Source organism: Hemiscyllium ocellatum, chromosome 11 (assembly GCF_020745735.1).
Source record: "Hemiscyllium ocellatum isolate sHemOce1 chromosome 11, sHemOce1.pat.X.cur, whole genome shotgun sequence".
In the NCBI taxonomy this organism is placed as follows: domain Eukaryota; kingdom Metazoa; phylum Chordata; class Chondrichthyes; order Orectolobiformes; family Hemiscylliidae; genus Hemiscyllium; species Hemiscyllium ocellatum.
In genome coordinates this window covers 86,592,026-86,736,204 of record NC_083411.1, presented here as the reverse complement: position 1 = coordinate 86,736,204, position 144,179 = coordinate 86,592,026, and the positions used below count along the sequence as shown (strand labels likewise).

The following is a 144,179-nucleotide window of genomic DNA, read 5'->3' as shown; positions in this document are numbered from 1 at the left end:
TATCCCCTTCTCCTCTGATCTTCCCCATTACCCCTTACAAATTACCTTACATCATCACTCTCCATGTCTTTTCAAAGAAGCTGTGGGGCACTTAAACTCTTGACTTGAAGGAATATGCCAATCACGACTGTAAAATGGGAATGTGGCTTCTGTGTTATTTAATGCGCGAGTCCCTCCGAGATTTATTAAACAGAGTTAGTTTTGGAACATCATTCATTGGAAGATTACTCTGAAAATTATTTTGATAGCATTCAATGGCAAGCCAAGGTCTGTTTTTGCAGAATTGAGGAGATTGAGAGTCGCCTGCAAATCTGGTGCAGAGTGGGCAATGCCAATACAACCATTTATGTACTGTTGGTCATTGGCAGTGTTTTCATTATAATACTCCTCTGTATCATAGCCTCTGAGGTCCTGTAGCTTTAATATAGAGACTCCACATTTTTGCAAGGAATTAATCACTTCAATGTTCTGGTTCCTAGTTAGGTGAACATTCCTTTGTTAAAATGTTTAAGACTGTTGCCTCTGTGTTTTTATAACTTCTCTCCCCTTTCAGATCCTTTCACCATTTGCAGACCCTCATCCCTTTTCACCCACTCTCATTAATCTTCAGCTGCTATATTTTCCTCTCTCTGCACTATGGCTAGGGCCTGGCTAGTTATCAGTAGTAGGGGATAGACTACCTGTGAGTTTAAACAGAAGAGATACAGTCTTAGGTATTAGTAGGAGATTACTAGGTAGCTTATTTTGTGATAGCAATAGACTATTAACTATTTACTCTAAGGAAAACTGTGTTTTGGAGCAGTGAAAAATGTGCAATTTCTTAATTTCTCCACAGACTGATGTGGCCCAGGAGCAAATGCTTTGACTACCTGTATAGTGAAGGGCAGGAGCTTTTGTCAGCATTCCCTGTGCAAGCTACAATCAGCTTTTACATAGAATCCGACACTGACGAGGAGGATGAAGAATTCAATGAGGAAGATGAATTAGAAGAAGAATCAGCTATAGCGGAGACTGTATTAGGGAAAATAACAGAACAGAAAAGTCACCAGTTATAATAAATGACAGACTAACACAAACCAACAACATATCCTGTTAGATCTCAATGGCTCAATTTAGCAATTTAAATATTGCTGAAAAGGACACATTTTGTTAAAGCTATCTTTCTTGGACTTGTCAGGACATTCACAAGAATACCAATGTAATGGAGAGCAACATTTCATATAGTATAAGAGAATGCTGATTGGTTGGCAAATGGATTCTGATTGGTCGAGATGTGTGGAGACTACACCAGATACAGGATGATTGACAATGAATTGCCTGAACTTTGTTGAAATTTATTTTATGATGTGGCAATGCTGGTGTTGGACTGCAGTGGACAAGGTCAAAAGGCACACAGGTTATAGTCCAACAGGTTTATTTGAAATCACAAGCTCCTTTGTCAGATGAAGTGAGTCATTTCTCCTGATGAAAGAGCAGTGTTCTGAAAGCTTGTGGTTTCAAATAAACCTGGTGGACTATACCTGATGCCGTGTGATTTCTAACCTTGAATTTCTATTAAACATTTTGACTTTGATTGGTTAAGGCATTGCCCTGAAGAATGAATCAGGGAATGTTGTGACCTGTTGTGTTAAGTTGAGTAAGGTGCAGTGTGTGTACATGTGCTTTCTTTCTGTTAAGAATTGGACTCTGTATGGTAATATATATATAGATTATAATGCATGCAAGTGCACCACATTGAGAGCCAGACTAACAATCTTAAATTGGTTGTTCATGTAATTTCTAGCACACTCGGGATAATTTGACAAATCTTGTCTAACTACTAAATTACACCTGATATTGGATACCTCTGTTTTGAGTTTGCAGCATGGCTAGACGGATAAAGTCAGTACCTTGACTGCTGTGATTAGTCAAACACAATCAGCCAGACTTTGGGTCATATGGGCTGCATACCTAGCGTCACAAGGATACTTAAAGTCAAAAGCCAATCACACATGTGAGTAATATAGTATGATTTTCTGAGATGATCAGTATGTTGCCTGTATATCCCAAAGACTAGCAGGGCATGCACTGTTCATACAACAAGGTACTGACCATACCCAACAATCTGTGCTCACAGGACTCTAAACACAGCACCTAACATTATAAGTGATTCTGTGATTTAAGTAACATTTATCCTGAATAATCCTGTCTGTTAAGAATTATGCTGATAATCAATTTAAAATTGTCAGTTGGGCTCATTGTATAGTGTACTTCTGAATACTAGTGGCCACCAATATTGATACAAAGGGTCTGTTTCTTACTGGTAAGAAGAACAAGCACATACATTGCACCTGCTTGTAAACTAGAAGCCAGCTATTCTCTGGTTCTTTCCTGAGGACAACCTGGTTTAAATTTAAACAAAGTTTGACAGTAACTGTCAGTCATCATCACAGTTAGTGTATTCTCTATGGCAATGCCTCTATCAATCAGTGTCCACTTGACAACCAATCAACAGTCTCTTATCATACGGTATAAAATGTGCCCTTTTACATTATAAATTGTTCCATTGAGTGCAAGATGTAAAGCTTTCTAAGACAAATGTGCCTTTTAAAGCAATACTTAAGTTCTGTGCTCCGAAATGACCATTTGTACAGTTTAATTTATAAGTAATGCAAGATGCCAAGATGGATACATCTGTACATACTATTGGAGATATGTTTATTATTTAACATAAAAAACACTTTTTTGTCTAAAAGCCTATCGAAGATACAAAAATAGAAAAGTGATCAGTAATTGTAAAACAGATACTAAACTTGGGTCAGTGAGAAGGCAAGAAAACTGGGTCAGTGTCGCAGTTAGAAAAGAACAGGCCTTGATCATAGAAGCAAAGTGACCTGGTGCTAGTTAGAGCTAAATAATCGGGGGCATGTATGACAGATAGGCAAAACTCAGCCTCAGGCACTGAAAGTATATCTGACATACTCAATGGGCAGGGTTTTGCCTCTCCTATGGGTTTGGAAATAAAGGTTGGCAGGAGCTATGAATCATCACGATGGCTAGTGTGCTGGTTTGCTGGTTTTATTCTGTGCTTGGTTTATCTTTGCAAAGATGAGGTTTGGAGGTTGCAAAGGGTTACCTACCTACATATGAACGATATTCTGTACAGATCATGAAGGACGATAAAAGGCCAGTTAAAAGAGGATGCTGTCTGGCATTTTCCAGTTGACCTCATGATTCTGCAGGCAGTGGAGACACGTTTAGTTGCTTATTAGTGGTCTCCCTGGGATAGGATTGCGTTTTCTGAACAGGTCTTGAGGACCTTCCTACCAGTTTGAGGGTTTCAGCAAATGCTGTCGTGTACAGGGCCAACCCTCCCACTCCACCCAACCTCCCACTATTCTGGGATCAATGGGCACCACAGGGACTAGAGTGTGCTATCAATCCAGAAAAAAAGCCTAGCATTTCCAAGCTAGCCCATGTTTTTATGATTATTTGTAATTTATGGCCTGTGATCTTCAAAACAGGAGGCACTTTTGTTAATTTGACTTTAATTACGATGCCTCCTTGGCAATTAAAATGGTAGAAAGCTTTCAGCAACAGGTTTAGGAATAAAACAGAGTTTTACACAGATCTAAAGACTCTTCCAGTTTATATCCAACCACTTATATGAAGTGCCAGCTCTTCTCTTGTGCTGATCCTTCAATTCATTTCATTAGAAGTTATACAGATAAAACAATTGACAAATGTGTAAAAGCAATGAAATCGCTCAAGCCTTTCTAAGAGGCATCTTGAGTGATGATATCTTCATGCTGAGCTTCCCTTGGTAATTGGTATTGTTCTTCTGAAAAGTATCTTCTATCCTGTAAGGACTAACGAACATTAAACAGACAAAACATGCAGCCTTCCCCTTTTGGATTTGAGGATGACCAAATGCAATGGGCCTGAGATGGATAATGGACATTTTCAGTCAATCAGATAGCATCAGCCTGAGATGTAACATATTAAATAGCCAGGGCTTATTTTCATATCGATGGAGAGTGGTTTAATTAGAAAGTGCATTTTGGTGCTGGTGCAGATTAAAGCCAAGAGGGGTACTGTTATGAAGATGTGGGTGTACTTTAAGAAAATTAAAAGCTAGCAGAACTATCTGACAGCATCAAGTGTTCTGAACAAGATACAATGTAACGTTTTCGTCCATCAGCTAATGTAGCTGGTTGCCTGGAGACAAAAAAAATTCAAATTAGGCCAATCAGTTTAAATTATACCCCAAAAAATACCAAACCCCAATCAAGTTGGAATTGAGTATATTGACAATACCCAATACGCCAATGCTTTGGAGGTGTAAGACTGGGAAAAATTGAACAGTTGGGGGAGAACTGCCAAGCCACCAACACATGCAGACTACCTGCAGAATAGCTCTCTTAAAAGGTACCTTTATCAATCAGTAAGCTGTAAAGCAGAAATCCCTAAGAAGAAGAAAAGAAGACAGAGGAAGATATAAAGAGAAGATTCGACAGCTGGCTGGCTTCAAAATTTGAATTTCGGTAAATCTTAATGAGGGATTTTATCGGACTAGTATAATACAAGGGGAAGTAAAAGGTAGGTTAGAGGAAGGAGTTGTACATAATTGTTATTTAATTATTCTCTGTTATGCTTTAAAAAATAAAGTTGTTACTGTTACTTTACTTAGTTCTTGGCCACTCGAGTTTTCACAGTTTACCGCATGGGATAAATCTTTCCTGTGTTGCAGGTTTAATTTAAGCAGGATAGTTTACTCCGTGACATAACAGGATTGCATTGGCAAAGTTAGGAGTTGAATAAATCTAACATGCTTAAACTGCAGGTCTTCTTGCTCATTGTTCTTGCCCTGACCTTTTGCTACCCAAATCCAAAAGAAACTCTGCTCTTTCCACACACTCTTATATTTTCCTCTTCTTCAAATATTTAACTAATTTTCCCTAGAAAAGATAGCTTGGTGTCTGCAATGAAAAGTTGCTAATTTGACAACCCGGTGAATACAGAAATTCCTCCCAACCTCTGGATAGAGGATTGATAGGGTGGCAGAAGGCTTAAAGGGGTCTTTTTCAGGATGGCATCCAGTAACTAGTGAATTCCAGAGGGGTCTGTGTTGGCACCACAACTATTCACATTATACATTAATGATCTGAACTAAGGAACTGAGGGCATTGTTGCTAAGTTTGCAGATGACATATAGATGGGTGGAGAAGACATATAGTGTTGAGGAAGCAGGGAAACTGCAGAAGGACTTTGACAGGTGAGGAAATTGGCAAAGAAGTTGCCAATGGAATACAGTGTGGGAAAGTGTGAGGTTACACACTTTTGTAGGAAGAATAGAGGCATAGGTTATTATCTAAACAGAAAAAGGTTTCAGAAATCTGAAGCACGCGGGGACTTGAGAATCCTTGTTTAGGATTCTTATATGATATACAAGCAGGTTCTGTTGTAAATATGGAGTCAAGTGCAACTGCAGCAATCATTTCAGGAGGGCTCAAATACAACACAGGGGCTGCTGAGGCTGTATAAGACTCTGGTCTGACTGCATTTGGAATATTATGAGCAGTTTTGGGTCCTATATCTAAGGAAGAATGTTGGAGACCATCCAGAGGAGGTTTAATAGAACATAGAACATTACAGCACAGTTCAGGCCCTTCAGCCCTCGATGTTGCACTGACCTGTCATTCCAATCTGAAGCCCATCTAACCTACACTATTCCATGTATGTCCATATGCTTCGTCCAATGATGACTTAAATGTACTTAAAGTCGGCAAATCTACTACCATTGCAGGCAAAGCATTCCATACTCTTACTACTCTCTGAGTAAAGAAACTACCTCTGACACCTGCCCTATATCTATCACCCCTCAATTTAAAGCTATGCCCCCTCATGCTCGCCGTCACCATACTTGGAAAAAGGCTTTCCCTGTCCACCCTATCTAACCCTCTTATATGTCTCTATTAAATCACCTCTCAACCTTCTTCTCATTAACAAAAACAGCCTCAAGTCCCTTAGCCTTTCCTCGTAAGACCTTCCCTTCATACCAGGCAACATCCAAGTAAATCTCCTCTGCACCCTTTTCAAAGCTTCCACATCCTCCTCATAATGCGGTGACCAGAACTGTGCACAATACTCCAAGTGCGGCCACACCAGAGTTTTGTACAGCTGCAACATAACCTCATGGTTCCGGAACTCGATCCCTCTATTAATAAAGGCCAAAACCCTGTATGCCCTCTTAACAACCCTATCAACCTGGGTGGCAACTTTCAAGGATCTGTGTACCTGGACACCGAGATCTCTCTGCTCATCTACACTTCCAAGAATCTTGCTATTAGCCCAGTACTTTGCATTCTGGTTACTCCGACCAATGTGAATCACCTCACACTTACCTGCATTAACCTCCATTTGCCACCTCTCAGCCCAGCTCTGCAGCTTATCTATGTCTCTCTGTAACCTACAACATCCTTTGTCACTATCCACAACTCCACCGACCTTTGTGTCGTCTGCAAATTTACTAACCTACCCTTCTACGCCCTCATCCAGGTCGTTTATAAAAATGATGAACAGCAGTGGACCCAACACCGACCCTTGCGGTACACCACTGGTAACTGGACTCCAGGATGAACATTTCCCATCAACCACCACCCTCTGTCTTCTTTCAGCAAGCCAATTACTGATCCAAACTGATATATCTCTTACAATTCCATTCCTCTGCATTTTGTACAATAACCCACTGTGGGGAACCTTATCGAACGCCTTGTTGAAATCCATATAAGCTACATCAACCGGTTTACTCTCATCTACCTGTTTAGTCACCTTCTCAAAGAACTCAATAAGGTCTGTGAGGCATGACCAACCCTTCACAAAACTGTGTTGACTATCCCTAATCAAATTATTCTTTTCTAGATGATAATAAATCCTATCTCTTATAACCTTTTCCAACACTTTACCAACAACTGAAATAAGGATCACTGGTCTGTAATTACCAGGGATGTCTCTACTCTCCTTCTTGAACAGGGAACCACATTTGCTATCCTCCAGTCATCTGGCAGTATTCCTGTAGACAATGACGGCTTAGAAATCAATGCCAAAGGCTCAGCAATCTCCTCCCTGGCTTCCCAGAGGACCCTAGGATAAATCCCATCCTGTTCAGGAGACTTATCTATTTTCACACTCTGCAGGATTTCTAATACCTCTTCCTTGTGAACCTTAATCCCACCTAGTCTAGTAGTCTGTATCTCAGTATTCTCGACAACATTGTCATTTTCTAGAGTGAATACTGTCGAAAAATATTCATTTAGTGCTTCCCCTATCTCATCTGACTCCACACTCAACTTCCCACTACTATCCTTGATTGGCCCTAATCTTACTCTCGTCATTCTTTTATTCCTTAAATACCTATAGAAAGCCTTAGGGTTTACCCTGATCCTATTTAGGGGCAGCACGGTGGCACAGTGGTTAGCACTGCTGCCTCACAGCGCCAGGGACCTGGGTTCAATTCCCGCCTCAGGCGACTGACTGTGTGGAGTTTGCACATTCTCCCCGTGTCTGCGTGGGTTTCCTCCGGGTGCTCCGGTTTCCTCCCACAGTCCAAAGATGTGCGGGTCAGGTGAATTGGCCATGCTAAATTGCCTGTAGTGTTAGGTAAGGGGTATGGGTGGGTTGCTCTTCGGCGGGTCGGTGTGGACTTGTTGGGCCGAAGGGCCTGTTTCCACACTGTAAGTCTAATCAATCTAATCTAATCTAATCTATCCGCCAACAACTTCTCATATCTCCTCCTGGCTCTTCTGAGCTCTCTCTTTAGGTCTTTTCTGGCTACCTTGTAACCCTCAAGTGCCCTAACTGAGCCTTCACATCTCATCCTAACATAAGCCTTCTTCTTCCTCTTGACCAGAGATTCCACTTCCTTAGTAAACCACAGCTACCGCGCTCTACAGCTTCCTCCCTGCCTGACAGGTAGACATTTATCTAGGACACACAGGAGTTTTTCCTTGAATAAGTTCCACATTTCTAATGCGCCCATCCTCTGCAGTTTTCTTCCCCATCCTATGCTTCCTAAATCTTGCCTAATTGCATCATAATTTCCTTTCCCTCAGCTGTAACTCTTGCCCAGTGGTATACACCTATCCCTTTCTATCACTAAAGTAAACATAACAGAATCACCAAAGTGCTCACCTACTTCCACGTCTAACATCTGGCTGGGCTTATTACCCAGTACCAAATCTAATGTGGCTTCGCCCCTTGTTGGCCTGTCTACATACTGTGTCAGGAAGCCCTCCTGCACACACTGGACAAAAACTGACCCATCTATAGTACTCATACTATAGTGTTCCCAGTGAATATTTGGAAAGTTGAAGATCCCATGAACATTACCCTGCCTCTCTCACTCCTATTGAGAATCATCTTTGCTATCCTTTCCTCTACATCTCTGGAACTATTCAGAGGCCGATAGAAAACTCCCAACAGGGTGACCTCTCCTTTCCTGTTTCTAACCTCAGCCCATACTACCTCAGTTGACGATGCCCAAACATCCTCTCTGCAACTGTAATATTGTCCTTGACCAACAATACCACACCTCCCCCTCTTTTAGCATCTTCGCTGTTCTTACTGAAACACCTAAATCCTGGAACCTGCAACAACCATTCCAATCCTTCCTCTATCCATGTCTCTGAAATGGCCACAACATCAAAGTCCCAGGTACCAACCCATGCTGCAGGTTCTCCCACCTTATTCTGGATGGTCCTGGCGTTGAAGCAAACACACTTCAAACCAACTTCTTGCTTGTTGGTGCCATCTTGCATCCCTGAAACTTGATTTCGGACCTCCCTACTCTCAACCTTTTCTATACTCAAACTACAGTTTTGGTTCCCATCCCCCTGCTGGATTAGTATAAGCCCACCCCAATAGCCTTAGCGAATTTCCCCCCCAAGATATTGGTACCCCTCTGGTTCAGATGAAGACCATCCTGCTTGTAGAGGTCCCACCTACCTCAGAAAGAGCCCCAATTATCCAAGAATCTAAAACCCTCCCTCCTGTACCATCCCTGTATTCAACTCCACGTGTTCAACTCCTCTCTCTCCCTATTCCTCGCCTCACTAGCATGTGGCACAGGCAACAAGCCAGAGACAACAACTCTGTTCGTCCTAGTTCTGAGCTTCCATCCTAGCTCCCTGAATTTCTGCTTTAAATCCCCATCTCTCTTCCTACCTATGTCATTGGGTGCCTATGAGGACCATGACTTGGGGCTGCTCTCCCTCCTCCTTAAGGATCCCAAAAACACGAACAGAGACATCATGAACCCTGGCACCTGGGAGGCAACACACCAACTGTGAGTCTCTCTTGTCCCCACAGTATCTCATATCTGTCCCCCTAACTATGGAGTCCCCAATGGTTACTGCTCTGCTCCTCTTCCCCCTTCCCTTCTGAGCAGCAGGGCCAGACTCTATGCCAGAGCCCTGTGCCCCACTGCTTTCCCCAGGTAAGTCGTTCCCCTCAACAGTATCCAAAACGGTATACTTATTGTTGAGGGGAATGGCCAAAGGGGATCCCTGCACTGCCTGCCAGTTCCCTTTCCGTTCCCTGACTGAAACCCATTTGCCTTTTTCTTGTAGCTGAGGAGTGACTACCTCCCTGTAACTCCTCTCAATAACCCCCTCTGCCTCCCGAATGATCCGAAGTTCATCCAGCTGTAGCTCCAGTTCCCTAATGCAGTTTTTGAGGAGCTGGAGTTGGATGCACTTCCCACAGATGTAGTCAGCAGGGACTCTAGTGGTGACCCTTATCTCCCACATTTTGCAGGAGGAACATTCAGCTGCCCTAACCTCCATTCCCACTATTCTAAATTCCCAAAGAGACTGTTGAAAAATAAGGAATAAAAGATAAACTTGTTACCTTACCAATCTGGCGCACAGAACCTTTTTTTTTAATTAGAGGAGGAGGATGGATAGGAGACACTACCCAAGTAGTGTTTCGGGTAACGCAACCACACAAATATATTACTTCCCAGAAGTCCTTTGCCCTCCCTGGCACCTCTCGGCAAATGGATACAAGAATGATACCAGCGTTAAAGGGCTTGTCATGTGAGGAGCAGTTGAGGGCTCTGGTTCTGTACCTTGATGGAGTTTAGAGGGATGAAGAGGATCTTCTTGAAACTGACAGAATGTTGAATGGCCTGGATAGGATGAATGTGGAGAAGATGCTTCCATCAGTAAAACAGAGTAAGACCCAGAGCCTCAGAGTGAAGGGATGGCTCATTAGAACTGAGATGAGGAGGAATTTCTTCAGCCAGAGAGTGGTGAATCTGTGGAATTCATTGTCATGGAAGTATGCGTAAACCAAATCATTGAGTACATTTAAGACAGAGATCAATAGGTTCTTGATTAGTAGTGGGAATCAAGCTTTGGGGGAAAGGCAAGAGGATGGGATTGAGAAACATATCAGCCATGATCAAGTGGTGGAGTTGACTTGAAAGGCTGAATGGCCTAATTCTGCTCCTGTTGAAAATGTGTTGCTGGTTAAAGCACAGCAGGTCAGGCAGCATCCAAGGAATAGGAAATTCGACGTTTCGGGCATAAGCCCTTCATCAGGAATGATTCTGCTCCTGTACCTATGGTCTTCTGATTTCTCTCCTCATTTCCTTGCCAATAGTTTAAAATTGATGACCAGCTGTTTCTGACTTTTAAACCTGAAAAAATAACCACTTTTTTATTGTATCAAAACCCTTCAAGATTTAAAAAATCCCTTCTCCACTCTAATGTAAATGTTCCTAGACTCTTTCCTGTCAGTTCTTTAGCCCACTTGCCCAGAACTAAATTAAACAGTGATGTTAATGTGCACATGGGAATGTGATTAAGCAACATTAAAAAACAATTTCCAGGTGAATAAGTATTATAAATTTATTTGACACCCTGAAATATTTACATGTTATTGCTCCCCAGTGTGTAGAATATTATTCCTTAAACATCTTTCCAATGATGCTTTGCATATTATATTATTTGGAACAGTCTTTAAATTCTGTAAGGACATCCAAAGTGGCTTTTGATATGTTTTAAAATTTCCTGTTAACACAATACTGCGACGGCTAACATAGAACATAGAACATAGAAAAATACAACGCAGTACAGGCCCTTCGGCCCTCGATGTTGCGCCGACCAAAGCTTACCTAACCTCCACTAGCCCAATAACCTCCATATGCTTATCCAATGCCCGCTTAAATGACCATAAAGAGGGAGAGTCCACCACTGCTACTGGCAGGGCATTCCATGAACTCACAACCCGCTGAGTAAAGAATCTACCCCTAACATCTGTCCTATACCTACCACCCCTTAATTTAAAGCTGTGTCCCCTAGTAACAGCTGACTCCATTAGCGGAAAAAGGTTCTCACTGTCAATCCTATCTAAACCCCTAGTCATCTTGTACACCTCTATCAAATCTCCCCTAAACCTTCTTTTCTCCAATATGAACAGCCCCAAGTGCCTCAGCCTTTCCTCATACGATCTTCCTACCATGCCAGGCAACATCCTGGTAAATCTCCTCTGCACTCGTTCCAATGCCTCCACATCCTTTCTATAGTATGGCTAAGTCATGTGGCAGAAGGAATTTTGCTATCCAATTGCCATTAGTCCCAATCCATGCTGTAATTGTGTGAGAAGCAGGATGCTGTGCAGATGCTGATGAATCACACAAAGGTAAACACTTGCACTGTAACCATGGTGAAATGCTGCCTGCTGTCCAGGAATGATCTGTACACATGGGGCTAAGGAGACTGTATAAAAAGTAAACATTCAAGCTCATCATGCTTTGGAAAAGATTTTATTTATAGAGTTTTTTTTAAAAGCTGTACATTGATTCGATTAGTTTTCTTTAAAAAATGTAAGAATAAAAAAAAGTTTCCTTCTCAGAGTGATCTGTTGACCCCCACATTCTTCCCACATACACAGAAACAGCCCCAAATAGCCACAGAGTCAGACAAAGGCTATTAAATTAAATGGAAATAAGACATGTTAATTATTGTTAATTTTTGACCAGCTCAAACACCAGCAAATGATAAATTATATTTCTATCAGGCCACAGTTCAGTTTAGGGACAGAAGAGAGGTGAGTCTGAGATAGAAACATGTCTTGAGTTCTGACAGTTTCCTTTTGATAATAGAATTAATTGAACACCTATTAACCTTCATAAACAAGGAGCATATCACACAAAAGAAGGACCTAAAACCAACACAGAGAATGCTGGAGAAACTCAGCAGGTCTGTGGAGAGAGAAATAGAGATAATGTTCAAGTCTGAGATGACTCTTCTTGAGAAGGAAGACAAAACATTCTGAAGAAGAGGTGTACCGGACTTGAAATATTAGCTCTGTATTTCTCTTTCCACAGATGCTGCTCGACCTGCTGAGTTTCTCCAATGTCCTTTATGTTTGTTTCAGATTTACAGCATCTGCAATGTTTTGACTTTATTAAACAAGGCAATGAGTTTCTTGAAAAAGAAGATTTGGTTTTAATAACTGTCCAGTTTGTGTTTTATACAATTTCCAAAGAGGCTATTTAAAAAAATGTTTGTTGATGTAAAATTTTATGATTATTAATCCTGGTTGTCGAGTTGACTTGAGATTGAAAAGCAAAGGCTAAGTATAGCCTAGCAAGAAAGTTAATAGATGGTATAGCCATTTTGTGCCTGTAGCAGTTACTGCAGATATGAATCTTTGCACTAGTTGGCAATAAGTGAAAACAATAATTGTCAGGAATTTCTAACCATCCTCAATGTGAACAATTAAGAGTGTCCTCTACCTGCCTCCCACCACTACCTGCCCACACCCCTTAAAAATGAAATTCCAAGTGATACTGCTCTAATAATGATTGAATTCTGGCAATAAATTATCACCAAATGTCATAGTGGTGGGTATGTTCGCCAACCTGGGAGGTTGATTTGCAGACGTTTGGTCCCTGTCTAGGTGACATCTTCAGTGCTTTGGAGCCTCCTGTGAAGCGCTGCTGTACTGTGTCTTCTGGGATTTATTTGGTCCCATTCCTGCTGCTTCCAGTTCTGTTCATTGTATATTGGGTCTATGAGTTTGGCAACGGAGTCATTGGATGAGTGTCAGGCTTCTAGAAATTTTCTGGCTGTCCTCTGCTAAGCTTGTCCTATAATCATTGTATTGTCCCAGTCGAATTTGTGGTCTTTGTCATCTGTGTGTATGGATACTAGGGACAGCTGGTCATGGCGTTTATTGGCTAGTTGGTGTTCATGGATGCAGATTGCTAGTTGTCTGCCTATTTGCCTATATGGTGTTTCCTACAGTCTTTGCATGGAATCTTGTAAATTACATTAGTTTTGCACATGATATGTATGGTGTATTTGGTTCTGGTGAGTTGTTGTCTGAGCAAGCCTGTCGGTGTATGGGTGTCATGAATCCCAGTGGGCGGAGAAGTCTGGCTTTTATTTCCAAGATGATTTTTTTTTAATTATAAGGTAGCGTGGTTTGTGTGTTGAGTTGTGGCATGGACCTGTCGCGTTGTTTGCCTGTTTGACATCTGCAGATGAAATTGCGGGGATACCTGTTCTTGGTGAAAACTCTGTAGAAGTGCTCTTCTTCCCTTCGTAGACTGGAGTGCTGTAGTGTGCTATAGCCCTTTGGAACAGGGTTTGAATGCAACTTCTCTTGTGTGTGTTCGGGTGGTTGCTGTCATAATTCAGGATCTGGTCCGTGTGTCGGGCTTTGCTGTACACTCTTGTAGTGTGGGATATCTCCGTAACTTCATCTGCAGATGCTTAACAAACAAACAATGCAACAAGGACATGTCATGACCTAATTCACTAGCCACGCTACCTTATATAAAAAACATCTCGGAACTGACAGCCAGACTTCTCCATCCACTGGGATTCATTACAGCCCATAAACCGACAGGCACATTCAGACAACAACACACCAGAACACAGCACCCTATACCCATCATGTGCAAGACTAATGTAATTTACAAGATTCCATGCAAAGACTGCAGGAAACACTATATAGGGCAAACAGGCAGACAACTAACAATCTGCATCCATGGACACCAACTAGCCACCATGACCAGCTGTCCTAGTATCCATACACACAGATGACAAAGACTACAAATTTGACTGGGACAATACAATGATTATAGGACAAGCTAAACAGAGAACAGCCAGAGAATTTCTAGAAGCATGACACTCATCCACGGACTCCAACGACAAACACATAGACCGAGACCCAATATACCGATTACCGCAACAAACTACTGGAACCGTCAACCGGAAGCAGCAGAAACAGAACCAAATAAATCCCAGAAGACAAAAGTACACCAGCGCTTCACAGGAGACTCAAAAGCATTGAAGGTGTCACCTAGACAGGGATGGAATGTCTGCAAATCAACCTCCCAGCTTGGCAAACATACCCACCACTACGGCAACTGGCACCCAAGCTACAAATCTTTACACAAACCTTATCACCAAATGTAATTCAGGTCGAGAAATAGAAAATAAAGGATAATGGGGAATGAATTGGTTCAAACAAAGCAGTGCAGATTCAGAGACTACTTGCCCCGCAATTCTGCATCAATTCCAATAACTGCATACGCACGTGTTCCAAACATACACTACCAGCCCCTGATTATTTAAGATGCGAATGCAGAGAATGTATCTTGAAGTTGTAATCTATTAGTAAGGATGTAAATGCAAGTGAGGTATGTGTTTGATCATTAGTGTTGACATAAATAGAGAGTAGAAGTGAATATGCCTGGAATGAATGATTTCAAGTTTAAAATGCTACTTGCACTTGTATTTCCTCCGAGTTGCTTTACTAATTTATGGTTGCATTTATTTTTTTCAATTCTGAAACGAGCTGCAGATGAGGCATTGTGAAGCTTTCTAGGTTGGTTTAATATGGCTCACTCGATTTGTGGGTAAATTAGTCATTTGAACCAAAAATCATCATCAAAAGAGTTTAGCAGTCAGAATGCATTTTCTTCAGCATTCATCAAGCTCTTGGATGGCACGCTGCCATGTCCTGCACAGTGGAGAAACTTGGCAAGAGTCTGCAGGAATATTGAAAATTTGAAGTCACATTCCTCAGTCTCAAACACCTAGGCAACCTTTTCTTAACTGAGTGTTGAGTTGTTTCCTGACTCAAATGATGGAATTTTAACTGTAAATATTTATGATTATTCATATCTCATAGTAATTTGACTTCCTCAAGGTGAAGGGAATAAATGTTCCAGATTGAAATGACCTTTGTAATTGTAGCAATCAGTAAATATCAAGCACGACTATAGATGATACAGAGTAGATGAACATTAAAATTGTCTCTCACTGATAGTTTCAAGCACTCTTGGGTCAAATGTAAGGATTAGATGCAATGTGCTATTCTCTCTTTGAAGTGCTACAAAGTCAAGTGTAAATGACATAAAGTTTCTTCCATGTTGACACATAAATGTACTCTCAGAACAGTTATAGCGTGAATTATAAAGAAAAGCAGAAAGTGCTGGGGAAGCTTAGTAAGTCTGACAGTATCTGCGCAGAAAGTAACAGAGTTATGTCTCATATTTGCCGTAAAATATCAATGTTATTTCTTTCTCTACAAATGCTGCCAGACCCACTGAGTTTTTCAGCAGCTTCTGTTTTATTTCAGATCTCCAGCATACACAGAAGTTTAACACGAGTTAGAGGCTGAATAAAACTCAGTTCTCTTAGTGACAACAATTAGTTTTACTGTATTCCTAATATTATGGCTCTTCACCATTATATCAATTCAATTTTTGATATCAGCTAAATTCAGAGATCCCTTGCTTGAGAATTGCATGTTATGGCAATTCCATATTTAATTCCGGGTAGTTTTGCAATGCAGAGTAGCATCCAATTCAAAATAGAATGACATTTTCCCAAACTAATTTTCTCAAGGTTCCTTATAGTTTTGGTTTCATTGGTTGAGCTGAATTGAATGTTAATTCAATATATGAAAATACAGTATCACCATGCTACCCCATAACAGGAAATATTAGATACTCAGTACAATCAGATCAACTTTCCCCTTCACTTAAAAAAAAGGTATCCTTCCAAACAGTGAAGAAATTCTCTAAATATTTTCTCTGAAATGTTGAAGAACCATTTGCTTTCAAATCTGTGAGTTAAACATTTGAACTTTGTTATTCCAGTGAGCATGAGATTGCACTTAATGCTCCTCAATAAGAATAATTACGATGAAAAAGAAAAGATATGGTATCAAAAGATAATTACATGAATTGATTCCTCTTAGTTTTGATATTCCAAGGATGTAAACACATTCCTGTACTACAGTCATAATGTTCTCTGTTGCAACTTCATGAATATTCTGTTTGCTCTGGAACCTCAGCCATTCATCTCTGAAAAGAATCCCCAACAGTAAGTATTTTTGGTCCTCTTATATCTTCATAGATTCCTGCATTTTACTGGAAGATGATGTCCAAAATCAGACACAAGGAGATAATTTGCAAAATGACCAAATAAACTGAGCATTAAGCTGTTGCTACTTTCAATGTCACTTCATTTTGTGCTATTCTGATTATATCAGGGAGTAATGCAAATGATAGATTGAGTTCCATTACTGTTCTAAAAATATTAACCTGATTATTTCTAGACCTTTCTTAATAAATTTTGACTTGGGGTCTGTACAGATGAATGATCACAGAATTTTAAGGAATAAACAGCAAACAGATATATTTCGGGAAAACATGAATACCCAGCTGTGCTGGCTTTACTAATATGATGCACAACTCACATATGGTTGACAGTTGTACAACACCCCAAAACAATTTCCAAGTCTCAAACCTCAAAGATATCCAATAACTTGTAATCTTGCAATGATAATTTTGACAAAAATACCGTTGCAACAATTCTTCCTGTTAGTTATCTTGATAATCTTCCTTTTAACAACATCAAATGGCTCCTTGTAAGATCCAGTGTCAACATCATCACAATCATGCCTTGTGAGAAAGTTTAACCAATTATTTTGCAACACCCCCAAGACACTTCCTCATCTTCAATCTCCTAACCTGCCAAAGCCAATTTCTAACCTGCATCATCCCAAAGTAGCTTCAAAATTTCATACTTGTAATATCCCCAAAAAAAACCTTTTAATCTTACAACTTACAATAACCAAAGCACCCTCACATCTTCAGTCCTATAACATTCTTTTTAATTGCAACATTGGGTGGCTCAATGGTTAGCACTACTGCCTCACAGCACCATGGACCTGGGTTTAATTCTATCCTTGGGTAACTGTATGTGTGGAGTTTGCACATTCTCCCTGTGACTGCGTGGTTTTCCTCTGGGTGCTCCAGTTTCTGCCCACAGTTCAAAGGTGGATTGGCCATACTAAATTGCCCATAGCTTCCAGGGATGTGTAGACTAGGATGGGTTAGCCATGCAAAATGCAGGGTTACAGGGATAGGGTAGAGGGATGGGGATGGGGGTATGGGTGGATGGTCTTTGGAGGGTTGGTATGGTCTGCTTCCATATCGTAGGGATCCTATGACCTGAAAAGTACCTTCTAACAGCCTTATAAATAAATCTGCTCATTCTTTCATAGAATCCCGAGTGTTGAAGCAGGCCATTTGGCTCATCGAGTCCTCACCACCCCTCTAAAGAACATTCCACCCAGACCCACACCATCCTATCCTTGTAATCCCACATTTCCCATGGCTAACTCACCTAGCCTTCACACCAATATGGGCCATTTAACATGGTCACTTCACTGAATCTGCGCATCTTTGGACTGTGGGAGGAAACTCATGCAGACACGGGAGAAAGTGTAAACTCCACACAGACAATTACCCAAACTTGGAATTGAATCTGGGTCCCTGGCACTATGAGGCAGCAGTGCTAACCACTGAACCACCATACCACCTTCGATCTAGTGAAATCCCCAAAGCATGTCTCAATCCTCAGTTTTACAACTAGCAAAGACACTTATTAATTTTCAGTCTCATAATCTTCTAACTACACTTGCTAATTTTTCATCTTTCAACATTCTCGAAGCACCATTTCATCTCCAATCTGGTGTCCTTAAAACTGTAAGTGTAGAAAAGTGTAGCGTTGGAAAAGCATAGCAGGTCAGGCAGCATCCGAGGAGCAGGACAACCAATGTTTCGGGCATAAGTTCTTCATCAGGAATAATGAAGGCGTGAGACGTCAACTCTCCTGCTCCTCAGATGCTGCCAAACCTGTGCTTTTCCAGTGCCACACTTTTTGACTTTGACTCTCCAGCATCTGCAGTCCTCACTTTCTCCATAAAACTAGAAGATATAGGAGCAGAAATAGGCCAATCAACCCACTACATCTGCCCTGCAATTCAATGAGATCCTGGCTGATAGGATCATTCTCAACTCTACTTTCCTGCCTTTTCCCTATAACCCTTGATTGCTTTACTGATTAGAAGTCTATCTCAGCTCTGAATATACTTAATGTCCCAGCCACTACAACCCTTCCAAGAGAACGAATTTCTCCTCTCCTTGCATTAAAAGAGTGACGATTTCTTCTGAGTTATACCTTCTTGTCCTAGGCTCTGCCTCTAGGAAAACTAACCTTGTGTACCCTGGCAATTCCCCCAAGAATCTTGCATGGTTCAATCATGCTTAATCACCTTCCAACCATTCATACCCTGCAACATCCCACATCGATTCCCTCCAATCTTTAACTGTGTAACATTGCAGAAAATAAACCTTCAATTTTTAGTCTCCATTGTGACCTTCTATTTCATGAAATTACAAAGAAATCTTCTAGTATTCAACTTCACAACTATCACAACAATATATTTTAGTATTGTGCTGCAATGAACTAAAGACATCTTCTGATATCCATTTTCACAATTCACATCTTCAGTAACGCATTTCAAAATCACTTTCAAGCTTTCAGTTCTGTAACAATGTCTTCTGATTGCCTCACATCCTAAAAGTATTACCTAGTTTTTGTCCATCAACTTTGCAGTCTGCAAAATCTCAAAGACAATTTCTAAATGTTGATTTTACAATACCACAGACAACTCTTTATCTCTGCCACCCATTTCAAAGACATTAACTTATTCGCTGACCTGCACTAACCCTACCTGTTAAGTCTTCAATTCACAGCATGTCACTACCACTTCCTATCTTTGCTTCCAACATTCTTTCTAACCTTCAGTTTCACAATACATTACACATTTTTATGTTCAGTTTACAACAAGTAGAAAGAAACATCTAATTTCAATTCTTAATTGCCTAAAGTACACCTTTCTATGTTGCAAAATCCCAAGAGCACTCTCTAATTTAGTGAGTATCCTACCCATTGTACAGGTAACTTGTAATTTTCTGATACATAACATTTAGAAAAACACCTCCTAATCTTCAATCTTGCAACATCCTGAAGACCCATACTCATTTTCAAAATTTAAAGAAATACTTAATTCCTATATATTAAGAAAATCTATTCTTTCTGACTAGGTACAAAAGTTCTAGAAATGTCTTTTTAGTCATGCCCTTTCTAATGCACTTTAGCCTACATGTGCTTCTAGACCCACAGCAATGTGATTGATCTTAACTGCCCTCTAGGCAATTAGGGATGGCCAATAAATGCTGGCCTAGACAGTGGAACCCTCATCCCATGAATGAATTTTAAAAAAATTATCAATGGACACTAGAATTCTGCACTATATTGTGAAAGCCATTTTCATGTATGGGTATTACATATTTTTGGTTTGTCTCTGATTGTATACCTTGAAAATCAGTTCTCATAAATGTTTGTGTCCATTCCACCAAATTCGCAACATTATGTGAATCCTTTATAGTTTGATGTATGCTGATTTATCCAATATGAAATTTCTCCTCAGCAAACCTGTTTTTGATTTAGAATCTACATCAATCATTCATATGTTCACAAAATTAGAAAGGGTTCCACGTAGCAAATATCATGCAGCAGATATTGGACTCCTACTGCTATGCACATCTTTAAGCCCTGTACCACCTCTAAAAAACTATGACATTTTTCGATCAAATCCCAAACTGTACATAGCAAATTAGAAAGTTTCTCTAATTCCATAAACACTAGGAAACACCAATCTCAAACTCCAATATGGAAACTATGATAATTTGTTGTTCACACAGCAAATTGTAAATTACAATCTCTGGACAGTGGCATCTAATTTGCCCATATCAACAGCCATACTTATCACTCACATCAGACTCAGCAATATACTAATGCAAGAAGTAAACAAATTCTATTACCTTTGAACTACTGTGAGAGACAGCCTGTCTTTGAATGAGGAGTTTAACACACACATTGACAAGGCAACCACCAACTTTGCCAAGAAACAAAACAGGCATGAGAAAACAACAAATTGACTCCAGAACCAAGATAAATATGTACAAGGTCTGTATCCTCTGCTCATTGTTATATGTTAGCAAAACCTGGATAACTTTGACTCACCAAGTAACAAAGGCTCAATAACTTCCAACTTTGGTGTGTATAACACTTTCTTGACATCACAGAGTCACCAATGAAGCAACCCATTCTGGGGCAAACACGTCATGCATGCTAGAACTAATCAAGTAAAGAAAGCTTCACTGGTTTGGTCACATCCCCTGGGATATACTGTACAGGGAGGTAGCTAATGCCAAGAGACCAGTGGGCTCCAAATCAACAATGCTGTTAAAAGAGACGTGGAAATCTTCAACCCTTATTATGTCAAGTTGGAAATTATAACTATTGATACAAATGGTGACACAGGCAGAAGTTCGTAAGCATGACAGCATATGCCAATCCTGCAAACAGGGCATTTAAGAAAGATCATCCCCCACCACCAGCAAGGTGCAACTTTATGCATGACACTTGTGGCAGTCTTTGCCTTTCCAGAGGGAGCATGTTCAGTCTTCAAAAGAAACACAACCTTATCTGTCCTTACCCAAAGTTCTGGGGCTGTATTCCCATCATTTCTTGCAGATGTAAGGATCTCAATTACCCATGTTCACAACTCCTATCCTCTTGCCCCATAAATTTCTCCAGTGTATTTTAAGCTCAACAATTTCTAACTTTTATTTAGTGAAACAATATCTGAACAGCAATATTTACCAAGAAAGCACATTTATATTCAAACTGTAAGTAGCTTTTTGGAGACTCAGCTAATTAAAAGAAACACGTTTCTCTGCTTTGGTTGCTTCAGATTTGGATGGTCTTGCTGCAATGGTTAACTAAGTGTCGAACAGCGGACTTCCAAAGATATGGGTTCACTGAATAACTGAGGTCCCATTGAATCCAAGTTCTCTGTATCTCCTTTATGCACCCACAGAATCTAATGCTGTAAGGGGGTTATGCTTCCAAGCCTGAGCATCAATGGAGGTGAGCTGGTTCCAGCAAGGGGACTAATTCAGATATCTTCCATCACTCATGTGCCTTTCCATAGTTATCCGAAGGTTCACCTGAAAAAACCCAGAAAAACACAAAAATAATAACAAACCTAACCTGAACAGTTGTGGTACTCTCGCTTTCTCTTCGTTAAGACTCATTTATCTGGAAGTCTGCAGTCACTAACTGAAGAAACAGTAGGACATTGGAGAAACCTCATGAAAATTCAGGGCATGCAGGCTATTACAAACTCAGAAAGACTTGGAGCAAAAGTTACTGGTGCCCAGTACACATATTAATGATCAAATAGCAATGAGCAAGCACTCACACAGGCCAGAGGTAAATTTAATAGGCAGATGGAACAGATAAACTGCACTGACAAACCAGGGCTTAATATTAGAGACAAGAGACACGTTGGGAAATCTCTCATAGAGCATGGTGTGACAACAAGCATTGAAAATTAACTCAATGGGAAAAATTGAACAAACAAATCCAAGACTTCTAAAATCAGTAAGGGTCCGGGCATTGAAGCCTCTTTTGAAGCTCATGGAGCAGTGAAAATGAGTGCTGTTTCCTCTGTCCAAAGGTGAATTGCAGCTGATTGTGGCAATTCTTATAGGGGGAAGAGGTTGAAATGAGATATTAGAGAGAACTGAGAGGATGGGAAGAGTGAAGGAAGCCATGAGAATTGAGCATTGAGGAGTAGAGGTGTAAGTGCAAACTGGGGGTAGGAGTGATGTGGTAAGTACAGGCAGAAACTGAAATGGGTGAGAAGTGTCAGCATGAACAAAATGGGAGAAGAATGTGAGCATCAAAGGGATGGTGAGAGGAAATAGCAGTGTATCCATTTAAGAATCACTTGGATTTTGTTCGGCTTTGAAGAGGTTCGTCTGAGAGATAATAGAGACATGGAAGGTAATAAACTGAGTGAAAAGCGAAATCAAAAAATTATTTCCATTTAAACAGTGAGAGAGTATATTAATTGAAATAAATTAAGTAGGAGAGAAGGATACCAGCCCAAAGCATTGTGCTCCCTCTTTAAAAGTGGATGTAAGATGGACAACCACCCTTCTTCTGTTAGTCAGCAGCTTCTGGGTTTACCATTGTTAGAGTCTTAACCATTTACAATCCGTACATGGTTGAAGGGTTGGATGTCTAGGAGATAAATTTGCCAATGAAACCATGATGGGTAGGAAAGTAAGTTGTCGAAATGAAACTAAAGGTTTTCAAAGGGATATGAAAACATTGAGTGAGTGGGATTTGGCTGAGTTCAATGTGGGAAAATGTGAACCTGTGTAATTTGGCTGGAGGAATAGAAAAGTAGCATATTATTGAAATAGAGAGCGATTGAAGAACCCGTAGGTACAGAGGGATCTGGATGTCCTAGTACATCATTCACAAAAGAAATCCATGAAGGTACAGCAAGGAAGGACAGATAATGGTGCTACTTGTAAGAGGAGAGGAATATAAAAGCAAGGAAGTTATACTGTAGCTAAATAGGACTTTGATGAGACTGCATCCATGTATAGTTTTGATCTCTTTTGAAAAAGGATTTCAGTGTATTAGATGTAGTTACAGAGATGTTTCACTCAAATCATTTCTGGAATGAAGGATTGAGGAAAGGTTGGATAGCCTGGACCTTTTCCCATTGGTGCTTAGAAAAAAAACAAAAAGATGATCTAACTAAAACACTTGCAATCCTGAAAAAAGACTTGATAAAATGGATGCTTGTGTGAGGGACGAGAAATGTGGGACACTAATTTCCCCTCATCTTTATCTTAAACAAAAGACACCTCATTCTTAAATTTTATTTCAGGGGATTGTTTGTCTGCGACATTCTCCTCTCCAGACAAAAGTCGAGACTGGGTCATTTAATACATGCTTATCAGATATTTGATAAATGAAAGAGTCAAGGACTACAGGTGGAGGACAGGAAGATGGAGTTTATGTCACAATTAGATCAGCCATAAGGTTAGAGAATGGCGAAACAGGCCCGAAGGGCCAAATGGCCTCATATTGTTCCAAAATCTCCTGTTTCTATTTTTTCCTCTGAATGGTTGGGAAGGCAGCTGCAAGCTAATACAGCCAAGGTAAGCTTCATTCCTGAAGCAGCGTGGGAGTCTTCTCATTACCACCAGGAGTTAAAATTCAGGAGCATATTTATCAGTGTACCCAGAGTCCACTTACACATGGAGGATCTATTACTTTCAAGAGGTTGGACGGCTTTTGATGTTTAGCCATCACAAAAAAGCTTGACTTCATCCACACCTGATAGCTACAGATGTTTTCTACCAGAGACGTTTATATAACAGCAAGTATGGCAAGGCACCACAGATTTCTGCCCACACTAATCCAGTAACTTTGAAACCCACTGTGGTTCCTGAATATTGCCTTGCTAACATATACTGATGATTAAATTTAACGTCTCTCAGGTTTGAATAACTTAATCACTCATGAGACAGCAATCTGGCAAGCTCCTCAGTCACAAATTTAATGCATGTTCTGCATTCACTTTACATTCTCAAGCAGAGTTGAATGACTTACCTCTGGGGGAAGAAGGAAATGAGTTTCTAAGTTGTTCCATTACATCCTCTATGTGCAACACCATATCTTGGGATATACCAGCACGCTCTGACACATCTATGAAGAAATTAGTTAGACACTGATTAAGACTGATCACTTTCTCCATTGAAGTCATATAGACTTGGAGGATGAAACAAAATGTAATGTCAGATCTGTCCCAATCTACAATTCGGATAATTCTGGGCAATAAGAATTGGATTGACTGAGAAAGCTAGGTTTAGAAAATGGCTGGAGACTGCTTGCAAGATGGCATGGAAAATGATAATATTGCATTTTTGTAGAGTCAAGAACAAATTTCCAGCTTGTCGGAAGCCGCCTCAAACATTTCCTTGTACCTTCTCAGACTCTGTTGCCTGCCTGAGTGTGGGTGCTAAGCAATGTCCCAGCCCCCCCTCCCCTCAAACTAGAGAACTGTGATATGAAAATGACATCCAATTCTTAAAATGGCAGCGGCCTTGTGTCAGCAAGAATGGGCACACCTTCTTCTCATATTTGTTAAAATCAACCCTAATATACATCTTTATATGACCAACACAAGTACAGGACTGAAATAATAAACCTTAGATAAATGCTCAAATCTAGTTGTATTATGCCTGCCTTCAATTCTACTTGAATTTTTCTGAGGGGTCATTGATGATGAATAAAGGAGCATTTAAGAATGGTATCCACATTGACTGTCAAAAGGTATTTAAGAAAATTGGAAACAAAATGCAAGTGCTTAGAATTTGAGGTGATCTTGAGACATGGGTCAGTAAAAAGTTGGGAGGTAGGAGACAAGGAGTGAGGATATAAGGAACAATTCAGCTTGGAGGTAGATACCAAGAGATGTTGGTTCTGGTACCTAATAATTTTTCCTGGTCCTTTTCATTCCCTGTGTCTTTCTTATAGTAAACCATGTCACCACATCTGACATCTTTAGAGGATGGTCCAATGTGATGCTTCCACACTCACTTAAGCCTTTTTGATGCCTCAGCCTGAATGGTCACTTTTTTGCCAGTGTGTAATGTGTTTAGATGGCGCTAAAATATAGAGCTGATTGTCCTTCCTTCCAGTGGTAGAGAGTTACTATGATTATCATCTTTCTGACTGTTTATTAACTGGCAACTCACCCCAACCAATTGTAAAAAACATTTTGCATGAACTGCCTATGCCAAAGCTATTTGTAATTTACATTTTCTGCTGATCAGCTAATATTTAGTGCAAATCAATTATGGTACAATTTCTGTTGCACATGCCATTGCTGAACTGACTTCCTGTAGTTGTATGCCTTAATATAACATTTACATTCTCAAAGATGTCCAAACACGCATCATTCAAACATTCACCTCCTTTATCTGATATGACGTTTGCTAGTGACCTAAGGCCTAGACTGATCCACTTTTCCATTACTTCTCATGATAGTTTGTTTGATTGTTTATCACTGTGAATATGTTAATCCTGGTCACTGCATTTATAAATTGTAACAGATAGACATTCTGACCTTTGTCTTCAGATTCCTAGCTAATACATCATATTAGAATCTGCAATCCCTCTGCAGTATCCAAGTCAGTTCCACCCAGACCCAGAAGTATTTTGCTCCTAGTTTTGCTCCTTGCTAGTGAGGAAACGCCAAAACCATACCTTACTTTTTCTTGGTGAAAGAAGTGACCTGAGTCCACATCTCCACCCCATTCTTCCACTGCTTGTATGACCCCAGTTCCAAAGACACTGGCGGATAGTCATAGTCCATGATCCTGCAGCACAACCTAAACACTTCACTTGAAAATCCACTGGGAGTTTGCTTCTGCAGAAACAAGGTCTATCCTCCACTTGGAAGAGAAAGTGAGGACTGCAGATGCTGGAGATCAGAGCTGAAAATGTGTTGCTGGAAAAGCGCAGCAGGTCAGGCAGCATCCAAGGAGCAGGAGAATCGACGTTTTGGGCATAAGCATTCCTGAAGAAGGGTTTATGCCCGAAACATCGATTGTCCTGCTCCTTGGATTTTGCCTGACCTGCTGCGCTTTTCCAGCAACACATTTTCAATTCTATCCTCCACTTTTCTTGTCTTTCCACTTGAAGAAATTGAGGCTCATTCTCTGCTGCTATGTTAAATGGACTGGTATCCATATGCTGAATTAGGCAGCAAAAATCTTTAAGACATTTATAAAGGATTTATTATGAATCTATAATGTACACAAGCACGAGCCTCCAATTTTTCCTTTGGATCCTCTCCTTCTCTAGACATTAATCTCACCACTGACAAAAAACCAAGCTCATTTATATTTTCTAATCAACTTGTTCAGGGATGTTATTACCTCTGGAATAGCCAGGACTTTGAACCCAGGATTTCTGGTTCAGAGACAGGACTTTACAATCGTATAACGAAATCCCTCAAAAGCCTAGGTCTGAAAAGTCCATTGAACATCATCTACTCATAATTAACTCTGGAGCTTAAAAGGAACTGCACTTCTAGCATTATCAATGTAGGGAGGAACAGGAACTTAAAAAGGACCACAATCAGATTTAGTGAGCTGGCAGAAGTGTAACATGTGGAATTCAGTATGGGGAACTGTGAGATTATCCATCTTGGATCTGAGAAGGGAAAAATAGAATATCTTCTCAATGGTGAGGCACTACAAGGGATGCAAGGGATGGAGAAGCATAGGACTTTTGGGTATCCAGGTGCACAGGTACACAAAAAACAGCCAAAATGGCATTAAAAAATGTTGGCTCTTATCTTGAAGGAATTGCAGAACAAAGATTGATGTTTAAGTTGTACAGAATTTTGGTTAGGTTCCATTTGAAACACTCAGTTACGTTCTGGACATTAAACCTCAGGGAAGATATATTGGCCTTGGTGGGACAGCCCAGATACACCAGAATGATATCACAACTTAAAGGAATCAAATAGTAAGGGTAGGTTACACAAACCTACCCAGGTGGGTGGCACGTTGGCATGGTGGGCGGCACGGTGGCACAGTGGTTAGCACTGCTGCCTCACAGCGCCAGAGACCCGGGTTCAATTCCCGACTCAGGCAACTGACTGTGTGGAGTTTGCACATTCTCCCCGTGTCTGCGTGGGTTTCCTCTGGGTGCTCCGGTTTCCTCCCACAGTCCAAAGATGTGCAGGTTAGGTGAATTGGCCATGCTAAATTGCCCGTAGTGTTAGATAAAGCGGTAAGTGTAGGGGAATGGGTGGGTTGCTCCTCGGCGGGTTGGTGTGGACTTGTTGGGCCGAAGGGCCTGTTTCCACACTGTAAGTAATCTAAAAAAAAACCTAGTCAGTATACCCTTGAATTTATAAGGCTGAGGAGTGATCTTGTTGAAGTCTTTAAAATGCTAAAGAGGTTTGATCAGGTAGGCCAAGATAGACTATTTTCTCTGATGGGAAAATCCCAGAATAGGAAGACATAGTCTTCCATATTTTGAGTTCAGAAATGCAATTAGTCAGCACAAAAGAAAGGGGATATCAGGAATTCTTGCTCCTAAACATTGCTTCTAGAACAAACAAAAGTGTTCAGACTTGAAATTAATAGATTTTTTTTTCTTGGCAAGGATACCAAAGGATACAGAGAGAAAGAGGGTAAAACAGAGTTGAAATATGGATCAGTCATGATCTTAGTGAGCTCAAGGGTTGAATGTTACTCCTGTTCTTATGATATTCAAACAAAACATTTTCACTTAATTCGAATTTTAAAAATCTATTTCCACACAATGTGGATGTTGCTGGCAAACTAAGATTTATTGCTTCTCCTTAATTGTCCTTGAACTGAATTGTCCTTGCTCGTTTATTTCAGAAGACAGTTATGAATCAATAACAATGTTGTTGGTCTGGAGTCACACAGAAGCCAGACTAGATAAGGATGGTCCTTTCCTTAAAGACATAAGATTGTATCCTAAAGGACGTAAGTAAACAATTGTTAATAACTGCCATGATCATGATGACTGAGATCTTTTTATTTCAAATCTGTAAATTGAATTTAAATGCCACCAGCTACTGTATTGGAGTTTGAACTCCTGTCTCCAGGGTATTAACTTGGGGTCACCTGGATTACTCATACAGCAACATTGCTCCAATACCATCATCTCCACTAAATGATGCTTTACTTGTTATTTTTCCATTTATGTCTTTTATAAAATCATAGACTCATAGAGATGTACAGCATGGAAACAGACCCTTCGGTCCAACCTGTCCATGCCGACCAGATATCTCAACCCAATCTAGTCCCACCTGCCAGCACCCGGCCCATATCCCTCCAAACCCTTCCTATTCTATACCCATCCAAATGCCTCTTAAATGTTGCAATGGTACCAGCCTCCACCACACCCCCTGACAGCTCATTTCATACACACACTACCCTCTGTGTGAAAAGATTGCCCCTTAGGTCTCTTTTATATCTTTCTCTTCTCACCCTAAACCTATGCCTTCGAGTTCTGGACTCCCCGACCCCAGAGAAAAGACTGTCTATTTATCCTATCCATGCCCCTCATAATTTTGTAAACCTCTTTAAGGTCACCCCTCAGCCTCCGACACTCCAGGAAAAACAGCCCCAGCCTGTTCAGCCTCTCCTTATAGCTCAAATTGTCCAACCCTGGCAACATCCTTGTAAATCTTTTCTGAACCCTTTCAAGTTTCACTGCATTTTTCCGATAGGAAGGAGACCAGAACTGCACGCAATATTCCAACAGTGGCCTAACCAATGTCCTGTACAGCCGCAACATGACATTCCAACTCCTGTACTCAATACTCTGACCAATAAAGGAAAGTATACCAAACGCCTTCACTATCCTACCTACCTGCGACTCCACTTTCAAGGAGCTACGAACCTGCACTCTAAGGTCTTTTTGTTCAGCAACACTCCCTAGGACCTTACCATTAACTGTATAACTCCTGCTAAGATTTGCTTTCCCAAAATGCAGCACCTCACATTTATCTGCATTAAACTCCATCTGCCACTTCTCAGCCCATTGGGCCATCTGGTCCAGATTCTGTTGTAATCTGAGGTAATCCTCTTCACTGTCCACTACTCCTCCAATTTTGGTGTCATCTGCAAACTTACTAACTGTATCGCTTATGCTTGCATTCAAATCATTTGTGTAAATGACAAAAAAGTTGAGGACCCAACACCGATCCTTATGGCACTCCACTGGCCACAGGCCTCCAATTTTTTAATATAACAGGATTGTAAGATTAGAAATTATTGTTGTTTAAAATATCAGAAAATGAATGTTTAATGTGCTTGAATCACATTCCTCACAATGGTTTAATATGGAACTCATCTATTCTGAACTTTCAATAAGGATAGGGCTTGGAACAGGAAGCTGAGAAATGAAATAACAAAGCAAAAGTAATTCCTTCATTCTTAATAACATCGCTATCATGTGGTAGCATGGTGTTCTCATCTAATCACTCTCTCCCACACAATAGTGTCTCTCTTCACAAACCTGCTTTCTCAGATTCCGGGCTGCTTCTGTCATGTTTTTCTTGCTGGTTGCTGTCAGAGTGATGGGAAGATGAGGAAGCAGAAGAGGCTGTTGATCCATTTTTCTCAGAGTCTTGCTGTGGCTGTGAGTTGATAAGAGGAACACAGTTAGAAAAGTTCTGATGGCTTAGTGCTTGGACTATGTTGAGGGGAGAGTTGTATTTTTACCAAAAAGGGTAGTGGGAGCATCTGAAAAAGTAATTCATGAATATCTGCAGACTCCCTTCATTGAATGACATTCGAACAAATGAATGAATGATTTATTGTCGTACATTTTACAGTGAAATAAAATAAAATACGATTTGATTTGTTGCCATAATCTGGGGCCATTTGATGATATAAGAGTAATAGAAAATGAAAAGATATAGTTTAAAGAGAAGTCCGTCTACAAATGGGTTCTGAGTTGGCTCAGAACTACCAGCACTGAAAATGTGTTGCTGGTTAAAGCGCAGCAGGTCAGGCAGCATCCAAGGAACAGGAGATTGGACGTTTCGGGCATAAGCCCTTCATCGAATCTCAAAACGTCGAATCTCCTGTTCCTTGGATGCTGCCTGACCTGCTGTGCTTTAACCAGCAACACATTTTCAGCTCTGATTTCCAGCATCTGCAGACCTCACTTTTTCCTCAGAACTACCAGCACCCTGCCAGACCTAACTAACATCAAAGTTGCCGAACTAATACTCGAACATTATTATGAATTGAAAAATTAGACTCGGTATATAAGCAGTTAAGTGTTGTGACATTGCGGATAGTGTCCCTGCCTCTGTGCGAGAAGCTCCAGTTTCAAGTCCCAACCCAGAACACTCTGATCAGGGTGTGTTTGTAACCTGGCTCAACAAGTTGAGTATCAAGCTGCCAATCTTTCCAACACATGCTAAAGGCAGGTGGTGAGAGTGGGAGAAATTCCTGGCCAGCCGTGTGATAGAAAGAAAGTTACAGATTCTACCATCATTACCATAGCTGCAGATTACAATGTGCAAACACCAAAGTTCATGTTGCCACTCCAAGCCAGAGTCGCTGAGCACCAATATGTCACCATATAAACAATTATTATACATAAGCCCTGAAAAAATTGAGTGACTATTAATGTACAAGTGCCTAATATGTTGCTATGAAATTACATTAATTATTTTACTCATGATATTAATCAGTTTTTACTAAGAAAATAATCTAACCATATTAACATGTAATTCAATGTGTTATAAGTTGTGGAAGCTAATGTTATGGGGTGATAGGTGAATGGGACTTGCTTCAGGATAAGATAAAGACAGCAGTGTTTTGGAACAGTTGAAGTCTATACAAAGTGGAAGATACAATGTTGTTAAAGGGGGCCTATTTTGGTGCCGTGGTAGTGTCCCTAACCCTGAACCAAGAGACCTGGGTACAAGTCCCACCTGCTCCAGAGGTTAGGTTGATTAGAAAAATATGTTAGACTTCAAAAGATGAGATTGTTAAATGGATGTTGTTTGTATTCAGGTGGTGGGCAATAATTGGGAAAGCCTTGTGATCAAGTATGTAGGAGCAGCTAAAACAAGGGATAGTTTTACTGTGTGTCTCTGAAGATAAAAGCTTTTAAGTGAATTTAGACTAGGCGTCAGTATGCTATCCTTCATCTCCAAGCAGTCTGAGCTTGTGCTGAAGTTGGGTAGGAGACCACTGCATTAACTGATTCTGGGAGTGAAGGTTTCAAAAACAAAAGGTTGTAAGGAAGCAGAAAACATTATGGTGTTAGAAGAGATCAGGCTATGGAATTGTAACTTAGGTTCAAACTAGGATGCCCAGGATATGATCAGACGTTGGGGAAGGCAAGGTAGTGGCACTGGTGATTATTAGTAGACGATTGAATCCAGAAACTCAGCTAATGTTCTGCAAACCTGGTTCAAATTCTGCCACAGCAGATGGTGAAATTTTAATTCAATGAAAGAAAATACTCTCAACTGCTTTCTGAAATGGGAGAAAGTGAGCACTGCAGATGCTGAAGATCAGAGTCAAAGACTGTGGTGTGGGAAAAGCACAGCCAGTCAGACAGCATCCGAAGAGCAGGCAAATCGGTTTTCAAGCCTAACTCATTCTTGATGAAGAGCTTATGCTCGAAACGTCAATTCTCCTGCTCCTCGGATACTATCTGATTGGCTGTGCTTTTCCAGCACCACACTTTTTGACTCTACCTTCTGAAATGGCCTAGCAGGTCACTCAGCTTAAAGGCAGATAGGGACAGGTAATAAATGGTTGCCAGCTAGCAATGCCCATGTCCCAGGAATGCATTATTAAAAAAAGGTTAAGCTTGATAAAGTGATCAGAGACTAAAATGGAACAGGGTGATTAGGGTCTGGAATTTATGGTGGGAGCCAAAGATAATGCCTTCAGTTTTCCCAGTGTTTAACTAGACAATAATGGTTGATTCAAAGCTAGTTATTGGGAAAAGTAATGGATTGATACAGCTGGATGTTATCAACATCAATGGATTGTGTTATTAGGATCAGCACATCAAGGAACTGGAGAGTACCAAGGGTAGAACCATGAATTTGAAGTTAAATGTCACACAACACCAGGTTGTTATCCAACAGGTTTATTTGCAAGTATAAGCTTTCGGAGCTTACTACCTGATGAAGGAGCAGTGCTCCAAAAGCTTGTACTTCCATATAAGCCTGTTAGACTATAAACTGGTGCTGTGTGACTTTTAACTTTGGCCACCCCACACAATGGCTATCATGAATTTGAAGGAAGTGGTACCAGAGGGAGGAAAACAATCTATTTTAGGAGGTTATTTATTTCTAGTGAGATAAGTAAGTGTGTAACCAAGCAAAAATAATCCTATGAACTGGATAACAGAGGCAAAATATTGAGGTGGAACAACATGGATGACTGTGTAAAAGGTGATAAAGATCGAGCTTGGATAGTGCATCACAGGGCACAGAGGATGTTATTTCTGACTTTAGTTAGGATTACTTGGATGCTGTGGTAAGGATGGAAACCAAATTGGAGAGATTCATATGGAACTGTGGGGTCAGACGTGGGTGGGAGAAAGTAGAGGGAATTATTTGCATTGTATTAAAATGCAGCAAATCAAAGTCCCACTAGAGGGCAGCAAACAATACAGCGACACATACAGAATTGTACAATTGGAATATTCTGTACAAGTCCTGGTGTCTTAATTTACCATTGGACACTAATTATCAAGGTCTTTTAAATGCTCATTGCGTTGATATGACTTTGTAACTTCATGATGGGAGAGACAGTAGAAGTGATAACGAGTTAAATCAACAACAAAGAGAAAACAAAGTCTAGCAATGATACCCAAACACTACTTTTCATCTTCTAAGCTTTTGTTTCAAATCCTGATGGCTTCCTGTGCAATGGGCTGAGGATTCAAAAAAGTAGTTGTAAAACCTGCAACAAGAGTAATGTTAGCAAACTGCCTCTTAATACTCCATTACCTGGTCTAAATGATACATCTCAGGCTTGTGCTAACATATTACTGCTGGACCCATCTACTTAGCAATTTAAAAAATACAGAAAATGTTTGAAATACTCAGCAGGTCTGGCAGCATCTGTAAAGACAGAAACAGTGTCACTATTCAAGCTCAGAAACCCACTTCAGAGGTTTCTGAATAGTTTGGAAGGTCTTTGAAGTTAACTTTCTTTCTCTCTGTTTCTCCACTGATCCTGCCAGATCTGCTCAGTATTCCGAGCACTTGCTTTATTAATTTCAAATTTCTAATGTCTACAATATTTTCCTTTTGCTGTTTGGTCATTCATGTTCAGATTGAACTGAAATAGCGATAAGTGTGGCCAGCATGGTTGCAGGCTCACATCTCTATGATAATAGAACTGAAGTTTTAAAACACTCAGTCTTGCTGCTTCGATGAATAATGAGTGAGGTTTCACTGCTGGAGTTGTGCTATTCAGCATTACCACTGGGAGATTCCTATCCTTGATGGGTGAGATTTAGAGAGCAGCTGACAGGTTGTTTTGACAATGAATAGGTAAGAAAGGTTGAACAAAATGAGTATTGGACATGACCTCTCTCCTAATCTATGTACGGAATAGTCCATTGAGGGCACTAAGGCATAATTTTGGAATTGCAATGAAGTTTGATGACAATGTTTTCAGGAGCAAGGCCCTTAGTAGAAGAAACAACTATAATGGAAAATATTAGGAAGATGAGGAAAATCAAGGGTTAATAATTGTGTTATGGCAAACCTGAGGAGAATGGCATAAATGAGGGGCATTGAGGTCTTGAGGAGGAACTAATTAGTGTAAGTAATGTGAATGTAGGATGAATAAGTGGGTTTAAGATTATACTTTAGACTTTAGGAGAAATCAGAGGATAAACTTCAAAAGATTGAATAATGTATGTGTTTGGATGGAAGCTAGAAGTTGGTAGCAGACTCCTCAACTGCACAACTGGACAAGTTATCCTGTGCCTAGTCACCAGGGTTATGGGAAATTAATTTTGTCTGAATGTCATGCTTGGTTCAATGATTGAAAAACCTGCCAAGAGAAAATAATGCAAGGGAATTGGTGCACAATGAAACATCATTGATAGCATCATATATTTGGCCTTCCTCTTATTGCCAGGCATAGGTTGTGTCCTCAGCATACCCCTGAGAAGATATTAATTACACAAAACATTCCAAAAATACACAGTTGCTGGTGGCCATCTGATATGAAAACAGAAAATGCATGAAAAATTCAACAGGTCTGATAGCATCCGTGGATAGTGTAAGTGAGTTACATTTTAAGCTGATGACCTCTCATTAGAAGTGGAACTAATTTCTGCTAGAACTAGTGCTCCTGGGACTGCTTAGTGAGTCATCTGATGTCTCAGTCACCATTACGTATCAGAGCTGAGTAAACACATTTATTTGCTTTATCTGCAATTCTTGAATGGTTCATAGTCTTGAAATTTGACTCCACCTTAATTGCAACACACACTCATGATTTTGATGCCGTTTCCTGCTTTTTCCCCTGCAATTTTTCACCTAATTGATGGAGCTGGTGTAATGCATTGAAGTTAAGGATTGTTATTAGTGTCCCCACTCACGCCACTCTCCAATGCTTTGCTCCTGAATTACACCTCTTGACTCATGCCGCAAGAGCTAAACTGGCCATGCAACTGCTTTCTTTAGATAGATAAGCACAAAGGTAACTTTAGGATGTCTCCAGTGCACCAACACACTGTGTCCTTTGCCTGGGAGAGTTTGATGTGAACATGTAGCATGGCTAAAGTAGAATAATATTGCATTCTCTCACACTCTTGCTGAGGAGAACACTAAACATTAAAGTTGATTCTCTGATATAAATTAGGAAGGAGATAACTGATCAAGGAGACAGAATCATTGTGTAATTGGTTCCAAATGGTGGAGTAAGTATTAGGAAAACCATAAATGTCTTGGTCCAATCACATGGACTTTTCAAGTTATACAATTTAGATATTGGGAATAGAAACAGTCTCCTTTTAAATGTTACACTAATGAAGCTACAATTTATGTTAAATAGTGAAATTGCCACAGTTTGCCTTCATCCTCTAACAGTAACTTGTTTTCATGTTTGAATGTAAGTAGCAAGCAGTGACCAAGGAAAACAATTTCCAAATGGCACTAATTACCATGAGATGCCTCTTTTAGTCACAGCGATAGTTTTCAGCTGCCAGAGACATAACAGGGCAGACCAAAAGGAGTTGATAATCTCAAATTCTTCACTGTGAAATGAGTTGCAATAATAACTATTTACACCATATTAATTATAATTTGTGAACTCAGTGCCTGTGAGTTGCCCTCTTTGAGGGTAATTGTAGGGATGGGTGTCTTAAGTGTCAACAGACGTGCCACCTCCACTGTTGAGAATGTTTTGTGCATGAATCAGATGATTGAGAGCTGACCAATCTGAAGCCAGAAGCTCTTGGGTCTCAAAGGCATAGTCTACCCTTCAGGGAATCCAGTAGTGAGAAGCTCTGTTTTCTCCTTCTGCTCCTGACTTGGTGGGGATTTAGGGAGACTAGTGTCCTCTAGGCTAAGGCAAGGCTTTCAGAGTACCTCCTCTTGACCATTCTGGACCTTTTATTATACACAGATTGAGCAAATGGAGGGTACCTGGCCCATCCCAGCTAGCAGGTTGCCCTGGTTACTCCCATTAGGAAAATAGGCACTTTCTTTGGATGTCAGGAAGGCAGGAAATCAGAGCAGTAAAAGCGTGAGACACTTAAGTAGCCATTAATTGACTATTTAATATTCCAAAATGCTGGCAACTTTACAAAGTTCCCAGTGGTCCTTCGCACCCAACATTTAATTGGTGACGTGGCAAAAGGAATCAACTATCTCTCCAAAGTCAGCTTGTCTAATTATTTACCGAACAGCAGTAACGAACAAACTCTGGATGATGGAGATCAGAAATATAAGGGTCATTGGACTTGAAACGTTAATTCTGTTTTCTCTTCACAGGTGCTAGCAGACCTGCTGAGTTTCTTCAATAATTTCTGTTTCTGCTGAATTATTTCCCCTTCTCCTCAACTCCAGGGAGAAAAAAATTGCACCCATTTTGTTTTCCTGCTTGTTTATCTTTCACCCCGAATGAGGCCAGGAAAATCCTGCCCCGGGAGTCTATGAACTAAATCAATCTGAATGAATGTGGAAAGGTTTATTCAGTGAATAACTGGATGATAAAAAAATGAGATTCACAATTTCTTGCTTTATTTTCTGCAAACTACAGGCAATTTTGAATTGTACAGTCAAACTCTCTTGAACATGTGCCAGAAACCCCTTCACAAATCCAGATGAAACCTAAATCAAAAAGTGTGGTGCTGGAAACGCGCAGCCAGTCAGGCAGCATCCGAAGAGCAGGAGTGTCTTTATTCCTGATGAAGGGTTTATGCTCAAAACATCAACTCTCCTCCTCCTTGGATGCTGCCTGATCAGCTGTGCTTTTCCAGCAACACACTTCTTGACCCTGATCTCCAGCATCTTGAGTCATCATTTCTCTAGAAGCCAAAATCTGCCAGACAAAGATTTCAATGCTCTCACTGAGGATTAAGGTCATATTGCTATATACTGAGAAATTCTAAAGGACAAATGTCAGAGAATTAGATAGTCACAGAGTTTCAGATGCCAAGAAATTGTCTGTTAATTAAACAATTGTTTGGTGCTGCGCATATCTGAATGTCTTTCAAAGCAGTCACAATGTTTACAAGACAATTAATTTGTTGAAAAATGTCCATTGGAATAATGGATCTGACCCTCTCGTTGTATTGGTGGACGATCACCATGAATTTCCCACCTATTTCAACTTGGTATTCTCTCACCTGTAGTAATAACTCCCGGAGTCTCTTGAGTTGTGATTCAAGCTGTTTGTTATGGTCTTCCAAGATCTGCATCCTAGTCTCCAGCCGGGTCTTGTGCTGTCGGAGCAATCGCGCCTCAGCAAGAAGCTCTGTGTCTCTGGGGCTGAGAGGCGAGCTTGGGGATTCCTCTTTTACAGATGAAGATATTGCTGCCTCTTCATGTTGCCATTTCAATCGCCTGTACTCTTCCTGCAAGATCCTTGGAGAAATTATTTTTAAAAAATGTAATGACAACAAACTTTGCTTTTGATGTTTCTTTGAATCCTCTAGTTCTATTGTTCCATGATGGATGGAACCAGAGCGTACATAGTCACAATTCACTAATCGTACAGGCTGCTAGCTGTGGGCTGATTGCAAGAAGCATCTTTTCTTAGATAGAGAATATCACTGACAAACATTTATGTTTCTCTAATTGTTAGAGGAGGAAATATTTTGGTCACCAAGGTTAGAGGGCTGCATACCAAGGAAGAAATTAATTTCACTGTGTTTTCTAAGAACCTTAAAATTGAGGGCACAAGTTCATGATAAAGCTACCTTAAGGATTCCTGTCATGTTCAGCTATGATGTAGATATTTCAGCTTCTGGCCTGTGAATAAGACTGAATTTAAGCAATGTGGATTAGATCATGGTTAATTTTGTGTTTCAAGCCTGCACCCACTCATAAGTGGGTTCAGTCTGTTCAAAGCTCATTTCCATTAGAATCTTTGTAGTGGAAAATAAAAATAAGATTTTTATTTAAATAGTTTGGGTCAGACTGAGGCCCAGGTTCCAAAAATGACCAGATAGTGTTTAATCCACTGCACCATTTGTTGTACAATGTAATGGTTCTGAAAGGGCTAATATTTGAGACTGCAGTGAGCTCAACCCAGTCTGATGATATCATAGGACATGGGTGGAGAAAGGCGAAACAACTTAGGATTTCGAAGAGGACAATCCTGTTATCCTGGGTCCACCAACGGTCTAAATAACAATATTTATCTTATCAATGTAACTTGTATCTGATGCTATCATAGAATAAATTGCATCTTGTTTAAGGCAAGAGGCTTTTCTTATTAAAACTCACTACTACTCTACTCCCCTACTACTGTAAACCACGTAGGACCTTTGACACAATTAAGGAAAAAGGATGCTGACCCCATCCACAAGGTGGCCATAGTTGGCAACACAGCATGTACAACATATTTGCTGTCCTGTAAATTCAACATATTGAACTTACTTTAATAGCACAACTGGAAATTTAGACTTGACAACATGATGACTGCACTGGGATATTATGTTCTTGTTATTGGAGTATCAATGGTCCCTTGGCTGTCTACCATTACCAAGAATATGATGGGTCTTTCATACCGATTCTCATGCTCAAGATGTCCAATAATGGCCTCCAGTTCGGTCTTCTCTTCGGTGTCCAGTGCGCTCAAGAGCTGGTTTGGATTGTGGGTTGGATTTTGAAGAGAGTCTTGATCTGTTCCTGGGCTGAAATATTGAACCACCAACTGCTCATCATCTCTGCATGTACATAAAGAGCCTGCTGTGAATTTTTCAATCACATGACATTATGGTCTTTAACTCAGTACAGACCTACCTCATGGGAACGAATCAATTGTGTTTATTTCATTTAAAATACTCTGAAACTAATACTCTGATAAATTTGTTTAGGGTTATTTTGGATGCATCTTAATGTATGAATGCATGGGTTAATGTCTGGTAGCTTGCAATGGTATGCAGCTAGAAATGGCTGACAAGGACTAAAGTTCAGGGAGGAGACGGCCAAGTCGTATTATTCCTGGACTGTTAATCCAGAGACAAGAGTGTGGTGCTGGAAAAGCACAGCAGGTCAGGCAGCATCCGAGAAGCAGGAGAATTGATGTTTTGGGCAAAAGCCCTTTATCTTGTTAATCCAGAGACCCAGGTAATGTTCTGGTTCAAATCCTACCACGGCAGACGGTGGAATTTGAATTCAATTTAAAAAAGCTGGAATTATGTGTCCAATGATGACCATGAATCAATTGTTGGAAAAATCCATCTGGTTTGTTAATGCTCGTTAGGGAAGGAAATCTGCTCTCCTTACCTGGTCTGGCCAACATGTGACTCCAGACCCATAGCAATGTTTAGATTAGATTCTCTACAGTGTGGAAACAGGCCCTTCAACCCAACAAGTCCACACCGCCCCTCTGAAGAGAAAATCCACCCAGACCCATTCCCCTATCCTATATTTACCCCTGACTAACATATCTAACACTGTGGACAATTTAGCATGGCCAATTCACCTGACCTGCACATCTTTGGATTGTGGGAGAAAACCTGAGCACCTGGAGGAAATCCCATAGAAATGGGGATATGCAAACTCCACACAGACAGGTGGGAATTGAACCCAGGTCCCTGATGCTGTGAGGCAGCAGTGCTAACCACTGAGCCACCGTGCCTCCCCAATGTTGTCCACTCTTAACTACCCTCTGGGAAATTAAGAATGGGCAGTAAATGCAGGCCTAACCCATGATACCCACCCACATTCTGTAAATGATTAAAGAAAAGGACTGATGTGTTCTCAACTTGACTCTATGCTTGAGGGCAGCACAAAAATACTTGGAGATATTGGACTAGAATATCAAAAATAAACTTTGTCTGGCAACAAAGCTAGATAAAAATGATGCTCTATGAAAGAGTTACAAATTAACGATGCAGCATGTATTTTCTGTCCATGTTCAGGACTGATACTGTTGTGGAATAGCTGCAATAACCGATGTGTTCTTGATGTAAAGGCAGAGAACAGACTTAAGCACTTCCAAGTTCTTGTTGCCCTACTCTGAACATGCGTTTGTGTGTGACTGAGAACACAAATATATTTTATTGATTTCAAAAGCTGTAGTCTGCGTACAACTAGTTCAAGCCTTCTTTTGGCAAATAAACTGTTAGCTGTAACTAGTCCAGAGGTTAATTACATCTGTGGCAGCCCAATGCCATTTACGCCAGTTGGTATTTTATTCATCCATATAGCAAAGTAATGTACATCAACAAATGCAATTTGAACTTATCCATAAGGTATATGTTAATATAGATCTTTGCTTAATTGGAGTACTTATTTTCTGGCAGCTTTTTCTTCAAAATTTTGCATCTTGCATATCTCTTTCCTTAAGATTAGGGTGCATGAGAAGATGCAATAACATTGGCGAGCAGATGTCTCCTTCAAGTGACATTTTATTAAAGGTGTGCGCAGGTGTCAGTGAGAAAGTATCCTGTATCTCTTGTCTGACATACATTCATGTACATTATGAGCAGGATTTACTGATCTTTATCCAGAAAAAGTGTGCTGATCAATTTGTTTTCAATGCATCATTTGGTATTGTTGAGGCCAAGAGTATTTACCTCATCACTGTCCCACTGAGATCAGTATACTAGGATGAAATTACTTTCCTTTCTGGTTTTCTATAACTTATTGTTCATTTATCAGCTGGAGCAGGGCACTCTGGAGTTTAACCTTGAGCCAACCCTGCAGCCTTCTCCAAATGAATTACAACCTACTACTTTAATCACAATCGTAATTTTCATACTCATCTATCTTTGCTGATTTTTCACCTGTGCAACTTGGTGTTGTATTTAGGTCAACACATGGTATCTGTACATCTGAAATTTCACTGGGAATAATTCTCTATATGTGTCCAGATCAATATCTATCCTTTGCTGCCTGTGAAGATGTTATTATCATATTGTTGTTGAAGGACTTCATTGCATACAAGTTATTGCTGTGTCTCGAAGGGCCGGATGGCTTACTCCTGCTCCTAGTTTTAGGTCTCAAGCATTAAACAATGACTATATTTCAAAAGTTACTTCAATAACTGTGAAATGCTTCAGGAGCTTCTGAAGATATAAAAGATGCTATCTAAATACAAGTCTTTCTTTTAAAGTGTTTGTTAATAATGTGATGATGCTGTCACTTTAAGAGGTTAGTTTGTCCTTTTTTTTGAAGAGAGATTGTAAAGCAGAGGTTCCAAGCAGTCTCTACGAATGTAAACAATTTGTGAGACCTTGCGTTTTTTTTTAAAAAGATGGGACAATGGAAGCAGCTTGAATGGGTGTGGCCAGCTCTCACAGACTAGACAATACTAGCATTGATTTTGCCTCATGTCGCTTCTTTTTTACATCTGTCACTGAAGGTGTGTGAGGGCAATATTTTAACCCTTGGTTGCTAGTCTGTTGATAAACAATTTATGTCAAAAACTAATGGATGTAATTCAATGAAATCTCATATGCAGATAGGGTATGGCTAAACAAAATTGCTGCATGCATTTACTTTGCAATAAAAAAGAAGTCATTTTCAAATACTTACACGCTTTCATCAGGTGAGAGGCTGCCACTGAAGAAAGAACAATTCTTACTTTCCATTTCTGCGAGCCTGAGAAAGAGACAACAATGTATCATTTTAGTCAATGAATGGTTTAATATTTTTTAAAAATTGCTAGTTAAGTATCGGGGAATAAAAATCTCCTCCATTTGGCTCAGAACTATGCAATCATATTTCTGAACTAATGTATTCTTGATTCAAAAAAGACTTGTTGAGTACCATTTAAACTCCTACTTAAAGTTTATGAGTAGGCACAGTTTAGAGTTTGGACAGGAATTATACGCTTATCTTGTACTTTAAAAGAAGAATCCTTCAGTCTGGTTGACTGAATTAAAGAGGAGTTGGTGATAGTGAGGGAGGGCATCCAGTAGGCTAGTTGGAGCAGTTGTAATGGGACCTCCAGCAAGACGTGGTAACGGGATGGGAGGACATTGAGCAGGGCAAATGGAAGGTGTGAGCTGATGATGTCTCTTTTGTCATCCGGTTCACAGGGGACAGACATTCCCTATCATGGCCACAGGGAGCTCTCCCTATCCATCCTGAATCATTCTTCTTGTATAGTGGGGTTTCCATTCCTTTGTGATTCAACCAAAGCTCCAATGGAAGTAAGGAACCTGAGAGTAAGTGTAGTGCTGGCGTCAAATGTGTTAAGACATATGCAGGCATCCTTGAAAAGTATGTTTGGTGACTGCTATAAGCATTACCTTACAATGTTGGCAGGTAGCGGATAGGAGTCTTTGACCTTGCTCTAAGTACTCAAGATGTACAGGATTGTAAACCTGTTCTTTTACCAGCCCACGCCATCACTGTTCTGGAACTCTCATGCGAGCAGTCTCCAACTGATCAACATCAGACATAGCTAGAACATAGAGCTCCCACTTGGTGTAACCCCATGAGCTGCACTTATCACTGTGGGAGAAAGGGGTAGGGTAACCAAGGGTAGGGTAACTCATAGGGACAAAGATGAGTATATCCAGCTAATAATGTCCAAGGATGTTCAGTCAGCTACTTTCAAATGTCGGCCAAGCTGAGGACAATGGAGATCCAATGGACCACAAACTGGAACTGATTCAGCACAGTCGGACAAAAATAATTGTGGTCAGGCGACCCATAACCTCTAGGATTGCAATAGAAATATTAATTTTTTTAAACAAGAATGGATAAAAACTTGAATGTGGAAACCAAGTTTAAACCAAACCGGAATCTGCAACTTGCAACCAGCAGAGGTGGAATAGACTGTTTTCATGCAGCTAGGCCTTGGACAACCATCTTCCCGTTGAGACCAAACAGACCTAGAACTGCCTGGCTAGGTACTAATGGACACATTGGTTCAGAATAAACTGTTGTTCCCAATTCCTGTGAAGCCGCTTTGTTTGAAGCATATCACACAGACTTGGAAGAACTCAAGTATAGTGGGAGACCAGAGATATAGAGTGACAAGGATAGCACTCGACAGTTAAAGGTTCTGTGAACTCCAAATATGGAAAGTAGTCATCTCATTGGATCTTCCTGCCACTGCTCCATGCTAGTATTAGATACAAATCACAAAATCTTCGAGAAGGGCACAAAGTGATGGATAAAAGGGCAACTTGAAATCCCAGTACTCTGTTTTTTGCACCTTTTTCAAAGACATCTCCAGATACACAGCCGTGGTGAGATGGTCTGATGACCAGAATGAGAATCTTCTACCTTGTGGTGAGCATCATCAGACCCAGAAGACCAGAACTAGCCCTAGAGGAGAGGGGAACCCCAATCGGTGACTGCAGATCGTGAAACATCAGCCAATCCACAAATTCTCAGGAACAGCCTGCCCCAGCCTTATTGAACAAATATTCCCTGTCTTTTCAGGCAAACAGTCAAATACATTGGCAGGAACCTGTGGATAGAGTGTAGTAAATTCTTGAAATGATGTGTCAGAAATAGAGAGCTAGTGTTGAATTGAGAATGTTCGTGTAGAGTTAAGACTGAAGAGCCCTGTGAAGAGATTGGTAGAGTTTGATAGAGTTTAATTAAAGTACAGCAGTAGAACCTGATAAACATTTTCCTTGATAAAGTGTTTAATAAAGATGTGTTAGACCTTCTCCTGACTCTTGTCCCCTTTGGGAGAAAGTGAGGACTGCAGATGCTGGAAATCAGAGTCGGAAAGTGTGGTGCTGGAAAAGCTCAGCAGATCAGACAGCATCCGAGGAGCAGGAGAGTCAACGTTTCGTGCATAAGCCCTTCAACATTCCTGCCAAGAGATGTACCAACCCTTATTATCCAAAGGCTGAACAGTGCAAATGATTGAACTGTACATTGCATGACTGTCTGCAAATCTTGTAGCCTGAGTATGAACAGAAGTGGCCTGAGTACGTGCAAGAGCTGGTTAATAATTATAACAATGTGCTATTTTCACCCTTCAGCTATTTTCCAAACTACCTCTTTTTTGGATGAGACTGAGTCCTTCCTATGGGCATTGCCTTGAGGTCACCACAACTGCTGATGGAGGTGGTTAGAGCAATGAATACATAGCCAAGCATCACAGTGCTATGCCAAGTCCATGAGATGATGTCAAAAGGACCAGAAGACAAATGCTGAGATCAAAAACATTGAACTATAACAAGCCTGACAAGACTCTCCTTGCAATTGGTGCAAGGATATTCCTCTGAAACTAGAATATCAGGAATGAATAAGATACAGGCTATCCAGGAACCTGAAGGCCATCCAATCACCAAGCTGCTGGACACAGCTCTCAAGAAAGAGAAGGGAAACTGGACACATTTCACTTTTGTAAATTGTAAGTCTAAAGTCTTGGTGAGCACACAAGATTAAGTTTTGCCCTAAAAATTGTGAATTGCTATAAAGGCATGTCAATGATACAAGTTAATATCAATGGAAGAGTAAGAGCTCATCACATTTATCAAATATTGGTTTCCCACATCTTTAATGAAGAATTCTGATAGTTTCCATCAACTTACCTGCTAGCATAGTGTTCAATTCTGGAATGTGTATCTGCATGTGGTAACATTGGGGATGAGGCAGGCCTGAAACATCAAATAGACATTGAGGAAACATTTTCAATCTGCTGTTGCTACGTTTTTAGGTTCAATAGTATCTGCTGCTTTAACACGATCCAGTGTCCCTGTGACAAAGCATATTTATGTTGCCCAATATCTGCTTATGTATGTGGTGATATAAAAATGGGGATGTACAAAGCAGCTTCCCTTGATGTACAAACTCAATATTGCGACTTCTATAGGGGCACTCCCAAGTGCCTCTCATAATGCTATTTGAGTCAACATTAATCAACAACTTGTGGTGCACAGACATTGCAATTCTGGGCAGCCATTGCTCCCCAAACCTTGAATTCCTCACTATCAAATGCCACCCCGTCTATCTACTAACTGCTGTGTACTTACTGCCACAAGCAAAGGTTGAGGAAGCTCTGGATGTGCTGTACTCCATCACTAACACCCTGGAGATGGAACACCCCAACGCCCTGTTTATTGTAACTGGTGACTTCAATCTAAGGAAGGTGTTGCCCAAGTACCACCAGAATATTACCTGCCCCATCAGGGGCCTTAACACTTTAGACCACTGCTACACTACTGTGAAGGATGCCTACCACTCCATCCCCCATCCTCCTTTTGGGAACTCTGACCACAATGCCATGTTTCTTCTCCCGGTTTACAGGCAAAAGCTCAAGCAGGAGACCCCCTCATGGATACAGGTCTAGTGCTGGTTGGAGGAGGCAGAGGATCGACTCCGGTGCTGTCTGGAATTGGCTGATGAGGCCATGCTCAAACAGTCCGCAGGTACCTTGGACGAGTACGCCACCACCGTCACAGACTTTATCAGCAAGTGTGTGGAGGACTGCATACTGAGGAAGTCAATCCAGGTGTTCCCCAACAGGAAACCCTGGATGAATCAGGACAAAAAGAACCTGCTAAAAATCAGGCATAAGGCCCTCAGATCAGGAGGCCCACTCAAACATAAGGAATCCAAGTATGACCTTCGCAGAGCCATTAAGACAGCCAAGGACCAATACCGATCCAAACTAGAGACCCAGACAAACATCCGGCGACTATGGCAAGGACTGAATAACATCACAGGTTCTAAAAAGAGACAGTGCAAGATAGCAGATGATGACACATCCCTCCCAGATCGTCTCAATGCCTTCTATGCCTGCTTTGAGCAGAATTTTGTCAGAGAGATAACACCTATTTCGACAAGTCCTGATGAACCGATCCCAATAGTCACTGCATCAGAGGTCAGATCAGTTTTCCTACCTGTGAATCCAAGGAAAGCAATGGGACCAGACGGGGTACAGGCCATGCACTCAGAGCACACGCAGATCAACTGGCAGAGGTCTTCTCAGACATCTTCAACTTCTCCCTGCAGCAGGCCACTGTCACTGCCTGTTTCAAGAGGGCCAACATCATCCTGTGGCTAAGAAGCTCATGCAGCATGTCGCAATGACTACTGCCCTAACTTCGTTGGTCATGAAGTGCCTTTAAAGGCTGGTCATGGCATTAATCAACTCCAGCCTCCCCACTACTCTTGACCCACTCCAATTTGCATATTGGACCAACAGATCCACGTGAGATGCTATATCACTTGCTCTTCACTCCTCCCTAGAACATCTTGACACTAAGCTACGTAAGAATCCTACTTATTGACTTTAACAGTATTATCCCCTTGAGCCTGATTACTAAACTTAATCGGACTAAACCCCACTCTTTTCAATTGGATCCTCAGCTTCCTGATCCACAGGCCACAATCAGTGAAAATTGGGGACAATATTTCATCATCACTAACACTCAACACTGGAGCCCCCTAGGGTGCGTACTCAGCCCCCTACTCTACTCACTGTATTCCTATGACTGCATCGTCAAATACCAGATTAATGCCATTTACAAGGTCACTGATGACACCACTGTAGTCGGTCGAATCTCTGATGGTGACGAAATAGACTATAGACAGGAGGTGGAAGACCTAGAAAAATGGTGCACTGAGAACAATCTAGCTCTCAATGCTGGTAAAACCAAGGAACTCATTACTGACTTTCAGTGGAATGTTATTCATGCCTCCCTACACACTAACAGCACAGAGGTGGAATGAGTGGAGAGTATCAAGCTCCTGGGAATGGTCATCCACAACAAGCTTTCTTGGACTCTTCATGTAGGTGCACTGGTTACAAAGGCATAACAATGTCTCTTCTTTATCAGGCAGATAAGGAAAGTTGGCATGATGGTGAATACCCTTGCCAACTTTTATAGGTGTGCCATCGAGAGCATTCTGTCTTGAAGTATCACTACCTGGTATGGCAACTGTACCATTCAAGATCAGAGAGGGTTACAGAGACTGATGAATCTGGCCCGGACAATCACAAAGGCCAATCTCCCATCTATAGAATCCACCTACCAGGCCCGCTGTCAAGGAAAGGCCACCAGCATTCTCAAAGATCCATCCCACCCTGGCAATGTTTTTCTCCAATCTCTACGATTGGGGAGAAGGAACAAAAGCCTGAACACACACATCTGCCAGTTTCGAAAGTTTCTACCCTACTGTTGTTAGAATACTGAATGGTCTCACAAACTCTTAACATTCGCCTGTACCTGTGTTTTTGTTTTTGCTGCTGTTTACCTAGTATTTACTTAGTTATGCTACTTACTTCTGTGATCTGCCAGTATTGCTCACAAGACAAAGCTTTTCACCGTGCCTCGGTACACGTGACAATAAATTCAATTCAATTCAAGTCAACATTCAATGAGGTGAAGCTTTATACAAACCATTAAGCTTTGTATTTCATATGGGAATGTTAACCTATGTTGTCATACCCAGAAAAATTCATACACGTACAAAATTACTGTAAGCCAAATGTCATTTACCCTTGTGTTGTAGTAATCCCTTTGAATCATATTATTTTCTTTCTTCTGTATTATCGATGTTAAATTTCCCATATGTGAACTTTGTCTCATGGGGTGGAATGGAGTATTAAAGGACAAATGATGCCCTGACTGAAGAACTGCATTATGGGTTTGAGAACAGGAAAGCAGGAAATTTGATCAAGACCCAGATCTGCTAAAATCAACAAGAACTGGCAAATTGAGTTTTAAACTGTTCTGGAGCTGTGAGAGGAAAAGGGCCACTTTGAAAATGCCTCCTTCATTTCAATACTGGAGATTGATAAAGGTGTTAGAGAAAATACCCTTGACAAAAGCTAATGTTTCTTTAAGCACAACCTTGAGATTAGGGCCCTCTCTCTCTCTCTGAATTTTCTCTCGATGTTCTTTCTTCCTGGACTGGAGAATTGCTAGTGAGACAATCTATTTTACTGAATTTGCCTTTGCCATGTGTGTGTTTATGAGATGTTACTACATTGGAACAGTTACTGCTTGATAGTTAAATAATATATTATTCTCTTCAGTTTTCCAATTGAGTTGTTGTTTCAATTCTTCTTTCTTTTGTTTGTAATTTAACAACAGGAAGGATAAAATGTGTGTTGCTTCAAGCCGAGTAGTTTAACCAATTGAATTGCATCTGGAACACAATGCCTTACACTTGTCTTCAAAATAATAAAAAGTTGAGGTCTATGCTATCTACTTATTACATTTTGAGGGAGTTTGGTCTGGTCCATAACAATAAATGAAAGAACTGTGGATGCTGGAAATCAGAAATGTAAACTGAAGTTGTTGGAAAAACTCTGCAGGTCTGGCAGCATCTGCAGAGAGAAAATAAGTTCTGAAGAGGGCTCACTGCACCCAAATTATTAAGTCTGCTTTCACTTCACAAATGTTGCCAGACCTGCTGAGTTTCTCCAGCAATTTCTGTTTTTGCTTCTGATATCTTTACCTATTGAATAAAATTAAAGAGTCAAACACTTTCCCGCATCAATGGGGCATCGTAAATGACAAACAGACAGTTTTCTATCATTTCTAAGGCGTAATGCAAAGTTTTCAACCAATGTCAATCCATTCTAATAGTAACAGTTGTTAGAATGAACAACAGAATCCAGCTGTAGTAATTCAACATATCTGATATGTATTGTAGGTAAAATAAAATTTCCTTTACGTACTTTCACTGATTCAGTGGAAACTCTTTAGCAACTTGTATAAATGAGGACAGAGACATGTTTGGGGCTGAATTAGCTGATTTTAGCCAAGTAGGCCAATTAGGATGTGGGTGCACCACTTCATGGGGGAGGGAAGGTAAACTATAGCTGAAAATGTATTGCTGGAAAAGTGCAGCAGGTCAGGCAGCATCCAAAGAGCAGGAGAATTAACATTTCGGGCATGAGCCCTTCTTCAGGTTCATGCCCGCAACATCGAGTCTCCTGCTCTTTGGATGCTGCCTGACCTGCTGCGCTTTTCCAGCAACACATTTTCAGCTCTGATCTCCAGCATCTGCAGTCCTCACTTTCTCCTCGAAGGTAAACTATAGGCCCATGTAGGAAGAATGGACAGGTGGAGGGCTATGGAATTCACATAACAATGCATTAACATGTTCAAGGAGGCAAGAAAGTAAAAGCTACATATAATGTTGCAAATAAAACTATTTGCCATAAGAAGTAAAACATTCAAAAGCTTCCATCCAAGATGGAGACAAAAAGAGGACAGTGAGAAAACATTGTTCTGATGGGATTGCCTTACGTGTCAATGCTGTCACCTTCCATCACTGACTGGACAGGTAGGTAGCCTCTTTGCGGATGCTTGCTAAAATATTGCTTGGTTCTGAATTTGTTTTTCAATGTCTTGGCAAAGTCCCGCACATTTTCTCCTGACGTAGTCTGGGGGAGAAGCAAACAAAGTTACTTTCCAGTTGATACACTTAAGTTAAACTCTTGTTAATTATGGGATTTTGGGTTTGAATCAAAATGAATGTCTTTTCACACTGTTAGCTGTAACATTCCAGACTAGAATTAGTTTGAATCAGTCTCAATACAGTTCTCCTGCTATATTATGTTGTTAAAAAAAACTGTTCTGAGCTGTTTTTACATTCATTCGGATAATGCAGGCACTGTAGGCCAGGTCAGTATTCATTGACCATCACTAATTACCCAGAAGGTAGTTAGAAGCAAATCACATTGCTATAGGTCTGGAATCATGTGTAGCCCAGACTCACGTTAAGTTTGGCAGATTTCCTTCACTAAAGGACACGAATGAGCCAGAAGTGTTTCCATGCCAATTTACAGTTTAGCTTTTTATTCCATATGTGTAGCTGCAATAGTGGGATTTGAATCCATGACCGCAGAATATTAGATTGATTGTCTGGATAAATAGTCCAGTGACATCACCACTATACCAGCACCTCCCTACGTAGCTGGTCTAGAAAGTAGAGAAATTATCCTTTGCATGACATACTTTGGGATAATTGTAGAACATAACTTTTCATGCATGAGCCTTCGGTTTCAACGATGGTTTCAGGAAATGGATCTGGAGAGAGTTCTGGCAATAGGATGCAAAGAAAGGGAGGAAAAAAGTAATGGAGCAAATCTTCCTAAACTTGCTGTCATACACCTTCTTTCAGTCAATACAATGGTTTTAGTAGACTAGGTTGCCTGGCTGCCTTTTTGGCTAAGATGCTTTGTAGTGAAGAGAGATCTAGAAACAAAAGGGTGAGACAATATACCTAAAATGATGACCTTAGCAGGCAGCCCAATTAAGTTACTGGGTATAGCATTAGATTGTGGTTGTAATTTTAGGCCCAGAGTTTTGGGGTGACATAATGGAATAGTGATTAGCACTGCTTCCTTACAATGTCAGGGATTCTAGCCTTGGGTGACTGTGGAATTTGTGCATTCTCCTTGTGTCTGAATGGGTTTCTGCTGGATGTTACGGTTTCCTCCCTTAGTCCAAAGATATGCAGGTTAGGTAGATTGGCCATGCTAAATTGCCCTGTAGTGTCCAAGGATGCATAGGCTAGGTGGTGTTAGCCATGGGAAATGCTGGGTATGGGGATAGGGTGGGATGCTCTTTGGAGGATCAGTGCCGACTTGATAGGCCGAATGGCCTCTATCTCTACTGTAGGGATTTTATGGGTATCAAATGGGTTGTTATTATTGCTTTCAGTCAAAAGTCACTTGATTGTGTCAGCTGAACAGAGAAGCGTCTTCTTTGGAAATTGAAACCAACATCGTATAACTAAAATCTCATCAAGCACAAAGTTATATTGGTCAGTGTTTTACCAGCTATCGCTATAACAATGTAACATGATGGAATAATGCTCTTTGTGAGAATATATGTAGTAATATATATCACTTACAGGGACACAGTATTCCATGATGGGGTAATGTAGTTTGTGACCCTTGTTTGCCCTTCCTGTCAAGAAACATGTTTGGCAGATGTCAACATTAAACTGCTTCAAACTGCGGTATCTGAAGCAGAAAAGACAGATTTTAGAGATAGTGAGGAATAGAAATTGAACTTGAAACAAGAATCAAATGAAAAACAATTCTGCAGCAGGAACAACTAAAAGAATTATATACAGGAATATTTTGTTACCAATAATGTCAACACGCACTAAGAGATATATTTGATTGCTAAATATTGTCAACAAGCACCAATAAATGTGCGAGGTAACCAGTCCTTAGCCAGTCTGAGCAGTGGCAAGGAATACAGTGCCAATGTATATGCTAAAGCACAAGAGCTCATTGCCAAAACAGGCAGCAAGCACAGGTAAAAATAGCAACTCAGTGCAAGTGCAGTGACTGTTTTGGCATGTTAGCTGTTTACTTTTCTCTCCTTGGATTTGACAAGGCATAGATGCATTCACTGGAAGGAATGAAGATTTAAAAGTGCAAGTGGATATAGAGGATGATTAGATATAATGGTGGTGTCTCTATTAAGAAATGTTGACTAGATTCATTTCCAACATTTATTAGGGTATGTGAACAATAAATTAAATCCACTACAATATTCACTCAGTTTGCAGAAAATGAATCAACAGGATAGTGATTATGTGTACTTTCTGTGAACTTCCCCTTCCATTTCTCTTCTTGAACTCTATTCCCACATTCTCTTCCTGAAATTATGCAATCTGCCTAGACCATCTAACTCCCCATGTTTACACCAAAGAAAAAACACTAGAATGAGTGAGATAAAAAGAGAGATATTACTGGAGGAGAGAGAGACAAAAATGAGAAACAAAGAGTATTCACTTGTGGGGAAGACCATAACTAGAAGCAATAAAATAAGATATTTCATAATAAATCCAGTCAGGCAGTCTGGCGAAACCTCAGGAAACTCAGTGATAGGTTAGAATTAGGAACTCAATACTTAATGAGTGTTTGATGTGAATAGCATCAATGTATTTAATGAGACAGCGGATAAACAAGAAGGAGAAAGGAATAGAAATTTCTGTTGAAAGAATGAGATGAAGAAAGACTCAAAACAGACTATCTGAAGCATAAACCAATAACAACTATTTCTGTGCTGCCAATTCTGTGTAATTCTCTGCATCTTAAAGTTGAAAAATAATGTTAAGCCAACAGGCCTCTACAGGTTTGGGAAGTCCTAAATCTGATATTTTTATCACTGATAATGAAGAATAACAATTGATTTGAATATTTAGGCTTGGTATTAGTAATTGTGCTACGCTAACTCCAGTTTAGCCCAGAATCAAATCCCGACATTAAATAATGCAAGAAAAAAATCCAGCATTAAATAATGCAAGAAAAGTCATTACACAGCTTACTCCTCTTCAATATATCCACTGGGTATAATAACATCAGAGAGAAATGGAGAAACAGGATCTTTATTTAACTGTATGGCTTAATTGAGAAATAAATAGGGTAAATATAAAGAAAATTGGCTGTATGCACCTACCTAAAGCCTTTAATTGGGCATTGCTTGCAGATGTGACATTTGGCTTGGTGTTTTGCAGCTTCTGAAGTTATTAAACGATGTAGGACCGGCAACCAGACCATCGACTGGGGCTCCAATTTCATCCACTCCAGGAAGTGGGTGGCTTGAATTACTGGTTTATCATTAACCTGGAGATAGTACGGTAAAGAACATACTACAGATATTCTGTTGACGTGATCTTCAAGTCTAGACTCTATACATAGCCTCTAGCTAGGTTGTCTGATCTGTGTTCTGCTGATGCGCAGCTTAAACTATTTATTTTAAAAGGGTTACCAGAGTCATTGAAAGAATGCTGATGGGAAATTCTAGTATTCAGTGTAACAGGAAGGGTTGTGCTTTATTAAATCGGCAAAGGGATAACTGTCAACAAAAATAAAAAAATTTGCAAGGTTTTGCTTCTGGAAAGTTTTACCTAACAGAAAAAAAATCATAATATGAAATTTTATGACATCGTGTATGGATTGTTGGAATGGGATGATTGCAGTGATAATGGATGATTGAATGGGGATTTAAATTCTAAGTGTCAGTATAAATATTTACTTTGAGAAGTAGAGAACACATAGAAGTCAGTGTTCATGCCAGAATCACTGAAGTAGGGAAGAAGTCAGAGTCTGTGAAACAAACTCAAGAAGTTGTGAATTAGATTAAGAAAGATTATTATTTCTGAGCTCACCAGCTCACCAGAATGATACCCTACCATCTCCAATCCTGAAGCCACTGTTGAAATAAACTGCCATGGCTTTCTGCCCTGCTTTGAGCCCAGTGCAATTAGCCTCATGTGTGATAGGTTCCTTCAACTGGCATGATCCAGACAGATTGTCAGTGGCTCATAAAAAGGATGTAATTTCACACCAAATTATTAAAGTGAATATATCCTTCTTTGTACTATAATTTGGTGACATGCGGAAAATACATTTGGAAAATGTCATGTCATGTGTTTTGAAAGTACAAGGCAGATGGACAGCTTTTAATATTGAAGTCTAATGAAAGAGAGTATTATCACCCAGAAAGTGGCTTTTTGCATTGCTCCAAGGATTACCACTATCTTGCCTGAGAGTATTGGATGTCTGGAGTGATTTGCCGGGTCAAGCTTCTCTTGTGTAATTTACATGTAATAGAGAGGAAAAGGATACTTGAAATTATAGATGAGGAAAATTCAGCCCACAGTGTAGAACAGTAGGTTTCTGACTCGCGAGGCATGAAGGTCAATTTTAGAGCTTTGTACGAGCTTTCTAGGTCAATTGTACCACAGGTTGGCCTTCACTGAGATATCCCAACGGGGAGGATAACTAGGGATGTTGGGACAATTTAAATCAAAAAGGCAAGTGAAACGAGATTAGAATAGACTTCTTGGAAGGGTAACTACATTTTAAGGTTTAGGGAATAAGAATTTTTTAAGAGGTTAAATCGTACGAGATGGCAAAAATGCAAAATAAATTGAGATTTAAAAAGAAGGAAATGTTAAAACAAAATGTATGGCTATAACTGCACAATTATGAGAAAAAAATGTTGAGTGCTAGAAACATTGATTAAAATGGAGAGCCTCATTAAAATATAAAATCTCATTAAAATACATCTCATTTAGATAGAAAGTCATAAGAAAGGGTCTTAAATTGTGCTGTTGATGTGTCTCAGCATGATCATGGATCTAGATGACCTGTCTGGGAGCTGAAAATAGTCCATCAGTATTTTCGACGCATAGAATTTTGTGCTCACTGCAGCGTCTATCTAGTGGGAGGAGACTTGTGGTAAATTCACATTGTTATGTTTTCTATGTTACTGTACATAGATAAGTGAAATCTTGGTGTACCAACTAATTTGCAAGTATGAACAGATAGATTTCAGCGAGATCTTTGAAGCTCCGATTCCTGAATTTGGCAATGATCCTGTTATGGACACACAATGCTCAGACAACATCCCTAAGGGCAGGTCTGTAAAGTGCTACTTTCAAGCTGTGGATTCTGAGAACAGGGAGCTGTGAAACATTTGGGTTGTGAGGCTACGATGTAATTTGTAGGTCATTTATTACAGAGAAATGCAGCTAGTATTTGAACTTCCTTAAAGAATTTCATCCCTGCGGATTTAAACTCCACTCAAAACTAAACCAAGGTTTTAAAGCAAAGGTCTGTGTCATTCCTTTTTTAAGGAGATAGTATCCAACAAGTACTTCAGTTGCAAAGCTCAAGATTTATCTTCTGCAAGTCCAAAGATTAATCCCTTTCGAAGGCTAATTATGACCTCAGATTAGCAGGTTTAATTGCTCCAATTTACATTTTTCCAAACCCAATTCTTTTTGGTTATTTATGCTTTGAAGCTGAATCTTGAGTTCGTCATGAAATTTCTGAGTTACTAATTTCACTGATGATGGGAGCAAGGATAAACACCAGAATGTGAACTGGAATGTGGGTTACACTTGAACATGAACAAATTGCAAACAAATGCATTCCTGTATCAGCATTTCCGCAATATTCTCCAGGCTGACATTTCTCAGGTTAGTGCCGCTCTTAAACCCACTCATTCTCCCGTGGGAAAAAAATACTCATGATGGACTTACAAACCGAAAGCAGCTCCTGACACTGGGTTCCACATTGCTTCCACCAAATGCTGCTACCTCGCCAAGCTGGCGTGGGATCTGAATGGCTTCATGTAGGAGAAGGCTGAGGTGGCGCTGATTACACAGACTTGCTGAGTCACTCACTTGCTTGTACAAGTCTATAGAGGGAATGAATATCAGGATGTTACATTTGGTAAAATAACCAGATACAAACAGGTGATTGTGCAGTGGCTTCTTTCAGGGCAGCATTGATGTGTCATTAAGCTACGGAGATGGTTCTGGGGGTTGATAGGCGGGCTAAATGGTGAAGAGACAGGAAGTGAGAAGTAAGAACTTGCATCTATAATGTACCTTTCATGACCAAAGGACGTCTTCACAATTTCTTAAATACTTTTGAAGTGCAGCCAATGTTGTAAAATACATTCAAACGTGGTAGTCTTAGTTGAGCAATTAAAGGGCATGATTCCATCTTGTATGATTGCACTTGAATTGTCTTTCTTTGAGCTCCTCCCCACTATCTCACCTTTGAGCACCTCCCCAGCCCCTTCAACACATACAGGTTTTTGCAGTGTGCAGATTATTATAATCTTATGTACATATTTTTACTTGTGTTGGTGTACTCGATAATAGAGCTAGTAATTGCATGACATTGGAAATACTTCAGGGTGAATATTTTAAGGACTGACAGTCTGTGAACCCAACAAAATAAGGAACATTTGTGCTGGGATATGAAATCGTTCTTGCTTTATCCGTCCACTATCAGCATTAAGTATAGCCAAAGACAGATCGAATGTAGATTGGATATAGATAATCTTCCCTCTGCACTTAGCCCATTAAATATTCTTGATCTGATGCAACAATGGACTATGATTAAAACCCTTGCTCTGCCTTCTCAACAGTCATAATTTAGTAACAGTAAAGCTTAAGGGTAAGTTAAGCTGTCCCTAAACTATCATATTAAGCACTCTAATCTGAGATGTCATTATAGGTGCATAATAAACCTCCCAATCATTCTCAATATGAGTCTTGGTCTGAGAAGAATATTCCCTACTGCATGTCTTTGATTTTGCAATTCTAATATCAGTGCATTTAAAGATGATTAGTAATAAAATAAACTTTTGGTAACTTGGTTCATATTGATAATCAAAAGCACCATTATGTTAGACCTTTAAACTTGACAAGTTCCAGGACAGCTACACCATTGGTATGTTCCTGGCAATGTGAACATTACCTAGATATGTCCTGTCCTCTGAAAGCAGGGCAAATCTGACCTAGCCAATGACCATCCTATCATTATAACCTTTGTCCAAATATGGACCAAAGAGCTGCAGTCCACAGGTGAAGTGAGTGTGACTGCTCTGGATGGCAGCATTTGATAGAGTGTGGCATTGAGTAGCTCCGGCAACAGTGGAGTCAATGGGAATTGGGAAGAAGCACTCGACTGGTTTGTATCATGCCTAGCACAAAAGAAAATGTTTGTAATTGAAGATCAGTTATCTCCACTGTGGGGCATCACTTGTGGAGTTCCTTAGGTTGTGTCTTACACCTGACCATCTTTAATTGCTTCATCAATGAATTTTCCTTCAACATAAGAGCAGAGGTGGGGATATTTGCAGATGATTTCATAATATTCAGCACTATTGGTGACTTCTCAGATACTGTAGCAGCTTGTATTTGTATTTGATAAGACTTGGACAACTTTAGGCTTGGGCTGATCAATGACAAGTAATATTCATGACACAGAAATGCCAGGCAATGACTATCCTGGGGATTATTATTGATCAGAAACGGAACTGGACCAGCTACATATATACTACACAAGCAACTTGGAATCTGGGAGTTCTGTGATGAGCAACTCACCTTCTGATTTCCTAGTGTGGTCAGGTGACCTCTAGGATTGTTACAGAAATATTGACATTTTTCATGAGAATGGATAAAGACTTGAAATGTGGAAGCCAAGTTTAAACCTAGCTGGTCTCTGCAATTTGCAAACTGCTGAGCTATAACAGACTGTATTCATGCAACCAAGCCTTGGACAATCAACTTCCCTTCGAAACTAGACAGGCTTGGAACTGCCTGGCAAAATGTGAATAGCCACATTGTTTCAGAAGGAATCATTGTCTCCACCTCCAGTGATTCTGCTTTGTTGAAGAACTAGGTGACACCTAGCTCAGTAGGATGCTAAGGCAAAGACAGACAAGGGTAGCACTTGAAGGTTCAAAACCATGTTCTGCAATTTCCAAATATGGAAAGTAGTCACTTTCATGGATCTTTCTGCCCCAACCTGATGCTAGCATTGAACTCAAATCATAATCTTTGAGAAACGTGCAAAGAAAGGGATTAACAGGGCAACGTGGAGTCCCAGCTCTCTTTACTTTTGCACCTTCTTCAATGGCCTCTCCAGGAGCACATTTGACTTGCAACCGAGATGCACAGCGTCTCTAGCTCCTTGTGCCTTGTGGTGAGCATCATCATACTGACCAGGGCCAGCGAGACCACTTCAGTGAGACAACGTGAAGACCAGAACTAGTACTAAACAAAAGGGGAAGCCCCAACCGATAACTGTAGATCCTGGAACATCAACCAACTCTTTAAGACCACTGTTCCAGCTTATTGGATGGGTAGTACCAGTCTTTTCAGACAAATACAGCAGTAAGGACCTATGGATAGGGTATAGTGAATCCTCAGAAGCATGTTAGAAATAGATAGCTAGTGTAGAATTGAGACTGTTTATTTTGAATTTTAAGACTATTTATTGAAGAGTCCTGTGAAGAGCTTGAGGGAGTCTAGTAGAGTTTAACTATAGTCAAATCTGATAAACATTGTTTTTCCTTGATAAAGTATTCAATAATGTTGTGTTGGACCTTTCTCTGAACCTTGGCCCTTTCTTAATCTCATCATGAAACATGCATGAATTCAGAAATTAAAAATCACACAACACCAGGTTATAGTCTAACAGGCATGCTTGGAAGTACTAGCTTTCAGAGACTGCTCCTTCAACAGGTAACTAATCATCAATGACCTGATGGAAGAGCAGCATTCTGAAAGTTAGTACTTCCAAATAAACCTGTTGGACTATAACCTGGCGTTGTATGTTTTTTTAACTTTGCCCACCCCAGTCCAACACTGGCACCTCCACATCATGAATTAAAAAGAATTACCACAAACTTGTCAAGATTAGTCAGCATATGTTTACCCACTCTTTCACTTTACAACTTACAATTCACATGACATGTATGTGATAGAATACTCTCCACTTGCCCGGATGAGTCCAGCACTAACAGCACATAAAGAACTTGACACCATCTAGGACAAAGCAGCCTGCTTGATTGGCACGCCATGCATCACTTTCAACATTCAATCCTTTCACCTCTGCCATGCAGTGTCTAAAAGATGTACAGTAATGGGCCAAGATTCCTGCAACAGCATCCTCCAGACCTCTGACCCCTACTTTCAAGAAGGACAAAGCACATATGTCGGAACATCACCTCCTCCAAGATCTCCTCTAAGCCACACACCACCTTGACTAGGAAATATATACTTTTGGAATATTTTTTGTATGTTACAGTGAAGATAAAAGCAAACTATTTGTTCACTTTATCTGCTATTTCCCCATAATCTCCTGTTACCTCAATGACAGATTAGAGCCCTTAAGTACTATAGTCAGTTTTCTAATTTTTACTTCCAAAATGTGTGTTTTTTTTGAGCAAGTCGAAAGGCAAACATAAATTACAGAGCTGTCTGGCAAAGTCTTATGTGGGACTCATGGCATGCTATACCCGATGAGTGTGTGGGATACCTCAAGCAGAGACAGACACATACTAGGGAAAGATAATGAGTCAGCTGACTGCCTAAACCCTTTTAGCAGAAAGGCATCAACTTCCAGGAATATATAAAATAAAGATTTCAAAATGGGTTCCAACTGTGATGTTTGTGTTCTCATGGAAGAAGGTGTGCTAGTAAACTGAGGTACTGATGTGTATCAGGCTGAGTTGTGAAGGTCACAGTTGAAGAACCACCCACCAGTTTATCCCTGTGCCACAAGTAAAATGATTCTTTTCCTCTGAGTGCTAGATACCACCCAGCTACCAAAGGAAGTGTCAAGAAAATAGGACATAAAATGACTCCCTCGATGTGAATGCTGACAGCTGTCAAAGGAAACCAGGACAAAAGAATTGCAAACAAACTGTAAAGTCAAAAATCTTAAAAACAACTGTTCACCAACTATCCATTCTTCACAAATGATCCCGAGAGACTGATCTGTATAACTTTTAACTTTAATCTTTTTTAGAGTCACTTCTTTTTCCTAATCCATGTGTATGGGTGTTGCATTATTCTTTCTTTTCATGTTCATTAATTAATAACTCACTGATTCGTTAATTGAAGAAAGCTTAGGTAACTTGGTTCCTGGGAAAAAACGAAATCTCCCTTTTTTCAAATTTTCAAATTCTTGCTGTGAGCAACTGAGAGACCAAGTGAATAAAGAGGGGAACTAGTTCATCACTCCTCTTGTAGGAGTTTAATAATATTGGATATCCGTCTGGGAGCTTAATAACTTGGGGAACCTCACCTGGGAGCTGATTATTACCTTTCCATTCCCACTATTGAGATGACCAACCCTCACTTTACTGACTTTTTCTCCTTTTTAAATACCTGTAGAAATTTGTGCTCTTTGTTTTTACTTTGCTAGAATGCCTTCTCTTTTAGGAGAAAGTGAGGACTGCAGATGCTGGAGATCAGAGCTGAAAATGTGTTGCTGGAAAAGCGCAGCAGGTCAGGCAGCATCTAAGGAGCAGGAGAGTCGACGTTTCGGGCATAAGCCCTTCTTCAGGAATGGCTTCAGCCCTTCTCTTCTACTCCAGTATGTTCCTCCTTTTTAACCTTTAGTCTTTATCTGCTGCCTTTTATATTCTCTCCAAACATCTGACATGCCACTTTGAAAAATTATAAGCTTTTTCCTTAAATTTGATAGTTTCATAATTTCTTTAGTTAATGGTGAGCCCTCCCATTAGAATTTTTCTTTATCATGCAAATCTACTTACTCCGATTATTTTGAGATATCCTTTTAAATGTCTGCCGCTGCAACCCTATTGATACATCCTCGAGCCTAGAATTCTGATTCACTTCAGCTAGCTCAGTTTTTCATAGTTCTTTTAAAATTTAAAATATTAGTCTTAAAACCACTGTTTTCCATTTCAAACTGGATTTAAAATTCAATCATATTGTATTCCCTGCTACCCAGGAGTGTCTGAGGTGATTAATTTATCCTGTCACATTACATAATACCAAACCACTAATACATTGAAAGTGAAGCACTTTGACATGCTCTGGGAAATGTAACAAAATGATGGAAAAAACACAAATCTTCCTTTCCACCTTTATGTTTGATATTTACACTGATATTTCTCCTCCACCTCTGCATTGCACAAAGTGATAATTCCAGTCTTGAAGGATAGAACTCGGATCTTTCCATTGCGACCACTAGGGAGAGATGAAAGAACAAAAAAAATATAAAAATGGTTCCAAAGCAAGAAACCAAAAACAACTGGCATCTAAAACCTGAAATCCTATTTACATCAGGTCAGGATTGACTGTGTCCGTTAAAGTCTCCTTTACAAAAACAGAAGTACCTTTGAATGTTCCAAGAGTTTGCCTCTCTGCCGAATGCGGTTTGATTCTGATTCTGTGTGAGCCAGTTGTTTCAATGTGAGCTTTGACAATGAGGAGTATGAGTTAATTTAACAGCACAGCTTAGCTCAGTCCTGTTTTCATTCAACATTCACACGTGTGCATTTGAGCGTAAACAGGCATGAGAACTCTGGTGCGTTTTTCTGCCCCTTAGCTCACAAGTCTCAGAACCAATTTCAGAACATTATCTGTTGCATTATCATGAGGCAGGACAGTTATCAAATCTGGGTATTTCTTAATCTTAATGGCTCTTTGCATATTCAATCATTGATTTACTGGGGATCAGATGGGAAATACAGGATTCATTTCTCTTGTTATAACAGAGACTGACTTTTTAAGAGCTGTTAAAATGTCTTATGCAAATTAATACTTCCTACTCAAAAATTTGAGAATAAAACCAACCTTCATTCCAGTTTGTATGTACATGATTACACTCCTCTACAATTTTGGCTGTTTTCACATGATGAAACTACTCACCGTTTACCTATTCTATTCAGGAGAAGTTGCTGTCTCCCAATTACACAGGATTGCATTGGATTAATGGCACAGAAACAGACCATTCAGCCTAACCAGTTTTTATGTTTCTGAGACCCTCCTGCCATCTTTTCCCTTTAAATCTACTGTTATAACTACCAATTCTCTTTCCCCCTTAAATGACATTTATTTGAGCTCCTGCCTTTGGTGATGTATTGTATATTTTCATCATTGAATAAAAATATTTCTACTCAATTCCCGATTGAATTTCTTGGTGCCTGTCTTATACTGGTGGCCTTTAATTGTGCTCTTCCCCACAAGAGGAAACATTCATTCTGCACAAGCTCCATCAAAACCTTTCATAATTTTAAAGACGTCAATTAGGTCACCACTTAACCTTTTTCTAAGTGAAAAGAAATCTAGTCTTTCCAAATGTACAGCCAAATTTCTGGTTTCATCAGTGTAAATCTACCCTGCATTCCCTTGAGTGCCTCTACATCTTTTTTTTATAATATATTTTTATTGAGAAAAAATACATTTTTTAATATCACAACAAGTACAAAACAATGCAATTCAAACAGTACAAACAAACCTAAAAAATAAAAAATATCCCCAACCCACCCTCATAGACAAATGTATAAACATATATAGAAAAATATAAAATTAAAAAAAAATTGAAACTAGCTATTTAACTAACTAAATAAATAATCAACAACAAACAAATAAATAGTAATAACTCAGCCCAGCCAAACAAAACGCTCATACATTTGCAGTTCCTCCACCCTGGATATTGGACTCGTGAAACACAATTATTACGGCTATATAAAAGCCCTTGTTAGTGTGGCAGATAAATCTGTGTCCAGGTATTCCAAAAAGGGCTGCCATGTCTTGTAAAAATTCTCAGTTTATGGTGCCCCATATATGTGAGAAAATCCAGGAAAATATGCTCCATAACAATCTTCCACCTACCTGACAGGCCGGAGGGGGGGCGGGGGGGACGGTTTCGAATGCTGAACCTAGCAACATATTCTTTCTTGCACAGAACGTGAGAATATTGAAAAGTTTTTCTTATGCACGTCTGCAGGAAATACAGTGGGTAGGCCCAAAAGGAGAGAGATAGGGTCCTTCTCCACCCTTACACCTTGAATGCTCTCCATTGCGTCCACCACAGCACTCCAATATGTTTGAAGCCTACCGCAAGACCAAAGACAATGGGTAAGAGCGCCCATACACACCTTGCACTTGAGACATGCTGAAGGTACCCCTGGTTTAAATTATGACAGTAGTCTGGAGCCAAGTGGACCCTGTGGGGAATCTTCAACTATAAAGCATGGGTCCTATTGCAAACTGATACCTTCCTTGCATTCTCCCAAATATCCGCCCATGCCTCTGAGGAAACTTCAACATCCAAATCTCTTTCCCACATCTTGCAGAGTCGATCAGACTCATCTGAGTTGGCACCCCCCCAATTGATGATATAAAGTACTGACAGAGAGTGTACTCTTAGCACTTAGCACCCCTTCTCTATGTCAGATGTGCAGGGATCAGTCAAAAGTGTGATTTTTTTTAAATAAAATCCCTAACTTGAAAAAAAACTTAAAATCCCTAACTCGTACTACCATACTAACTGATTGAAGGACATCATTACGCCTCCCTCAAATAAATTGCCCAATCAAGACACACCCCTAGCTGCCCAACATTTAAATCCTGAATCTATCACCCCAGTTGAAAACCTGGCATGCCCACTAAAGGTGTAAACAAAGATGTTTTGCCAATATTGCCTTCTCTCTGCCGAATTGCCCTCCATGCTTTAACAGCATTGATGACTATTGGGTTTGGCAATTTTCCCTACCTGTCCTCACCTTGTCCAAAAACAGCAAACTGGTAAGGGGGCACCTTGCCTGGGAGGCTTCGATATCTAGCCATATTCAAAGAGGATCCCCACAAGCCCAATCACTCACGTAGGTCAAAAGTGAGCTCAATTGGTAATTTTTAATGTCTAGAAGGTCCACTCCCCCCAATCTGTGAGGCAACTGCAGTTTGGCTAATTTAATGAGGGGCCGCTTACAATGTCAAATAAAGGAGCTGAACCAGCCGTACAGCCTCCTGAGTATTTGTTTATTGAAAATCAGGGGGAGCATCCGTATAGGGTACAGCAGATGAGGGAGGATATTCATCTTAATAAGCACTATCGGACTCAACCAGGAGACTGGAAGTGCCTCCCATCTTTGAAGATCTTGTTTAATTTTTCCAAATAATTGAGTAAAATTGGCTTTAAACAGCCAATCCAGAACTGGAGTAATGAATATGCCCAAATACACAAAACCCCACTGTGACCACCTAAATGGGAATCTATAGTCACTCTCAACAGCCAATACTTCCGTAAGACCACCCATAGGCATAGCCTCTGATTTAGCAAAATTAATCTTATAACCTGAAAACATGCCAAACGCGCAAATGCATTGTATCAGGTGAGACAGTGAAACTGCTGGATTTGCCAAAACAAATTCGGACATCGTTTGCATACAGCAAGATCTTATGTAATTTTGACCCTACTTCTGGAGCTGACTTTTTGGGATCCCCACAAATGGCCTCTGCCAATGGTTCAATCACCAACATAAAAAGCAATGGTGAAAGGGCACGGCCCTGCCGGCTGTCCCTAAAAAATATTAAAGTTGCTTGATCGTACCACATTGGTAATGACCACCGCAAGAGGTACACAGTAGAGAAGCTTTACCCATCTTATGACAACTTCACCCAAATCAAACCGCTCTAGAGTATAGAAAAGGTACGGCCACTCAACTCGGTCAAATGCCTTCTCTGCATCTAAAGAAATCACCAATCCCTATATTGACTGCTGTTGGCATGCTTGAATTACATTAAGCAGCCTCCAAACATTAGTGTAGGATCTGCAACCATTTATAAAGCCTGTCTGATCCTCTTTAATAATAGAAGGTAACACAGTCTCCAGCCTTAGAGGAGAGAGAGGATTTTAAAGTCCACATGTAAGAGCGAGATAGGTCTGTACGAAGCACAGTCTTCTGGGTCCTTCCCTTTTTTAAGGATAAGTGAAATATTGGCCTCTCTCAGAGATGGTGGGAGACAATCATGACTGTATGAATCATTAAACATATTCAGCACCGGACCTGACAATATACTTATAAATTCCTTATAGAATTCATGGGAAGTTCATCAGGATGGGCACCTTTCCACTGTGAAGCTGCCTCACAGCTTCCTGCACTTCTTGCTCTGATAATGGGGCATTGAGAAAGGACTGTTGTTCGGGAGTCACACCCGGGAGCTTCAGATCTCTAAAAAAGGATTCCATTTTGGCCTGCCCCTCCTCACAATCCTCAGATTGGTATAAGTTAGAATAAAATTTCTGGAACGCCACATTAATCTTTTTAGAATCCATGTTAAGTTCCCAGACCCTTCCCTAATCGCTGTAATGGTTTGTGGGCACTTCTCTTTCTGGCAAGGTATGCTAAGTATTTGCCTGGCTTGTCACCAGGCTCATATAACCTTTGCTTTGCAAAAGCCAGCTCCTTCTTTGCCGTCTGTGTGAGCATGGAATTTAGTGCAGACCGCGGCGCTGTAATCCTCTGTAGTTTGACAAACGAGGGTCTGCCAAAGTAGACCTTCTCGGCTGCCTTCAACTGTGCTTCAAGGAGACGTTGCTGCTCACCCTTCTGCCACTTCCTAGTGGTGGAATATGAAATTACCAATCCCCTAGCATTGGCTTTGGCAGTTCCCAGCGAACAGATGAGCTATCAACCAAACCTACAATGATGTCTATGAACACCCAAAATTCTCTAGAGAAATACTCCACAAACTTACTATCCATGAGGATAAAGGGATCCATTCACCAGTTCCTTTGAACCCACTGTAACGTCCTTAATTTTAACCATAAGGTACACTGGAGCATGATTAGAGATGGTAATATTAACAATTGTACAAGATGCCACCAGATCCAGGGTTACTGTAAGGGTCAGAAAAAAATCAATCGTCATGTGACATCTGTGTAAAATTCCTGTCTGTAGGGTGGAGACACCTCCTGACATCCACCAACTCTAATTCCCCACACAGATCCACTAACTGTTTAGTTTGTACAGAGGGTATCAAGGGACCTTTGGGCAACCTGTCTACTGTGGGATCCATGAGACAGTTAAAATCTCCCCCTATAATGATGTGCCAGGACTTGAGACTTATCAGTTTAGAAAAAGCATCTACCAAAAATTTAAGGGGATGAGCTGGGGGACAATAAGCATTTAAAACACCGTATTCTTCCCTCTTTATCAAGGCTTTAAGAATTGCAAACCTCCTGAATGAATCTTTAACACATTCCAATAATTTAAATGAGAAGTTTTTCCTAACCAATATAGCCACTCCCCTACTTCTGGTATTAAATGATGAAAAATAAACTTGGTCAAAGCCATTCTGCTGTAATTTCAGATGCTCCTTGTCATCTAATGTGTCTCCTGTAACAAAGCAATATCCATCTTCTCTTTTCTAAAACTCAAGAGTACCTTCTTCCTTTTAATTGGTGAGTGACTTCCCTTGATATTCCAGATACACTATTTAATCAAATCATTAACTATAATCTTCTACAATTACATTTAAATTCCAGAGAGGAGGAACCTGAACCACAAACTGTTGAGCCTTAGTGTCACATGATCCATCAAATATTAAAAACTACATAAACTAAAACCATTACATTTAACAAACCCACAAAACTAGTAAAAATTAAAAACAACAAAAACCAAAGAACAAACCAACATACAAAGTGCCAACAGCGCTGAGTAGAGGAACTCACCCCCTGCACAGAGGGGGCAACTACCCATCCCAAGCTGCCCATAAATAGGCATTTAACCACTCCAACTACCTTCACTTCACCCAGCTAGAGCCGCACCACAAACACAAGCGGAAAAGAGTAAACACACTATAGAATATCGATATGAATAAAAAGCATTCTTTTATAACAAAAGGGGGAGATAAATACCCCACCCATCCATTGGTATATCCTAACTGAGAAATTGAAAATGTACATCTTAACCACTACAAGACATAGTTTAAACCAAATTATTATCAATAGAGGAAAAAAAAGAAAAATAAAGCTCTAACCGGATTTCGTCCGTTTGCTTTACAGAATGATAAACACATACCCAAACAACACTATTTATACATACTAAAATTGTTCAAATTATGTTAGTTTGTCCACAAAGTCTCTTGCCTTCTCTGATGTGTCAAAGAGATGTATGGATCCATTTAAGGTGTTGCGAAGCACTGCCGGATATCTCAGGGAGTACTGAATCCCAGGATCCCTCAGTCTTCTCTTAACAGTCTTGTCAGATTTTTGTATCTGGGATCACCGCTGCTGAGAAGGCCTGAAAGAACATGATCTTAGAGCCCTCGTAAATTAGGGCCTTCAGATCCTTCCCCTGGACCTTGGCAGCCTCCATGACTCTCTCCTTATCCCGGTAATGATGGAACCGCATCAGGAGAAGATGAGGATGTTGACTCAGACCTGATCTCAGCACTCCGACCGGGTGAGCCCTCTCTATCTTCAATCCTCTCATACCAGCCTCCATGTCAAGGAATTTCAGAAGCCAAACCTTAACAAATTCCGCAGGCTACTCACTTTCCTTACCCTCAGGCAGACCGATGATCTGAATATTTTTTTCTCCTGCCCCTGTTCTCAAGATCGTCCACTTGGTCACGCAAATTACAGATCTGCGTCTTCAGCACTTGGATTCTATCCTTGGATGAACTGCCATCAGTTTCCACCACTGTGACCCTGTGCTCCACCTCATCTGTCCACTTCTCCAGGTCTCCCAGCTGCTGCTCATGCTTCTGCAGCATGAGAAAGATTGGAGCCAGCTTCTCTTCAATCTGTTTCCCCAACATATCGCGAGATTTCGAGAGCTCATTCACCAGGTTCTGGAGAGTAATCACCTCCGAAGCTGCTGCAGGCTGAGCTGCAGACCAGGCTTCGAATGCTCCACCTCCCTGTTTCTACATCTCTGGATGGCTGAAAACACAGGTAAGTTAATTTTTTGGGACTCCACAATCTTTCCGAAGTCCCAAGAAATCCAGATGACCTGGGTTCGGCGGGTTAAAGGACCATCCTGCTTGTGCTGCGATGCCAAGTTCTGCAGTGCGATCTTCTCAGATCACTGCCCTTAGATCCCCACCTCTACATCTTTTGTTGAAATGATGATCAGCTCTGCATGTAGTACTTTAGGAATGGCTAACCAAGATTCAATACAAATTCAATACTACTTTCATCCACGCGATCATTTTTCAATTCTACACTTTTAGAAATAAAGTCTAGTATTTGATACTTTTTAAGGCTTCGCTAACTTCCTATGCAACCCTTAGTGATTGGTACACTTATACTCAGATCTCTTTGTTTTTCTAATCCATATAGATTTATATCTTCCAAGTAGTGAGTGACCATTGTATTCTTCCTACTAACATGCATGACATAATTTATGATTGAACTTTATTTGCTAATTATTTCCCATTCAGTATTAACATAAGCCTTCACTACGGTGCCAGTGTCATCAAAGACACTTCGCTCCTACAACCTCTTCCATCAGGCAGAAAATACAGAAGGCTGAACACGTGTATCAGTAGGTTCAGGGACAGTTTCTTTCCAGCTATTATGGGACTATTGAATGGACTTTCTAACCTCAAATAATGCTGATCTTGCTGACATTGTTGTCTCTTGCATGCCCTGTGCAATGCTACCTGTATGCCTCCATCTTAATTTTTTGTTCTGTACATCATTGCTTACTATGATCGGCTGAACTGCTCATAAACAAAGCTTTTCACTGTATTTCGGTACACGTGACAATAAATCAATCAATCAATAATGTCAAACCATGGATACCTTTTTGCTTCAATGATGTACCTATTGGAAATAATTCAAGACTTTCCCAAACTTATTTCATATCATTCTTACAGCAAACAGAGAGAACTCTAATCCAATATTTTGGACTGGATTGTGATCCAAGGTGAATGCTGATAGTTAACTGAATGAATTAACCATGACCCATAAAGTATTATGTTTATCATAATTTAATCTAAAGAAAGTGATGTGTTACTATTCATGCTCAACTGTCAGGCAAAGCAAATCATAAACAGAGAGATGAAATTAAAACTTACGTGTCATAGACATTGAGGAGCCAGTTAAGACACATGTCCACAGAGAGAGGCACGTTAATGATGATCCCACGCTCCTGCTCAAGGTGATCATACATGGCAGTGAGGCACTGGATGATTTCCAGAACATCGATTGTCTGGTCACTTTGCTGTAGCTTGTACTGAGTGAAGATATTGGAGGCACTGGCCATGCTCAGCAGGTCCACTGACAGTGGATAACGCAGACACAGAAAATGAACAATGTAAAACATGCTATTTACAATCAGCATAATGTCACTAATGAAAATGTGTTGCTGGTTAAAGCACAGCAGGTTAGGCAGCATCCAAGGAATAGGAAATTCGACATTTCGGGCACAAGCCCTTCATCAGGAAATATCCTTTTTTAAGGATAAGTGAAATATTGGCCTCTGTCAGAGATGGTGGGAGACAATCATGACTGTATGAATCATTAAACATATTCAGCACCGGACCTGACAATATACTTATAAATTCCTTATAGAATTCACTGGGAAGTTCATCAGGACGGACACCTTTCCACTGTGAAGCTGCCTCACAGCTTCCTGCACTTCTTGCTCTGATAATGGGGCATTGAGAAAGGACTGTTGTTCGGGAGTCACACCCGGGAGTTTCAGATCTCTAAAAAAGGATTCCATTTTGGCCTGTCCCTCCTCACAATCCTCAGATTGGTATAAGTTAGAATAAAATTTCTGGAACGCCACATTAGTCTTTTTAGAATCCATGTTAGGTTCCCAGAACCTTCCCTTACCCGATAATGTCACTAATGACAGTATAAGAAATTTAAGAACAAACTCCCTAGACATCTTCTCCAGAATGAAAATGAATTGCAGTTAATGTTCAGTGTTTACATTTAAATGTTAGCCCAGCAATATGTCACAAGAAGATAACACTTCCCCTTAAAAGCAGTAAGTTAGAATAATAGCCTGCCACCTTGATTTTTAATATCCTTTTCCAAATGCAACAGATGCTGTCTGATGGCTTTAGAAATCTCTGATCAGAGCACAATTCCCACCCCAGGCAACTGTCTGTGTGGAGTTTGCACATTCTCCCCATGTCTACATGCATTTCTTCCGGGTGCTCTACTTTCTTCCCACAGTCTAAAAATGTGCAGGTTAGGTGAATTGGTCATGCTAAATTGCCCGTAGTGTTAGGTGTAGGGGAATAGGTCTGGGTGGGTTGCTCTTTGGAGGGTCAGTGTGGACTTGGTGGGCTGAAGGGCCTATTTCCACACTGTAAGTAATCTAATCTAACTAAAAAGAGAAACCATATTTGAGAGACAAGGAGCAGAGAAGTTTCATAGTGTTGACTGTTCGTTTGTGGAAGGTGAAACCTCTACCTTTCAAAAAGTTTTCATCCTCTTTCCATTTGTTTAGGTTTTCCTGTGATGCACAACCCACTTCAGCTGAAAAGACAGCAGATTGGCCTATTCCCAAACCTCAAACTGCAAACCCCACCTTGAGAGGAGGCATGGATAACTACAGGACAGTAGTAAGTGTTCATCTTTGTAGGAAGGAGCTGGCCTCAACTTAGCACTTCCATAAGCAACATTGCTAGTAAAGCAGGTAATGCAGTCCTGAAGCATACACTGTATATGGAGCTATTTCACTAATTCAGGATTGATTCGCTATTGTCTTTCAAGGCAGGCAGGGTATGTTTCACATGATCTCTTCGGAGCTGAGATTTCTTAATACTTTTCCTTTTGTGTTTCTAAAATATTTTCGTTACACTATGGGCAAACAGGATATTTAAATGAAAATCCAGAGTTTTGCTCATCAGATTTTAACCAATTCAAGTGGAGAGATCTTGACTTTATGAAGTAGTAAAAAACAGGCGATAGTAAGTCAGTAGACCAACTTGTATTATTTTTAACCTCAACAGAAACTGGAGTTGGGAGAGATGATTTTTTAAAATTCACTAATTTTTCAATTTTGCTTTAGGTCAAGATATACCCACAAGTGCCTGTGGCTCATCAAATTTAATGGGTAGGAAATCGGCTTGATTGTCCAATAATAGGACCACAATGTCAGAGGTACTGAAATGGTAGGAGCATCCCTGTAGTTGAGGCTTGAAGTGCAAATAAGGGCTTCGAGGCAGGTCTACAAACTGAAGGAGTTTCAGGACAAGGGTAATGTGCAACACAATTAATTCAAGTTGGTGAACTTATATGTTATTCCAAATCAGGTTCTGAACTAGTTTAACTTTGTTGACAGCCCAACATAGATTTATATGAGCTTAAGACACGGAACACCCCCCACTGCCTGAAAGCCCATTGGCAGACAATGCAGTTCCTTGACATAGAAATCAAACTTACAGCGGAGTGCCTTCTGCACACGCCTCAATTTCATGGCAGTTCTGTAGGCTGAGAATTTGATGTTATTCAGAGCAGCTGTTACGAAAAAAGTAGAAAAGAACAAAATATCTATTACTCCACATTATTCTCCTTGTGAGAGGGAATTATACTACATTTGTTAATAAGTAGTGAATGATTCAGGATCATACTTCCAGCAGAACAGCAAGAGAGAGAAATGGATTTGCAAAGTCAACAAAGAACAAAGAACAAAGAAAATTTACAGCCGAGGAACAGGTCCTTTGTTCTCCAAGACTGTGCCAATCCAAATCTACTGTCTACACCTATTGCCCAATTCCTAAAGATCTGTATCCCCCTCTGCTCCCCACCTACTCATGCATCTGTCCAGACGAACCTTAAGTGAATCTACCATGCCTGCCTCTACTCCCTCTGCTGGCAACACATTCCAGGCACCTACAACCCTCTGTGTGAAGGACTTGCCATACGTATCCCCCTTAAACTTTTCACCTCACACCTTGAAAGCATGACCTCTTGATATTGAATCCTTCACCCTGGGATAAAGCTTATCGCTATCCACCCTGTCTATAACTTTCATGATCTTGTAGACCTCAACCAGCTACCCCCCTCAATCTCCTTTTTTCTAATGAAAACAATCCTAACCTACTCAACCTCTCTTCATAGCTTGCACCCTCCATACCAGGCAACATCCTCGTAAACCTTCTCCGCACCCTCTCCAAAGCGTCCACATCCTTTTGGTAATGTGGTGACCAGAACTGTACACAGTATTCTAAATGCGGCCGAACCAAGTCCTTTACAATTTTAATATGACCTTCTCTTATACACAATACCCCATCTGATGAAGGCAAGCATACCATATGCCTTCTTGACCACTTTATCCACCTGTGCAGCCACCTTCAGGGTACAATGGACCTGAACTCCCAGATTTTTCTGCTCATCAACTTTCCCCAAGGATCTTTCTTTTGCAATATAGTTAGACCTTGCAAAATGCATCACTTCACATTTGCTCGGATTGAACTCCATCTGCGACTTTTCTGCCCAACTCTCCAGTCTATCTATATTCTCCTGCATTCTTTGACAGTCCCTTATGCTTTCTGCTACTCCACCAATCTTCATGTCATCTGTAAACTTACTGATTAGATCAACAATGCTCTCTTCCAGATCATTTATGGAACGCCACTGGTCATCTTTCTCCATTTCGAGAAACTCCCTTCAACTACTACTGTCTGTTTCTTGTTGTTCAACCAGTCCTTTATCCACCTGGCTAGAACACCCTGCACACCATGTTACTTCACTTTCTCCATTAGTTTACCATGGGGAACCTTATCAAACACCTTACTAAAGTCCATGTATATGACATCTACAGCCTTTCCTTCATCTATCAACTTGGTCACTTACTTAAAGAACTCTATAAAGTTGGTAAGGCACGATCTCCCCCAAATAAAACCATGTCATGCTGCAACAGTTGGCATCAGTAACTCAAGTGAGTTTAATTTTTCTTTTTATCCATATTTCAGAGAGGTTTCCAACCAACATCTGACTCACTGAATGTCACAGGGCTGCTGTGAACATCTGGAATAAAGTATGCCTCGGAGGTCAAACTTGGATTGGAAATCTTACCAAGTGACTGGTACAATTCGGTCATCTTTGGGTGATCCCAGCATGTGGTCTGGCCCTGATGACTAAAAGAATAAAGAAAGAACATTAGATGACAACACTTTTTAAAATTTGCTGAAAATCTCAGAACAAGAAAGCAATTGGGTTGATACTGAAAACAAAATAATGCTGGAAATCACAGGGGGTCAGGCGACATCCAGAGAGAAAGAGAGCAAGCTAATGGTTAAAGATTAGATGACTTTTCATCAAAACAAGTGGGATTGATATTTGAGTCATGACTTGTGATGAATTACGAGGCAATTGATTTGAGAAACTCTCTTATGATAGTTATGGATCCTCATGGAGGTATGATAGCTACTTAAGAAAGACAAAAGTCAATAACTAATGTCAGGTTATGACCATATTTTCAGGTGACATTAGAAAACAAATGCATTCTTTGAGTTTTGATCATTGAAATAAGATGTCAGCATTGGAAATCAAATAAAATGTTCCCACATTTCCATAATTCTGCAGGATGTGATTCATTTTTGAGTATTAGTTTATTTATATTGGTTATGCAATGATGTTTCATCTTGGTGGGTTTTTTCAAAAGCGAATGTGAATGTGAGTTGATTTGCTACAAGAAGATCCAGTGTTGCTCAATTTAGTCGTCACCTGAACACCCATCCATATACCTTCCAGCTGGAATCATTTGCTAGCAACAAAATAACACAATATTCCCTACTGATATCCCATTCCTCCAGAGCCCAAGACCACCTTGGCCAATACTAGTACCAGAGCTGAAAATGTGTTGCTGGTTAAAGCGCAGCAGGTCAGGCAGCATCCAAGGAACAGGAAATTCGACGTTTCGAGCAAAAGCCCTTCGGCTTTCGCCCGAAAAGTCGAATTTCCTGTTCCTTGGATGCTGCCTGACCTGCTGCGCTTTAACCAGCAACACATTTTCAGCTCTGATCTCTAGCACCTGCAGACCTCACTTTTTACTCAATACTAGTACCACTCCAGCATTGTGACCAAGGCCATTTTAGCTCTGCAAAGCAGAGGTTTAAATGATTAAGTTTAATCTTTTGTTAGTATATAGAAGATAAATCTGCTCAATCACCCATTATACCCCTCACCTGGTCATCAGAAGAGGCATGGCAGCCAGTCTGAAGTACCCAATTCACATGATTCCTAAAATTATCCCATCTCACTATTACAGTAGGCAAACAGCTACTGGAGAAACAATGGGGCACTTGCTTTAAATATCACCTTGTGCAGATTACTTGTAAGTATAAGCCTTGGCAACATTTGTGCTCTTCCAGTCAAATCAGGAATGGATCAATACATGATATCACAATTTCCTAGATACTGATCACTGCAGATATTGTCATGGGTCCAGAGAACCTTTCCTTTGTATGGATTGAGGATGACTGCTATAGGAAACTATAGACGCTGTTGAAACCTCATCAATAAAAGCAAACATCTGTAAATACCTCTCTGAAACATTGTTGACCTCCATTCTCTTATTTGCATGCAAGTTATTTTTACAACTGGAATAAGCCAGTTTACCATCAAAACCTTGCACTGACATGGCATTTCAAAATGGCAAATTCTCATGCTTGTAGATTGTCTGAGCTTGAAATTTTAATGATGTTATGAATTCGGGATGTTTTTTCATATTTTACTCATGCCTAATTTGGAAGATGCTACATAGTAGAGAAATGCATTTGAAAGACAACTGAGCCAATTAAATGCGACATCTAAAGAAGCATCCTTCAATCCAATTTTTAAATTCAAAAGACACCTAATCAAAAAGGAATTAGTCATAACCTTACATTGTTACAAAAATAGTTACAAAATGAGAACATCTTAGAAAGAAAAAAAATCAGCAAGAAAAAGTTAGAATAATATTTTAAGCGTGTCTGTTGCATTTTTCTCTTCTTATTTTAGATTTCCAAGATTTACCTGATATCATCTACTTGAGACGAGAACTTCCCCAATTAAATCTAATGCCACTTCTTCAAAACAGTCCACATAAACATAGGACCATGAAGTGCAGATGCTGATGTTGGACTGGGTGGACAAGATCAGAAGTCAGATGACACCAGATTATAGTTCAACAAGTTTATTTGAAATCACCAAGCTTTTGGAGATTGCCCCTTCATCAGATGAATTGAAATAAACCTTTTGGACTTTAATCTGGTGTCGTCTTAGTTCTGACCATAGGGCACAGTACAACACTTAGTACCTCTGAAATATCAAAACATGCTGTTAATTTTCCCCTTTGCTCACATAGTTCATAACTATCCATGGTATGAAGTGGTTAAAGAAAGTACAGAAAGCTTGTCAAATGATTATAAGTTCAGAAATTGAGAATAAATAAGGAGAAACACAAAGGATGGCAGAATACAACAGCAGTCATGGTTGCTTGAATGGAATCTCTCTTCCTTTGTCTAACTTAGTCTTTAATTGCTCAAATTGTGCAACGATTCAAATACAATCACAAAATCATCATCAAGCGGACTTTGGTCAGGTGCGGTTTTGTGCACATTGCCCCAGCTACGGACAATATCATGGATAGCTCCCTGGTGATGTTAATGACCATATGTAATGTCTACTCTGTTTTAATGCTACCACCACAATTTTGAGACAATTTCATTAATTGACAGTTTGGACAGAATTGCAAATCAAAGATGTCTGAAGTTAATTCTGATTTGCATCAATGAAGTCACTGATGTTACTGCATGCTTCACTCTTCTCTCAGATCTGGTATATCACAATTCAATCTCACCCATCACTCTTCAGTCTCTTGCCTAAATTCTGTCTATCACATTGGTAAGTTTTAATATGTTTGCATTCCTATCTAACCCATTTCATCACAGGCACTGAACATTTATATTAGGAATCTTAATTTTAATTTGAAATAAGTTAGCCACCGAATGAATCAGGAATGCAATGATATTCATATAACAAGTGCTGGAGAAACTCAGCTGGAGAAACTCAGCAGGACTGATAGCATCTGTGGAGAGAGGAGAAAAATTACAACTTTGAGTCCACTTTGTTGCTTTGAGTATATGCAATGAAATACAATGTACAGAATGGAATATGGAGAGAAAATTAAACTGCCTATAATTTGATCATTCAGGAAACTTTGATACAACTCTATCATAACTTCTGCTACTGAAAAAAGCAACACTTGCCATTAATCTGCCCTTGCAGCAGAACACCATCTGGTTTCCTGCCAAGGCTATTTCTTCTAGCTTCAGTGAATCTTCCTCCTTTCAATCACAAACATTTGCTCTCCAAAGTATTCACTTTGCACTGTGGATAATTTAGTAAATGAAATGAATGTTAAAGAGTAATCAATTTGTGCTTTCACACTGATGATATGAGTGTTCATTTTTGCCCAGGATCCTAAACATGTTCTTCTGAATAAATAATGCCTCTAACATGCTGGGCCTTTTGTTTTTTTAACAGCTTGTCAAACAGTAATTAATGGGAGTGTGAATATTTATGCAGGACTTACTTCACACTCACATCACGTTCATTTCTCCCATTAAAAGGTGACATGAAAGAGAAAACTGAGCAGGCAACATTCAAAGAAAACAGCAGGAAAGATCATATTGTTGATAAGAGAAGTTCCTTTCTTAAAAAAAAAGTTCTAGAATATAACATGCAACTTCTGGAATAATGGAAGGAACTCAAAGTGACCAAGTTCAAGGTCACCATGGAGCAGGGACTGTAAGACACACCCAACATTTCCAGTTGTGCGGTCTTCCTGATTCACAAGGTATCATTTATTCCACTTGTTGTTTGTGCAGGTTACGGCCCCCTTTTATATAAGAGCTATTTTATACCAAATATTTAGAAGGTATGCAAATTTGTGCCCTAGAATAACAACATTAGCACTGATGGAAGATAATTGCTCCAACCTTTTTGATTTGTAGCTCTGCCTAAATTGGGTCAGGTTGTATAGTGATGGACCAGCTGATTTTACTTGCTCTTCAACATTGTGTCTATGTACAAAGATTAAAGCTAAATATCAAGAAGTGTTTCCATCCTGAGGAGCCCAACGATTCTCTAAGTGTTTGAATTCAAAGACTGTCAGGTTGGCTTGAAAGGGACTTTGAGAACTTGCTGGTCTGTTAGTGTAGCATAGAGAAAGTTGACATGTTTAAGTGGTCAATGCTGTATGCTTTACAATATGGTCATTGAAAGAGGCATTTATATGGAATGAATGACCTTCCATGCATGTCTGGGGATAGTGGGAAGGAATGATTGGCAGGTATTTGCAGAGTGCAGATCTGCCTTCCCACCTCCTTCTGAGTAAGTCAGGGACAGGAAGGTTTGTGGGCGGTCTTTCTGTCTGAACACAAATTGACATCCTTAAGACAGCAATTAATACAGCTCCTTTGGCACAGGCTAAACAACCGATGTTCCACTCCCAACCATTCCAAGCCATATACATCAGTCAAGCAGAATACAGTCTATGTATTGTGCCCCTAAATTATTAAAAGTTTCTGCATAACATGTACCTCTAATGGAGGCAGGTCACATTTGAATATCAGTTTTTCTATAATGTTTGAGTTTTAGTGTAAATCTGTAAGATGTATCTAAGATGTATATGATTCACACTATATTCACCTCTCACTCCTCATTGTAACTGAGGTAATGCCATTTCTCGAAACTCCATCTCCTGTGTCCTTTTTTTCCTGACACTGAGTGATTCTTCTCAGCACGCTCATTTCAATTTAAGATTTTGTTAATTTTAACCTTCCCTTCAGGCACTATTTATTTAATGCTTATATTTTCATTTTCATGATAATTGGCCTTTGCCACCTCACTTCTCTTTGTCACCCCTTTGCTTGCATTTCTGACCCTTGCCTGCCCAGTCTTGCCATTGTGCACCAGCTATAGCACCTCAGCTAGGAGGTAGGCTATCTCTGTTCTTGTCTTTTTATATCTGCCAAGATATCCTGTACTCATCACGGCAGGTTCTCATTGTTCCATGTGCATCCCTGTACCCAATTTCCCTCTAGTTTGCTTCCTACCACCCCACTCCTTGCTTCTCACAACTCCTACAACTACTTCCCAGTACTCTTAGATCTGCTGTCTATATTTTAGTGTGTGGCAGCACTAGTTACCTAACATGCTAATAAATTATTTTGTTAACTGTATGTGTGGCCATTTTGCAAGGATACAAAATACACTGAAGCAAGAATTATGGTTGGGCCGAGAGGAAGAAGGGATAGGGAAAGTCCTGGAAGTGGAGGTGTGTACTGAAGTTTTGGGGAAAGAAATGAATGGCGGACAGGAGAGATATGGGGCAGGGAAGTTGATGGGAAGAAATAATATAAAAGAGGAAGTGCACTCGGCTATTCACAGGATTTGTTGCACTTTTATTTTCGTTCCTGGGATGGTAATCTTCTAGTCTGACAAAAACACAGCCGAACCACATTACAATAACATTCATTTTGGGTTTGTTTAAGTTTACAGACTGCAGAAGATGAGAGGTGACCTAGAGCACAATGGAATAATTAAGTCCTGAGGTAACAAAATACTTGAATGGGGGTTTCAGCCGCATATGAGCTGTGCGTCATATTGGGAGATTGACATGCTTGAGCTAAACTTTTCACAATAACTAAGCCTTTCTTTGCACTCTTTCTATAAAGTTCTGAATGTAATTTTTAATATTGACCATTTCCTTTTCTTGATGCAAAAATGATATTTATCTGCCTGTCCTCGGCTCTTCATACAATCTAGGTTGATCACTTAAACATTATCAATAAGAAAGGTCACTCAGGTCATGTAAATTCACTGATCAATACCCTAAAGTGCCTCCATTATAGAATCTAATTGCTTTATAAATAATTCCAAGGCTTTTGACTTCAAATTTCTATTTTGCATATTGATTACATCTGTGTGTGAGGAAGAATTTCCTCATACTACTCCTTAATTTATCTAGTTTTAACCCATGCACCTGTCCATACCTTACTCACACACATTAAAGCCATACTTCAGATTTGTCTTCTTCATTCTCACAGAGCCCTTAAACTGTCAATAAATCCGCAAATATCTTCTTTACTATGCTGAAAAGTAAAATTCCTTCTCAACTTCTTTCATAATTCCGAGCTTTGACACTAAAGGAGGATTGAGACTAATGAAAGGATGGGATTGGGTTTGATGTTTAAAACTTTAAAAATCAGATTCATGAAACAAATGATCTTTGACCTATCTACCTCCGACTTTAATGAAGGCCCAAAAGTGGGCAAGCAGCAAACCGACTGCAAAGAGCACTTTAAATATTGTCATGATGTTGTGACCCTCATCGGTATTAAGCCATGTACTGACCTGACTCGGACACATATCAAGTCCTTCCTCATCACTGGATCGAAATTCTAGAAAATATTAATAAAACTGGGGGTGTTTTTCACGGACCCAGAATGAAGGTCTACCGTTAAATAATCGGCTTTTGTAAGACAACTAGGAATGGGCTAACTGACCTTGCTAGTAGTGCCTATATTGCAAGAATGAACAGATGACATGAATTTCATATGGTACATGAGTCACCTACTTTTACATCCGCTGTGTCATGTTTGTCTGCATTAACTTTTATTTCTAATTGTACTAACAACCAAACTATTTACTCATTCTGTAACTCCTCAGTTGCCCCTCCAAGTTCATAATCTTACCTTGTTTAATTTCATTAGCCATTTCAACCTCTTCTCATTATGCAAATTAGAACTAGCCCAGTTCTCATTTCCTCAAAGAAAACTATCTGGCTTGTCATTTCTGAAATTCAAATTGGCTGCTTCCAATTACTTTCTCTTCACTTAGATAATGCATCATTTTAGTTTTGATTAAAGATTCCAAAACTTTTCCTATCACAGATGTTAAACTAACAGCCTTGCAATTACTTTAAGTATAAGAGAGACTAATGTTTCTGCAGTTTATTGAGCTACCCTGTTTGAATGTGGGTGACACACTGACATGGTTTCAATCTAGTGGTAGCTCCCACTGTTTGCAAACTTCCTTATAATGGTCACTGTTGCATAAAACTCCAGGCTGAACTTCATTAGAACTCTGGGATAGATATCTTTATGTCTCGTCTCGTATAGGCCTTGGGCCTTTATATTATTATTTTATAGCAAAGTCATTAATTTTTAAAATTCTCTCCATCTGGAGAGACTATTGTTTATGCTGTCCTTGTGAATACTTGGAGTAAGTAGTCAGTTAGAAAATTGAATCCCAACTTTGCTGCTCCACTATTTCCAACAATAGAGGCATTACACCAAGTGCAATATGGCTACTCTGCATGCACAGATATGACAAGTGTCCTCATCTGGTTGTGAAAGGATAGGCCAGAGGCAGCTCCTGTGTATGTACTGATGATGTCACCACTTTCCCAGCATGGTGATGGCACAATAAATGCTTCACCACTGGTCAGGGACAGAGTCAAAGGTTGGCACTGAGACTGGGAGCTGCAGCGAGTTGGGGAGGTTGAGAGTGGGCAGAGATATTGGGATCACTCATGATGCTGAGTATGAGGAAGCCCAAAGTCATTGTCGATAGCATCTAACTTGAGCTTCAATCCTGCTATCCAGCAACTTTCCTAGATGTACCAAACAGTTCATAATTTGAACTGAGCTTTAAAGAACACATCATATTTATCACTGACAGTTTATTTCCACTCTAACACAGAAATTATGCCATGAAAATATTGATACAAGCCTATATTGCCTTCAGAGTATTAGGTACTCTAAGATGTCATCACTAAGTCTATATCATCCCTGGTCTTCTCCATAAATTAATTTAAATAGATTTGAAAATACCTCATACTGTTTGCTTCATGCACCTCTATCTGCAAAGATCATGTTTACTTACTCTCGATCTTCTGTGACTTGGCTGCACTTTACTTTTATAACCTCCTTTTATTCTAATCAACATTTTGAACTGTCCATTCATTTGCATATGTCATCTGTTATTCTTTCTCCGCTTTCACTTGCCATGTTGACAGAGCTTTCACTGACCTCACGTCTACTTTGTATAACTTCTCATCTGAAACACAATGCAGTTGTCTGCATCTTTATATGTTTCCTCATGAGCTATGTTTTTGATCAAGGTTTATGCTACTCCTAATATCTCTAATTTGGCACTCATTTTCCTTATGTCAATATATAAAACATCTTGGAGAGCTTCTATCATTAAACATGCTACAAGGATGAAGATTGTTGGAAAGAATAATTCTCTTGTATTCCTGAAGAGTCTCCTGCATCAATGACTGAGATGATACTCCTTAATTGTGTGCAAGAATTAATCAATATCTTGTCTGTTGCGAGCTGAAAGCTTTGGCAATGTTTCCCCAGTCCACACAGTAAGTCGCCTGAGGCGGGAATTGAACGCGGGTCTCAGGCACTGTGAGACAGCAGTACTCACCACTGTGCCACCGTGCCGCCCACAAATGAAATTTGAAATGGAACAATTGTAATTTTCTTGTGTGGTAAGAAAGAACTGATCCTTGACTGAGAAGCAAAATCAACCGAAAGGAAATTAATATGAAAAGTGTGTGCCCAGTCACAAAAGACAGAGGAAAGCTACTGTAGAGAAGGTACATTTAAACTGCAGGAGCTGTATGTGTGGTACAGTTAAATAGGACAGAAACTTAAAGTGATGGAGCAGAGACCGTGACTTGGCCAATATTACCAAAGAGTCCCCACAGTGTGGAAACAGGCCATTTGGCCCAACAAGTCCACGCTGACCCTCCAAAGAGTTTCCCACCCAAACCCATTCCCCTAACCCATCACTTTCTATTTCCCCTGATTAATATCCCCTAACCTACGCATCCCTGAACACCATGGGCAAGTTTGCATGGCCAATTCACCTAAAGTGCACATCTTTGGACTATGGGAGGAAATTTGGGTACCCGGAGGAAAGCCATGCAGATGCAGGGAGAGCTTCATGTAGACAGTCGCCCGAGGCTGGGGTCAAGCCTGGGTCCCTGGCACTGTGAGGCTGCAGTACTTACCACTGAGCCACTGTGGCTGAGCTTTGCCAGAACTGACCAGATTATTTAATTGGGTTTATGAATGGAATCAATTATAGGCACCTCTGATTAATTATGTCACCTAAACTATTATGCACCTACTTAAGGAGGTTGTGCAAAAGTCTGATGTTTGGTTTGTGAACATCTCTGGGGATCTCAGTTAGAATATAACTGATAATGAAATGACTTATGAGTTGAATTAATTGAGTGGCGAGGTGAGAGATCCTACACACTAGAGGCTGAATCCGAAAACTTTGGAATTGCGCATGATGCTACATATCTTCACAGAGTGATACGGTTGTCTGTAGTTGGCAAATGTTAATTTGGATCCAAGCCAGTTGGTTAGTCAGAAATGAAGGTAACTTTCTTTGAGGATAGATTTTTATTAGCTACTTAGTTTTACTGCTACTCCAATACAGCAGTTACATCTGCTCCTCTTTCATGTTTGTATCCTTCCAGTTAATTAATTGATCAAATAACCCCAACCAACTGTTGAACTAATGCTTACATTAACATAATAGAAGCATCTTTGTTGCATCAACTATCTAAAGTCAATTTTACCTTTTTATTTGATGCATCATTTGCCTGTTAGATAAAGTTCAATTTATATTGGTTCTGATTTGTGCTAAAGTTAAAAGCTATAACAAGTGGGATCTTGTTGGGAACCTCTTCATTTGGTGGTTGACTAGTAAATTTGGATGATTTGTTATGGTTCCCCATGCGGATCAAAACACCATCCTCTCAAAACACTCCATTTCTCAAATTCTCAGTTCTTAGTTTGTCTCCTTGTAGGAAAGAGAGTACAGAGCTCAAGGGAAAGAGGTAAAACCTGGGGTCACCCATCAGTCATGGACATCCTGAATACTGCAGAGAGGAGGTGATGGAGTTGATAGAGATTATCAGTATTTCCATATGATAAAGCCACATGGAACACAACACTTATTTAAATTTAAGTGATGTTAACATGAGTTGAAATCCAATAACTGCACCATGATTACTTTGATCCTTTTCCTCTCGTCAAATCTATTTCATATCTTTCCTCTCTCATTGGGCTCCCTGGGATTTTCTTTGCTGCAGTTGGCATGAGGGGAGGCTAAGGCTTTCTCAGAAGAGATTGTGAGCATTCTGATGGAGCCCTATCACTTGATAAACATGCAGCCTCTGTTAGCTCGGATATACCAACCTGAGCAAGACCTTCAATGCAGGGAGATAGGTTGTCACATGGTTAGTCACACTTCATAACTGGTGTTAGGGGACAGAGACAATATTGAAAAGTCCCCAATAAAGATTGCAGAACTCATTGAGCTCAGTTCAGCTGAGCACAGGTATTGAGGCTAGAGGTTGGAAAGAGGAAAATTGTGGAGCAGCAACAGGAAATGTGTTAATAACTTTTGACATTATCGGTGGCTCAGAATATCGTGGGAGAGAGATTGAAGGATCCCATCTCTACCATTGATGTTTCAGGTCTTGTTGCTGATGACCACTTCCACACAGACAGGCACCATTTTCATGGAGCATCTGATGCAGGAAGAGACTAATTGCATTCTGGTCATCATCTGCATGCTCAGATCACCAGCTAAGTATCTGAAGAAAGCCTTGTTTGGCCATGCAAAACTTCACCTGTCTGATTCTGCTCAAGCTGCTTTCACTTCCCATCTCCTGGCTGTCCACTCCTTAGTCAGAGGCCACAAACTGACTCCTATCTTATTGACAGAATCTGGCCCTGCATCGGTGCTGGGGGGCCTGTCTTTGGTTGGGCACCAAAACCAGGAATTGTCCACCTTGTACATCTGAGTACTCAAGGCAGGAAAATGAGCAGCCTGCCTCTGGCTCCACATTCATGTGCTATATAGCTTCACAAACTCAGATTAGTATCCTTGTAGAAATCTATCACAGGCATCTCTGGCAGCTGGGTGACAGACTACAGGAGGGCCCCTCATCTGCTACTCCTCTTCATACTTTTCTACCTCTGAGGATATAGAATGACCATCACCCTGCTCCTTATGCAGTTCTAGTCCTCTCTCAAGCTCAACATTGTGCAAGGTACAGTAGGTTATTACCATTCTGGGCACTTTACTGATGCAGGCTAAAGATTGTTCAAATCACATCTCTACCTCCCTGCTAACTTTCTCAATGCCCATGCTGTGCTGGTGTGGCCCTGATTGTATCTTTACTTTGCGGCAGTGGTAGGGATGCAAGTACTGTAGATTCCATCAGTCACATCCTCACCCTTATCTCCAGAGAGAAGTCTGGTGAAGCAAAGTTCTTTGGAGATGCCACTGGCATTTAATCATGGCAGCTCCCAGGAGAACCTGCATATGCAATGCAAAGAAAACCTTCCAGTGTTCCCATTCCAGCTGAACATTAATGGAGTGAATCCCTCCCTACTGATGCATACCTGTGGATGATCAGATGTCATTTTTATTGCCATTTGTCAATGACTCATTGCACCTGTGGATATCTCTTGCAGGAAGGCTTTGTCTCAGGATATAGCAGATAGCAGCACTGACCTAAAATGACTGCCGGTTAGCTGAGGGAAAAGGCTGCTGCTGCAGCACAGATAACCCTTGGCCTTATCTATACTGCAAACCATCTTCTTAAACCCATCTCCAATCTCACCTCCAGAAACAAGAAGATTCAATTGGTAGCAGTTTCAACTAATGAAACTCTAAAAGCACAGGTGTAAAATTATGAATGAATGACTTTTTAAAGGTCAACACACTCATTGTCACTATAGGGTCAATTTCTTCTATAGAGTGGGAATGGATATGTAATTGCCATAACTTTGCATGGACAGTATGAGGGGCCATAGCTTGGCATGGAGGGTGCGAGGGGTCATGGACTGGGCAACGGGCATAGCATGGCAGGGGAGTATGGGTAAAACCTTTTGAACCTACCTTTCAATGGATTTGCTCATCCATTCTCTGTAGCACGATAGCTTGGAGGTGCCATGAATAACAAGTTTTAAACTCCTGGCCCAGACTCCATGACAATTCCGGAGGACTAGAGAATGTCCATTTTCTCACTGGAATCAGTGAGGTCTGGAATGAGATGTGCAGACATATGACCTCAGTCAGCCCTTAACCTCAACTGGCACTGGTGAAACCTGGAGATGCTGGGAATGGGGTCAGGAATTCAAGAATTGGTTTGGGGTTGCCACCTTCATCCCATCCCGGGATTCTACCTGATTCCATGAAAATTCTCCCCAAATATCTTCTAATGTGGATCAACGTCATATTTTGTTTTATAATGCACCAGTGAAGCGCCTTGTTTTATTACATTAAAGGTATTGTATAAGTTTATCTTTTGCTGCTCCTGTCCCTAATCAGAGATGCAAGATAAAATTTTAAAAACTGCTACCATACTGCGATAAAGGTTGCCAGTACAGAGGGGTAGACCAAGGAGGATTTCATTTGATTTAGGTTTATTGTTACATGTACTCAAGTACAGGGTACAAGAGTACAGTGACATTGTACTCTGAAATTAATACAATGTTGCCATTCCCCGCACCATCTTAGCTATAAAGGTACCTGGGTACAAAATCTTTAGAAAAATAAATAAATAACTTAGAAGAGTTAGAGTGCAAGACAGTAGAAGTGACTTCCAACATTGTGAAATCACCTGAAAATACGTTTGAGAACCAATCATGTGAGTAAATGACTTTTACTGAGGTAAGGAAGGAGCTGTTTTTGTTCAGTATTCAGTTTATCCAGCTGTTACCCTGTCAAGCCCTGCTGTACTCTCAGCTTGTTGACACTGATGTGTTTCAGAGAGCTCAGAAACTGATTCATTGATGGTTAAAGCCAGAATGCAAACTTAATTATGCTTTTGATTTCCTTCTCGCACATTTAATTTTCAGACATGCCACCCCTCCTTGCTCACCTTCAAAGCTACATTCGTTAAATACAGAAGTTGGTGGGATCACAGCTGCTTTCCAGATCATCAACTCTATTTATTATCATTTTACTCTGCCTGACCCTGAGACCTACATGTGCCTGTGCCTCTCTGCAAATTAAAGTTCTGCTCTAGACGAAAAATTGAAAGGACTGCGGATGTTGGGAATCTGAAATAGAAACACAAAACGCTGGAAAATCTCAGCAGATCTTTTTATTTATTTTAAAACTTTTTTTTGAGTGCGAGCAGCAGCGGAGGTAAGACGAACCCGAAAGACTGCAGCTAAGGTAAGGCAGTTTTTTAAAAATTGTTTACCGGTAGCGGACAGCGTTGTTTTCCCTTTCACAGAAGGAGTGGGAGCAGCGGAGGAAGTGACGAGGACCAGAGGGGCACCCGGGAAGGAAGGCAGTGACCATATATATCAGCAAGGCGGCTAAACTGTAGTGTCTCCCACCCCCTCTCCTCCTCTAATCTAGTTAATAAGGTAAGGTTCATTCTAAACTTCCTCTATTGAATATAAGTTTGTTATTAATTTTATAGCAACTTGAACTAAACTTTCTACTTTAGTACCGAGTGGGTGTTCAGATAAGTCGGGTATGGATGCTAGGGCGGTTGCTTGCTCCTCCTGCAGAATGTGGCAGGTGGGAGACATGGCACACGTCTCCGCTGGCTACACCTGCGGGAAGTGCACCCAACTCCAGCACCTTGAAAACCGTGTTAGGGAATTGGAGTTGGAGCTGGATGAACTACGGATCATTCGGGAGGCTGAGGGGGTAATTGAGCGGAGTTACCGGGAGTTGGTCACTCCGAAGGCTCAGGACAAGGACAGATGGGTTACAGTTAGGGGGAAGAAAGGGGGCAGACAGAGAGTGCAGAGATCCCCTATTCCCTCAGCAATAAGTATACCGTTTTGGATACTGCTGGGGGGGGTGACCTACCTGAGGAAAGCCATAGCAGTCAGTTCTCTGGCACTGAGCCTGACACTGTGGCAAAGAAGGGAGGGGGGGCAGAATAGAAAAGTACTCGTGGTAGGGGACTCGATAGTTAGGGGAATCGACAGGAGATGTTGTGGTCAGGATCGGGATTCCCGGAAGGTATGTTGCCTCCCTGGTGCCAGGGTCCGGGACGTCTCTGATCGGGTGTATAAGGTTTTAAAAGGGGAGGGCGAACAGCTAGAAATCATGTTCCATATTGGCACTAATGATATAGCCAGGAAAAGGATCGAGGATATAAAAAGTGACATCAGGGAGTTAGGATGGAAGCTGCAAAGCAGGACGAACAGAGTAGTGTTCTCTAGTTTACTACCGGTGCCACAAGATAATGAGACGAGGTACAGGGAGCGGGCGCAGCTTAACACGTGGCTGCGCAGCTTGTGTAGGAGGGAGGGCTTCAGAGATGTAGATAATTGGGATGCCTTCTGGGGAAGGTGGGACTTGTACAAGAAGGACAGGTTGCATCTGAACTGGAAGTGGACCAATGTCCTGGGTGGAAGGTTTGCCTGAGTAGCTTGAGAGGGTTAAACTAGTGTGGCAGGGCGGGTGGGAACCTGAGCTGTATACTTGAGGTGAGAGTTGATGCAGATGAGGCAATAGCAAGAGGTAGACCAGCTAGTGGGAAGGATTTTCCTGGGAAGGAACTAAGGGATCAGTTAAAGTGTGTTTGCTTTAATGCAAGGAGTGTCAGGAATAAAAGTGATGAACTTAGAGCATGAATCAGTACCTGGTGCTATGATGTTGCGGCCATAACAGAGACATGGGTTTCTCAGGGGCAGGAATGGTTGCTGGATGTTCCAGGGTGTAGAGCATTTAAAAAGAATAGGCAGGGGGGACAAAGAGGATGGGGTGTAGCACTACTAATCAGAGAGGGTATCACAGCTACAGAAGCTTCCATTGTCAAGGAAGATCTGCCTACTGAGTCAGTATGGGTGAAAGTCAGGAACAGCAAGGGAGCAGTCACCTCATTAGGGATTTACTACAGGCCCCCCCCAATAGCAGCAGGGAGATGGAAGAAAGCAAAGGTCGGCAGATTTTGGAGAAGTGTGGACATAGTAGGATTGTTGTAATGAGTGACTTTAACTTTCCCAATATTGATTGGAACCTCCTTTGAGCAGAAGATTTGAATGGAGCTGTTTTTGTAAGGTGTGTTCAGGAGGGTTTCCTAACTCAGTACATTGACAGGCCGACGAGGGGAGAGGCCATTCTAGACTTGGTGCTCGGAAACAAGCCGGGGCAGGTATCAGATCTTGTGGTGGGAGAGCATTTTGGCGATAGTGACCACAACTGCCTCACATTCTATATAGCTATGGTGAAGGAGAGGATTAGGCAAAATGGGGGGATATTTAATTGGGGGAGAGGAAACTATGATGTGATTAGACATGAGTTAGGAAGCATGGATTGGGAGCAATTGTTCCATGGTAAAGGCACTATAGACATGTGGAGACTGTTTAAGGAACAGTTGTTGCAAGTGATGAATAAATATGTCCCTCTGAGACAGGCAAGAAGTGGTAAGATAAAGGAACCTTGGAAGACGAGAGCGGTGGAGCTTCTCGTCAAAAGGAAAAAGGTAGCTTACATAAGGTGGAGGAAGCTAGGGTCAAGCTCAGCTCTAGAGGATTACAGGCAGGCGAAGAAGGAGCTCAAAAATGGTCTGAGGAGAGCAGGAGGGGGCATGAGAAAGGCTTGGCAGAAGGGATTAGGGAGAACACAAAGGCATTTTACACTTATGTGAGGAATAAGAGAATGGTCAAGGTGTTAGAAAGGATTCTGAGGGATAGGATTTATGACCATCTGGAAGAGCTTGACTTGATTAAATGCAGTCAACACGGCTTTGTGAGGGGCAGGTCATGCCTTACAAACCTTATCGAGTTATTTGAGGATGTGACTAGAAAAGTTGATGAGGGTCAAGCTGTGGTTGTGGTGTATATGGACTTCAGCAAGGCATTTGATAAGGTTCCCCATGGTAGGCTCATTCAAAAGGTCAGGAGGAATGGGATACAGGGGAACTTAGCTGTCTGGATACAGAATTGGCTGGCCGACAGGAGACAGCGAGTGGTAGTAGAAGGAAAATATTCTGCCTGGAAGTCTGTGGTGAGTAGCGTTCCACAGGGCTCTGTCTTGGGCCTCTATTGTTTGTAATTTTTATTAATGACTTGGATGGGGGGATTGAAGGATGGGTCAGCAAGTTTGCAGATGACACAAAAATTGGAGGTGTTGTTGACAGTATAGACGGCTGTTGTAGGCTGCAGCGGGACATTGACAGGATGCAGAGATGGGCTGAGAGGTGGCAGATGGAGTTCAACCTGGATAAATGCGAGGTGATCCATTTTGGAACGTCGAATTTGAAAGCTGAGTACAGATAGGATAGGGTTCTTGGCAGTGTGGAGGAACAGAGAGATCTTGGTGTGCAGATGCATAGATCCCTTAAATGGCTACCCAAGTGGACAGGGTTGTTAAGAAAGCATTTGGTGTTTTGGCTTTCATTAACAGGGGGATTAAAGTTAAGATCTTGTTGCAGCTCTATAAAACTTTGGTAAGACCACACTTGGAATACCGCATCCAGTTCTGGTCATCCTATTATAGGAAAGATGTGGATGCTTTGAAGAGAGTTCAGAGGAGGTTTACCAGGATGCTGCCTGGACTGGAGGGCTTATCTTATGAGGAGAGGTTGACTGAGCTCAGACTTTTTTCATTGGAGGAAAGGAGGAGGAGAGGGGACCTAATTGAGGTATACAAGATAATTTAGTGGCATAGATAGAGTTGATAGCCAGAGACTATTTCCCAGGGCAGAAGTGACTAACACGAGGGGTCATAGTTTTAAGCTGGTTGGAGGAAAGTATAGAGGGGATGTCAGAGGCGGGCTCTTTACACAGAGAGTTGTGAGAGCATGGAATGCATTGCCAGCAGCAGTTGTGGAAGCAAGGTCATTGGGGACATTTAAGAGACTACTGGACATGCATATGGTCACAGAAATTTGAGGAATAATTCTATGTAACAATTCAAAATGCATGGACTGGTCTACATGAACTGGTCTAAATAACAGAACTACATGAGGATCAGTGGTCGGCACAACATCGTGGGCTGAAGGGCCTGTTCTGTGCTGTACTGTTCTATGTTCTATCTGTCAAAATCTATGGAAAGAAATCAAAGTTAACGTTTCGGGTCCATTGATCCTTCTTCAGAAGGATGTATCAAGTGCTGAAGAAGGGTCACTGGAACTGAAAAATTAACTCTAATTTCTCTCCACAGATGCTGCCAGTTATGCTGAGATTTTCCAACAGTTACTATTTTTGCTTAAAATTCTGCCCCATGTCTTTAGCATTGTCTAACTAGATGAAAAATAATCAGCAGAACTCAAGGAAGGTGGACAGAAGCGAACAAGCAAAAAGAATGTTAATGTTAATCATAAGTATTTTGAGACAATTTACAAGTAAAATGAGATACTAAAAGCACGACTCTCCATTTGAGGTGTCATGAGTGGGATGGAAGAGGAGACCGTTGTCTAGGTTTACTTACTTGATGTAATATGGCACTTTGTTTGGTGAGATGGCCCTCTCCCAGGGAACCTGGACAGAAGCTGGAAGTATGAGTCATACAGAGATTTGGATAGAAAATATGAAAACAAAATTTGCAAAATCACTTTACAGCATAAATTGCATTTTAGGTCATACATTTGAATTCATCAGCTCTCATCTTGAAGTATGTAGGCGATTATCCCTGTGATCTAATTGTCATAACAAGAAAAATTACAGTTTGCTTTGACTAAATGTGTAAAGACAATGTGTACATTTTATAACGTTTCTCAAAGTTCAGGAGAATTGAATTTTAAAGGAACTTTTACTTTAAAGCTCAAATCATTTATTTGGTTGCCAGTAAAATGGTGTTCAGCGTTCACATTGTAGAATAATTCTATGCAACAATTCAAAATGCATGGACTGGTCTACATGAACTGGTCTAAATAACAGAAGTACAAGGTATCAGATGTACCCCATATACAGGATAAAAGCAGAAAGAGTAAGTTAAAAAGGTACCGAGGTAATGATCGGTAAATTACACAGGTTACTAGACATTGATGAGTGACTCCTGTGAAGGATAATGGATATTGTGAATTGTTTTCTACATATAAACATCTCAACATGAATATTAAAAAGAAGTAAATGTGAGGAAAAGTACAGTCTTTTTTTGGGAGAAGAAGGATGAAAGTATGGAATTCAAGAAGATGGTCTGGATTGTTTTTAAACAGATTGCTACAAGAAGCAAAGAGATAATAGATGTCAGGATTTAAAAAGTGGAGAAATTCCCAGCTCCAGATGAATTGTACCCAAGGCTGCTGTGGGAGACAAGAGAGCAAATTACAGCAGCCTTGACCCAAATTTTCGAATAATTTCTGGCATCATGGGAGATGCCAGAGGACTGGAGGACCGCTAATGCAATTCCACTTTACCAGTAGATAGAGACTCACTGGTCTATAGTTCCCTGGTCTAACATCAGTGATAGGGAAACTGTTAGAGAAATTAGTGCAAGAGAAAATTAATGTCTATTGAGAGAGGTAAGGTTTGATCAGGGATACCCAGCATGGCTTTGTCAGAGAGAGGTCATGCCTAACAATTCTAGCAGAATATTTTGAGGATGTGACCAAGTGTTTTGATGAGGGTAGGGCAGTTTATGTGGATTTCAGCGATGCCTTTGACAAGGTGCCACATGGGAAACCAATAACGAAAGTAAAAGTCCATGAGATCTAGGGTAACTTGGCAAGTTGGATCCAAAATTGGCTCAGTGACAGGAGACAGAATATGGTGGAAGAAGGCTATGTGTCTGAATGGAACACAGCGTGCAGTGGCATACCACAGGGATCAGTGCTGGGTCCCTTATTGTTTGTGATATTCATAAATGAGGCAGATAAGAGTGTGGTGGTATGCCAAGTAAGTTTGTGGATGAGACAAACATTGATTGGATAGTTGACAGTGAGAAGGAATGTGTTAGGTTACCAGCGAAAGTAAAATGGATTGATCATATAGGCAGATCAGTAACAGATGGAATTTAATCCTCATAAATGTGAGGTGATGCACTTTGGAAGAAAGAATAAGCAAGGGAGTACTCAATGATTGGAAAACACCATTAAGCTCAAAGGAATAAAGGAATTTTGAGGATGCTTGTCCACAGATTCCTGCAGGACAGGTTAACAGGATGGTTAAGAAGGCATTTAGGATACTTGCCTTTATCCATCATGGCATAGATTAGAAGAGCGGGGAGGTCATGTCAGGGCTATACAGAATTTTGGTTAGGCCTACAGCTGGAATACTGTGTGAAGTTCTATTCACCACACTATAGAAGGATGTGATTGCATTGGACGGGGTGCAAAAGGGATTCATCAGGATGGAGCATTTCAGCAATGAGCACAGGTTGGATAGCTTGTTTTCTTTCAAGCAGAGAATCTTGAGGGAAGACAAGATTATAAGGTATATAAGTTTATGAGGGACATGGACAGGGTGAGTAGAAAGCAGCTGTTCTCCTTAGTTAAAGGGTCAATAACAAGAGGGCATAACTTTAAAGTTAAGGGCAGGAGGTTTAGAGGGCATATGAGGAAAGACATTTTCACCCAGAGATTGCTGGGGGTCTGGTTGAGAGGTTTGTGAGACAGAAAACCTCACAACTTTTAAAAGGTACTTAAAAAGCACTTGAAGTGTAAACACATTCAAGCCTATGGGCCTAATGTGGGAAAGTGGGACAAATGTGGGTAATCATATTTTTTTGGCAGTACAAACTCGCTGGACTGAATGGCCTCTTTTGTACTGTATGATTCTATGACTCTAAATGCAATTTAAACATAGATTTACTCTAGCAGGCTTTGAGAAGATTTGTAGCTCAGTTTGAGGTTCTGGATCAAAGATTGCTCACTGAGCTGGAAGGTGTATTTTCAGACATTTCATTACCATATTAGGTAACATCACCAGTGAGTCTCCGGTGAAGCACTGGTGTTATGACTTGCTTTCTACTTATGTGTTTAGGTTTCCTTGAGTTGGTGATGTTATTTCCGATGCTGATGTCATTTCCTGTTCTTTTTCTCAGTGGTGGTAAATGGGGTCCAGGTTGATGTGTTTATTGATACGGTTGCAGTTGAAATGCCATGCTTTTAGGAATTCTCGTGCGTGTCCATCCAGACCTTGGATGGATGTGTTGTCCCAGTCGATTAGAAAGCAGCATTAGAAACAACACTGAAAGACAACAAACTCACAGAAGAAACCCAGCAAACCATCAGATAGACAGTCACACCAACATTAAAAGAAAGGAAGAAGAAAGTAAACACACTGAATACACAAGAAAGGAAAGCACTAGAAGGACTCAAAAAAGATAAAAACTTTGTTATCCTACCTACAAACAAAAGACGCCTGACTGTCATTTTAAACTGAACAGGCTACATTGAGAAAGGGAACGCACTGCTTGTAGATACCGACACTTACCAACAGGTGGCGATAAACCTGACCTTCACAACTAGAGAACCGAACCACATTCTTACTAAAAACACTTCAGAGAGTTAAACAAGATAGACTTCCAAAAAAAATGGAACCAGATGGATCTAACACAGCACGCTTCTATGGATTACCCAAAATTCACAAACTAGGAGCTCCCCTTAGACACATTGGTGCTCCAGGTAGCGAGACTATGTGCAGACTAGCCAAGGAACTACACCAAAGACAAAACACTTAATAGAAGACTCATGCCACTCCACTCACTCCACCCAAGAATTCCTGAACACCATCAAAGACACTAAGATAGAAGAGAATGTAATAATGGTCTCCTTTGACGTAACAGTCCTGCTCACATCCATCAACATCAACCTGGTCAAAGAAACACTTATTACACTATTAGATGACCCAAAGACACATAAACCAAACACCACCAACCACACCAGCAAGGACAACATTGTCAAGCTAGTGGACCTGTGCCTTACCACCCATTTCACTTTCAATAACAAAACCTACAGACAAACCAATGGAACACCCATGGGATCACTGATATCAGGGTTCTTAGCAGAAGCAGTAATGCAGAGACCCGAACAAACAGCTCTGTCAACCATCCAACCCAACTTTGGGTCTGTTACATGGATAACACCTTTGTCATCACTAAACAAAACACATTAGAGGAAACCTCAAGACCATCAATAATATCCTTACTGGCATAAAATTCACTAAAGAGGAGGAAAACAACAACAAACTGCCATTCTTAGATATAGCAGTACAGCGAACAGCCAATGGGGAACTACAAACCAGGAAAACAACACATACTGACCAAATACCGAAGTACAGAAGCAATTATTCCAACACCCACAAAAAAAGCTGCAGTAGAACATTATTTCAATGAGCCACCACACACTGCAGCACAGAGGAACTACAAAGAGCACAGGAAAATCACCTATACAGCATATTCAAAAAGAACAGGTATCCAATGAACCCAGTTGAGGGTGTGTTGCTGGAAGAGCACAGCAGGTCAGGCAGCATCGAGGACCAGGAAAATTGACATTTTGGGCCGGAGCCCTTCATTTTCCTGCTCCTCGAATGCTGCCTAACCTACTCCAGCAACACATTTTCAACTCTGATCTCCAGCATCTGCAAACCTCACTCTCACCCAATGAACCCAGTCTGCCAATTACACAGCAACAAATTCAAACAAGCTGACAAAATGCGTCCAGAAACCCTGGTCACTTTTCCCTACATCAAAGACATCTTGGAAATGACTGCCAGACTACTCAGACCTCTTGGCATCATGATAGCCCACAAACCCACTGACACACTAAAATAGCAGCTAAAGAACTTAATGAACTATACAGACAACATGCAAAATGAACATCATTTACAAAATACCTTGCAAGAACTGTAGCAAACACTACATTGGACAAACAGTCAGAAAGCTAGCCAACAGGATACATGAACATCGATTAGCCATAAAACGACATGACCCACTATCACTCGTGTCCCTACAGATGAGGAAGGACATTTTGACTGGGACAACACATCCATTATAGGACAAGCCAAACAGAGACACACACAACAATTCTTAGAAGCAAGGCATTCCAACTGGAACGCTATCGACAAACACATCGTCTTAGACCTCATTTACCACCTCTGAACAGAAGAACAGGAAATGATATCACGACAGGAAATGACATCACCAACCCAATGAACCTAAACACATAAATAGAAAGCAGGTCATAATGCCAGTGCTTCACTGATGATATTACCTAGTATGGTGATTAGATTACTTACAGTGTGGAAACAGGCCCTTTGCCCAACAAGTCCACACCAACCCATCAAAGCACAACCTGCCCAGACCCATTCCCCTTCACCAAACACTATAGGCAACCTAACCTGCACATTTTTGGACTGTGGGAGGAAACCCATGCAGACACAGGGAGAATATGCAAACTCCACACAGTCAGTCGCCTGAGGCAGGAATTGAACCTGGGTCGCTGGTGCTGTGAGGCACAGTTCTAACCACTGGGCCACTGTGCTGCCCATGAAACAGTTGAAAACAAACCTTCCAGCTCATTGAGCAAACTTACATCCATAGATTGACTCTGTCAATCCTCAACCACTTTAAGTCAAATATATGCTGTGTTTAATAAAGTCAACTGAGTGTGTGATTAATTATTTGATTGTATGAATGTTAATAAAAAGAGTTCCTGTTCTCTTCATAAACTAAGCACACATCTCCAAACTATGTCTTACTGAACTTACTCGATAAAAAATGCTGGGACCCTGGGCCAAAGTCGCGGTGAGCATCTTGAAGCTGCTTGAGGCGTTCATTTATGGAAGTCTGTGGAATGAAGAGCAATAGCCATAAAGATCTAAGGACAGGATATTACATAGAACAGTGATTACAATAAAGGATTTGTAATTCCTTTCTGATCGAAGAATTCCATAAACATTTTGCTTATGGAAAGATAAGGGAGAATGATTGATTTGACTATAAAATATTCCACAAAACTATGGTCCAAAAAACTATTTTTCATAATCTTCTCTCCCACTTTATGTTTCCAATTTCAGTACTGTTGAATGTGAGGGTACCAGAGCTGAACTGTAACTGAGATGCTTTGATTCTATTTTGTGGCATGTATCTTATGTCAAATTTCAAATATCTGATAATTTAATTTTTAAAAAATGGAGAAATTTGTTTGACCTTTTTGTCTTTTTGAATGTACAATGAATAAGAGCCGAAAATCTAAAGTCTAGCACATTAAGACAACGGGCAGCAGCATGTTTTAAATACATTGTTTAATGCCAGAACCATATGTTCCGGTACTCCATTTCCAACACGTATAGGGAAGGAGAAGCCAGTTGAAGAAAAATATATGAAAAACACAGAAAAAAGTAATGTCCTGGACCAGAGAGATACTTTACCCTTACAGATTTCATATACAGTGAAGTATTTCCAAAATAAACTGGAAAGAAATGAAAAAAACTCATTCAAATTTGACACTTCATTTGACCCTGCTAATATTTTCTCCATTTTTAGTGCTTCATAGTAACCTTAAATTGACATTAGGCATTGACAACCTCCTTAAGCATCAAATGCATTTTACAAAAGCTGAAGCCTGGCATCACCTAATGATCACACACACACACTCACTCAAAGATTTTTCAAATATTCATAGAAGTTTTGAGTTTTATATGTCTTTCACTACAAGGCTTTCACTTCAAATTTCTTCCACTCACCAAGATTGTAAGCTCCCAATTCAACCTTAAGATCACAAACATCTTTATTGTAAACCTCCCTCACTTGGTTCTAATGTACTTGATGCTGGAGTATTGCACCTAAAGCTCTCTCTCCTTAGCATGGCTACTCCAGAAATTCAACTCGCTGTTGTCAAGACGTCTACACCCTTTTGGGAATTTCATCAGAACTGTGCTTGAAAGAGCTGTTTTCTACAATAGAATTGTACTAAACTGAAAAAAAAACTATTTGAGACCAGAACCATGCATGCAATCTATTCCGCCGCAATGATGAATATCTTGCTGATCTTTTTCATTGTCCATCTCCCATATACGCTGCTCACATGACAGTTACTGAAAGCAAGTTGCTTTACCAAAACTAATTTCTAAAGAAATCTAATTCTTAAAAAGTCACCTCAACCTAAAGTACAGAGTTTCCATGAAGTACAGGGGCCAGCACACTTGGGGGTTGTAAGAATAGAAAGATATACAGATAATCAAATACTGCATGAGAAAGTGGGTTTATGCATTCTGAATTAATTACTTAAACTGATCTAACTGGCCAGAATTGTAAAAGTAGCTTGCAAGGTTGGATTAGTATCCTGGAAGTTAATTTGGCTATGTTTGGTAGTCAAGAAAATATTTCACAGATCACCTGAGAGTAATTGACTCTCTTCATTAAGACTTTTAATTTGTGCTGTGTAGTTGATGCCATGGAAAATTGTACATAGATTTAATTGCCAAATTTTTCTCTTGTTCTATTTTAGCAAAAAAGAGTCTGGAATGAGATAAAAGTTATCTAACTCAAGGAGGTCACTGTTTTAATGATTATTTACAATGTACCTGTGAAAGTAATTTTTTGGTCTTGGAACCTTGTCAAAGGGTTTACTCTTTGTGGTCCAGTTTGAATGCACATTTGCTTATTGGTGATTGAATGTTTGTGTTTTTGTTCCCTAGAGTTCGAGATCTGGGAATGCTTTGAATTTAGTTATCATTTTGGGAATCTATGATGATTTGGAAGTGTAATATGTGTCCATATTAGTGTGGAACATATACGTTTAATGTAATGTACTTTTGAAGGAGCCATCAATGATTGTTCTTCTTACAGATCATGACTGCCCTACTGCCAATTTCCAACTAGTCACATTCTTTGATTTTTTCATGAAAGCCAATCTTATTTAATTGAAATCAGTTTAATATGGAAGAAAACAACATTACAATCTTTCAAAAATGTCTTTACCTTTGATTCCCTGCACCGTTTGACACCAGTATAAACCTCTCTCAACTCCGTTATAATTTCATGCTACTGCCAAAGATCAATTTCACCCCTTTTCACCCCCAGGTGTTGGACTAGTTAAAGAATTGCCTAAAGGAAGTAAAAGCAGTGGCACTATAACCAAATTAGAATCAATCTGCACATGGCTTTCCTATCAAAGTTTTCTGAAGCATGTTTATTTTGTAATTAATAAATCAATTAAGTTTGATCTTATGGTATAGTACAGTGACATTAACATTTCAGCATCCTGGCCTCAGGTGCAGAATGATTCTGTACCAGGATTAAAACAGATGTCTGCTCATTTCCTTAAATAAATGTCTCAGCCTAATAGTGAGGAAAATCACCCCAGACTTTAACATTTGCTCATTAAGTGAAGGAATTACAGTGAATTTTATATAATTAGTTAAAAATGTAAAACTGAAAGCATAAAAATGGATGTAAAGTATCCCAAACCAACAATCCTGTTTTCAGAAAATGATACGAACAGAATTAATTTTTTAAGTCGTTTTGGACTCATTTGTTTCCACATAAGTTTAAGACTCCAGCATCTCATTTGTGAGTATGCAGTGCCAGTTGTAACTTTATTCTATTTCAATTTCCCTTCCTCACTGAGAATTGAAATTTTAATTCAACATTATTTTGTAAAAAATATTTGTGTAACAAAAGTTAAGATACTAGTGTTAATATCTGTGTCTCTGGACTAGTCATTATTTGTGCATATGAAGCTTTTTGTTAACATGAACCTTACCAAACTATCAAAATAAAAATCGTGAGTGGACAAGATTTTTTTTTAATGCAGCTGCAGTCATTTCACAGACTATAACAATATAAATGAGTGATAACTGATCACATCCACTTAAAGAACCAAATTTGGGATTTAAATTGAGAGATTAGAACAAGGTAATTATAATGGATTTCGGAGTTGGAAACTGTGCACATTTTACATTATAAAATAGAGTATTAAATAAGTGAATTTCCAACTTATATTGAAGACTCTTAACAAAACTCATACTCAATACAAGGAAAACAGGTAATTCAATAGCAGAGTGGAATGTGCATATAATGAGACAATCCTGAAATAATTTTCTGCATACAACCCTAAGCAGATTTGAATGATTTTGTGACATGAAATTCTGTTTGTTCAGTTTCCATCTCTTAGTCAGAAAATATGGTTATATTAGTCAATATTTTAAACAATTTGTATTAATCCTGAATTACATAATCAGAATTAATTGGCAAGATCGATTGGTTTTTATACCTTTATACATTGTTAGTGATCTGTGTCATCGCCACATGGTTAATTTGAAGCATGGCTGCTTTGTTTAATGTTCACCTGGACCATCCCGTAAAACAAATTGAGCATTATGCCCCCAATTGGCAATAGAAGCAGGCAATATGAGGAGAAACTCTGTAAAGACACTGAGCCAAAAAAAGGGAGGTTGAAGCAAAAGCGCTGTAAAAAGACCCTAAGTTCTACTTGGGATCCCGAGCCTATGAGTTGCATACCAACACTATTTGAGGATGGGGGTGACACTGATGGGGATGAGGAATAGGGATTTTATCCCAGGATACCCACTGAGCCACTATTTCTCCTGATAGTTGCCAGCACATTCACTGATTCTAAACCTCCCCCTTATTCTGGAGATGATGGGTCCGGTATTGCTCACCAGCTTCATAGCTGACATCATGGGGATGAGCAGCCTGGACCATCCTCAACCAAGGGCCGTCCCAGGAAACAGAGTAATGTTAATGAACCAAGTCCCTGACCGCAAGGAGAACATGGCCCAATTTGCTCAATATGTCCAAAGGACAATACAGATGTATAACGCCACTCCTCAGGACTTGTTTGTTCTTTGCTGTATGATCCTGTCACCTGAAGAAGTTACCAAATGGCAAAGGTAGATTGGCCAGGGTGGTGCAGGGCCTGTCTGCAGTTACGAGGACTTGAAGGAGAGATTCCCTAACCATGATGTGGACCATTTAATTCAGTCATGAGAACGAGCCTTATAGCAACCTGTAAACATTAGTGACATACTGGAATGCAATCCCAGACCAAGCGAGTCAGGAGGTGACTATTGGGAGCGGTTTGCTGCCTATTACAAAACATTTGCAGGTGATCAAGCCTTTAATCGAGAAGCTGACATATCTTTGTTCAACATTATGCTTTTGCAATGTATTCCTTCTGGTGACATGATCTGGACAAACAATATGAGCTGGTCTAAAAATTCCAGTTGCAAATGAGATAAGTGGTGGTCTTCTACTGGGATAGATTTGAGTGGTGCTGGAAAAGCACAGCAGGTCAGGCAGCATCCGAGGAGCAGGAAAATCGATGTTTCGGGCAGGAGCCCTTCATCAGGAATGACTCTGTCCTGATGAGTCCTGCCCAAAACAATGATTTTCCTGCTCCTCAGATGCTGCCTGAGCTGCTGTGCTTTTCCAGCACCACTTTAATCTTGACTCTGATCTCCAGAATCTGCAGTCCTCACTTTTGCCCTTCTAGCGGGATAGCCAGAACAAGCCCAAACCGCGACCCAAGTTACATGTAAAAAACCCGGAAAAGTCCAGCGACTTTGTGATCTCTATACCCTGTGTGCCCACCCTGATGAGGATGATTGGGACCAGCACACCCACTGAGGGTGGAATCTACCTCAGATGCCCGCCCAACACCCACTGCTGAGCAGTCCTCCTGAGGGGACCCTGGAAAGGGGGACAGGCAGGCTCCAGTACTACATCTTTGGGACTGGGAACAAAACAGCAAAATCCAGGGAGAAGCACCTGCTGAAGAGTGCAAACTATGGACTCAAATGGAGTGCTCCCTCGATACTGAAACCAATCTATGGTTGACCCCTGCGTGACAAGTTTGTGTTCCCTCTTTGCTCCTATCTATCTTAGTTGATTATGTGCACAATTGTAAACGCTTGGGCAAGGAGGGAATGGGTAATACTTTATTATGATCCTGATGATACATGGATTTCCAGAAAGGAGCTAAGGAAAGAGCTAAAGCATATTTGATTTATAAAAAAGACGCATGCTATAAAAGAGATGCCCTGCAGTTCTAGAACCACCTCCTTGCCTGGTGGGCCTTTTGCTTGTCTGCAACTTGATTTTATAGAATTACCTCGAGTACATTATTATAAATATTGTTTGGTAATCGTAGATGTATTTCACAGATGGATCGAAGCCATCCCAACGACTGACAAATACTACTACAACAATGGTGAAAGAAAAGGGGGAAAATATCTGCATAAGTTAACCCAAGCTCTTTGAAGTTTACATTCACAGGTATGCTAAACCTAGAATTGGGACCAGAGAAAGTTGCAGCCTTGGTGGAAAGGCCTGTATCTCATTCTGCTAGTTACTCACATGGCAGTCAAGGTCAAGGGAAAACCCAAGTGGACGCATGGAACCCGATGCAAGAGAGTACCACCCCCGGTGGAACCTGAGCAGACACCCTCTGGAGGCACCAGCTCATCTGCCTGCTGCAGAATGAGTAGCTTATTTGCCGTACCTATCTCTAAACTCCTCATTGCCTTATTTGCACTAACTGGGCATGAGGTAGATAGTAGAGACAGCCTAATGAGCTCGGTCGTAGGAGAATTGCTTGTTAATACCTTTTTTTCATATGACTCACATTTACAAACAGAAAATTAACCTCTCTGGTTGCTGGGTATGTGCCTGTATCCCCCCATTCACTCTAAGGAAGGGGATCCCCCTGAGACCCATTCCATTTAATGAATCTGAAACAGCTGAATGGTGGTTGGGACAAAAACGATCATCCAAATTATCCAATTGGAAGGGAGGTAGGTTTGACAATGAGTCTCACTTCTCCTTAATGCAAGGCCCTGACGGGACAGTTTATGCCACCAATGATAGACTCACCTGGGAGCCCAGGTGATATGATAAAATATAAAGGTTGGTCCAATCTCATTAAGACCTTTCGCATACATCCCCAGCTCTGTCCCTCACTAATACCACAGGTGAAAGGTACGCCCATGGGGACATTGTTTTAAATGCAGCCGCATTTAAACAGTAAATGTACTCATTCCCTGATTCTTACCCCAACCGGATGTTGATCAATTTCCTCTGGGAGTATTCTGAGCCTTGAATGTTCCCAAAAAGACTACTACAAGTGCCACGTTCAAATCCTTTTGGACTGGAACTCAGACTAATTACTTAAGAACTTATAATGGCACCTACTTTATTTGTGGGGATACTGCCATCCTGGACTGGTAGTTGCTATCTAGAGTACATGGTTCCCCTCATTTATCACTCATATGCCTCCCCATTCGAATGACCTTGACCTCATAGAGAGCTAAAAGTGACAATGAGCCGCTTTTTGTCATTATCATCCCCCCTTATGGCTAATAAAGGAAGTTAGACTATGGCCTCAGTTCTTGAAGAAGTAGTGAATGACACAGTGTCAGCCCTTGAACAGCTTAATGCAGAGATGATAGCCATTTGCACAGTTATCCTACAAAACAGATTGGCAGTAGCTTATCTACTAACTGAAAAGGGGGCACTCGCACTTAATTGGCTCCGATTGTTGCACCTGACCCCAGCAAGAACATTACAAACTTCGCCAATCACATTAGGAAGGCAATCCCCGTGACACCAGCTCCCATTGGGATCTTTGGAGTTGGACGAGTGGCTGGTTTGGATCCTGGTGTAGCACCCTCCTCCAAGACCTTATTGTCCATGTTGTTATTTTTATTAATCTTTCAATTCTTATTATATTACTTAAGCAGATCTGTGCACTTTAGCTCACTGCTGTTGTCCTCCATCCTATTATCCTCCCAGTTGGCCAAAAAACCCTGTTGCTCAAAACCCCTTCAATGGAAACTCCTGCCATGAGGCAGAATTCCTGAATGACAGCAGCTCTGAGTTTGAGCCCTCCAACTCTGAAGTCTACCTGTCTGATTCTGAACCTCCACCACTGGATATTGTCCCTACTCTGGCTATGTTCCCGCTTTTGCTGAGGCTCTGGACCTACTCTTTTGATCTCATGCAAAAAAAAAAGGAGGGATTGTGGAAGTAATTTTGTGGCCCTGGAAGCCATTTTATTTGTATCTCAAAACTTAGCTAGGCTAAAAATCATTACTAAGAGAAGTTTATAAATGACAGTGTGACAAGAATTATATGACTTGTCACAATGTTGGTCCTTTTACAAGGTTACTCTGCCCTTGCGTTTTTTTTTCCAGGGAGAGGGTAATTGGCCAGCATCCAACTAGGCTGGATTTGAAGGGTTTATTGGGGTCCTTTTTGTTTACCCCAAACAGATAATGCCTCCGGGCTAAGGCTTTCAAGTCTTAAAAAAAGATATAATCAAAAGGGAGTGTCCAGCTAGCTGTGTAGCTAGCCTCTGTTTAGATTAGAGTTTTTGATTCAGTTCAGCAGCAGTGTGTATGAAGAACGGCTGCTGGCTCTCTCCCTCCTTCTGCCCTTCTGACTTCGTCAGCTTTTTGTGTCATGTTTACTCTTTGTGCTCAAGGTCTGTTTATGGAGATTGTTGCAAGTATTTTTGGACCAGCATCATTAAGAGGGGATAGTCTGTCAGATTGGATAGGATGAGTTAGCCCATATTCTATTTTCTGTTCTTTGTGCTTCATTCTGTAATTTTGCAAATAAATCCTGTTTGTTTGAAACTTGGCAGTTGGATCAACAAATTAGAAAGTTATGGTCTGGGTTACCTGCTTAAAAATATATTGAGGGATCGGGCCTGATCCATAACAGATTGGGGGCTCATCTGGGATTTGTTGGTAGTTCCAAATTGGGATTTTGGATTCGGATTGTTTGGACTTGGAGGCAGCGAGTGGTAGGGATTGATTTGGTTGGTTTAAACAGCGCTGGGATAGCAATGACTCAGTCACCAAGTGTTTCCTGGGGGTAGAAGAAGTCACCTTGGGGGTTTTACAAAAGGTAGTTGAGGCCAAGCTGCGGGAGTTAGCAGACAAGTTGGAGATGGAACAACCTCCTAATGTGAGGAAAGATGAGATGATTTCAGCAGTGGCTCGGCATTTAAAATTGCTGGAAAAACCATCAGGATCTGTAGAGATGGCAAAAATTCAATTGCAAATGAAATCACTTGAGTCAGAGGTGAGAGATAAGGAAAGGGCAGCAGAAATGAAAGCAGAAGATAAAGACAAAGAGAGTTTGAATTTCAGAAAGGGAAGTCAGCTTAAAAGGCTGAAGATGGAGGCTGAAGGTAAATCTAGTGAGGAAGAGAGTGAGTTTGAGCAAACCCCTGATAGTCAAAGATCTGGTGAGAAACTGTTTAAATATATTCACACATTGCTTACATTTGATGAGAAGGATGTGGAAGACTTTTTCAACTCATTTGAAAAAATGGCTTAACAAATGCAGTGGCCAGAGGCCATGTGAGTTTTGTTGATCCAAACCAAACTTCTGGGTAGAGCTGGTGATTTATTCACATCACTATCACAGGAAGTGTTGGCACTACAACATCTCAGTGTTTATTTTACCAGCAATGCATCTGAGACAGTTGCATACACTGATCATAACTCATTGAAATTTGTGGAGAAATGTAAGGACAAAAATGCCAGGTTGTTTAGATGGAGCCTGTTGCTACAACTATTCAATTTGAAAATTGGGTATGTGGCAGGTCGAGAAAACATGATTGCTGGTGGTGGGACAACCACAGACTGAAATCAAATATAGTTGTTCATGTTTTCATGTTTATGTGAATGTATATGTGTGTTTTAGGGTACTAACAACGATTTTTTGGGGATTTGAAAAATGAAGCCATCTTTGGATATTGAAGGGGGGAGGTGGCACAATGTTGCTCTTTTTACCAGGTCACAATGCTCTTGAGTTTTTTTTCCCAGTGAGGGGGTAATTGGTCAGGCTCCAACTAGGCTGGGTTTGAAAGGTTTATTGGGGTTCTTTTTGTTTACCCCTAACAGACAATTCCTCCAGCCTAAGGCTTTCATATCTTAAAGAAAATGGATATAATCAAAAGGAAGTGGCCAGCTAGCTGTGTAGCTAGCCTTCGTTTTGATTCAGTTCAACAGCAGTGTGTGTGTGAATAAAGGCCGCTGGCTCTCTCCCTCCTTCGGCCGTTCTGACTTTGTGACCTGTAAGCTTTTTGTGTCATGTTTACTCTTTGTGCTCAGGGTCTGTTTATGGGGATTGTTGCAAGAATTTTCAGAACAGCATCATTAAGTCAGGATAGTCAATCGGATTGGATAGGATAAGTTATCTGGTATTCTGTTTTCTGTTCATTGTGTTTCACTCTGTAATTCTGTAAAAAATTTGTTTGTTTAAAACTTGGCAGTCAGATCAGCTAATTCACTCCAGGAATATCCACTGTATACGTACCTAATACAAATAGCCAAGTTACGGTCTGGGCTACCTGCTTAAGAATGTCTTGAGGAGTCAGGCCTGCTCCATAACAGACCTGACCCTGTAAGAGATGAGATTAACTTTTATCCATAAGAAAGAAAGCATGATTGAAAATTAATAGTTTTCTGCATAACCCGTGAAATACTTTATCTCTGGAATGTTGTTAAATCAGCAATGTAAATATAAAGTGTTGACACAAACCGAAAACAATAGACCTTTGATATACATTTTGGCAAGACCTCCACTTTATCCAATGCAAGTACAAGTAGGCCATCTAGTGACTATTTGTAGTAATGTGTCTGGAAATCCTAGATAAACCCCAAGTTGAATTATAATTTCGAAGCAGTTTTACTGGCTATATCCCGTGATATACCATCAATAAAGTTAGTCAATACTGAGGGTCTGTTTCTGAAATTTTATTTCAACCCTACCCAACTGTGGACTTTAAACAATATATTTAATCTCTTGGCAGAAATGTTTATGTAAATATTCCCTGATTTCTCAAGACTAATGATGTAACACCCCAGTCTACTAAACCCTAGACTACACTATTCAACACCGACCAACAGTGATGTGAATAGATTTTTAAGTGCCAGTGTTGATTTTGATTTTAGTTACCCAAAGATAGGGCATCCCAAAGTGGGGTTGAGAGTCCACGTGGAGTTGTGAGGTGAAAGGTTGAAGTTACAGGCTCCAAAGCAGAAATTGCTGCTGTGGTGCTTTGAATATCAGCTGCATTCCCGCTTCAACATGGGTAGGAATGCCCCATACTTACAGGGCTTTCCCTACTTCCCCAACCACAAGTTGTAGCAAATTTCCAAACCTCAAATAGGGTCACAAAAAGGCCAAAAAGGTCTGGGAAGCAGTGTCTTAGCAAGATGAAACTGCCAAATATAAAAAAAAATCTTGGCTAAGTTGTCTTCAGAGACAATAGGCAATGGAGTTCACAATGCATTTGTGAAGCCATTTATCTATTTTTCAATTTATTACAACACTTCTTTTGCAGAGTTCACTTGATAATGGTTCCCAAAACTGGGTGACTTAGCAAATACCTCCTACTCTTGCTGACTCTTGGTAACACCTACTTGCAAAGCCTGCCACCTTGATGTCAGTTCCTCCAGACGCTGTGCGTTTTCTGTGGAAAGATGTACATCTGAGATTGCAAGTTGGTGAGCCAAGTCATTGGCAATTTTCATGCCATCTTTTACAGCTCCAAGTTCTTCTTTAAATACCTTATGAGTAAAGGATGCAAAGAGAGAAACGTTAGCCTGGAAATTGTTGTCACTAAGAGTTTCAGGACAATTAGTTTATTCTGACTATACAGGTTATTGCTGTGTTTTGAGTCTGTGGTGAAATTAGGAACATGCCAGCAAATGAGAAGGTATCAGCACTAAGTTTTCTCAATAATATTAAACTGCTATTCAGAATTACAGCCATATGAATTACCATCTCCCTCTTCAAAAAGGAAAATTACAAGTAGCTGTATAATTAAATGTTAACTTGTATGTTTATGAAAAGTCATTACACACCCTTCCACCTCTCTTGTATCCTTATGAATTGTGTGTGGGTTAGAAATTAGAAACAGTTAAAAATTAAAGAAAGGGTTTGAATATAAAATTAGTTTGAAATGGCTAAAGGACTGGATTTGTGTTTTAAGTTCATTTTAATTTCATCTTTACAGGAAATTGCTTAAAGATTTCATTGCCATGGAAACCAGGGTAGAGAGATTCTTATTCCGACATATTGTTGGCTATTTTGAAAAAAGTAGGGAGTGCAGAGAGCCGGGAGTAAAGGTTTGAGAAGGTGAGGTAGTGAGAGCTAATGAGTGGAAATGATGTCTGTAATACTGGGAGTTGTAACCCATGAATCTTCGTGAATGGAGGGTGCAATGGCAGAGTAACAGTGAATAATTGCACTGTAAGTGCGAGGCAGAGGGAAAATGGAAGCACTTATCATTGTGAAATACAGATCATTAATCTACATCCCACACTGCTGGGAAGGTGATTTCCACAAAATTGCACTTGATAATGTCAGAAACAGTGATACCAATTGAGATTGTAATTTTTGATCCCGTACCTGACCCTCGGCCTTCTAGACTTTTGGAAATTCAATCCATTGTGGCTAAGCTAAAGGGGCAGCCACCTCAGCCATAAAAGTAGAACTATTGCATATTTGTCACAAATACATAGTTTCAACACTATTCAAACTATTTAATAAACTTCACAAAGTTGATTTGTACATTTTTGTCAGAATATATTTCTGATTATATGGTCTACTATAGCCAGTATCAAATGGTGGAGGAATTAAGGAAGACATTACTATTGAAGGTGGAATCAACTAATTCCTTTGGTAAGTGGAGTTACAGGTAGACAGGCTAGTGAAGAAGATGTTTAGTATACTCGCCTTTTATTGGTCAGTGCTCTGAGTAAAATTGTTGGGAGGTCATGTTGCGGGTGTACAGGACATTGGTTAGGCCACTTTTGGAAAACTGTGTTCAATTCTGGTCTTCCTGCTATAGGAAAGACGTTGTGAAACTTGAAAGGGTTCAGAAAAGATTTTCAAGGATGTTATCAGGTTTGGAGAGTTTGGACTATTGGGAGAGGTTGAATAGATTGGGGCTGTTTTCCCTGGAGTGTCGAAGGCTGAGGGGAGACCTTATAGTGGTTTATAAAATCATGATGGGCATGGATAGGATAAATAGACAAAGTCTTTTCCCCAGGGTAGGGGGTTCCAAACCTAAAGCATATAATTTTAAGGTGGGAGGGCAAAGATTTAAAAGAGACTTAAGGAGTAACAGTTTCCCATATAAGGTGGTGCATGCATGGAATGAATTGCCAGAGGAAGTGGTAGAGGCATATACAATTATAACATTTAAAAGGCATCTGGATGGTACATGATAGGAAGGGTTTAGAAGGATATGGGACAAATGCTGGCAAATGGGACTAAATTAATTTAGGATACCTGGTTGGTATGGATGAGTTGGACCAAAGAATCTGATTCCATGCTGTACACCTCTGCGACTCTATAGATGGATGATATATAGTTCTTTAAAGGGATTGTTTAAGAGGTCTTTAAAAGTATTGCACCAGTCACCATACAATCTTGGGTGCAATTGGTTCGTAGTGCGTGGTGCTTTCAGTGTACAATTGAGGTCTCTACAATGTCAGTGAAAAGCTGCAGCCAGCCCTCACATTTTGAGATTAGATTATGTATTGAGCATATTGAATGTTGTTGTTATATCTGTCCTAGCCCGTGGTGAGCTATTTCACACAAACATGTACTTTTCTAATTATTATCTGCACCTGCAAGATATTCCACATGTATTCAGTGAATTACATGCTGATTGAGTTGAATTTTCTTGCAACTGGTGATATACTGTGGGTCAATGGTTCTGGTGCGATATTGAAAGGCTAGCTGGACACCAGTTTAGATGCTGCAAGCCAGGACTTTTCCCTCAGGTTGTTTGTGGGATTCCAGAGATGTTGCCCCTAGATGCTTGCTGAGTGGAGTTACTGGCAGAAGGGACATACATTTCCCAGGTGACTGCATTAGGAGGCCATCTCATTTGACCTGTCCAGCCTGCGCTGAGATTGCAGAGTGGGTCAGTGCCACTAGCTACCCCAAAGATCTTGAATGGTAAGTGGCACCATCTTCTCTCTACTATCTACACTTGCAAAGGTATCACTTGATCGAATTCTGCCATTGTACAACCACATCTCACAAAGTCTCAAAGCATGCAAACCTGAGTATTAGGTGCATTTTTAAAATTTTTATTTTTAATGGGATATGGGCTTTGCTGACTGGGCCAATTTATATTACCCATCATTAGTGAGCTGCCTTCTTGAACTGCTGTGGCCCATTTGGTGTATGTTTACCCACAATATTGTTATGCGTGAAGTTCCAGGAATTTGACAGTGAAGGAACAAGTCATTTTGATTGAGCCCCTTCTCTTGACCATTGCTGTCCACAGCCCCTGACTATGGAGATGCTGATCCCTTGCTGACAACATTCGCTCTTAGCTGCGCGGTCCGTGCACACCAATCAGCATGCTGATACCTGCCTTCCATCTCCACACACTGCTGCTGCACATGGACCTCAACATCTGCGCAATGGAATAAAAAAAAGAGAGGGAATGTTGCTGGCTGGCCTTGCACCTATCCTATGCTGAAGCCTGGTTGACCATCACTTGTCTTGATCACATCTGTTTCGAGCCTATGCAGTTCCCTCCCATATCCTTCTAGATCACACTATAATACCTACAACTGCTTCCTGTCACTATGACCACTCATTCAGTCTCTGAATCTAGTCCAGCCAATGTCCAGACTTGAATGCCTGTAGCCTCAATGATGCTTAACCTGCTCCCTACCCCAGCTCCCCATCCCCCATCACTTAGGTTATGTATGGCTCACACCCCCTGACTGACAACAGCTCATCCCCCCCATATTGAATTTGTTAAATGATCCTATCTGAATAAGCAGTGACGCCTGGATTGATTTTGCTGACTACCAGAACTGACCATGGCCCAGACCTGGAATCCAAAGACATGGATCCCTGGAGTCATAGAACAAAGAACATAGAACAGTACACCACAGTACAGGCCCTTTGGCCCTTCATGCTGTGCTAACCTTTTATCCTACTCTAAGATCAAATTAACTTACATACCCTTCATTTTACTATCATCTATGTGCCTATCAAAGAGTTGTTTAAATGTCCCTAATATATCAAACTCTACTACCACTGCTGGCAGTACATTCCATGTACCCACCACTCTCTGAGTAAAGAACCTACCTCTGACATCTCCCCCAAACTTTCCTTCAATCTCCTTAATTTGTGTTCCCTTGTAATAGCCATTTCTGCCCTGGGAAAACGTCTCTGACTATTCGTTCTATCTCTGCCTCATCATCTTGTACATCCCTCTCAAGTCGCCTCTCACCCTTCTTCACTCCAATGTAAAAAGCCTCAGCTCCCTCAAACTTTCTTCATAAGACATGCCCTCCAATCCAGGCAGCATTTTGGTAAATCTCCGCATACTCTCTAAAGCTTCCATATCCTTCCTAGAATTAGATGACCAGAAATGAACGCAATGTTCCAAGTGTGGGCTAACCTTGGCTCTACAGAGCTGCAGCATAACCTCGTGGTTCTTAAACTATATCCCACAGCTAATGAAAGCCAACACACTGTACACCTTCTTAACAAGAGTGTGGTGCTGGAAAAGCACAGCAGGTCAAGCAGCATCTGAGGAGCAGGAAAACCAACATTTTGGGCATAAGGTCTTCGTCAGAATGAGGCTTGTGGGCTGAGGACTAACAGATAAATGGGAGGGGGAGGAGGATGGGGCTAGGGGTAGGGTAGCTGGGAACGTGATAGGTAGATGAAGTTGGGGGGGGGAGGTGATAGGTCAGAGAGGAGAGTCGAGTGGATAGGTAGGAAGGAAGATGAACGGGTCAAGACGGCCGTGCTGATTTGGAGGCGTGGGACTGGAATAAGGTGGGGGGAGGGGAAATGAGGAAACTGGTGAAACCCACATTGATCTCGCGTGGCTGCAGGGTCCCAAGGCGGAAGATGAGGTGTTCTTCTTCCAGGCATCGGGTGGTTAGAGTTTGGTGATGGACGAGGCCCAGGACCTGCACATCCTTGGTGGAGTGGGAGGGGGAGTTAAAGTGTTCAGCCATGGACAGTGGGGTTGGTTTTTTGTGAGTGTCCTAGTGGTGTTCTCTGAAATGATATGCAAGTTGACGTCCTATCTCCTCGATGTAGAGGAGCATGAGGAAGGAGATGTAGCTGTGGTAATGAGTCTGCTTCAGGATGTGGCTAAAGAGCTTCAGGGCAGAGGAGATGACCTGGGGGGTGCAGCAAGAGAGGGATTCACTGACATTCTTGTAGAGAGAAGAGGAGAACTTCTTCAAGGTAGGCATCCTTGGAAGAGGCTTCACAGTGGGGTTAAAATCAATGAGGAGAAAGTGAGGACTGCAGCTACTGGAGATCAGAGTCGAGAGTGTGGTGCTGGAAAAGCACAACCAGTCAGCATCCAAGGAGCAGGAAAATCGGCATTTTGGGCCCACAAGCCTCATTCCTGATGAAGGGCTTATATCTGAAACGTTGATTCTCCTGCTCCTCAGATGCTGCCTGGTCGGCTGTGCTTTTCCAGCACCACACTCTTGACTCTGATCTCCTCCAGTCTTCACTTTCTCCTAGCCTTCTTAACAAACTTACCAACTTGGGTGGCAACTTTGAGGGATCTATGGACATGGACCCCAATATCCCTCTGTTCCTCCACACTACCAAGAATCCTGCCTTTAACCATGTAATCTGCATTCAAATGTAACCTTCCAAAATGAATCACTTCACACTTTTCCAAGTTGAATTCCATTTGCCACTTATCAGCCCAGTTCTGCATCTTGTCAATGTCCTGTTGCAACATCCCACAGCCCTCCACACTATGCACCACTCCATCGATCTTTGTGTCATCGGAAAGCTCACTAACCCACCCTTCCACTTCCACATCCAAGTTATTTATAAAAATCACAATTATAAACCAACTGTCTTACTGCCGATGAGCAAACCTGAGATCAGAAATGGCTCAGCTTCTGGGCTGATATTGGCAGTACCCATTGACCCACTGGAGTCTACCCTCACCTCACTAAACAGCCTCCTTTTTCCAGTTTACAATGAGAGAGTTGACAACCGCCTATTGGTAATATTGCTGGACTGTTAATCCAGAGTTCCAGGTAATGTTCCAGGAATCCAGGTTCCTACCCTGCCACAGCAGATGATGATATTTGAATTCAGTAAAAATTCTGGAATTTAGAGTTTAATGATGAGCACAAATCCATTGTCAATTATCGGGAAAGAATCTGGTTCACTGATGTCCTTTAGGGAAGGAAACTGCCATTCTTACCTGGTCTGGACTAATGTGACTTCAGGCACACAGCAATGTGGCTTATTCTTAACCATTTTCTGGGCAATTCGGGATGGGCAAGAAATGCTGGCCAAGCCAGCAATGTCCTCATCCTGTGAATGCATTTTAGAAAAGGCCATCCTGTTCAAGTATGTGCATGCTAGTTGCCAGGTAAGCTGTTACATGTGCACCATCTCTGACATTGATGTAACATCAGCAGTTCACTAACATGGTGCCCTTCCCCTTTCCCATTGACTCTTCACATTTCTTTCATCCACATACTCCTAACTTTCATCATGCATGGAAGCTTGCCTTGCAGCTTTAAGCTACTTGTGCTATTAACAAGGCTAACTCCAGAAATGTAAGGGAAATATCATGTTGGAGACAGCTAGCACCTCTACAGTTCCCTTGGCCTGTCACTGGCTTTTAAAAAGAAGGACAGCCAGTGCAAATGCCAAAGTAAAATGAGGATGCTTGTGTCCATGGCTATTTCAGGAGGATAGTTATATTTGGTTTCACTACCCTCTGCCAATGTTTCTTTTATCTTGTAACCTCCAGAGCTTGTATTACATTTCAGATCATTCCGCATAGCCTTTTACTTAAAAAGAAATTGACAAACTGAAATGAGAAAGGAAATGGAAGTGCCACTTGAGAGACAAAAGTTGCAGTCTGGCCCTCCCCAGCTATAAAGTGCCACCTGAGAATTAATGCTGTTGGCTGAGCCTGTGCAATAAAGAGCTACCCGAGAAGCTGACATTGAATTACCTAGTTTGAACATGTAATGGTCCAAGGACGCAGTGGGCCTTAGTCAACATGGAAGTGCTTGGCACAGTTCTAGCAGAAATGAAGTGAAGGAGCATTGCAAATATATCAGTTGAGACAGTAAAAGCTGTACACCCACTCAGACTCAGGTTGTCCTTGTTGCCATCTAACAAGGGAGGATTTAATCATAACAATTTAGCCTAACAGCTAGAATCTGAGTTTTGGCTTTCTCCCAATTAAGTCAACAATCTCATCATTATTTTTGACACTGCAGGGACTGAAGGTCCTTAATCTTCCACGAGAGAGTCACTTATCAGGATTTATCATTTATGTCCATTTTTGCCACAATTCCTCTTTGGGTTGCTGTATGTTTGGGCAAAGCCATTATTACTCCCCAAGAACTGCAAGGTATTATACTGCAAAACAAGCACACACTTAAGAGAAGAAAATGGAGCACTGGGAAAGGAAAGAATAAACAGATAGGCCAGTCAGGGAGAGCAAGTGTCAAGGTTAATGGACCTACAACTTATCAAATATCCTAATGTATGTCATTAAAGTTCATTGGTGAGATAACAGATTCCAATTACCAAGGTGCCTTGACTTATTGGGCCCTATCTCATTTCTGAGTCAGTAGATGATGTGCCCTTGAGCTACTCCAGTACATTGCACATAATCTAAGCTGACAATTTAGTGTTATTCTGAGGGTGCACTGCATTATTTGGAAGTATTGAATCTTTTAGACAAGGCAATTATATTATGTTATGTCTGTTCTTTCAGGTAGATAAAAAAGATGGCATGCTATTATTTCAAGAAGAACACAGGTGTTCTACTGTTGTTTTTGGTATCATTATACGTGCAAATTCCATGCAGCTTTCTGCTACATTATAGAAATAACTACATGTCGAAAGTATTTAATTGGCCATAAAGTGCTTTGGGACTTAATGCAAGCTTTTATATAAATGTTTATTCTTTCTTTATATTGCCTTTCCAAAATAGATTAATATATCTGCTTTACTTTGGGTTTCACTTCTGATGATGCCAAAATCGGAATTTGTTTCTTCTCAATACAGATGCCAGCTAATCCGCTGTGCAGTTTTAATAATTTCCTGCCTTATTTCAGTTTTTATTACTAATCATTATAAACTGAATGGTAATATAGAACGATTTGAAAATTAGTACAAGTTCTACAGGTCACACGATGACAGAAGCTTTGGCAATAAGTAGTGAAACCTGATATAAAGTTTCTGCTGATGGATCCAAATGCAACCGACCTCGTTTTTCTATAGCTTCTGTCCTAGCTTCCTCTATTTTAAAGGGTCAATGCTGAGCCAAGGGAACTATTTTGGTGACCCATCCAGCTAGCTCTTTCACAAATTTGTCTTTCACTTTTTCCCATTTCTGCAGTTAATACATCAAGTACTTTTGTGTCACAGACCATAACATACATTTCCTGTTATACCAGCAAGAAAGATTTAATTTAATAATTCTTTGTAGATGAAAATGCTTCTGTCTGTTGCATCAACCATTCTACCTTTGTCTTGCAAATTTTAGTAATTAACTATACCTTAGTTGTCTCAATATGTTCCTGTAGTGAATCAATGAAGAGGTCTCCCACTGGTTCCCAGGAATCTCGAACAGCCTCAGCTTGATCTAGGGCAAGATTAAGCTCATCCATCGTACCTCGGAGCTCCAGAAGTCTCTCCATCGTTCTCTCAATGTGCCTGTGTCGGTCAATACAGCGAGCACTCAGCTTCTCCCACATTTCACTTGATACATTAGCCTGCTTCCAAATGAACCGGCTCACATTCTGGATTTTCTGCTTTGGTGACATATCTGAAATTATGATTCATTCAAGGTTCAAAAACAGAGTATGTCCCTGGGGGGATCTTATAGGCTGACTTAATGAAGAGGAAACAAAGGTAACTGGATAATGCAGAGACGACTGCCCAGTGGAAATTCAGTGGTGACAACAGCATAATAGTGCACACTGTAATTAAGGGAGAGTCAGACTTCACCATTGGGTTTAAACAATACAATGCAGAATAAACAGAGATTGAGAAATTCGCGGTTCAGCTGTAATTTCCAACTCCAAAATGGAAAAAATATAAATGGCAGAAATAAGGTGGGGTGGTGGGGGGGGCAACTTTGTGAGATTAATCTGTCAAAAGAATACCGCATTACAGTTAGATTGTAGGAATATAGTTCAGATTAAAAATGAAACAAAACTGCAAGAAAATGGAATAGGAAAGAACAGAAAGACGGAAGGGGCATCATTCTGTATTCTAGTATATTAAAGCTGTGGGATTAATATTACAACAGTTTTTCTGAGTAACAACCTAATAATTCTTTCAGTGGCACTTTACTTGAATAGCAATTTTTAAACAGATAATTCCAAAAGTACAGTTATTGACCTTAAATTATCAGCAGGACAAGGGTCAAGCTTAGTGCATTACCATAAAAGGAGCCATAGTCTGGTGCTGTGTTGCAGGAATGAAAAGAAACTGGAAGGAAAATAGCAATATAATGAAAAGGAGCTGATAATATAATGGAGAGATTGAGAGTTTACTGAAGCCCTGGGCTTTTATAAACATGGTGCTGAAGTTTTGTACAACGTATAGAGTGTTTAAACAGCATTTCAATGGGCCAGTGTTCAATAACAAGGAACGACAGTATTATTTCTCGTGGACAGCTTTCTTCTTGTAATAGGGATACCCAGCAGTTCCACAGTCTCCACAGGATAAATCCAAAAAAAGAGTCAATATAGACCTGGGGTTTCTTTGGAAAAAACGTCAAATGCAAAGAAAAGTCTTTCAGGCAACTTTTCCAGGGGGCTTGAGCTCAAGAGGAGTGGTCCTGGCATCCTACCCATTTGTACGCTATACTGACATTGATGAGGTTTTAAGACAAAGAAAAATGAAGTGATAACCTTTGTCTTGTGCTGGTTCTTCTGCCTCTTCGAGAGGATGCTGGGATAGGAATGCTTGGGCTGACTCCAAAGTTGCCAGTATGAAGGGGCCCTTCGTCTTCACATCCTCCATGAAGGCCTTTAATAAAAGAATGCAGTAGGAACATATAACTAGGATTAGCACTCAAAAGCTGAACCTATCAGTTGCCAGTCTAGTGAATTGCTTTAATGCCAAATTATGTGAAACTTTTATGTGAAAATGAATAGAAATTAAGAGTACTCTTGAGATGGCTGACATTTTTCTTCATGATTCCATGTAGATATCAGTTAAAATAACAATGTGGTCAGGAGTATTTGACCCTAAAAACCATAAGCTGCTCTTAATTCAGATTCCTGAACAGAGGATGACGGCTACAGGGGGATGATATTGTAACTGAAACTTGCCAACCTCATTCATCTGAGATAGATAAAGTATTAGTATTAGGAGACTGAAACTGAGGCACTCTCAGTATGAAAGCAGACAACAAGATTTCACATTTCACACTAAATCACTCTTCCCTACTAATTGCTTGACATCTGATTCCCAATATTGTGACACTTAATTTTTGATTTTCAAAATGATCAGATTTTGGTCGATGATTAAAGCATTAAAACTCCATTTTGCCAGAGCAGTGAGGAGAGATTAGATTCCCTACAGTGTGGAAACAGGCCCTTCGGCCCAACAAGTCCACACCGACCCGCCGAAGCGCAACCCACCCATACCCCTACATTTACCCCTTACCTAACACTACGGGCAATTTAGCATGGCCAATTCACCTGACCCGCACATCTTTGTGACTGTGGGAGGAAACCGGAGCACCCGGAGGAAACCCACGCAGACACGGGGAGAATGTGCAAACTCCACACAGTCAGTCGCCTGAGGCGGGAATTGAACCCAAGTCCCTGGCGCTGTGAGGCAGCAGTGCTAACCACTGTGCCACCGTGCCACCCAAGGTGGTGGTGAAGGAGTGGTGAAGCGAGGCTGCCGGGAAGGGTGAGTTTTCCTGCATTAAAAGGGACTTACCTCAGGAGTCAGGCCTCCATTTGCTGAGAGGTGCAAGGGAGGAGCGAAGGACTTCTGGGAAGTCATATACTTGTGTGGCTGCGTTACCCGAAACACTACTCGGGTAGTGTCTCCCACCCATCATCCTCCTCTAATCAAAAATAAAGTTTCTGTGCGCCAGATTGGTAAGGTAACGAGTTTATTTTTTATTCCTTATTTTTCAACAGTCTCTTTGGGATTTAGAATAGTGGGAATGGAGGTGAGGGCAGTTGAATGTTCCTCCTGCAGAATGTGGAAGGTATGGGTCACCACTAGAGTCCCTGCTGACTACATCTGCGGGAAGTGCACCCAACTCCAGCTCCTCGAAAACTGCTTTAAGGAACCATAGCTACAGCTGGATGAACTTCGGATCATTCCGGAGGCAGAGGGGGTTATTGAGAGGAGTCACAGGGAGGTAGTCACTCCTCAGCTACAAGAAAAAGGCAAATGGGTTTCAGTCAGGGGATGGAAAGGCAGTGCAGGGATCCCCTGTGGCCATTCCCCTCAACAACTGTTTTGGATACTGTTGGGGGGGGTCTTACCAGGGGAAAGCAGTGGGGTGCAGGGCTCTGGCACAGAGTCCGTCCCTGCTGCTCAGAAGGGAAGGGGGAAGAGGAGCAGAGCAGTAATCATTGAGGGCTCCATAGTTAGGGGGACAGATAGGAGGTACTGTCGGGACGAGTGAGACTCACGGTTGGTGTGTTGCCTCCCAGGTGCCAGGGTTCATGATGTCTCTGTTCATGTTTTTGGGATCCTTAAGGGGGAGGGGGAGCAGCCTCAAGTCATGGTCCACATAGGCACCAATGACATAGGTAGGAAGAGAGATGGGGATTTAAGGCAGAAATTCGGGGAGCTAGGATGGAAGCTTAGAGCTAGGACGAACAGAGTTGTTGTCTCTGGTTTGTTGCCAATACCATGTGCTAGTGAGGAGAGGAATAGGGAGGAGGAGTTGTACACATGGCTACAGGGATGTGCAGAAGGGAGAATTTTGGATTCTTGGATAATTGGGGCTCTTTCTGGGGTAAGTGGGCCTCTACAAGCAGGATGGTCTTCATCTGAACCAGAGGGGTACCAATATCCTGGGGGGGAAATTCGGTAAGGCTATTGGGGTGGGTTTAAACTAATCCAACAGGGGGATGGGAACCAAAACTATAGTTCAAGCATGGAAAAGGTTGAGAGTAGGGAGGTCCAAAATCAAGTTTCAGGGACGCAAGATGGCACCGGCAAGCAAGAGGTCGGTTTGAAGTGTGTTTGCTTCAATGCCAGGAGCATCCGGAATAAGGTGGGAGAACCTGCAACATGGGTTGGTACCTGGGACTTCGATGTTGTGGCCATTTCAAAGACATGGATAGAGCAGGGACAGGAATGGTTGTTGCAGGTTCCAGGCTTTAGGTGTTTCAGTAAGAACAGCGAAGATGGTAAAAGAGGGGGAGGTGTGGCATTGTTGGTCAAGGACAGTATTACAGTTGCAGAAAGGATGTTTGGGGACTCGTCAACTGAGGTAGTATGGGCTGAGGTTAGAAACAGGAAAGGAGAGGTCACCCTGTTGGGAGTTTTCTATAGGCTTCCGAATAGTTCCAGAGATGTAGAAGAAAGGATAACAAAGATGATTCTCGATAGGAGTGTGAGAGACAGGGTAGTTGTCATGGGGGACTTCAACTTTCCAAATATTGACTGGGAACACTATAGTATGAGCACTATAGATGGGTCAGTTTTTGTCCAGTGTGTGCAGGAGGGCTTCCTGACACAAGGGGCAAAGCCACATTAGACTTGGTACTGGGTAATGAGCCCGGCCAGGTGTTAGACTTGGAAGTAGGTGAGACTTTGGTGATAGCAATCACGATTCTGTTATGTTTACTTTAGTGATAGAAAGGGATAAGTGTATACCACTGGGCAAGAGTTACAGCTGGGGGAAAGGCAATTACGATGTGATGAGGTAAGATTTAGGAAGCATAGGATGGGGAAGGAAACTGCAGGGGATGGGCACATTAGAAATATGGAGCTTATTCGAGGAAAATCTCCTGAGTGTCCTAGGTAAGTATGTACCTGTCAGGCAGGGAGGAAGCTGTAGAGCGCGGGAGCTATGGTTTACGAAGGAAGTGGAATCTCTGGTCAAGAGGAAGAAGAAGGCGTATGTTAGGATGAGATGTGAAGGCTCAGTTAGGGCACTTGAGGGTTACAAGGTAGCCAGGAAGACCTAAAGAGAGAGCTCAGAAGAGCCAGGAGGAGATATGAGAAGTTGTTGGCGGATAGGATCAGGGTAAACTCTAAGTTTTTCTTTGGTATTTAAGGAATAAAAGAATGACAAGAGTAAGATTAGGACCAATCAAGGATAGTAGTGGGAAGTTGAGTGTGGAGTCAGATGAGATAGGGGAAGCACTAAATGAATATTTTTCGACAGTATTCACTCTAGAAAATGACAATGTTGTTGAGGACAATACTGAGATACAGGCTACTAGACTAGATGGGATTGAGGTTCACAAGGGAGAGGTATTAGAAATCCTAGGTAAAAACAATGACTGCAGATGCTGGAAACCGGATGTTGGATTAGTGGTGCTGGAAGAGCACAGCAGTTCAAGCAGCATCCAAGGGGCAGCAAAAGCTTTTGCCCTAAACGTCGATTTTGCTGCTCCTCGGATGTTGCCTGAACTGCTGTGCTCTTCCAGGACCACTAATCCAAAGTATTAGAAATCCTGCAGAGTGTTAAAATAGATAATTCTCCTGGGCCGGATGGGATTTATCCTAGGATCCTCTGGGAAGCCAGGGAGGAGATTGCCGAGCCTTTAGCATTGATCTTTAAATCGTCATTGTCTCCAGGAATAGTGCCAGAAGACTGGAGGATAACAAATGTGGTTCCTCTGTTCAAGAAGGGAAGTAGAGACAACCCTGGTAATTATAGACCAGTGAGCCTTACTTCAGTTGTTGGTAAAGTGTTGGAAAGATTACAAGAGATAGGATTTATAATCATCTAGAAAAGAATAATTTGATTAGGGATAGTCAACACAGTTTTGTGAAGGGTAGGTCGTGCCTCTAACCTTATTGAGTTCTTTGAGAAGGTGACCAAATAGGTAGATGAGAGTAAACTGATTGATGTGGTGTATATGGATTTCAACAAGGCATTTGATAAGGTTTCCCACAGTAGGCTATTGTACAAAATGCGGAGGAATGGGATTGTGGGAGATATAGCAGTTTGGATCAGTAATTGGCTTGCTGAAAGAAGACAGAGGGTGGTGGTTGATGGGAAATGTTCATCCTGGAGTCCAGTTACCAGTGGTGTACCGCAAGGGTCGGTGTTGGGTCCACTGCTGTTCGTCATTTTTATAAACGACCTGGATGAGGGCGTAGAAGTGTGGGTTAGTAAATTTGCAGACGAGACTAAGATCGGTGGAGTTGTGGATAGTGATGAAGGATGTTGTAGGTTACAGACTCACATAGATAAGCTGCAGAGCTGGGCTGAGAGATGGCAAATGGAGTTTAATGCAGACAAGTGTGAGGTGATTCACTTTGGTCGGAGTAACCGGAATGCAAAGTACTGGGCTAATGGTAAGATTCTTGGTAGTGTAGATGAGCAGAGAGATCTCGGAGTCCAGGTACACAGTTCCTTGAAAGTTGCCAGGGTTGTTAAGGAGGCATACAGTGTTTTAGCTTTTATTAATAGAGGGATCGAGTTCTGGAACCATGAGATTATGCTACAACTGTACAAAACTCTGGTGTGGCTGCACTTGGAGTATTGTGTACAGTTTTGGTCACCACATTATAAGAAGGATATGGAAGCTTTGGAAAAGGTGCAGTAGAGATTTACTAGGATGTTGCCTGGTATGGAGGGGAGGTCTTACGAGGAAAGGCTGAAGGACTTGAGGCTGTTTTTGTTGGAGAGAAGAAGGTCGAGAGGTGATGATTTCCAAGTATGGTGGCGGCGAGCATGAGGGGGCATAGCTTTAAATTGAGGGGTGATAGATATAGGACAGATGTCAGAGGTAGTTTCTTTACTCAGAGAGTAGCAAGGGTATGGAACGCTTTGCCTGCAGCGGTAGTAGATTTGCCAACATTAAGTACATTTAAGTCGTCATTGGACAAGCATATGGATGTACATGGAATAGTATAGGTTAGATGGGCTTCAGATTGGTATGACAGGTCGGCGCAACATCGAGGGCCGAAGGGCCTGTACCGTGCTGTGGTGTTCTATGTTCTATGAGAAGATACTCTTCATGGAAATCAAGACTCTTGACGATAATTCCTCAGCACCAAGTGTTTTCCACTGTTCCTCTGAAGGCAACAATGCCTGGCTGGGATCAGTTGATCAGTACAAGTGACAGATATTTATCTAATCAAATTCCAAAGCTGAGAATTGCACTAACCAGCCAAATTACCAAGGAGCTATAATGTACATCATTCTGAATGTGTGCAGCTGTAACAGCATTATGGTAAATGTAACACATGATTTCTCTTACTTTATTCTGAAATAAAAAGAAACATTTAGCAAATGTTTGTTTTTTATTAAAACACTTCCCTTTCAGAGAGGTTTGGATTCTGTTTGCAGTTTTAGTCTATAATTAAAGTATTAACTTAATCCTCAGGACTAGAGATCAATGCTAATTTTCATAGTACCAGACAGAAGACTGAAAAACACCTACCTGTCATTAATCATGATCTTCAAATGAATGGGTAACTTACCGAGTGAAACTCATTGTACCGCTGCACTGCACCAATATCTCCTGTGAAGGGAAGCTGCTCAGATAATTCCTCATCTTTCAGGGTCAGCCAGTCAATGATCTCTTGCAAAGACAGCTGCAGCTTGCCACTGTGATCAGAGAGTGCCTCCAGCCGAGCCCTTAGACATGTAAATAAAGGGGGGGGATATGCAGAAGTGTAATAGTTTTCACATATATAAAAACATCTTCAGATAAGATACGTCAAGTTAGAAGTTAAGATAGAAGATTGCATAGTAAGGACCAACACATTGACTGGGAATACATTAAGGCCTATTGTAGTTGTGTGTCTGATCCCTGGTCAACACTCTTATCTGAGATCACCTTCATAGAGTTATTCTTTTTTTTAATGCAGAACCATATTATTTGCTTTAGGAAGACGAGGGAGCTGGAAAGCAAGAAAGGCCGTCTCACACATACATGGGACAACTATCCACAACAAATGCTACTTCCATATTCCCACCAAAACCTTCTTCCTTTTGTTACATTTAGAATAGTTTTCAGCTGGACAGTTCACCGGCATTTTTCTGTACTTCGTCTCCTCATGAGCCTTTTGTCAATCCCGAGGGTAGAAGCTAAACAGTGGCTGGCCATTCAATCACAGGGTCCATCATGACTAACCTTGCTGCTATTCTTACCTGAGGCCTATTGACTTGTCTACCAGAACAGGTACCTGACTCTGATCGAAGATGCATTATTTCCACCTGAGTCCTCAAGCTAATTGTAACACCTACTGCAATCTGACAGAAATGCACTGGCACAACATAGTCAGGAGATTAAAAACAGGACTTCACTCATCTGTCTAGTTCAGTGTCACACTTATAAAGGGGGAATAAATAACTCTACAACAATTGTGGAATCACCCTTGATTTCGCACAAAAGAGATTATGTTTTATTTTTTCCCAGCACTTTGAATTTAACCTTTTGCTTTAAGGCTACAGGCACATTTTCAGAGTCTGTTTGTCTTTATTAAGGTCTCCAAGGCCCCAGAGCTAAACCAGACTCAAATATTGAATAATCAAAGATATCACTCACCTAGAAAGGCAGTTCAGATTTAATCCCTTCTGGATACATTTAATTAAAACAAAGACTTTTACAAACTAGATTTAAATCTTGCTTTTGATTCTAAGTGCTGGTCATTAGTGAGTAAGGCTGATTTACATTTCAGTTTTCAAAGATTCACATCTGAAATTTTGTAACACTGAGTCTCTGGCCAAGCCAAACAGTACCCAGAACTCCAATACCTAAAAGTCCGGCCCTCAAACCTAGCACCAATTTTTTGTCGGGTGGAGAACGGAAGCAGGTTGTCAATATGTCAGAGGCTGTTGGACGTATTAAAGAGCAACTATTGTCAAGCATAAATACTTCTTCCCAGTGAGATATTCAAACAATGACTACTGGATGTTATACTTTTCATGTGACTTTCTCAACTATACTGGTTTTCTTTGGGAAGATATATTACCCATTCAGCTCTATCCAGGGAGACCTTTGCAAGAGGCAAAGTGTCATTTGAGAGAGGTTAAGTGCCGTTTTGGATTGTTAAAAGTAGATATGAATATGTCTAAAATATCAATAAATTCATTGAAAATGTCAAACTGTCAAAGACACTATCAAGGTATAAAGACATTTAAATTTCATGGCCTCTAATTTTTCTTGAAAAAAAACTTCCTACCATGGAAAGGATTGCTTACCATTTCATCCTGTCCATGACAGTAACATGATTTATGTAGTGTGATTGATTTTACCCTCTATCATTATCATAGTGGGGGGTATGTCTGTTCACTGCTTGATTGACAACTACAAGTGCACACAAAGCCTTTGAAGTTGGACTATAAACAGAAATGCTTGTTCTTATAAAAAATTAAATAAGTAGTTGGAAGAAGTTAATTGAAGTGATTTTTTAAAAAAAATAAACAAAGGTGTTTTTTTTAAGGAGTGAATTAATTAACTGTACTGTGTGGGTTGACAGAAAGTGTCAAAAATTGTGGTGCTGGAAAAGATCTCCAACATCTGCAATCCTCACTTTCTCCTACCTGACAGGAAGTGTGTCAGCGCAAAAGGTGGTGGTTAGCATGAAGTTGACATAGACCTAGAAAGGGCCGAGGAATGGATGGTGGGTCTTAGATTAGCATAAGGACTATACTGAGCCATTTGGCATAGGTTGAGGGGCAGAATTTGGAAAAGGAGCTATAAATAACCACTTGGCAGCCTCCCTGGCTGCCTCTGAACTCTTTCAACATGAGTTGGTTAAGGGGCCCAACTTATGTTAATGGCTGCCACTGCAACCCCATGCCCCTTGCAGTTTCTCCCAACTTAGGTTTGCAGAGGTAGGTGTTTCCCACATTTGTTGTTCTGAATCAGGAAGTCAGTTTACTCCAGGCTATATCAACTACCTGGGTCTCTTTATGAAAAATACTTTCAGGATTTTATTCTCACCAAACACCTTAGTTAAAAGGATTTAACTCTTTTTGGTGAATTTTGTTCTTCTTAAAGTGAAAGACACTGATACAGGAAAGGAAAGTGTCTTTTCAGTTTTTGACATACAGTATCCACATCAAGCAATCGCAGGTCAGTTGCGGTATTGTCAGAGCAAACAAAACTCCGTGCCTCACATCTCAGAACAGCATCCGCTTCAGTAAGAAATGTTCTACTCTTATGACAATGATCGTTGTGGACTGGAAATGGAATTGTTAATTTAGTTTTCATCTGGGGCACTTTGTTCACACACTGCAATTGAGAAAGGATTGTCCTAAGATGATGAGTTTAAACATCCACATTATCCACCTCCATACAAGATGGCTGCAGTGCGAATTAACAGCAGAGTTCACTGCTGTAAGTTGCAAACAGTCTCTTCAACAGCATCATCCAAAACTCATCAAATCCAGGATATATAAGAACAAGGACAGGAACTATATACAAACATAACTGTCCCCAAGACCCATCCCCATCAAAGTCATACACTATTTTGACTTAACACACATCACCGACATTGGGTTATTGGATAGTCTTGGATTATTTGCACAATGTTGTAGGAACACCTTCACAGCAGGAACTACAATGACCCAAGAAGAAGGATCGCTACCACATTCTCCAGCAGTAAGCAATTGATGCTCACCTTGCCCATCCTTATTCCCTAAAAATGAGTTTAAAAAGCTTCAATCAAATCAGTGAAAGCTGAGGTCCTAGCAGCACAGTGGTTAGCACTGCTGCCTCACAGCACTAGAGACCCAGGTTCAATTCCCCTCTCAAGCAACTGTCTGTGTGGAGTTTGCACGTTCTCCCTGTGCCTGCGTGGGTTTCCTCTCACAGTCCAAAGATGGGCAGGGGTGAATTGGCCATGCTAAGTTGCCCGTAGTGTTAGGTGAAAGGGTAAATGCAGGGAAATGGGTCAGGGTGGGTTGCTCTTCAGAGGGTCGGTGTGGATGTGTTGGGCCAAAGGACCTGTTTCCACACTGTAAGTAATCTAATCAAAAAAACCTTAATTCTTTAGTTGAGCTCAGGAGAAAGCTGTCTCACTTCACACGGTGGTCCATGGCTAAGACAATTGCAAATATTATAAACTGTATAAATTTACCTAATATTTTGGGATTTCTTCTTAATCTCACTCCAACAGAGGTTCATCTCCGTGATGTGCTGGAATGAAGTCTGTGATTTAATTCTTTAGTTCTGTTTGTTTGGTTTCTGTATATATTCTTGACATTCTGAATCAATCATCACACCTACAAAAATGACTGAAATTAAACATTCATTAAGACCAAGGAAAATGAAAGAATTGATTTGTGTAAATTTGTTTATCATTGTTGGGTTTGTTTTATAAATTAATGGCTGTGTTTGCATTTTTTGACAAAAGAGGTTCAAACACCACTTTCCATTCTTTGCTTTGAATGGGCTTAATATGTATGTTTTTTTTTAAAAAGCATGTCTTCATTGAGGAAAGAAAAGTTATTGTAACACATCAAAAATTTTGAAAATTTCAACGATACAACTGTAGAGTCACAATATTTGTGCAAAGTGCAGAGGATAGTGACCAATATAAGGTGGAGACAGCAGGTAGGTCAATATGGGAACTGATTGCCCACTACTGTGAGGACCTGACAAGATTTATGAAAAACTATTAATGTAATGCACTAAAATGGTAGCACAGGGTTTGTCATGGTGGTTTAGTGGTTAGCACTGCTGTCTCATAGCATAGATTAATTTCCATCCTTGAGCAATAGTGCAGAGTTTGTACATTCTCCCTCTGTCTGTGCGGGGTTCCTCTGGGTGCTACGGTTTCTTCCCCCAGTCCAAAGATGTGCATGTTAAGTAGATTGGCCATGCTAAATTGCTTAACAATGTGTTGCTGGAAAAGTGCAGCAGGTCAGGCAGCATCAAAGGAACAGGAGAATCAATGTTATGGAGATAGAAATGGAGAGGTCTAGGAAGGGGAGGAAGGAGTCTGAGATGGTTCAGGTAAATTTGAGGTCGGGCTGGAAGGGGGCCCCAGCTATCTCTGCCTCTTCGTTGGATATGTGGAACAGTCCATCTTCTGCAGCTACACTGGCGCCACCTCCCACCTTTTCCTCCGTTACATCGATGACTGTATCGGTGCTACCTCGTGTTCCCACAAGGAGGTTGAACAGTTCATCCACTTTACTAACACCTTCCACCCTGACCTCAAATTTACCTGGACCATCTCAGACTCCTCCCTCCCCTTCCAAGACCTCTCCATTTCTATCTCGGACAACCGACTCAACACGGATGTTTACTATAAACCGACTGACTCCCACAGCTACCTGGACTACACCTCCTCCCACCCTGCCCCCTGTAAAAACGCCATCACATATTCCCAATTCCTTCACCTTTGCTACATCTGCTCCCAGGAGGACCAGTTCCAATACCGAACAACTCAGATGGCCTCCTTCTTCAAAGACCGCAATTTCCCCTCAGGCGTGGTTGACGATGCTCTCCACAGCATCTCCTCCACCTCCCGCTCCTCCGCCCTTGAACTCTGCCCCTCCAATCGCCACCAGGACAGAACACCACTGGTCCTCACCTACCACCCCACTAACCTCCAGATACATCGCATCATCCTTTGTCATTTCCGCCCCTCCAAACAGACACCACCACTAAGAATATATTTCCCTCCCCACCCTTATCAGCGTTCCGGAAAGACCACTCCCTCCGCAACTCCTTCGTCAGATCCACACCCCCCACCAACCCAACCTCCACTCCCGGCACCTTCCCCTGCAACCGCAAGAAATTCAAAACTTGCGCCCACACCTCCCCCCTCACTTCCCAAGGGATCCTTCCATATCCATCACAAATTCACCTGCACCTCCACACACATCATTTACTGCATCCGCTGCACCCTATGTGGCCTCCTATACATTGGGGAGACAGGCCGCCTACTTGCGGAACGTTTCAGAGAACACCTCTGGGACACCCAGACCAACCAACCCTACCACCCCGTGGCTGAACACTTTAACTCCCCCTCCCACTCCGCCAAGGACATGCAGGTCCTTGGCCTCCTCCATCGCTAGACCATGGCAACACGACGCCTGGAGGAAGAGCGCCTCATCTTCCGCCTAGGAACCCTCCAACCACAAGGGATGAATGCAGATTTCTCCAGCTTTCTCAATTCCCCTCCTCTCACCTTTTCTCAGTCCCAACTCTCAGACTCAGCACCGCCTTCTTGACCTGCAATCTTCTTCCCGACCTCTCCGCCCCCATCCCCTCTCCGGCCTATCACCCTCACCTTAACTTCCTTCCACCTATTGTATTCCCAACGCCCCTCCCCCAAGTCCCTCCTCTCTACCATTTATCTTAGCCTGCTTGGCACATCCTCCTCATTCCTGAAGAAGGGCTTATGCCCGAAACGTCAATTCTCCTGTTCCTTTGATGCTGCCTGACCTGCTGCGCTTTTCCAGCAACACATTTTTAAGCTCTGATCTCCAGCATCTGCAGTCCCCACTTTTTCCATGCTAAATTGCCCACAGTGTGCAGGGATGTGCTGCATGGGTTAGCTATGGTGAATGCAGGGTTACAAGGATCCGTTGGGTTACACCTTGGCGGGTTGATGTAGACTCAGTAGACTAATGGCCTGCTTCCACACTGTCGGGATTCTATGAGGTCATATATCAATGTAGAGAAAAAACATAATTGTTTAATATTGATGTAAGAAATCTGGTAAACTCACATGCAGGAATGCATTCTGGGTTGCAATGAATGAAGTAGAAATACCAGAGTTATATCAATTATAATGTACCACATGCATCCAGTTTAAACCCTGTAGCTACATGCTATATTTTATTGTTGGTCCCCTTGACAACTGTACATTTATGGAATAAAATGTGGTCCTGTTTATGAATTAATTGTAGGTGATCAAATGTCGACATACATGTATTTAATGGTGCATTATGTATTCAAGAAAGTCATCTATTAAACTGCTGCTTACTTTGCTATTGATCAATGCTGAAGTTGTTGTAGAGAACCTTTGCTACATTTAATAATGAAGTGCTTCAAGGAAAATAGCTTTCAAAGATGTTGTCCTTGGGTACCTGGAAAGAATAGCATAATCATTTGGAAACAATAATAAGCTTCAATGATATTGATATTGAAGAACCAATTATTGACTCTCATTTTTTATAGCTTTTTCATTGCCTTATAGGTTGGTTTTATAAATTTCAGGATATAATATGCACAGTTCCTTTCCTTTGCCACTGAAATAGCTGCTATGCACAAATATCAACATTGTGTTCTGAAGAAGGGTCACTGGAACCGAAATGTTAACTCTGCTTTCTCTCCACAGATGCTGCCAGACCTGCTGAGTTTTTCTAGCAATTTCTGTTTTTGTATCAATATTGCCTGTTTTTAAAAATTCATTTCTGCGATTTGTATGTCACTGGCTATGCGAGCAGTTATTGCCTATCCCATCCCTAGTTGTCCTTGAGAAAATAATGATGAGCTTTCTACTTGAACCGTTACAGTCTATTTGGTATAGTAGACCCAAAATGCTGGTATGAAGAAAGTTCCAGGATTTGAACCAGAGACACTGAAGAAACAGAAATATAATTCCAAATGAAGATGGTAAGTGACTTGTAATAGGTAGTCGTGTTCCATCTGTCAGCTGATCTTGTTCTTTCTTGTGGCAGTGATCACGTGAATGGAAGGTGCTGTCAAAGGACCCTTGGTGAACTTTTGCAGTGCATCTTGTAGATGGCACACACTGCTGCTACTGTGCATGGGGGTGGTGGAGGCAGTGAATGTTTGAAGATGTGGTGCCAATCAAGCTTTGTCCTGGATGGTTTTAAGCTTCTTGAGTGTTGTTGGAGCTGCACTCAAACAGGCAAATGGAGAGCATTCCATTACACTCCCAACTTGAGTCTTGTGGACATGCTCTGGACAGTTAGGAGACAAGTTACACACTGCAGGATTCTTAGCCTCTGACCTGCTCTTGTGGTCACAGTTTTATATGACTAATTCAATTTCTGGTCAATGGTAACTTCCAGGATGTTGATATTGGGAGACTCCATGCTGATAATATCATCAAATGTCAAGGGGCATGTTTGGATTATGTTTTAGTGGAGATTCTCATTGCTTGACAATTGTGTTAAACAATTGTAACTTGTCGCTTGTCAGCCCAAACCTGGATATTGTCCAAATCTTGCTGCATTTGGATATGGGATGCTTCTGTCTGGCAACATCTCCAGAGAGAGAACGAGAAGTTCATATTTTGAGTCAACTACAACTTTTCTCTCAATCTGAGCTTCAGTTCTAAAGAGTCATATTCGACTCAAAATGTTACTCTGTGTGTCCATGCTTCCAGACCTGATGAAGATATACAGCACGTTCTGTTTTTATTTCTCATTTCCAGCATCTACAATATCTTGCCTTTACAGCAATATTAGCCTTTTTTTCAAAAAGTGAAACCTAACGAAAAGTCTCAGAGTTGTTCCTTAACAAAGAAAATGCCTTCTTGGAGGATTAATGTATTACACTCATTTTACTTGATTGAGTTTTTTGAGGAAGTAACAAAGAGGATTGATGAGGGCAGAGCCATAGATGTGATCTATAAGGACTTCAGTAAGGCGAAGGTTCGACAAGGTTCACCATGGGATACTTGTTAGCAAGGTTAGATCTCATGGAATAGAGGGAGAACTAGCCAGTTGGATACAGAACTGGCTCAAAGGTAGAAGACAAAGGGTGGTGGTGGAGGGTTGTTTTTCAGACTGGAGGCCTGTGACCAGTGGAATGCCATAAGGATCAGTGCTGGGTCCTCTACTTTTTGTCATTTACATAAATGGATTTGGATGCGAGGATAAGAGGTACAGTTAGTAAGTGTGCAGATGACACCAAAATTGGAGGTGTAGTGGACAGCGAAGAGGGTTACCAGAGGGTTACCTCAGATTTCAACTGGATCTGGACCAGATGGGCCAATGGGCTGAGAAGTGACAGATGGAGTTTAATTCAGATAAATGCGAGGTGCTGCAGCTTGGGAAAGCAAATCTTAGCAGGACTTATACACTTAATGGTAAGGTTCTATGGAGTGTTGCTGAACAAAGAGACCTTGGAGTGCAGCTTCATAGCTCCTTGAAAGTAGAGTTACAGGTAGATAGAATAGTGAAGATGGCGTTTGGTATGCTTTCCTTTATTGGTCAGAATACTGAGTACAGGAGTTGGGAGGTCATGTTGCAACTATACAGGACATTGGTTAGGCCACTATTGGGCTATAGGGAGAGGCTGAACAGGCTGGGGCTGTTTTCCCTGGAGCGTCGGAGGCTCAGGGGTGATCTTATAGATGTTGGCAAAATTATGAGGGGCATGGATAGGGTAAATCGACAAAGTCTTTTCCTTGAGATTGCAGAGACCAGGACTGGAGGGCATAGGTTTAGGGTGAGAGGGGAAAGATATAAAAGAGACCTAAGGGGCAACGTTTTCACACAGAGGGTGGTACGTGTATGGAATGAGCTGCCAGAGGAAGTGGTGGAGGCTGGTACAATTGCAACATTTCAGAGGCATTTGGATGGGTATATGAATAGGAAGGGTTTGGAGGGATATGAGCCGGGTGCTGGCAGGTGGGATTAGATTGGGTTGGGATATCTGGTCGGCATGGACGGGTTGGATCGAAGGATCTGTTTCCATGCTGTACATCTCTATGACTCTAACTCAGGAGGAAGTTCTGGATAATACAATGTAATCTCATCCTTCCAGAATACAAGCCTGTAGTGTTCCTGTGAGCACATTCAGTATATTTTGTCTCAATTGCTATGCATTCCAGGGTTTGATTTCTTCATATTTAAAGAAATATTTCTTTTCGTCAGCTTCAAATTTGTCCATCACACTATCAAACATTTCTCTTCTTGTCTTACTGGACTTTCTGATCTGAAACAAATATTTTAATCCCATGTTTTCAATCCTGTTAAGTATTTTAAAAGTTTCAGTCAACAAGCTCAAATTTGACATAATTCTGAAGTTGTTGTGACCCAAGTTATTAAATGGTTCCTTATAATTATTGCATTCAGCACTGGAATTATTCTTATTGCAGTGATTTGCATGTGCCCAAGGGCCTGGCCGGTCACTTAGCACAGTATTCCAGGTAAAGGAGCAACATGACCTACAGAGAAAGGAACTCAACTCATTCAACTTTACATTCAGTTCCTTTTGTTTAATGTTCTTTATACCATTTAGACCTGATGAGTGTCAAGTGAACATCAGAGGAGTTAGGAATGATTTTAACTCCTCTAATATCAACAGCTGTGAGCTGTTAAAGATGTTAAAATGTAAAAAATAAATGTTTTGCAATCCTACGTTGTCTCTAATCTGAATTTAATGAAAAAGGACGGGGGTGTTTTGGCACAAGTGATTTGTTCCCAGGAGGCAGAATGTCCATTCAGATATTAAAAAGTGGTTGCATGTTTCACATTTAACCTATCACCTTTAACCCTGGACAGTTGACTACCTGGGGCTTCAGGAAACCCATCAGCTGAAGTGAAGCAAGAGGGCTTTGTGGAAGAGGCAAATGCACTAGTTTAGTGCATGCTCTGGTGCCCAAAATTTGTTTTTAGCCAAACAATGAAATTGGATACCAGTCCGCCTTCGAATCTGCAGCTACACTCCCACCTGGTTCAGAAACCTATCCTGAGAGATTGTAGAGTTACCTTTCTAAGACTTTGGCAACCTGCTCTGAAAGCCCACTTCTTTCTACCTTCTGAAGATTTACCTACTTTGAAACAAGACTGCCATCAGGTTGAAAACCAAATGGATATGGCAATACACTGGAGCTAGCTCAATATGAAACTCTTACCATTATCAGTAATGCTTCATAATCTTAGATGGTCGCATCTTGCTTGGGCAGAGTCATGAGTTGTGCATTTGAACATGGGTATGAAGGCAGGTTACAGTCCGAGTTGCTTTCCAAGTGGTACACAAGGATGAATTGTATGATTTGTTGGGACTGCCTGCTCTTTCTAGATCACATTTTGTCCTTACTTGCACTCTTTGCTGATTGGATGAAAGAATACCGCTATTTGAAATTGCTTCCTAACTGTTTGTTATTGAGCAGTTTTGCCCTCTTCTGTGGTGAACATGCCACATTTCCTAAGACTCATTTTTCAAAGTCTCCTTGAACATTAATCTTTTCCTGCCTCATGCGCAGTGCCTAAATTTAAGTTGTGAATATATGGCTGCCTAAGGGATTTTATTGTTAGTCATGCATATTACACCCACTTAAAGTGAGCTGGGTTCTGAGGACAAGTGTTTTGGACATTGTTGCTCTTTGAAATACCTCAGAATTGGAGATTTTGCCTTACTATTTGGTGTCTGTAATGTTCCAAATGCATCTCATGTGGTACTTGTCTCACTCCTAAATATAGAGCAGATAGTAAGGGTTTTGTGACGCTGTAGTAGAGTCCCTACCTCTGAACTAGGAGATCTGGGTTCAAGTTGTACCTACTCCAAAGATGTGTAATAACATTTATGAACAGTTTGATTAGAAAAACATCATGGAGTAGGTAGTACATATATTCTAAAAAATTATTAAGAGTTACTCGATTTGCTTGTTCTGGTGGTGCTGAGCTTCACTATAGCTTTGAGTTATTCTTGAACTAAAAGTGTAGCATAATCATAAATATCAATTTCTTGAGAATGGCAAACCATTTGGGCCCAGTTTTCTAAACTCATCATTCATCTAAATGATTCTTTATTTGGATTCATAATTTTCTATCAATGAATGGTGCTCTCATTTATCTTCGCATGAAAAGGATGGATTACTCTGTATTTCACGATTACATTCCTGTGTCTAGTCAGCAGGATTTGGACCTTGAGCAGAGGGAAGTGAATTCACATAGAGCGTCAGGAAGTGTAGAGATAATTGCTAATTTGTTCTGTCTTACAGAGAACCATCTGCCGTTGACAACACCCAAACCTCTAATAGGAAATCTCTTCAAATTTGTCCCATTAATCTGCCAATAGATGGAGTACTGTCACTTGCAGAAGAGTTACTTACCATCAAACAAACCCTAACAGTCATTTAAAATCAAATTATAACCAAAGGCAGTATGAAGTACTAAATTATGATGGGCTTAATATTTTTATACTTGCTCATTTTTGGATCTTATACAATTTTGACTGCCTGATTCTTACTAAACAATTTTTGAGAAAAGTGAATATTTGAAGGTAAAGATCCAAAATTAGAAAACTTGAAAAATGTTCTTCTATGAACCAAATATCGTCAAGAGAATACTCAAATTATCAACGTATCTACATTATATAATCCTGATCACAGATACCACACTGTTATTTCACAATGCACTCAGGACAACCACACATTTTGAAGGATGTTTGATAATTTGCAATTGATCCTAAAAAGCATCTGTTCATTTCTTAATCCGATCGTACTAACTAGTTTGAACTCAAGCCTATTCCATAAATGTGCACATATGGTGGCAAGACTAATCCTGAACACCCAGTGTCCCACAACGCTGCACACACCTTATACACTCAGGAGTGTGTGGCCAAATTCAGCTCCAAATCCATTTACAAATTTGCTGATGGTACCACCATAGTGGGTTGGATCTCAAACAACAAAAAACACTGTACAAGAAAGAGATAAAGAACTTAGTGGCATGGTGTAAAAACAACATTCTTTCCTTTAATGTCAGCAAAACAAAGGAGCTGGTCATTGACTTCAGGAAGTGGAGTGGAGGACATGCTCTGTCTGTATCAATGGTGCTGAGGTGGAGGTCATCAAGAGCTTCAAGTTCCTATGAGTAAATCTCACCAACAATCTACCCTGGTCCATCCATGTCGACACTACAATTAAGAAAGCACATTAACACCTCAGCTTCCTCCAAAGGATAAGAAAATTCAGCATGTCTATCAGGATTCTTTATCAATATTTACAGATGCACCATAGGAAGTGTCCTGTCCAGATTCATCACAGCTTGGTATGACAACTGCTGCAGAGAAAGTGAGGACTGCAGATGCTGGAGATCAGAGCTGAAAAATGTGTTGCTGGAAAAGCGCAGCAGGTCAGGCAGCATCCAAGGAGCAGGAGAATCGACGTTTCTGGCATAAGCCCTTCTTCAGGGTTCCTGAAGGAGGGTTGATGACAACTGCTGTGCCCAAGACTGCAAGAAATTGCAGAGTTGTGAACACAGAACAGTCCGTATCACGAACGAGTTTTCCTCTGTCTAAACCTCTCGCTGCCTTGGGAAAGTAGCCAACACAATCAAAGATCCTTTCCATCCTGGTTACACTCTCCTCCCACCTCTTCCATTGGACGGAAGATACAAAAATTTAAAAACATGGAACAACAGATTCAAGAATAGCTTCCTCCTTGCTGTTATCGGACTTATGAGCGGATCCCTGATATGTTAGAGCTGATCTTTCTCTGCACCTTTTCAGTTGCTGTGACACTATATTCTCCATTCTGTCCTATTCCCTGATGTCCTCATTCAAGCAATGATTTGCCTGGATAGCATGCAAAACAACACTTTTCACTGTATCTTGGTACATGTGACAATAATAAATCAAATCAAAATAAAGTGCCCAATCCATCCTGGCCTCCTCCAGAAGTCCCCGGTGTCACAGATGCCCGCTTTCAGCCACTTGGTTCACTTCATAGGAATGACATTGTAAAGGCCATAAGTCTTGATAACCTTCCACTAACAGTACTAAAGACTTGTGTTCTAGAACTAACTGTGTCTGTATTCACACTATTCCAGTTTAGTTATAACACTGATATCTTCCTGGAAATGTTCAAAATTACCCAGGTATGTCCAGTCAACAAAAAATAGGACAAATCCAATCTAGGCAATTACAGTCTACTTTCAATCATCAGCAATGTAATAGAAGATGTCAAGTGTTCACAGCCACAATAACCTGTTGACTTGCACTCAGTTTGGGTTCTGACAGGCTAACTCTGTTGCTGACCTCATTATATCCTTAGTCAAGACAGAAGAGTGAAACTCAAAAGCTGAGAGTTACTGGCCTTGACGTAAAGGCAACATTTGATTGAATGTGGCATCAGGAAGCCAATCATCTCAGGAACAGGATATCAGCTTGGCCCAAGCATCTTTAGAAGTAGGATGTTCACTGATGATTTATATAATATTCAATAGTATTTGTAACTCCTCGGGTTTTGGAGCAGTCTTTCTCGAAATGCGTCAAGAAATGGATAACATTCAGGCTTGAAATGATAAATCAAAAGTGACATTTGTGCCAGACAAGTGACTGGCAATGACCATCTCCAACAAAAGAGAACACAATCATCCCTTAATGCTTGATAACATCATAATTGCTGAATTACCAATTTGTTAAACATTCATTCATGGGATGTGAACTTTGCTGGCTGGCCAGCATTTATTACTTATTCAAATTGCCCTTGAGAAAGTGGCAGTGAGCTGTCTTCTTGAACCGCTATAGTCCACGTACTGTAGATTGGCCCATAATGCCCTTAGGGAGGGAATTCCAGGAAGCTGAACCAGCAACAGTGAAGGAATTGCAATTTATCACCAAGTCAGGATGATGAGTGACTTGGAGGAGAACTTGCAGGTGGTGATGTTCCTATGTGTCTGCTGCCCTTGCCGTTTAGGTGGAAGCAGTTGTGGGTTTGGAAGATGCTGGCTAAGGATCTTTGGCAAATTTCTGCAGTGCATCTTGTAAATAGATCATACTGCTGATACTGAGCATCAGTGGTGAAGGGAATAGATATTTGTGGATATGGTGCCAATCAAGCAGGCTGCTTTTTCTTGGATGGTATTGAGACTCTTAAGTGTTGTTGGAACTGTATTCGGGCAAGTAGGGAGTATTGCATCACACTCCTGACTTGTGCCTTGTAGATGGTGGACAGACTTTGGGGAATCAAGTGGTGAGTTGCTTGCTGCAGTAATTCTAGCCTCTGATTATCAATATCCTGTAGATTACTATTGACCAGAAGCTGAGCTGCAGGAGTACAAATATTGTGACTACAAGAGCAAACTCAACTCCCAACTTCCCAATCCCTGTTTTATAAGGCACAGGTCAGCAACCTGATGAAATCCCTTCCACCTTCCTGGATGAGCACAGATTCGACAACTGCCAAGAAGCTCAATACCACCAGGGCAAAGCTGGCTACTTGATTGACACCCCATCCAACATCTTCAACATTTATTCCTTCCACCACTGATACACAGTGACAGCAGTGTGTATCGTCTATAAGATGCACTGCAACAACTCACCAAGATTCCTTTGACAGCACCTTCCAAACCTAAGACTCTATCAACTTGAAGGCCAAAGGTAGCAGATGTATGGGAACACTACCATTTGCAAGTTCCTCTCCCAACTATATGCTGTCCTGACTTGAAATTATATCACCTTCCTTCACTGTTGTTCAATAAAAGTCCTGAAACTCCCTCCTTATGACAGCACTTTAGGCATACCTGCAGCACATGGTGCAAGGGCAATTCAGGAAGGGCAATATATGCTGGCCTTGCCAGTGATGCTCATATCCCATGAATGAATAAACCAAAGATTTGATAATGTACTCCAGAGCAGTGTGGTATTGCTGCCAGTATTGCATTAAATCCACAACATTCTTCTGAGAATTGTCCATAACTTTGTGTGCCTCCTGTCTCATATTCATTCAAGGAAGCCATTTTATTTAAAGTAGAACATAATCAGATGTTTTAAAATTCTTGCATAAGATATTGATCGTGCTAGCTCGACCAGCGTTTGGTACTCATCCTAATTGACTTTGAACTAAATGGCATTCTAGGCTCTTTCAGAGGTCACTTAAGAATCAATCAAATTGCTGTGGACCTGGAATCACATGCAGGCAAGGTCAGGTGAGGTCAATATCTGTCTTTCCCTAATGTATATTAGTGAAGCAGATATATTATGTACAATAATCACAATAGTTACATAGTCACCATTAGACTAGCTTTTAATTCCAGACTTTATTAAATCCAAATGTCACCATCTGCTGTGGTGCAATTCGAACACATGACCGGAACATCAGCCTGCCTGCAAATATCTGAATTGCAAAATTGCTAAATTCCAAATAAAATCACAAAGTGTAAAGACCTCCTGGCATCATCTCAAATACTTTCACGACTTGTTGATGTCAAGCTACAAAACGACATTTGTAGACAGGCCCAAGAGGTCTCAGTTGATATTTCAATCAGCAAATTGCATCTTTTATAGTTCCCCAGATGTACACCTCTTCACTAAAGCCCTGTACTTCGTTAAATGCTTCCTTCTAAAATACTTTTCTATTGAAACTGATCTCACCAGCACTTGCCACTGAGTAGGAAATGTAGGATATGTGTTTAGTCAGAGCTTGCAACATGTCTCCTCTTCAGCACTCAGAGGAATAGAGAAAAAAAATGACATTTTATCATGCTAAGAGTGAGAAACAGAACTTTGTATTGTAAAACACTGCACAATGCTGGGCTACCATGCCCCAATGTCTTCTTTATCAGAGAAATGGATGAGCAAATAGGGTCAAGCAAGGGACAAAAGCAAAGATTGTAACCAGCTACAAACTCTCGATTAACTCTCTTCTTCTACTGTCGCTTCATCCATCAATTCCTCTCCTCATCATGAGTTAGATTTGGTGAACCTATTCGTGTTTGCATATACTACCTTCTGTTACCTGTAGCCTTCAGCAAGATGGGTTAAAAGGAAGGCTGTCTGTGCAGGTATTCATCTTCTATGAGTGTAGTCACCTTCTGTGAGTGTTTGAACAATAAGCAGCTTTAAAAAACATTGCACTGGCATTGTACTTGGTATTTGTTATTTACTAGATTTGACATATATATTAAAAGTAATCAGTAGTCCTTGAAGAGCTGTAGGAGCTGCATAACCAAGCCATGACAGCTGGTCATTCCAAGCATATCATATGCTAATTGACCGGAATACAATATATGAAAATGATTTGGTCTTGCATTAGGGCGTGAGGTCACCTTTGAGCCAATACATGTGGAGTGCTGCATTAGAACACTTTATTGACAACAATATTTTCTGTAATTTCAAAGCTTGCTTGAAGTTGGCTAATTTAAGCTCTTTACGTGAATCATGTTCAACTAAGTTCTACTTTAATTAAATCAATTGTGTCAGTTCATACTTAAAAATAATAATGTGGTATAATCTCTTCGTTCATCTTCACTGAATATTCTCCAATGCATCAATGTCACTTTGAATGCAGAAATATCAACATTACAGAAAATATTCCAACTCTAAGTTACACAGGGTTAAATAATCCATTTTGATTTAGAACTAAATACTTCCAGATAGACTCTCAAAGATCTTCAGCCTCTTTAGCAATGTTTTCATGTTGCCAAGATATCTCAGCATCCAAAATCTTTATCCTGTTCTATATTTAGCAGCAAAGACTGCCTTCATGCACAAATTTCTGTTTACAACTAAGTGAAACTCCCTGTTAAAAGAGTTAAGTCCAAACATTACCCCCAGATGCCATTCCTTAAGTGTCTCTACATCATTTGTCCAGATTTCGATAAATGCCATTATTTCATCTTCATTGGTCTCCTGGGCAAATCGGTAATTCTATTTCATATTGTCACACCACTTTCTAATTCAACAAGCTAATTTGCCATTGGCTTTGCAGATCTTAAAAGCTTACAGTGCTTTCTGAAAACCTAAATAGATTCTATGCATTATTGCCTAGTAATTTAGTTATCTCTTCAGAAAAGGCCAGGAGATTTATGAGGCTTCTAAAACCATGCTGACAGTTTGTTGGAAGTTCTGTGATCTTTAGACAACCTTTGTTAGGATTCTGTAAAATGTTCTTTTACAATTTCCTCTTTGCTTGTCTTGCGTTGAATAACTGGATTTCAGAAACTAGACCCAGTCTACAATTATAGCTCTGTATTTATAGATCTCCTAAAATATTACCCATATATTAAATCTCTTCCTTTGAGATTTTGTGTTGCATATGTTCCAAATACCTTTCAGATCTGGAGTTCTTTTAATGACTGACAGCATACCAACATGTAGGTACGTTAAAAAAGATTTGCGGCTCATATTATTTGAATCTAACGTATCTACAGTTTTCATTCATGAAGACTGATGTAATCATCATACAATATACTTTCCTTACTATTGCACATAATATTTTAACTTTGTATACCTCGTCCACAGTTATCTGGCTCTTAAGTAAAAATAATTTTTGGTAACTATGTGTTATAACTTGTAGGTAGATGGAGGTTCTCTTCGTGCAGTATTGTGACGTACTGACCAAGTGTTTGGAAGACGTGGCATTTCACAACCAGCATTATTATAAAGATTATGCTAACAATTACAAATAATTTCAAACTTAAACTATTCAGCATTGGCCACATTTTCAACAACTTACTGATTTGCTCCATGGTAAATCTATTGTAAATCTATTATTATTAGGGAGGTGATGGCTGAGTAGAATTATTGCAGGACTGTTAATCCAGACACCTACATAATGGTTCTGGGGATTTAGTTTCAAATCCTGCCACAGCAAATAGTGGAATTTGAATCTGGGAATAGGAGTCTAATGATAACTATGAAATCATTATTGATTGTCAGGGGAAAAAAATCAGTGCTGCTAAGGTCCTTCAGGGAAGGAAATCTGACATCCTCACTGGGTCTGGCCTACATGAGACTCCAGAACAACAGCAATGTGTTTGACTCATTACTGACTTCTGGGATGGGCAATAAATGCTGGTCCAGCCAGTGATGCTCACATCTTGTGAATGAATAAAAAAAACTATTATAAGCCAATGATATTGTTGATAGAGTTTGTTTGCGTGTGTGATATTGGAGGGAAAACAAACCCACATTGATGTAGTAATAAAATAAAAGTATCTTTTCGAATAGTTCAGACCAAAGACCTCAGTAATTGCTAACATCAAATGCTATCTATATTTCCACATAGTAGCTCTGGTACTTTGATAAGCACACTTCTGATCCCGGTTTTAATGTAATAAACTATGGATACCCCTATCATGGTTCCACTTAACTGGCAGGTAGGTGTTCCAAATCTTTGTGACTAGAGTTTTAACTCCACCTGCAAGGCAGAGGCAAGCAACTGCAAAATTGATGTTGCCGCCTGATTTTCCCACCACAGTACCAGCCTCCCATGCTGCTCAATGTGCTGCACCCCTTCACATGCTGATTGGTGCTTTTCAAAACTCAGGATTCAGGGTTTAGGGTTCCACACAGTCCTATGATGCTATCTGATGCTACAATCTACACATCCCCCAACTGGTAAAAAATGAGGTCTGCAGATGCTGGAGATCACAGCTGAAAATGTGTTGCTGGTTAAAGCACAGCAGGTTAGGCAGCATCCAAGGAACAGGAAATTCGATGTTTCGGGCATAAGCCTGATGAATTTCCTGTTCCTTGGATGCTGCCTAACCTGCTGTGCTTTAACCAGCAACACATCCCCCAACTGCTCAGCTGTGATAGTCAGAGTCAGGAGGGTCAAGCCCAAAACTTTGACTCTCCTGCTCCTCAGATGCTGTCTGACTTGCTGTGCTATTTCTAGCGCCACACTTAATCGACTCTGACTTCTCCAGCATCTGCTAAGTTCTTGCTGTGACAGATACTGTACCAAAACACATCACTGTACAATCACTGACATTTTATCTTTTATTTTGCAGGACAATGTGGCACACAATAGAATGGATTAGAGTGGTGATGGAAAAACACAGCAGGTCAGGCAGCATCCAAGGAGCAGGAAAATCGACGTTTCGGGCAAAAGCCCTTCATCAGGAATAGAGGTAGGGAGCCTGCAGGGTGAAGAGATTATCCAGCACCACTCTAACCCAGACTCGGGTTTCCAGCATCTGCAGTCCTCGTTTTTACCATTATAGAATGGAGTAGACCTGAACGGGCTGTGAGCAAGGACACCTGCATTTCCTGAGCCACATAAAGATGTCTTTCCAATCACTGCAAAGCACTTTGACAAATCAAACTAGCTATGACACAGCTTATGGTATCTGACATCACTGAGGGCACTGAGGGCTTCAGAATACAATTGTTCAGTGTTTGATTATGTGTTCCTGCTCACTGCTGACTGTATATGATTATTTAAGCTGTGCATGGAAAAAGAAACTAAATGGAGTCAAGCTGCTTTGAGCATGAGTGAGCAAACATTTAGAGCATCGAATAGAACCCCTGTCGCACACAGAGTCTGGTAATCATCTCTGCATAACTCTGACGCATAAACACACCAATGATGACAGCATGTTCTTACTTTATGTCTTTTCTCACTCCAAGCTCACCCTTTTCCTGCTCTCTAGTACGATAAGCAAGCTGCTGAATGGTGTAACCAAAATCTTTCTCTTTCCGTCCCAACTCCATTTCCACACCAACCCCTTTCCCTGATGACTTTCTGCTTTCAGACACCAAGGAATTGCTTCTTATTCAGCAATAGCAGCTCCATAAAGAAGAGAGAGAGAAAGACACTGCCACGTAAATGAAGATATTTGCAGCCATCATTTCAGTGCTGCATATGCATTCCAGGATTGTGTAGAGTCTGAATTGACAACTGATGATTTACCAGTGGGATGCAGTCAGGGCAAGTGGATGTGCTAGCTCATGAGAAGGTAAGGTGAGAGATGCATTTGGCTGCAGATACCTCAGCTGAGAACCTTGATGGATACCAGAGAGAGAAAATGTCGATGGGAATGCACAACGAAATGCCAGGTGCATTAGCTTGCCTGCAAGATAGCCTCCTGTCCCTGTCAAGGAGCATGAAGAAGTCCAACTACAACTTGGCAAAGGGTTCAAGAAAAGTTTCCTCTCTCTGCTTTTCTGTTGCAGTATCAGTGCTACTGAAAATGTAGCCTCCATTCCTGTTCTGTGCTTTGCGCAGATGAATATCCAAATCCACCGTTCTCCCTGTGAGGATGCAGAAATACACTCTGCCAAATCCAGGAACTTACTAAAACACCTCAAAAAACTACAAGTTAAGTGCTTCATCCTTTAAGTAATACACTAGTGTTGGGACAATTTAATATGTTAACTCTTGTTCTTTCGTGAACGATGAGCAAATTTAACCAATGGATGTAAGAGGTACAATATTGGAAAATAGTAATCCCATCAACCAATAGGCTATAGAGTCATAGAGGTATACATCACAGAAACAAACTCTTCAGTCAACTCATCCATGTTGACCAGATATTCTACATTAATCTCGTCTCATTTGCCAACATTTGACCATTTCCCTCTAAACCCTTCCTATTCATGTACTCATCCAGATGACTTTTAAATGTTGTGACTGCACCAACCTCCAACACTACCTCTGGCAGCATATTCCATACACGTATTAACCTCAGTGTGAAAAAGTTGCCCCTTAGGTCCCTTTTAAATCTTTCCTCTCTCACCTTAAATCTATGCCCTCTAGTTTTGGACTCCACTCTCCTGGAGAAAAGACCTTGATTATTCACCCTATGTATGCCATTCATGATTTTATAGACTTCTATAAAGTCACCTTTCATCCTCCAATGCTCCATGCAGAACAACCCCAGCCTATTCGGTAGATAGCTCAAACCCTCCAATCTTTTCTGCACCTTTTCACATTTCATAACATCTTTCCTATAGCAGGGAAATTAGAATTGAATGCAGTATCCCTAACCATTGCCATGTACAGTCACAATGTGACCTCCCAATGCCTATACTCAATAATGCACTTAAAGGTTTGAATGATATGATGAAACTGCTATGTCACATGGTTCCAGTGATTACAGACAACGTCCACACAGTGCACTCTACACCATTCAGCTTCACTAGAGAGAATGCTATTGTTGCTCCTCATTGTGGTAACTTGCTGGAAATCACACCCTGCTATTCTGGATTCAACACAAAAGTCAAAGATTTTAGCAACTACCCAAATTCCCGCAATTTACCCTGTCTTTCGTCTCGGGTCTTTTAATCTCTAGCTACAGATAAACAATTAAGAGCTGTCAACTAGTAATGCTAGGAGTTTCAAATCAAACCTCCTTACACACACATATAGATAGACAGACAGAAAAAAAGTGTTCTGATGAATAGTCACTGGACTTGAAACATTAACTTTGCTTTCTTCTTACGATGCTGCCAGACCTACTGAATTTTACAAGCACTTTTTGTTTTTGTTTCAGGAAAACAAAGTGGGTCAAATGGGTGTGAAGAAAGGCTGGGAAGGCCGTTCAGTGTCCCTGTTCACAGGGATCAGTTCGATGGTCCTTTTGGCTTGTCAGGACGGGCTGTTGCTTGATAATCTTTCTCCAAATACTTCCAATTACTTTCAGAAGGTACACAGTGGGCTGGTTATTACTTATAAAGTCTGGCTTATTGGTTAAGTGCCAAAATTTACAGCAACTGCTGAGGCAAAAGTAACTGTGAAGTGGAGGCATTGGTGTTGGACTGGCGTGGAAAAACTTAGAAGTCAAACGTTACTAGGTTATACTCTAACAGGTTTATTTGAAATCAAAAGCTTTCAGAGCACTGCTTCTTCATCAGGTTGAGTTTTTTGAAGAAATAGCAAAGAGAATTGATGACAGCAGAGCGGTGGATGTGATCTATATGGACTTCAGTAAGGTGTTTGATAAGGTTCCCCATGGGAGACTGATTAGCAAGGTTAGATCTCATGAAATACAGGGAGAACTAGCCAGTTGGATATAGAACTGGCTCAAAGGTAGAAGACAAAGGATGGTGGTGGAGGGTTGTTTTCAGACTGGAGGCCTTTGACCAGTGGAGTGCCAAAAAGATTGGTGCTGGGTCCTCTACTTTTTGTCATTTATATAAATGATTTGGATGCAAGTATAAGAGGTACAGTTAGTAAGTTTACAGATGACATCAAAATTGGAGGTGTAGTGGACAGCAAAGAGATTTACCTCAGATTACAACAGGATCTGGACCAGATAGGCCAATGGGCTGAGAAGTGGAGTTTAATTCAGATACATGCGAGGTGCTGCATTTTGGGAAAGCAAATCTTAGCAGGACTTATACACTTAATGGTAAGGTCCTAGGGAGAGTTGCTGAACAAAGAGACCTTCGGAGTGCAGGTTCATGGCTCCTTGAAAGTGGAGTCGCAGGAAGGGAGGGTAGTGAAGAAGGTGTTTGGTATGCTTTCCTTTATTGATCAGAATATTGAGTACAGTAATTGGGAGGTCATGTTACTGCTGTACAGGACATTGGTTAGGCCACGTTTGGAATCTTGTGTGCAATTCTGGTCTCCTTCCTATCAGAAGGATGTTGCAAAATGTGAAAGCGTTCAGAAAATATTCACAAGCATGTTGCCATGTTTGGAGGATTTGAGCTAGAGGGAGAGGTTGAATCGGCTAGGGTTAATTTTCCCTGTAGTGTCGGAAACTGAGGGATGACCTTACAGAAGTTTATAACATCATGAGGGGCATGGATAGGCAAAATAGAAAAAGTCTTTTCCCTGGGGTGGGGGAGTCCAGAACTAGAGGGCATAGGTTTAAGGTGAGAGGGGAAAGATATAAAAAAGACCGAAGGGGCAACTTTTCCATCCAGAAGGTGATACGTTTATGGAATGAGCTGCTAGCAGACGTGATGGAGGCTAGTATGCTTGCAGCATTTAAAAAGCATCAGGATGGGTATATGAACAGAAAGGGTTTGGAGGGATATGGGCCGGGTGCTGGCAGGTGGGATTGGATTGAGTTAGGATATCTGGTCAGCACAGACTAAAGGGTCTGTTTCCATGCTGTACATCTCCATGACTCCGTGACTGCATAAATAACTGACTTCATTTCGGCTAAACATTTCATTTTACTGCAGAGGAAATAGACAACTCGAGTTCTTGTGGAGATCCAATGTCTTTGGCCAAACATTCACAAGTTCCTCAGCTCCCTGGGACCCAATCACACAGTTATTGATTGCCAGAAGACCTTTGTCATCGATAACTGATCACTAGACCATAGACCAACCAGCTACTTGGTGCTGGCCGAGTCGACAATCATGCTCAACCCTATCCCCACATGGGTCCAGCTCATCTGAAACTGGAACTCTAAAACTGCTGCTCCACAAACAGCATTTACAGTGGATGTCCGGTTATTTGCTTTACTTGTAGCAATTGTCCAACAATCTGGTTTTTAAAACATTTGATTTCCTATTTCAGTCCACAATCAAAAATACAGGAAAAGAAAATGACAATGTCTTTACATTATGTATCCAAATTTCATGTCCTAAATGTTACCATTGATGATAACATTGCAGGGTCATTGTTACCTGAAACAAAAGAACCTGACAAAGCACCCTGCTGAACAGGATGCAAGTGCTGATCACCCCACCGAGCATCGCTGTCTTCATAAAGCCATAGAAAGCAGAATCATCCTGCTACA

General features: G+C 40.8%; 1 protein-coding gene across 1 annotated transcript; it reads right to left on the bottom strand.

Annotated features, from left to right (window-relative positions):
• Positions 1-48,709: 48,709 nt before the first annotated feature.
• drp2 (dystrophin related protein 2) lies at positions 48,710-123,999 on the bottom strand. The gene is made up of 15 exons (XM_060832217.1): positions 123,953-123,999; positions 120,344-120,500; positions 114,610-114,727; positions 113,248-113,516; positions 105,109-105,255; positions 94,414-94,492; positions 89,195-89,255; positions 71,771-71,832; positions 70,136-70,210; positions 67,810-68,011; positions 59,876-59,961; positions 54,481-54,638; positions 51,888-52,054; positions 50,326-50,437; positions 48,710-48,850 (listed from the first exon to the last, which is right to left on the bottom strand). Exons 1-15 carry the CDS (start codon positions 123,997-123,999, stop codon positions 48,710-48,712), a joined length of 1,881 nt encoding a protein of 626 aa, XP_060688200.1.
• Between the last annotated feature and the right edge of the window lie 20,180 nt (positions 124,000-144,179).

Bases quoted from the DNA above. Each gene is read 5' to 3' on its own strand.
- drp2 (XM_060832217.1), bottom strand. From the start codon at position 123,999: ATGAACCTCTGTTGGAGTGAGATTAAGAAGAAATCCCAAAATATTAG. The intron at 89,256-94,413 runs GTAAGTTCAGTA...TCATACTTCCAG, and splicing joins GTCCCAGCATTTTTTATCGA to CTTCTGTCCAGGTTCCCTGG. The intron at 50,438-51,887 runs GTAGGTGCATAC...TTTCTGCTTCAG, and splicing joins TGCCCAATTAAAGGCTTTAG to ATACCGCAGTTTGAAGCAGT.